The 121,896-nt window shown below is 38.3% G+C and overlaps 1 protein-coding gene across 4 annotated transcripts; it reads left to right on the forward strand.

The window, feature by feature from the left end:
• Positions 1-42,332: 42,332 nt before the first annotated feature.
• On the forward strand, positions 42,333-121,674 carry JMY (junction mediating and regulatory protein, p53 cofactor). 4 transcript variants are annotated; one of them, XM_082375888.1, is made up of 11 exons: positions 42,334-50,922; positions 79,237-79,410; positions 89,687-89,837; positions 93,429-93,598; positions 96,193-96,358; positions 96,844-97,031; positions 99,321-99,407; positions 109,000-109,104; positions 110,287-110,878; positions 111,940-112,247; positions 116,371-121,674. In XM_082375888.1, the coding sequence occupies exons 1-10, from the start codon at positions 49,882-49,884 to the stop codon at positions 112,242-112,244; spliced, it is 2,979 nt and encodes a 992-aa protein (XP_082232014.1). In that variant the 5' UTR covers positions 42,334-49,881; the 3' UTR covers positions 112,245-112,247; positions 116,371-121,674. The 4 variants fall into 4 exon arrangements, with proteins under 4 accessions (XP_082232016.1, XP_082232014.1, XP_082232017.1 ...); XM_082375889.1 differs by having other exon boundaries at positions 42,336-50,922; positions 109,000-109,095; XM_082375890.1 differs by lacking the exon at positions 99,321-99,407 and having other exon boundaries at positions 42,333-50,922.
• The last annotated feature ends 222 nt before the right edge of the window (positions 121,675-121,896 follow it).

Genomic DNA, 121,896 nt, shown 5'->3' on the forward strand with positions numbered 1-121,896 from the left:
TCAGTTTAAGGTGTACAATGTGATGATTTGATACATGTATATATTGCAAAATGTTTACCACAATAGAGTTAGTTAACACATCTTTCATCTCACATAACTACCATTTTGTTGTTGTTATGGTGAGAACATTTAAAATCTACTGTTTTAGAACTTGCAGGAGAAATGCTTCTGGATGTTTTTGAAACAAAAGAACACAAGGGAGTGATTTTCTAGCTGTGGGTAAAGAAGTTTGGTTTGGCCTAAGAAAGAATGTATTGAAAAGGAAAAACTTGTGAAACTTTGTGCTTCAGTAGAATAGAATATCCAGAATTCTGGAAAATTAGGGCAAGCATCCTATGTTGGATCTGACCTAAACTGCGTTAAGCTTATGTCTTTGAGAGAACCTCTAGCTCATGAGTCTGTGATTAAAGGAATGTATTTCTATGGTACAATCCTGGGAGTTCCCCGGTACAGGTGCAAGGAGGAGACAGGTAAGCCCTTCACTGACAGTACTAAAGGTCTCATTGTCTTTCTTTTGAATGTTTAAATAAGTAATCCGAAAATTAAATTAACAAAATATTTTGCATGAACTTAAAAATAACTCAACTGAGCACACTCAAAGTCTTTGTGGTTGTTTTGCACACTGAAATTAATTATGCCTATGTGCAAAATTGACTGGTGAAAGATTTTACTGTTGTGTAACAAATATAGGAAAATGTGGCCTTGTGTTCTATGTGGTATTGTTGAGGGCAGCATATGAATTTATTAAAACTTAGAAAATAATTCCTAATCACTATTATAATCAAGAATTCAAAGCATCCAACATCAAAAATAGAATTCTGGAGGAATATATCTATAGGCAGATCCTTCACAGTGAAGAGAAACCCTATCCACTGAAGGAAAAAGTATTAAAATACAATTTATAATGGGGGGGTGTTCTGCTCCATATATGACAAACAAATGGCTCTCTTTATAGATAAATAGCTTATGCATAGATTTTTAAAATTGTCGTTGCTGTTAATAGATATTTTTAAGTACTATAAGTAATAATTCTCATTTATTGCTGATGGGATTGCAAAACGGCACAGCCACTTTGGAGGACAGTTTAACAGTTTCTTACAAAACTAAGCCTACTCTTGAGGTGGGGAGGGATAAATAAGAGTTTGGGATTAAAATATACATACTATTATATATAAAATAGATAACCAACAAAGACCTACTATATAGCACAGGGAACTATACTCAATGTCTTCTAATAACCTATAAGGGAAAAAAATCTGGAAAAGAATATATATATATATATATACACATATATATATATATATATCTCTCTGAATCACTTTGCTGTACACCTGAAACTAACACAACATTGTAACTCAACTATATTTCAATAAAAAATTTTTTTAAAAAGAAGGGAAAAAAAACTAAGTCTACTCTTAACTATGTGATCCAAGAGTCATGCACCATGGTATTTCCCAAATTAGTTGAAAATTATGTCCACACAAAAACCTGTACACGAACATTTGCAGGAGGTTTATTCATAATTGCCAAAATTTGGAAATAGCCAAGATGTTCTTCAATAGGTGAATAAATAAACAAAGCATGGCACACCTGTATGATTGAATGTTGTTCAACCATAAAAAGAAATGAGCTCCCAAGCCATGAAAAGACAGAGAAACCTTAAATGCATATTGCTAAGTCAAAGAAGCCAGTCGGAAAGACAATCTGCTAGATGATTCCAACTATGTGTCATCATGGAAAAGGCAAAACTATAGAGACAATAACAAGATGAGTGGTTGCCAGAGGTTATGGGGGAGGGAGAGATGAATAAATGTACACAGAGGATTTTTTAGGGCACTGAAGCTGTTCTGTATGATACTGTAATGGTGGATACATGTAGTACCTCTGTCAAAATCCATGGAATGTACAAAGCAAAGAGTGAACCCACTATAGACTTAAGTCAATAATAATGTGTCTGCAGAAATACAAAAGATCATGAGAGATTACTACAAGCAACTCTATGCCAATAAAACGGACAACCTGGAAGAAATGGACAGATTCTTAGAAATGCACAAACTGCCGAGACTGAACCAGGAAGAAATAGAAAATATGAACAGACCAATCACAAGCACTGAAATTGAAACTGTGATTAAAAACCTTCCAACAAACAAAAGCCCAGGACCAGACGGCTTCACAGGTGAATTCTGTCAAACATTTAGAGAAGAGCTAACACCTATCCTTCTCAAACTCTTCCAAAATATTGCAGAGGGAGGAACACTCCCAAACTCATTCTACGAGGCCACCATCACCCTGATACCAAAACCAGACAAAGATGTCACAAAGAAAGAAAACTACAGGCCAATATCACTGATGAACATAGATGCAAAAATCCTCAACAAAATACTAGCAAACAGAATCCAACAGCACATTAAAAGGATCATACACCATGATCAAGTGGGGTTTATCCCAGGAATGCAAGGATTCTTCAATATACGCAAATCAATCAATGTGATACACCATATTAACAAATTGAAGGAGAAAAACCATATGATCATCTCAATAGATGCAGAGAAAGCTTTCGACAAAATTCAACACCCATTTATGATAAAAGCCCTGCAGAAAGTAGGCATAGAGGGAACTTTCCTCAACATAATAAAGGCCATATATGACAAACCCACAGCCAACATTGCCCTCAATGGTGAAAAACTGAAACCATTTCTACTAAGATCAGGAACAAGACAAGGTTCCCCACTCTCACCATTATTATTCAACATAGTTTTGGAAGTGTTAGCCACAGCAATCAGAGAAGACAAAGAAATAAAAGGAATCCAAATCGGAAAAGAGGAAGTAAAGCTGTCACTATTTGCAGATGACATGATACTATACATAGAGAATCCTAAAGATGACACCAGAAAACTCCTAGAGCTAATCAATGAATTTGGTAAAGTAGCAGGATACAAAATTAATGCACAGAAATCTCTTGCATTTCTATACACTAATGACGAAAAATCTGAAAGTGAAATTAAGAAAACACTCCCGTTTACCACTGCAACAAAAAGAATAAAATATCTAGGAATAAACCTACCTAAGGAGACAAAAGACCTGTATGCAGAAAATTATAAGACACTGATGAAAGAAATTAAAGATGATACAAATAGATGGAGAGATATACCATGTTCCTGGATTGGAAGAATCAACATTGTGAAAATGACTCTACTACCCAAAGCAATCTACAGATTCAATGCAATCCCTATCAAACTACCACTGGCATTTTTCACAGAAGTAGAACAAAAAATTTCACAATTTGTATGGAAACACAAAAGACCCCGAATAGCCAAAGCAATCTTGAGAACGAAAAATGGAGCTGGAGGAATCAGGATCCCTGACTTCAGACTGTATTACAAAGCTACAGTAATCAAGACAATTTGGTACTGGCACAAAAACAGAAATATAGATCAATGGAACAGGATAGAAAGCCCAGAGATAAACCCACTCACATATGGTCACCTTATCTTTGATAAAGGAGGCAAGCATATACAGTGGAGAAAAGACAGCCTCTTCAATAAGTGGTGCTGGGAAAATTGGACAGATACATGTAAAAGTATGAAATTAGAACACTCCCTGACACCATGCACAAAAATAAACTCAAAATGGATTAAAGACCTAAGTGTAAGGCCAGACACTATCAAACTCTTAGAGGAAAACATAGGCAGAACACTCTATGACATACATCACAGCAAGATCCTTTTTGACCCAGCTCCCAGAGAAATGGAAATAAGAACACAAATAAACAAATGGGACCTAATGAAAATTAAAAGCTTTTGCACAGCAAAGGAAACCTTAAACAAGACCAAAAGACAACCATCAGAATGGGAGAAAATATTTGCAAATGAAGCAACTGACAAAGGATTAATCTCCAAGATTTACAAGCAGCTCATGCAGCTCAATAACAAAAAAACGAACAACCCAATCCAGAAATGGGCAGAAGACCTAAATAGACATTTCTCCAAAGAAGATATACAGATTGCCAACAGACACATGAAAGAATGCTCAACATCATTAATCATTAGAGAAATGCAAATCAAAACTACAATGAGATATCATCTCACACCGGTCAGAATGGCCATCATCAAAAAATCTAGAAACAATAAATGCTGGAGAGGGTGTGGAGGAAAGGGAACCCTCTTGCACTGTTGGTGGGAATGTAAATTGATACAGCCACTATGGAGAACAGTATGGAGGTTCCTTAAAAAACTACAAATAGAACTACCATACGACCCAGCAATCCCACTACTGGGCATATACCCTGAGAAAACCATAGTTCAAAAAGAGTCATGTACCAAAATGTTCATTGCAGCTCTATTTACAATAGCCAGGACATGGAAGCAACCTAAATGTCCATCGACTGATGAATGGATAAAGAAGATGTGGCACATATATACAATGGAATATTACTCAGCCATAAAAAGAAATGAAATGGAGGTATTTGTAATGAGGTGGATGGAGTTATAGTCTGTCATACAGAGTGAAGTAAGTCATTAAGAGAAAAACAAATACAGTATGCTAACACATATGTACGGAATCTAAGGGAAAAAAAAAAAAAAAAAAGGCCATGAAGAACCTAGTGGCAAGACGGAATAAAGACACAGACCTACTAGAGAATGGACTTGAGGATATGGGGAGGGGGTGGGGTGAGATGTGACAGGGTAAGAGAGTGTCATGGACATATATACACTACCAAATGTAAAATAGATAACTAGTGGGAAGCGGCCGCATAGCACAGGGAGATCAGCTCGGTGCTTTGTGACCACCTAGAAGGGTGGGATGGGGAGGGTGGGAGGGAGGGAGGGAGATGCAAGAGGGAAGAGAAATGGGAACATATTGTATATGTATAACTGATTAACTTTGTTATAAAGCGGAAGCTAACACACCATTGTAAGGCAATTATACTTCAATAAAGATGTTTAAAAAAATAATAATAATAATGTGTCAATATTGGCTCATCAATTGTAACAATTGTACCATAGGAATGCAAGATATTAATAATAGAGGAAATTGAGGGGACAGTAGATAGAGGTGCTGTATGGGAAATCTCTGTACTTTTTGCTCAAATTTTCTGTAAATGTAAAACTGGTCTTAAAAATTGTCTATTAATTTTTAAAGTCCTATAAAATCAGAAAAATAGGTAAAGGTTAAGAATTAGATTATTCAAATAAAAGTATCAATGTAAGTGGCTGATAAACATAAAAATCTTGAATGTTATTAGTATTACAAATGATGCAAATACACACACACACACACACACACACACACACACACACACACACACATACAAAAAGGGTGGGGGGAGAGTTCCCTGGTGGCCTAGTGGTTAGGATTCAGTGCTTTCACTGCAGAGGCCCAGGTTCAATCCCTAGCTGGAGAATTGAGATCTCTCAAGCCATGTGGCATGGCCAAAAAAAAAACCAAAAAGATGCAAATACAAATGACTGTGAAATACCATTTCTCCTATTAACTTTAAAAAAGTATCTTAAGTACAATGAGAGCTGTACTTTTGTACATAGTTGGTAGAAATGAAAACTCATGACAGCCTTTCTGGAAAGCAATTTGGCAAGAATCTCAAACATGTTTATTTTCCCTGACTCAATAGTTCTACCCTAGGAATCTAACTTTAAAAGTATGTGTGTGCAATTTTATAATAATGAAAAATCAGAACAACAAAGAAATGATTAAATAAATTGTTGGACACTCATATGACATGAGTCATCATATTTTATTGCACAGCCAATAAAATTATGATTTTGAAGAATATTTAATAATGGAAAAATGTCCAACCCAATATTTCTAAATAGGAATATCCTCACTGATTTTTCTATGTTGTTTAAAAGTTAAACTAATGCCAATAAGTGGAGCAATAAAGCTTTCATAAGTTTTAATAAGTGGATCAATAAAGTTTTGTAACATGCCTTTTTCATCTAATAATATATACGATGGGATTCCTTCCATGAAAGGATACATGCATATAGATTATCTACATCTACCTTTCACCGTTTCAAAATAGTTTCATAGTATTTCATTGTGTGGAAGTATTTCATGCTTCATAAATCACTTTTTATTTACAGTATTCCATTGAATGGATGTAGCAGTAAAATAGTACTACAGAAAACACTTTTCAGGGAGCTGCTGGTTGATTTTGTGTATGTCAGTCTGTCCATCTGTATGCATGCAAGATTTTTTAGAAGCATATACACCAAAATGTTAACAATAATAGTGGGATTAGGGAGAACTTAAAAGTTTTTCCTTATACTCAGTTGTATTTCCCCAGCTATTCTACAAAAATATATATAACTTTTCTAGTAAAGGAAAAATTTTAATGAGGTTTCTCTACCTAGTCGACTAAAAAAAATTGCAGGCATTAAATATCAGCTTTAGCATCAAGATCATTAGCAAGGTGCTCTGTTGGGGCAGCTCCACTTGGCAGACTCATTCCTTTCCTGGGCTTTGCTAAGCCTGGCATCCTCCGGACTGTTCTTCCACTCGGGATGTCCCTTCCTCACCCCCCATTCTGCTTCTCTAAACCCCGTCCCTCCTTCAAAGCCCAACTCACCTCCTACTTCCTCCAGGCAGCTTGTTGGGATTATTCTAGCCTTATGTGTGTCTTGTTTCCTGGTTTCTTTCCTCTTCATTCCAACCTACCATAAGCACACCAAGGATAAAACTCTTGATCCTACCTATTTGTATCCTTCACAGTGCCTAGTATTGGATTGGACATGTAGTAGACATAATAAATATCTGTTTGTTCTTAAATAAGATAATAAAAGTGAAAACACCCAGCACAATGCCTACCACATTGTAGATAACTGAAAAATGTTTGTTGTACCTGAAAGGATAATTTCTCAACTCAAAATTAACAAATCAGGGAAGGAATATTCAACCACTCAATGGCAGATAAGGCAAGAGCAAGAACCCTAAGGAAGAGCCACAGCCCTCCCACCTATGATGGCTATTAAAGCATACATTTTGCGAATTCCCTGGCGGTCCAGTGGTGAGGACTTGCTGCTTTCACTGCTGGGACCTGGGTTCAATCCCTGGTTGGGGAACTAAGATCTCACAAGCCGCTCAGCACCGCCAAAAAAATAAATTAATTAAAATAAATAAACATATAAATAAAGCTTATGCTTTGAAGGAATGTGAACAGGTAGACATAGAATGAAAATAAACACTTTCAACTCACTAACAGCCAGTAGGGACGTTTTAGATTAATTCAGTCTTCACACAAAAAACATCTTCAAACTACCTTAGATTGAAAGGACATCTTTGATCATTTTAATCAGTTTGTTTGCCAACACAGTGTTTAATCTGCTCTGTAGACATCTTCATTTTACCTGTCCTTCTCTCCATATGCGCTAACTGCCTCCCAAGAAGATAGCTAAAAGTTGCTTTTTTCATAGAGATTTAAAAAATATCTTTCACGTCTTTTTGGTTAAATTTTCAACAAGCCCAGCAGGATCCACCTATGTGGCATATTTTAGGGACATTTCTGCCCAATTCATAAGTTTGCCCACCTGTTCTAAAACCAGAAAGACTTTGCTCAGGAATCAAAGTAATTTATTCTGTACTTAGACAAGGCTTAAAAGACACATCCCCAGAGAAAAGCAAAGCATTTATTTAAATCCACTTGAAAATATTCTCTTCTCAGGTGCTCTCATCTGTACTCAATTTCTTCATTACTATCCATACAGAAATAACACAAATTTATATCTCCAGCCCAAGCCTCTGTCTCCTCAGGCTTCAAACCTGATTATACAACTGGCAAGTTTGCCCTCTTGGGATTCTCAAAGGTGCCCAAGCTTAATGAATTCATGCTCTCACCATTCCCCATACCCACCAATACTCCTAACCTGGTTTCCTTCCTTGATTCTTACGTGAGTGAACTTGTCATCCAGTGGAACCAACCTGAAAGCCGGAAGTCATCCACAACACCTCCTAACTAGTCTACTTGTAGCCCTTCTAACCCCAGTCAAACTTATTCACCATATTACAGCAAAAGCAAAAATGTGATATAGACTGTATCCCTTGACCCTTCACTATTACAGAGCCTTTGTATATACTATTTTCTTGACTTGAATCACTCTTTCCTGCTTGATAACTCCAACTCCTTCACATTTCTGTTCAAGCATCATTTTACATGGACACTTCCCTTGGCTTTGATGACCAAATCCAATCCCCCGTTTCCTAGCGCTTTATATATCTCCTTCACAGCACTCCTCAGATTGTTATCTCACATTTACTTGTTTACTATATTGTGTCCCTCACCAGTCTAAGCCATAAAGGCATGAATTTGTCTAATTTTTTCTCCCTATTATATTCAAACACCTAGCATAGTGTCAGGTACATAGTAGTTTCTCATGAATATTCACTGGGTAAATAAATGCATAAACTAAAATATAAATAACGAACATCAAATCTCTTCCCCAAAAATAAGTTTTTATGACAGATACCAACCAGAAGTAGAATAAAGCATTTCCCTGAATGAAAGAACAAATGAAAAAAAAAAAATGAGTGGCACATAATAGGTACACAATTTTGTAAAAATTCACCTACTCTAAAATTCTCATAGAGCCAATACCTACATTCTGTTCCTTTATGTATTTATGGCGAGCAGGACCAAAGCAATGCAATTTGCTTCCAGGATGGTAATAATGAAGTGTTTTTATCTGTCTGTTTCTGCTTCCTGAACACGCTCTGCTTTGTGTAAATTTACTGTGACTACACAAAACATATCAGGCCAAATGCAAGAAAGAGTTGCAAGGATTTCTGCTTTGCAAGTTGGGCAGAATGCCTGGAAGGGACGAAATTTAGGTCTTCCTGTTAAATGGATACCCAGCTGCCTAGTCTTAAGACTCAGATAAAGAATATCTACTAGAAAGAGAATCATCTCTAAATATGGGCCAGAGAATTCAAGATTTCAAGTTTAGCTTCCTCAGTCTGTGAGTGAGACACTCGAAGGGACAGAAGATGAAGTGCCTCTGTGAGTTCAGTTAAGGACACATCCCAATAAGGAAAAGCTGTGGGGTTTATGATTGTTTTATAAAACAGTGTGAAGAGAATTGTTTGGCACTCGTTTGCACATGACAGACTCACAATAATTCATTTCTTTAAATATGAAGCCCCAAATCATGCCATCTAAAATTATGTTTCCTACTAACATTGCTTAGTAACTACACAGAGGAATGAGCACTGGCCTGGAGGCAGCACCCACAGATCTCTGGAGATAATGACACACTCTTCCATTTACAAGAATCCTGCGCAAGACACTTGGGTTCTTGTCCCATTTCTCTGGCATTAATTAGCTCTGTGGCTCTCACACAGTCTCAGTTCTTCACGTATAAAATTAGAAGGTTGTATTTTTTAAGTCTTTAAAGTCCTTTCCAGTTCTAAATTCTTTGATTTGTGCCTGAATCTCTGCCAGTGGATAGGAGTATTAAGTCACCAACCTGGTCTTCGGAGTAGCAGGAGCATTGCAGAGGCTCCCTGCTCTTTGGAAGGGTTGGTTCATAGGAGGAATTTATACCACCGGGGCAAAGTGAGCAGAAGAGAAATCTGTTCTTTCTTCACAGGGGCATAAGCAGCCCTCCAAGTTGGGCTGACTGAAGGGCTCAGGTGGGAGAAAGGAGTAGGCAGGGCAAAGCCGCCATGATGGTGAAGAGGCAGTTTTGCCCCCAGATGGCACTGGCCAGATCAGATGTCCCTTAACTACTCTGATCTCAGACACCAGCCACTGGCCTCACAGGCCTCCCCTTCTGCAGCTGTGCCTCACAGGACTCAACCGAAGACTATCAAGACTTGTCATATTGTCATGTTTATTGAGCAGCCCTCCCTGCATTAAAAAAAAAAAAAAAATGTATTCTCTCCAGTAGCCCTCTGGCAGGGTTATGCCACAACAGAAGGTATCTGAGGCAAAGAGAAATAGCTGTACAAGAAGGATTTTTTCAAAGAGGAGGCATAAATTTAAGCTACCTCAATCACTTTGTGTTTCTGTCCCCAGGAGAGAAGAGGGACATTCCTTCCCCCTACCCCCCAGATTGAGTCTTGTCCCATTCAAAGCTTTACCATGGGCAGGAAGACCACTGTCAACTTCTAGGTCTATAGGAAAGTTTTGTTTTTTTCAACTAACCTACCAGAAGAAAATTCTAAGTTCAATTTCTTTGCTTTGTTTTATAGATGATAAATATACTGTCTTGCTTAGGATACATTTTTCAAAATGTTACCCAAAATAGTATATGTCAAAATAATTTTCAAATTTCATTCTTATAACTATACAATCTGAAATGTAGCAAGATGTTGTCAACATATAATTTGCTTAAGAATAATATTGTAAATTGAGATTTGTTCTTAGCTGTACTATACATTTGTCACTTCTTGGCTAAACATTTTTTTAACCCTCTTCTGAATTATGTTTCTCAACTCCCTTCTGTTTTATTTGAAACAAAACCACTTTCATCTTAAACAGATATGACAAAAGGAATTTCTCTGTTCTGAAAAGTCTACAATACAAGCTCATTCTTTTACTACCCAGTCCTGAAACTTTACCTTGAGTATTTTTAGCCTAAGCCAATCTTTCAGTATTTACTTTATGTATGTAAATAACACATGTTCCTTTTAGAAATGCTACTTACATTCCAAAAAAGCTGTGACTCTGATTGCCCACCGCTGTCATTCAAGTCTTAAGGGTTCTAATTCAAGTTCCTGGGTGACTGGAGACACCACCCTCATCCTATTGGATTCATTATGAATAACACAAGGATAATGACACTTGTAATTACTGACAGACAGCTTGCTACCCTCTTTGAAGTTCCCTAAAGCAAGATGCCCCAAATGTATGCTCATACTTGTTTGTTAGTTGGTCAGATTGCAAAGCAAACCTTGGCTTACTCAAAACAAAATGGCATTTTTTTTCATTATTTAACTTGAGTTACAACGTTTCTAAGTTAAACACAGAGTATAAGTACTCATACACATAAATACATGAGCTGTTTGCATGAAGGTGCCCTCATAAATAGAAGTCAACCTGTAAGAAATTCTGTTTTAGTAGAATTATTACTAATGTTGAAAATAGTCAAATCCCACTAAATAAAAATAGATTATTTCCCTTATAAGGCAGATACATTGTGTGTTTCAGTGCTGATGATTCAAAAATGATCATTTCAGATTGCTTATCTTAAGATTTTGGAGAATCTAACGTCTAAAGTTCTGTCTGCTCTCTGGCTTTCTCATCTCCCTTACATTACAGGTTAAATCTCATAATGTTGTTTTGAAAGCTTTTGTCCGCCTTCCTTCTGACTCCACATCCTATTTTTATATAGTAAATTTGTTGACAATTTGACACCCCAAAGTCTATGGCCATTTTCATCTGTCTCCATAGTAACTACACATTCAGCACAATGTAAAACATTAGACCAAAGATAAAAATATATAGCCAAGAAGAAATTGTTTTCGAAGTACTGACTCTCTGAGCCAGTCTAGTATGTTTGCTATGGATTCCATCATCAAATCTTTATAATGGAATTAACTGTGCTTTTTAAATCACCAATTTTGGAGAAATTATATGAAGCTGATATACAAAACTGTACATTCTCCTGAAGGATTGCTTAAGATGTAATGGTAAAGGCAAAATAATTGCCTAGGCTATACTCCAAAGGGAAGGCAAATTATGAGGTCAGTTGTGGCTTCCCCATGACTTGAGCAAAACTATTTCTTCCATGAAGGAAGTAATTTCCCTTCCCAGCAAGAAACTCACTGCAACTCCCCTGAGTCACCTGCAAACTGTGTTGTTATAGATTGACATCAACTCACAGCCACAATCATAGTCCCATAATTTTTCAATGTAAACATTTAAAGCCATGATGATCTCATGGACCTGCACATTCTTTTGATAGTTAAAGATGACAGATTCCATATGATATTTAACCAAGTGACAGCAACCCTGTAGCTGCCCACCTAGAAGGCTGACCACCACAGCACAATGACTTACATGTTTATATGTCGGTTTCCCCAGCACCCGTCATTATAATGTTCAGGTGTTGTAACACATCAAACATTACAACACAAGAGACTGCCAAAGGCTTAACCAAACTACAAAGCCACGCTCTTGCTGGTGAATGATTCAGATAATTACAATGAAAATAACATCAACAAGGTTCATAAACTGAAACTAATATTAAAGAAAACAAGTGAAGTTTTACTGCGTGGAAAAAGAACATAAGATCCTGGCTTAGAATCGTACAATCCTATAGTTGGAAAGTGGCTTAGAGGTCATCTAGCTCAGCCACCCACCTGATGCAGAGATTTCTTCTACAACATTCTTAACAACGGGCCATTCAGCCTCTCCTTTTTCATGTCCAGAGCCCAAGAGTGCACTATTGCTACTGAGTCAGAATTTGCCTTGCTGAAACTTCCACTCATTGATTCTGTTTTCTAGAGCTTTTAAATCAATTCTGCCACTCCCTATACCAGTTAGTTGGCTTTTTAAAATACATAATAATAAAAATAAAAGTAAACATTTATTGAGTACTTACTATGTGCCAGGCATTGTACCGGTATTTTATATGAACTAAATTATTTATTTAGAGATTATGAGTGTAAATTCTGGAGCCAGACTGTCTGAGCTAGAATTCTGGCTCTGCCATTTACTAGCTGTATGACATTAGAAAAGTCACTCAATCTCTCTCTGTGCTTTGGTTCCTCAACTATAAAATAGGAATAATAATAATAATAATGCCTACATGATAGGGTTGTTATGAAAACTAAATGTTAGTATACATAGTGTTTAGAACAGTGCCTAGTACACGATAAAGACTAAAAATATTGTGCTACTCATTGTTATTATCATTTCTATTATAATCCCATTTTATAGATGAGCAGACTGAGGTTTAGTAAAGAGGTTAGGCAACTTAAGTAACAATTATCATTGTTAAATCACATTTGGAATCAATTCATTATCCACTGTTTTTGCTATTGCTTGTGTATTTGCTATTCCATTTAGCTTTGCATAGTTTTAAATAGATTCAATTCTGGGAACTCTTTTCTGTTCTATGAGTTTGGAACCAATAGTATGGCTTCTCCAAAAGAAGCAATTTTTTTTTTTAATTTATTTATTTTTGGCTGTGTTGGGTCTTCGTTGCTGCACATGGGCTTTCTCTAGTTGCGGCAAGCAGGGGCTACTCTTCATTGCGGTGCGCGGGCTTCTCATTGCGGTGGCTTCTCTTGTTGCGGAGCAAGGGCTCTAGGCACGCGGGCTTCAGTAGTTGTGGCTTGTGGGCTCAGTAGTTGTGGCTCGCGGGCTCTAGAACACAGTCTCAGTAGTTGTGGTGCACGGGCTTAGTTGCTGAGGCATGTGGGATCTTCCCAGACCAGGGCTCGAACCCGTGTCCCCTGCATTGGCAGGCAGATTCTTAACCACTGTGCCACCAGGGAGGTCCCAAGAGGCACTTCTAATACTATATTCTCCCATGAAACAAAATCATCCAGTGTTAACTGAGAGATGGTAAAAGTGCTTTTGGAAAACAATATTACAAAATGTATCGAGGATCATAAAAATTGTTCAAAAAGACTTTGATTCAATAATCCTACTCCTGGAAAGTTATTCCAGGGAAATAATTCAACAAAACAAGTAAGCTGCTTACTTCTGAATCTTTCTTATAGCATTACCAGCTCCATCCCCTGAAAAGATATTAGGAGTAAACATTAGGGGTATAGTTAGATAAATTATGATAACTAAACATGAAGGAAAATTATGTAGTTAATTAAATAATCATTATAACAAATTAAAGCTTGGAAAGAAGTTTATGGCATAATATTAAATGGGAAGAAAAAAGTATTAAATGGGAAAAGAAGAACCCAAAATTGAGTTATAATTGAATTATCACTATTAAAATATGTACACTTGAATATAAAACTGGGAGAAAATAGCCCACAAATGAAAATAATTCTGTTAAAATGGTACAACCACTGGCTCTCTTCAAAAAGAAAATTTTAAAAATATTTATACAATAGAATACTATACAGTCATGAAAATTAACAAACTACATGTACCAATATGAATAAATCTTGAGAAAAAAGTTTCAGAAAGATACATATGACATAATTCCATTTATACAAAGTTTTAAAAACTTATAAATGCCATACCATATATTATTTAAGTTTACAAACATACATACACATGTGGTAAAAGTTTAAATATTTGGACTGGAACAATAAACACCACATTTAGGCTAGTGATTACCTCTGAGGCTTGGGAGGGAAATGTGACCAGGGAGAGATTCATAGGGAGAGATTACTTCTTAAGCTGATTGGAGAGTAAACTGGTTATTTAACAATATTATCTTCTACCAGTGGTCCTCGACTCATCTGAGGAGTTCATTGAAAATACGGTTGTCGGGCTTCCCCGGTGGCACAGTGGTTAAGAATCCGCCTGCCAATGCAGGAGACACAGGTTCGAGCCCTGGCCCGGGAAGATGCCACATGCCGTGGAGCAATTAAGCCCGTGCGCCACAACTACTGAGCCTGCGCTCTAGAGCCCACGAGCCACAACTACTGAGCCCACGTGCCACAACTACTGAAGCCCAAGTGCCACAACTACTGAAGCCCACACGCCTAGAGTCCGTGCTCTGCAACAAGAGAAGCCACCGCAATGAGAAGCCTGCGCACCGCAATGAAGAGTAGCCCCTGCTCGCGGCAACTAGAGAAAGCCCGCACACAGCAACGAAGACCCAACACAGCCAAAAATAAATTTATAAAAAAAAAAAAAAATAGGGTTGCCGGGGCCCCACCTTACAGATTCACATTCAGCTGGTTTAGAGTAAGGCCTGGGCCTCAGTAATTTGAAAAGCTCCCAGGTGATTCTAATGAGCACCCAGTTCTCTCCCACTCAACGAGAGATGAGAACTAATGTATTTTTTATACAGCTAAAATAGTTAATAATGATTAAAACTGATCTTCAATGTTCATATATTGTTCTAGCAATAAAAATATGAGATTTAAAAAATATGCATCTTGGACTCCGCTTGATTCGTAAAATTAAAGAACCCAGCAGCTCTCCCAGCCCAGGTACCTGTGGGCACTCTGTTATCCACAGTACAAAGAACCCGGCATGTGCATTATGCAAGAATGGAAACCAAGCCCAAACAGATCAGGGAAACAGTACTGTTCAAACTGTCATGCCAGCGACAGACAACACAACTGAAAACGACACCCCACAGTATTGTTTTCCCTGCAAAGCGAATTTCACAAGAGCTCCCTTGTAGAGAGTGACTTCTATGCCCGCGGCCTCCTCCTCCTCTGGGCCTCTCTCTGACTGTAATAAAGGAAAGAAGAGACAGAAGCCAATCTGTTATGTCTCTGCAAGGCAGGCTTGTCAGATTTCCATGAGGCCAGGCCAGCAGGTACAGTGGCAGAATCACCCTGTGGGCCAACAAGGAAGATAACCAATTGCCTTCTAAGGCAGTCAGCCCGGAGCAGGGTCTTCAAGTCAAGCGCAGAAGCCAAAGGAAGCTGCAGAGGCCAAGTTTTGGCCTCAGGTTAGCTAGATGGGGAAGAAGGTGCCCTGAAGTGTTGAGGGCAGCTCTACCCCACCCACTCCCCAGCCTCCCCATCTTCTTTGTCCCTTTCCAGAAGTCCCTGGGCTTGGACCTCCATCCTTTTTCCAGGTTTTCTTTAGAGACCAGAGAGGGATGTGTGAAGAAGAGGATCTTAGAGTACAGCAGTAATTTTGTGGCAGAAAAGAATAATGAAATAAATGAAATGTAGGCATATTAAGGTAAGAGCCAAATTCATAGAATAACGCCTATAGACTGAACTGTGGTTCCTTAGCAACTTAAAATCAGTGCTCTTAAAGAGAAAAGAAATACCCTCTTTTGGTTAAATAAATAAATAAATAAAAACAGTAACTCACGATCGAACTATTTATTGCACAATCTGTCATCAGTGGAACCTAAGTTCTAACAGGACATTTGTCACTTGAGGTCCTTGTGGTCCAGGATCCCAGCATCCCAGACTGCAAGAATATTTTTACTAAGGGACCTGAAAATCCCTCTGAGTCACAAAGGGTTAAGCATGGGATTAAAAAGAACTAAGAGACAGAAGGAATGAAAACAGCATTGTTGAAATTTATTTTTATTAAATAACCCAAGATTTTAAAATGAGGATATTTCAATTAAGTATTCTGGCTAAGAGAGGCTAAGGAGTGGCATGTTAAAAGCAGTGACTTCCTTAGAAAAGGGAATTTGTGTCCGTGAGTGTGGATTTTATGGTCCGTTTGTAGGAAGTTCATTTATAAAGGCTCAGAAATGAGACTTCTCAATTTTCTCTAGACTGGAGGAACAGTGGTTAATTCTGAGACGTTACAGATGGATGTGCGTGTAAACAAACGTGGGCTGAAGCAGGAAGATTAAGGAATGCTACCACTGCTATTATGCCTGGCATACAATTTTTTTTAAATTTTATTTCTCCAGACCTAATCATCCTAGCATCAGAAACAAAAGCTGAGGGATTAAGCTCTGTTCCAAGAACAGTTTTGATAATATTAATTACGTTGCGAAACAAATACAGAAATAATAAAAATAAATCAAGCCATAGTTCAGTTCCAGTGAAAAAGCAGTGTCTGCCAAAAAGGCCCTAATAACAAGGGAGAAATTATTTTCAAGCTTCTAAAAGAAGTCTAGCTGTGAAGACTAAATAAGAAAAATTAAAACCTCTGGAAAGGAAAGAAAATAAAGCAATTTGCTATTTTAAAAAGTATTGTAGTTATTTTAAAAGGAAAAAAAAAAACTTTAATGACCATCGTGTACTAGTGATTCTCTGGAACTATGTGACGAAGTTATCCAACAAGAATTTGCTCGCACTTAATTAGTCATTTGTGCAGTCATCAAGCAAGGAATGCCAAGACTTTTGCACAATCTCATGTCTTCAGTGGCAAAGACCAGTCAGACAAGTTTCCAGATAGAAATAAAAATAAATGCAAAAAAAGTAGAGACCAGGAATACATGGAGAAGACAGGGCTTGTCAACAAAGAGAAGACATATACTTCTTGGTCCCTTGTGAATTAAAAACCCACAGTCCAATTAAAAACTCAAGTTAACTTAAAATTCAACAAATCAAGCAAATAAATTAAAAACTCAACACAAACTCTTCATTATCATTTAGGTATCTAAATGCACTACTTCATCAAATCATTCTGGATTATAAACATGACAGTAATAGTTTATACATATGAGTTTCTTTCACATCAATATGTAAAATGGTTAGCTCATTCATCTTACACCACTGTGAGGAAAACTGAAAAAGTGATGGCAGCCTCATCAGTAAGTATAAACACACTAGAATATTATTTCTAAACTGGGTCACAGGTCTTTGGTCAAAGACCAGGTTCAAGTTGTTTGTCTTCCTGCAAGGACATTGAAAGCATCTCTTGAGTAATCATTATAATGCGGACTTCTCCAGCCTAGGGATGTCGACAGGTAAAGATGATACATTAGGGGCTTCCCTGGTGGTGCAGTGGTTGAGAATCTGCCTGCCAATGCAGGGGACACGGGTTCGAGCCCTGGTCTGGGAAGATCCCACATGCCGCGGAGCAACTGGGCCCGTGAGCCACAATTACTGAGCCTGTGCGTCTGGAGCCTGTGCTCCTCAACAAGAGAGAACGCGATAGTGAGAGGCCCGCGCACCGCGATGAAGGGTGGCCCCCGCTTGCCACAACTAGAGAAAGCCCTCGCACAGAAACGAAGACCCAACACAGCCAAAAATAAATAAATAAATTAATTAATTAATTAAAAAAAAAAGATGATACATTAATACCCATTTTATATTGGATCAGTCCATCTCAGGTCCCATTCTGAGATTCTTTCCTCCCCGTATTGCTTGGAGGTTGTATCCCAGTGGTGGTGTCTACTGTAACAAAGCTGTAGCTCTACCATCTTCATTCATTCACTCAGCCCTTCATTCATTCACATATTCATTGATTCTTGATTTTAAGCACTGGCGTGAGGGGACATTAACCACACACCTTTAATCATTTCATACAGCAAACACAGTTTCAATTCAAGCTCCCTAATCTCCAATCTCAACTAGATGATCATCCCCAAACCATTTCTATATCCAAATCCTAGAGATCTCACAGTATTAACCTTCACAAACATTTCTGTTTCAGGCATTGGGCTGGCACTGGAGATACGGCTGACATCATGCCCGGCTCAGGTCTCCATCCTCAGAATTATAGAGTCGGGCGAGTATCTGCTTGGACAAAGGTAGGAACAGGATGGAGTTAGAGAATTCTGATTTCGCAAGACTTTTAAGCTGGGAGAGACCTAGAAAAGGATCCAGGATGTAGACATCCCTAAATATTCTAATTTAGCAAAGCTAAAACTATCACTCCACTAGATACTCATAGTGTGCCTTTCAGAAATAATACTTAATAATAACTGAACACCCAAATACATAAATGGCTCCTGATTTACACGCATCCAATACTGATTCTGCCCCTAATATAAAGAGGAACACTCTACAGACACATTGAAACATCTGCAATCAGGTTAACTGTGACTTCACGGAGAGATGGGATAACTTGTCTATGATTACACTGCTAGGAAGTGGGGAGGACAGGATTCCAGCCCTGCTGGTCTAGCCCCGGGCCCGTACCCTTAACCACCATTCTGGATGAGCTTTTGATGCAACTAGTTTCACTTGTCCTCCCGTTCTGGAACCCTTTGCAATGTAATGACAGTAATTTATTTGGAGGAGGAGTCGTCTGTGATTTAAAGTAAATATTCTTGACTGAGAATCCTGTTCTTGCCCCAGCTCTGCTAATGAGCTCCATGAACAAGGGCGAGTATCTTTCACCTCACTACTTCTCAGTTCCCTCATCGAAAAAATGCTGACATGGAATGAATGGTCTCAAAAGACTTTTTCATTCCTAAAATGCAAAGTTTTAAGAAAAATATATTTAAAATTAAGAGTATATATTTTAAATTAAGATGTAGATCATAATTTAAATTATCAGTCTATAATGATATGGTTGAACTTGAGTATACCTTAAGGAAAATCCCATAGGATTTTTGTTTGTTTTGTGGAGAGCTTTATAACACTGTATTTTGATAAAATCTCAACTTTAAAATGATTTTATTTCACTTACCCTTTTCCAGGATAAATCCAGCTCTGGCAGTGCCTTGACTCATGAAGCTCCTCTCTGGAGGCGGAGTAGAAATAGGCAATTTCTGCACTGGCATCTGGATACCTCACTTGACATTATGACATGTCGGTAGTGGTGACAGCCAGTGTTGATGGGAAAGGAGAATAATGGAATGCAGGAAGGTAGGAGTGAGACAGGTGGTGGCAGAGGAGACGGTGGGACCCTCCTGGCAGGGTGATACCTCCAGCTGTCTAAGCTCATCATCAGTGTTGACTTTGCACAAGGGAAACAAGCTTCATATTTATTAGTACGTAAGTGGTTGCCAAGTTATACACAACTTGTACTAACACACTCAGCCCTTCATCTGACCTTAATAACCCCTTCTTCCTTCTTGCGCCAACTCTTGCCTCCACCTGCCTGAATCCCTGCCTTGACAATAGCTGAGAGTTGGGGGAAGGGCTGCTTGGGTAAGAGTGAGAACAGAATGGGATTACAAAAAGAATTCTTATTCCTTGAGCCTCTTAAGCTAGGAAAGACCAAGAAAAAGGATCCAAGATGATGACTTGTCTAAATATTCTCAGTTGTATAAAGTTGGACCACACTAATATGCATAAAATACATAAATAATAAGAACGTGCTGTATAAAGAAATAAATAAAATTTAAAAAACCCAAAAAGTTGGACCCTGAAACTGTACTAGAAACCCATAGCATTAAGAGCTAATATTTATTGAGAGCTTACTAAGTGCCAAGCACTATTTTATTTTATTTTATTTTATTTTATTTTAGGCCATGTGGCACGCGGGATCTTAGTTCCCTGACCAGAGATCAAACCCGAACCCCCTGCAGTGAAAGCGCAGTCTTAACCGCTGGACCGCCAGGGAAGTTCCCCAAACACCATTTTAAAGAGCTTATATGTATCAACCCATCACTACCCCAAAGCTGTGAAAAAGAAATTAATATCCCTGTTTTATAGATGAAGAATATAGGCACTGAGAAGTTAGATGACAACTGTGTTACAGACTCAGGTGATCTGTTTCCAGAAAAAATACTGCTAACTGCCACCCTATGCTGCCTTGGTGTAGAAATTGTTCCCTGGAAATCCAGAATCCATGTTACAGATAAGGAAACCAAGATCAGCGATGTTATGAGGCTTACTCACATCCACACACCTAGTTAAAGGAATAGCCAAGAAAATCCTAAAACTCCCAACTTCTAGAACAGTAACTCTTCTCCCATCTTTTGCTGACTCTGACGGGGCTGGGAGTTGGGGATATCAGAAGGAAGTGTCTTGAGTTTCTTATTCTTGCTTCATATAGAAGCTGTTCCATGCCCTTGCTAGTTCTGTTGCTCTTTTCTGAGAGGTTCTGCCTTTCCTGAGATGCAGCACCCAAAAACATACTCTGGCTGAAAATCTCCATTAGCAAAGGCCCACTGTCCTTCGGAAGACAGTTTATTACCGAACCAGGTTTGCCCAAAGCACAGAAAGCCAAATGCTGAGATGCTGAGGTTTGCAGCAGAGAAAAGGTTTATTCACAAGGTAAACAAGCAAGGCGACGGGAGAGCAAGTCTCAAATCTGCCTTCCTGAAGGCGAGGGGCTCAGGATATTTACGGGATAAGGAAGCGGCATGATCTGAGGTGTGGGGAAAGATGACTGGAGTCAAGAAAAGGTGAAGTGATTGGTGTTCTGTGCAGGCCTATCTGAGTTACGTGCTTCTTCATGGGATGCCTGTTCAGAAAATGGCAGCGTTAGCATGATCTGAGGGTGGGGTTTTTGGACCTCTGACATCAAAAGATCATCCATTGGACACTTGGGCAGACCCAGATGAATGGTTGGCAGTCTTGAGCTGTTTGATCTGGGCAAGAGTAGCTCCATGTTCCTGAAAAACAACTTAAGTAACCATTACTATAGCAACCCACACTTTAGAGGCATTATCTATAGAGGGCAGTTAAAGGAGATTTGTGGTACATTGTCTAAGCTACATGAAGCTTGGAGAGTATGCAATCTGCAAGAACATTTCAGGCGAGTTTGATCAGTGAAGGCAAGTTACAGGATTATTTATTCAGCAAGTTACGGTTTAAAGGATCTAACTAATGACTGCCCTCAGTTTCAAGTTTACACACTTTTTAAAAGAACCAAAAGAACATTCACCCTCAAGGACAACAACTGCTACCGTGAGCAGAACGTGCCCCAACTTTGATGAGGTTTGCTTTTTTCAAAGTATCACACACACACATGCACATGCGCGTGCACACACACACACACACACACACACACACACAGAGTAAAGGCTCATGACCCCTGACCCAGACTGACAAGGGCCTAATCCCAGCTCTACCACTTACTTACCATTGGGGGAACTAAGCAAAGTTACTCAGTCTTTCTGTGCCTCAGCTTCTACTTCTGAAAAATGAAGCTAATAAGCCTCACAGCATCATTGTGAGGACCTGTTGTGAGGTACTACTTAAGCATTTGTTAGCTGTTTAGGTAACATTAGTTCTGCACAATTAACCCACCCTGAAAGATTATTTATAAATGTCTTGCTAAGGAAACTTTAGAAATCTCTTAAGTCCAATCAATGTGTGGCAGTTATATGTTTGAGTTAGTCCTGGACAGCCTGGTGTGAGCTTCCGTATTCCAAGATCTGGATTCCCAATGTAACCTGAAGATATATCCTTCATTATTCTAGAGCATCCTGGAGGTGAGTATTAAATCACACACACACACACACACACACACACACACGATACCTTCTAAGGAAAAAATAATAATTTTCAAAAGTAGTATACTTAAAGTATATTAAGAGAACTAAATAGCCCTTTCTACATAAGGTGATCAGCTCAGAGACTCAAATCCACAGTGGACATGGCACACCACATTACTGCTTAGCCATATTAACATGCTCTTTGTGCTTGTTTTAAGCTTCTAAACTCACCTAGCTCATTACCCTGTACACAAGCCAGGCCAAGACTCTAAAACTGCAGCCTTTTTTTTTCTTCAAGCAAGATTAGATTCTGCAGCAAGATATCCCTCATGCCCTGTGTTAATTCCTTCAAAGGAATGATTGCAAACATGAGTCTGCATTATTTCCTGTGCTGTACCCTGGCCCCAAGGAGTCAGGGAGTGGGGTTGAAAGATTTTTTCCCCAAGTTTTGGGAATTTCAACATTTTTGTGTGTCTTTAGAAATTTTTCAGCATGTTTTGTTTTAATCAAATAAAACATTTATGGACATGTACATTGTTTTGTGTATTGTTTGATATACTGACACGTAAAATATGTCAAACAAAATCACGGTTAAACCCATTGACTCAGAGGTGTTTAACCCTCTCAATGAATTTACATCTATTTGTTTCAAATGCTTCATTTTCCTGATTAGACAGTAAAAATAATATGAGAAATTATCAAACTCAGTCAACACTTGAAATGTATAGCATAGGTCTTCTAAAAATGAAACTATCTATTTACCAGTTGAGAACCATATTATGGTTAAATCAAATAAGAGATAGGAAGCTGCAGTCGAAGTTATTACATTCCATATTCTTGGGTAGTAATTTAAATTTAAATGCATTTTATTTAAATCAATTCCACCTTAACTTACGTGCATCGATGCAATCATTATGAATAGTAGATGGAGCAGATTTAGATAAATAACACTCAGAGATTAGTAGGATGAATAAAAAAGAAACTGTCATCTTGCTCCGATTAGTCAAAGAAAACATTAAGGAATAAGTAACCATTTGGGGATGTCTGTGATATGAAAAGTGACTTTGTGACCTCATGGAAGGGACATAATAAAAAGAAGGTTTTGCAAACTAATTTTTGTCCAATCAACGCAACCAGATTTTCCAGACTTTATATCGATTCATTTTACTTGGTGCAATCAACTTAAACTTTCTAAATGAGGGTATATAAGAGGAAATCCAAATATAAATTTCTAGGATGTCAAATGAATTATTAATCAGCATTATAAAATTTCAGCTTGTTTCCACTTCATCAACCTACATTTCAAGTTCATGTTTATCTTACAGTATGCTTCAGGTTTTTATTCTAAGAAGCCACATCATCAAAATCAATAATGAATTCTTATGAAATAGTCATATGAAGTTCTGACTCGTAGAAAATATTCAGAGAGAAATTATTTTGGCATAAAGAAATCATTCTTTGGAGGCAACAGAAATTCAGATTTCCACTGTGCCACAAGCTACAGACTGAAAATGGATATTTATTAAATTAAAATAATATAAGGGCATTTTTCTTTATGATCAGCACCAGAATCTTATTTCATCGAATTTACTTTCATTCTCTTGCCTGCCTGTGACCTTATCATTCTCTGATGGCAGAGACAGTCCTTTGTTTGTTCTGGGTGTAGCCTCATCCATGTTGGGTAGAATAGCAACACAAAGCAGGATGCACGTGTATGACCAAAACAGAGGAATGCCAGGAATTTCATGGGTTTTATTCTCAGTGGTGCTTCATATTAATTTCCTGTGATTTATGTTTTAATCCTTAATTGCTCCATTTTGCAACCAGCCACCAGCTGTAGATAACGCAGTTCACCGCCACCGGATTAGTCAGTCTCACACTCCTGAAGCCACTGTGCACATTTGCCAACCGCATTCAGAGCAGAAGCCACCACAAGGTCACAACAGGCAGATGGCTGGGTAAAGAAAGTTGGTTTAGAGCTGCGTTTCTCAAAGCATGATCCCTGGACTAAAAGCTTCAGCATTACTTTGTTAGAAATGCAAATTCTTGAGCCCCACCCCAGGTCTAGTGAATCAGAAATTCTGAAAGTGGGACCCAGCAACGTGAATTGTAACAATCCCTCTAGGTGATTTTGATACACACTAAAGTTTTTGAACCATTGGGGAATTCCCTGGCAGTCCAGTGGTTAAGACTCCGCACTTCCACTGCAAGGGGCACGGGTTTGATCCCTGGTCGGGGAACTAAGATCTCACAAGCCGAGTGGACAAAAAAAAAGTTTGAGAACCATTGGCTTAGAGTGATTCCCCAATGTCATGATTTTTTTTAAATGTATATGATTTTATCACAAAGCTTCAGAAGGCCCAAGATATTGTTCACATTACATTGTCTTGTATCCAGCTATGAAAAATTAGGAGAAATGAAAATTGGAGATTTATGGGTAGTCTAAAGAACACAATATTTTAAAACACAACCAACTTTACAGGGGTGGAGTTTGGGTGGAGAAAGGGCGTGAATCCCCTTTCCAACACCTACAACCCACTGAGGCAAAGTCTCTCAAGGAAACTGCTTCCCAGAGTCCCCCGAGCTAGGGCTACCATCTCCTGGCAACAAAAGAAACTTGGGTGTGAGGGCAGGAGCTCAGGCCGTGGGAGACTTGGATTGCCATCATCAGAGTGACCTATAACACTGACTCATTTTTTCATTTATTCATTCATTCCCTAAATATTTAATAGAAAACCTCAGCTCATTGGGGCCTGGTAAAAATCCTTGCCCTCACAGAGTTTATGTCATTTCTGAACCGTGCCAGGAAGAGTCAGGACTGACCAACCAAGGCAGCTTAAATTGGTGGGCACACATTTTGAGTGGATCTAGGACACCTACCGCTCTCCCCACTATCATTCTTTTCCTCACTCTTATCCTTTCCTGGGATCTCCCAAGAGGGTATAAGTGCCAGCCTCCAACATGGAGTTTGGCATACCTAATGTTTACTACTGCATTTAGAGAATCAATGAAATTATCAAAACTTCAACTGCTAGGAATGAATTTAAGAATGAATAAATGAAAAAATAAATGAGTCCTTCTACTCTTTCTCTCTCAGACTTTTTTATTTTTAAAATTGTTCCTTGCCTGGGTATAGTCTCTTGCTCTTGTTGGGGTTTTGTTGTTATTTTATTTTTTCAAATGAACATAGTGTTGCTTTTATGGAAGTATTTTATGGCAATATAAATTCATAGCCCTACTTTTTCTAAAAATAAATTTAGGCCTTACAGTAACTTCCAGTAAGATATGCATATAGAACACGTTTATTGGGATGGAAATATAATACCAAAGTCATAAAAAGGAGGAGGAAGCATATGCTCTAGCCCAAAAGGCTAACATGTTAACTGTGCATGATTATTAATTCTATTTTTGCCAACCAGAGAAAGAAGAGCTATGCAATGTATTGCTCTTAGAAAGGCAAATTTGGAAGGCAGTCTTTTAGAAGGGATTTTTCCCCTAGTACTAAACTCTAAAATAAAATAAACCCATCATGCAATGTCTTATGTCGGAGACACTGCTAGATATTTTAGTCAACAACTTCAAAAGCTTTATAGCAAATCTGGTCTTTGCACTCTCTAAAAGATAAACAGTAACGGTGATTCTGGAGAAGACTAAGTTAATGTCACATAAATATATAGCTCTACCACGATCTAATGTGATACCAGGACAGATCTTAAAAGTCACCAAAAAATAGATGGATAACATGTCCCTTAATCTTTACTAAATGTCACTTTTCTCGGCTTAACTTTTGAAAAAAGGAAAGTAATTGACAGTTCAAGGTCATTCTCCAACCAGAATGTAGTGTTAGGATTTTACGTTGTTGACTGATATAAGATACATAAATCTTGTACATCAAGCAAGCAGGTAGCAAGGCTGACATTCTATTAAGCAAGTTGAAAATGCTGCCCTAGGTAGTCCCCTGGGGGCCTAGAGGTTAGGATTCTGGGCTTTCACTGCCATGGCCCAGGTTCAATCCCTGGTTAGGGAACCAAGATCCCGTAATGCACACGGCCAAAAAAAAAAAGAAAATCCTGCCCCAAACTCTCTGTTCTGAGGGAAGATGGACTGTAGAATACCTGAGCCAAAGCCCGAATTTTCCCTGAAGAAACCTTTGCCTCTATTCTAGCACCTGGGTGAGGTCCCTGGAGAAACATACAAATCTGCAGAATTGCATGGGACTCATCTTCCTAGCAAGCATGCTTGGGCACAGACGGGTATACATAAGCTTGACCTGGAAAATTTTCAGAGTAGGTATCATCAGTTTTGCCACTCAGCCATAGAAAAAGTCCAGTAATGTTCCTGTGGAACATTTGATTCTGAACAGCATAATTTCCTGACATGCCTGCCAGAATGAATTAGCTACAAAATGTACAGCCAGGCACCTGCATAACTTGACCCTCTGCACGGAGCTGTTTTAATTCTGGTGATGGCCATGGAAGGCAGCAATTGGAACTTGAGCCATTCTTTGGGGTAGAAGTTGGATAATAGAAACGACTGCTTATAAAGACTCCTCCCATAATACGTGCTATTAAAACTATATCATATACCACTTACATGTGGAATCTAAAATATGACACAAATGAACCTATCTAAGGAACAGAAACAGACTCACGGACATAGAGAACAGACTTGTGGGAAATTCCCTGACAGTCCAGTGGTTAGGACTCCAAGCTTTCACTAATGTGGGCCTGGGTTCGATCCCTGGTTGGGGAACTAAGATCCTGCAAGCCGCGCAGTGTGGCCAGGGGAAAAATAAACTAGAGAACAGACTTGTGGTTGCCAAGGGGGAGGGGGTTGGGGGAGGGATGGAATGGGAGGTTGGGATTAGCAGATGTAAGCTATTATATATAGAATGGATAAACAACAAGGTATAGCATAGAGAACTATATTCAATATCCTGTGATAAACCATAATGGAAAAGAATATTAAAAAAAAGAATGTGTATATATATAAAACTGAATCACTTTGCTGTACAGCAGAAATTAACACAACATTGTAAATCAACTATACTTCAATTAAAAAAAATTATATCATAAGCATACAGAGGCTTCATCTGTATGATTTGCTATGGCAAAAGGGCTTGCGTTCCAGTAAGAAAAAGTGGCTTCCTTGAGAGTGCTGTTTGCTCTCATCATCTTTTCTTGGGTCCCTTAAATTTTGAAAGGCCATCAAAAGAAGGTTATTTAAAGTCTTTGATAGTTAGGGATCCATGATAAGCCCTGTGAAGGCCAACAGTAAGGATTGTCCAGTGAGTGAACAGGTTCAAACTGGTTTGCAGGGCAATGAGCTTTCCCCTTTTTTCAGTGGTAATTCACAAGATCTCCAGGTGCTGGGCAGCTATCGCCTGTGTTCAACCATTTTGTCTCAAGGTGCCTTCTTGAGCCATAAGAGAAACTCTCACGCTTGCTGCATAAGACAGGAGGGTGACAGAGGTCATGGTCCTTCAGCTGGTGTACAGTCCCCTGGTGGGCTCAGCCACATCCCAGTCCAAGCGTGCCTCTCTGCAAATGCTGAGAGACTGGGAGACACTTACACCTGATAAACCTGCTCAAGAGAGGTGCCCCCTGGTGTTTACCCCAAGCCTATTGTGAGACAAGGCTTTACAAGCCTGGCTCCTATCTGAATTTTGTCCATAAAATCAAAAATTGAATAGATTTCAGAGAATGTTGTAACAGTCATTTTCTTAGCCAAAACACAAAAGGAATCCCCTGCTCTTCCCCAGAGCTACAGGGTGGAGGGGGATAAATCTCTGTAATTCACCTCTGACTCATTATTATTAATTTTAATCCAGTTTTCCGTATTTCTCCCCAGCTCCTTTTTGGGGAAAGGAAGTTAATTGTTTTGTTGTTCCTATAGTTGCTATGTTTAAAAATTTGTTGTTTGTTGTGTTATTTTAAATACTTGCCTAATTTGGGTCCATCTCTTTTTTCCACTGATTAATTTACATTAATTTTTGAATAGGCACAAAAGTCAAAGGTACAAAACAATGTAATAAAAATGTTTTCTTCTTATCCAACTCTCCCAAATATCTAGTTTTGATCTCCAGTAGTAGCTGTCGTTATCAGTTTCCTTATGTATCTGTCTTAAAGATTTTTCTATGAATATACGTTGTTTTTTAAAAACAACAAAAACAGCATACTAATTAATAGCACATTTTTCTGCATCCTGATCCTTTTTACTCAACAGTATATCTTGACAATCACTTTATATTAATACAAACAAATCTGCTTCATTCATTTTAACAGTGACGTAGCATTTCATCTCATGGTCCAGAGAGGACTGTAGTTAGGGACTAACCAAATATATTATCAAACTTCTTTATCTTTGCTAGTTTGATAGGTGACAAATATTTTATCTTTATAATTCTAATGAAAAATTTACTCCTCCTTTCCCACTTTTATACCTCTTATATCTTTTCTTTTTTCTCATTGGCTACTAATTCCAGAACAACATTAAATAATCATGGTGAGTATGGATGTCCTTGACTTGTCCTCGACTTTCATGGGAAGGAGCTTGATGTTTCCCATTAAGCATGATTCTAGCTCTTGGGTTGAGATATAGGTACTTTGCCATGTTAAGGAGTTATCCATTTATTTCTATGTTATTAAGAGGTTTATTTTTATTTTTGTATTTTACCAGGAATGAAGCTTGAAGTTTTTCAAACGCCTTTCAACATCTAATTTCACTTTTTCAATCCTTCTCACCAACTCAGCAGTGTATTCTATCATTCCGTTATTCAGTACTTTACTTGTCCTTGGCCATCCAATCAGCAATTGCCTCACCCTCATACACACTGTAGTGGATACTGTGGTCTTCCACCCAGATCCCTTCACCGTCCCTGCAGGTGCTAAAGGCTCACACCTGCATCCCTCCCTGGGAATTTCCCTAGGTAACAGGCACGGCTCCACCTTAGACAAAGGTTGTAATCTATCTGGCTGATACATGGGTGCGAAGGGCTACCCCTTGGCCTCAGTTTGGGGATGACTCTGAAAAACCATCCCAGGTCCAGAACTCCTGATAGAATAGTCTGACGCCTCGGGTTGCACCTGCATCGTGAGTCAGCTTCTCCCTCTGTCAGAGTCCTGCCTCCCTCGCTTCCTTAAAGCTGTACTTTCTGAGTGAAATCCTTAATAAACGTTCTGCATGTGACTCTTTGTCTCAGAATCTGTTTCCAGGGACCCAGTCGAAGATACACAGAAACCTGTGAACTCTTTTGTTATAGACATTTTCCATGTGTCCCTACAGATCTCTGCTCTCTTCCACCTGGCTTTCTGCCCCTTGCAGCTCACTTGTGTGAATTACATTAGCAGGACTCCTGTGCCCCTGTCTTCCTGGATTTAGTCAGCGGAGTGCCACCGCAGAAGATCCAAGGGAGAGAGGACAGTATGGTGGGATAACTTATTCCCTGATAGAGGTTGGCTGGGTTATTTGATTGATTGAAAGTCAATGCTGCTCTCCGATTGGCTTGGTCTACATGACTCTGTCCTTCTATGTTCTGGCAGCATCTGCCTCTTTTGTTCTCTCAGACCCAGGGAAGGTAAAAGCTATTGCTTCTATCACTTGTTGTTCTCCTCCCCAGCCACACATGTTTAACTAGCCTCCCTTATAAATAAATGTTCCTCAAATTATCCAGGTTTGATTAATCAATTTCCCTTGGGGACTAAGATTAATACAGACCCATCAGGTGTAAGGAGAAAGCTGGATTCCCCCGTTGCTTCCTGCCTATACTGGCAAAGTTTTAGCACAGGACAGAGGAAGAGGATGCAATGAAATAATAATGATAATACTAGCTAATATTTACTGAGTACTTACTATGTGCCAGGCATTGTCAAAAAACAAATCCAGATTTAGTTAAGGAGAGACTTCATGTGAAAGGATTATTTCAGGGATGGGAGGTGGCGGGCAAAGGGGCTATGGCAATAGGAGGAGGTGTCTCATGTAATGGGGAGAATACTCTGATAATGAGACCTGCAAGGACCTCAGAGGTTAGGTAAAATGGGTTATTCTTTTATAGGGAGGACTACACAAGGCTACAAAGAATGTAAAGCGGGATAGTGGGATGGAAGTGTTGGGGTGGCCGACCTGATAGTAGTTCAGAGAATGTTTTACCCCGAGGTCAACCTACTTTCAGGAGAAGCTGTTAAGGAGGGGCTGCATGCCACCTTAAGCTGAGGAAGAATCAAAGTACAGGGGCTTGAGGGAAGGAGAGAATCCTAACCAAAGTTTGTTTAACAAATATTTTGTTCTGATTCATCAGTGGGGACAAAACAGTTCAGCTCATCATTTATGAGGCAAAGAATAGGAATTTGGAGGGTCCCTGTCTGGCCTTTATCAGGGGTAAACAAGGGAGCACCCATGAGTCTTATGTAAGTCATATGGGGAAGGATGGTTCTTTGCAGTAAACCATTTTCCAGAACACAAAGTGTGGGGGGGGGGCGGTTTCTTTAACCATAGCTATTTTCCAGGATCACAGGGCTCAACGTAAAATACAACACTGTCAGCACTAATCTAAGAGTTTTACATGCATTCTCTTATTTAATCCTCTCCACATCTCTACTTGTTAAGTATAGTAGTATGGTTAAGAGGGTGCCAATAACACAAACTTAGACAAGTTACTTCAGCTTCATCTCTGTCAAAGGGATTAATAACAGTTCTGACCTCATAGGGTTGTTGTGAGGGTTAAACAAAGTAATACACACATAGATGCTTCTGGGGCAGAGCGAGTGTTCACTATACCACATTAACTATTATTACTATAATTATCCCCATTTTTCAAATGAAGAGGGGGTAGGTAATTTATCCAACTAAGTAGAGATTAACCCCCCCCCAAATTACACACTTTTATCCTCTCTACTGCAGTCCCCATGTGGGGAAAAAAAAAAGATAAGGTGGGAGAAATGTTAGACAAAGTTGTCATAGATTTTCCAGTTACTGCCTACAATTCCAGAAGAAGGAACAGAAGCACTTTTTTACTTTTCTCTAACCTGAGGGATTTTGAGGCAGTAGCAGAAAGAAAACACTCTTACCTCTTAGAATTGTCATCATGCTGCTAGCAGAGTCCGTGATCACCCCAGGCTGGTACTGGGGCTGCAGCCAAGAGCCCCTCCCTCTCTCCCAAGTTATCAAGCCCTCCAGAGTATCCCCATTCTAACTGGGGCTGTCCTTTATTTCTAGATGCAAGAAGGCTGTAAAATTCTGCAAAACTGTTGTGAATTATTTTCTGCTAGACCAATTAGCAAAAGCTCTCTACATACTTTATCATTTTGGTGGTTGTTTTGTTGTTATAAGTAACCTTTAATAATTTTGTTTCTTCTCTCTTGCTCTACCTTATTTTCTAGGGGGAATAAGTAGGAATATCAATTATCCTTCTCCCTCCTCCTGGATCTGACCAAGTTCTGGAAAATCTAGAGCCTGAAATGTTGGTTGGATTTTGATAAGGATAGGGGATTATTGCTAACTTCTTAGGCATGATCACTGGCATACCTATTTTATTTGATATCTGGAGCTGATCATTTTTAAACTCCTAACTCTCTACACAACAAAAATGTTTCAGTAATCATCATGAAATCAAATTGATCATAATGGCCAGGAAAAGCAACAGTGTATTTTTCATTAATTGAACTTTGTATGTACAAAACATGTCAGTAAAATAAAGAAATAACAAAACAAAGATTACATACCCAAAAATGTAACAAATTAATCCTATTACATTAATTTTAAAGGAAAAAATTATACCAACATATTGGTCTTTCACAGTAATGAATGATAACATTACATTACCCCAAAACTGGATTAGCCTCTTGGTGGGTGTGGAGCCAAAAGATTCAACCAAGCCAAAGATTGAGAGAAGGAAGGAAGGAAAGACATAGCAGGTAAGGAGAACACTGGGGATCTTTCCCAAAGCAGTGCCTCCCAGAATAGCAAAACTGGGTAAATTTTAAGCTAAGGCTATACACATATTCATGAAGGGCCTTGGGCGGTCTATAGAGTCCAAGCTTTAGTGGATTGAAGTTCCCAGGGTCAGAAAAGGTCAAATATCATCATCCCTTAGGTTCCAGCTGACCTGGTGATTGAGCGCTTCAAGCTAATCTTTACCATTGAAACAGAACTGGGAGCCTTTACAACTAATAATATTGTCTTTGCTGTTGCTACTTCTCTTGCCTAATAACAGTAGTTTGTTTCTGCATTCTTTTATCCCCTTAAGATCATTAATTACTGAGATCTGTTCAAGGGCAAGCATTGTGACCAGGCTTGGATAACACAATGACTTAGGCTTAAAATGGTTTCTCTTATGTCAAAAAAGCCATGCCTGGTTTTCTTTCTCCAGGAACCCCCTACTTTATCTACTTACAATTACAGATTAGCTGCAATTAAATAAGAAGAATTCCAACTAAAATAGTTTCATGTATGAACTAAAACTTGTTAGCTTTCTGCTCAGGAGTTCCAACCTGCTCCAAGTCACGAGTTTTAGTGTCTGTCCCAAACCCTTTATGAGATCAAGTCTTTATGAAATTAGGCCTAACCCATATCTGAATTCTGTCCACAAAACTAAAAGTTGTTTAGGTATTAGAAAATGTAAAATTACCACACAAAAATATTTCACCTCCCAGTTCAAACTGTTTCACTGTTTTAAGTTTTAAACCCAAATAATGACTCCAAGCAGTCACATAGAATGACGGAATTGTAGTAACTCAAGTTCTCTTTATCTTTACAGTCATTATGCCATCATTGTTCATCTACTGTCTAGATGCAGAAATATTAGTACCACTGGGGTCTCAAGACACGAGCTGTGTCTCCCTCATCCACAACCCACCCAATATAGCTCAATAATTCAAAACCTTTAGGAATTTACAAAATGAATGCTTGTAGTTCAGGGCCAACTGTGTAACTAACAATTCTCTAACTGCCATTAGAATACAATGTTTATTTAAATATAAGCAATAAAAGGTGCTAATTTGAAGTTTATATGTATTATTCAACACTATAAAGCAATTTTTTACAACTAAACAAAAAAATTTTTTTAGGGAGAAGTATTTTATCACTGACATTGTTTAGAATTGCCAGTGCATGGTCGGTTTTTTGTTTTGTTTTGTTTTTAATTTATTTATTTAGTTTTTGGCTGTGTTGGGTCTTCTTTGCTGCATGTGGGCTTTCTCTAGTTGTGGCGAGTGGAGGCTACTCTTCCTTGCGGTGCACGGGATTCTCATTGTGGCGGCTTCTCTTGTTGCAGAGCACAGGCTCTAGGCGCGTGGGCTTCAGTAGTTGTGGCACGTGGGCTCAGTAGTTGTGGCACACGGGCTTAGTTGCTCCGCGGCATGTGGGATCTTCCCAGACCAGGGCTTGAACCCATGTCCCCTGCATTGGCAGGTGGATTCTCAACCACTGCGTCACCAGGGAAGCCCTGTGCTATTAATTTTTAAACTGTCTCAAAGTGGGGTTTTTTGACCAACATTTTAGGATTTAAATACCAGGCAAGAAATGAATAAGAAAAAAAATAACATATAAATAAAGGAGCATAGTTTTCAGGAAGTTGAGAGCTGTAGTCTCTTATTAGGGAGTCTTGGTTCCATGTTTATGTTAAATCTAACCACAAAGACAGGGCTATATGAAACCTCAACAAATTGATTTTAAATCAGTGGAAAGCTAAGTGATAAAATTTTGCAACTTTGTTCAGAGTTAAAACAAAGGGAGAGAGAATTTCCTGGCACCATGCCACAAAAACTTGATTCGACATTTTTTTTTTAAATAAATTTATTTATTTTTGGCCGCGTTGGGTCTTCATTGCTGTGTGTGGGCTTTCTCTAGTTGCTGCGAGTGGGGGCTACTCTTCGCTGCGGTGCGCAGGCTTCTCACTGTAATGGCTTCTCTTGTTGCGGATCATGGGCTCTAGGTGCACGGGCTTCAATAGTTGTGGCATGTGGGCTCAGTAGTTGTGGCGCATGAGCTTAGTTGCTCCACGGCACAAGGGATCTTCCTGGACCAGGTCTCGAACTCGTGTCCCCTGCATTGGCAGGGGAATTCTTAACCACTGTGCCACCAGGGAAGTCCAGGACTCACACATCTTGCTTTCTACTCCCAACTCAGCCACATAGAATTTGTATGGCTTTCTCACCTGTAAAATGAGCATGAAAATACTGACCTCATGTTTTTATAAAGATTAGCAATACAGTGCACAAAACCTCTAGGCCAGGGAATTCCCTGGTAGTCCAGTGGTTAAGACTCTGAACTTCCACAACAGGGGCATGGGTTCGATCCCTGGTCAGGGAACTAAGATCCCACATGATCCGCGGTGTGGCCAAAACAAACAAACAAAAATCTCTAGGCCAGTGTCTGGTTCATAGTGGGCAATAAAATATTATGCATACCTGGGAATTCCCTGACAGCCAGTGGTTAGGACTCAGCGCTCTCACTGCCGGGGCCCCAGGTTCGATCCCTGGTTGGGGAACTAAGATCCTGCAAGCTGCATGGTGTGGCAAAAAAAAAAAAAAAAAAAAAATGTATATCTGTTTATTTTTAATTATTTCAGCAGGATAAAAGAAGGCTGGAAAAAAGAGGAAGGATAGTGTTTGGAGAGTTTTTCATATAGCAGAGGAAATAGACTATTCTAAGCCTGTCTAGATGGCGGACAGAAGTTGTAAGAAAGCATATCTCTGCCCTTAGGAAAAAGTGTTTGTTTTGTGATTGAGCAGGCAAAGAGTGGAAAAGTTGCTTAATAAAATATTGAGCTCCTTATCACTGGCCACCTTTGATGACTGAGAAGTCACATAGTAAGGATGTTGTAAATTAGATTCATAGTGGTAGAAGATCCCTTCCAAATCCTGGGTTTTGTGATCTGGTATCACAGAGGTACCTCCTCTCCACCTATACCACATTTCAGAGGTTCAAAGCCCATAAAAGTGAAGAATTACTGGGTACTGAACTTTTACCCATAAAGCCCCTGCTTACCTCCCAAACTGGGGAGAAGAGGACCATTTACAGACCATGCCTACCAACTAGGAAGAGTTGGTGGAGTTAATCTAACCATTTGTTTCTTATGTTCAAAAACATTCAGAAGCGTGCCTCGAACTATTGTATTTAACTTTCTCTCTCCTCCTGGTCCATTCTTTCCTTCCGCTCACCACAGGCCAGGGGTCCCCTTCTACCTCTGAACCTTCTCCAACATTCTACTGTAAGTCAGGACACTTTCATCTTCCCCTAACTTTGCCACCTAATCACAGATACAACTTCTGACAGCCCATTTTCCTCTACAACTTCTAGTTAAAATCACCAAGAAGGTAGTTTCACATATTAAAATAGAATAAAAATGTTAAGAATCAGTTGAGAAATATGAAGACTTAAAGAGGATATGACTGCCATGTTTGTGGTGATGAAGTTTTGGAAACAAACAAGTATTCATCAAATTTCACATTATGAAATAAGTTATGTCTCATTGAGCCTGAAGTAGTTCATTTTATGTCTAAAAACTTCTCAGGACGGCTTTATGCAAAGACGGATGGATGACTGTGATGTAGACATCTTCTATATCTCTCCCCTTCCTGTAACCCCAGACCACTGGCCCCCCTTCTCCAGGAAGCTGACCTCTATGAACTGCCACCATGAACTCTCCTACCCTCTGGCTTCCTGTTGGGTTTGACCAATGCAGAGCACTGGCAAGAGATAAAGGAAGGGAAGAAAGCATGGCCTGGGTATTAATCTCCTGCCCCCCCTCATGTGGGGGTCACTAGAGGCTGGGTGCCTCCTCCCACCAAAGATCTCAACTCCTGTCAAGTGGTCCTCTCCACACAGCCCTCTCTCCATCTCCAGTTCTAGGAACCAATCCCGCCTCTTGCCATTAGGGATGGCTCTGCTACTAGTGTCTATGTCTTGTGTTTCCCTACACCTGTCTTACACCTTTGTTCATCCTCCCTTCCTTAAACTCTTCTTGAATGATCCCAAGTTGAATATGTAATGTTTTTCATATCAGAACCTTAACTAATATAACAACCATCTCTATTGCTGAGTATCATCAATATGGTACTCACCCAGTTTGAATCTTTTACCAGTGAGACACTGTGCTGAGTTGGATATATGATAGGGCATGGAAGAGAGTGCAAAAATAAGGGTGAGGCCTAATACATGTTTAGCACAAAGCTTGACATACTCCTGCTGGAATGTGGAAAAACTTGGCCTCTTGAGTTTATGAGTGAGCACATACAGAGCAATAAATTCATCCTCAAGGCTGAAGGGTAACCAGGGGAAAGCATATTTAGTACGGACACTTTTATGGACAAGGCTATACTGTAGCAGTGATTGATTGTAATCATCGCTGGCTTGCTTAGCATTCATTTAGCCTTTTGTTTCAAACATATCACAAAAACTTGGAATATTTGAAATAGTGTCTTGAACTCAAAAATATCAAGAATCTCTGGGTTTAGTGTTTAAGCCTTGGATAATACTTATTGCATAAGGTCTTCATAGAAATTAGGATTAAAATGCAAATTTATTTGGAAGAAGTAACACTAAGGGATTAAATGCATAAGGTAATGTTTCTCAAGTTTAAGAATACATAGAATTACCTCAGAAGCTTGTTAAAAATATAGATGGCTGGCCCCTACCAAAGATAGTTTTTTTTCATTCAGATGTGACCTGAGAGTTGCATGTTCAATAAGCTCTCCAGAAAATTCTGATACATACCACATGTATTAGGTATCTATCGCTGCATAAGAGATTACCCAAATTTAGCAACTTGAAACTACACACGTTTATTATCTCACACATTTTCTGAGGGTCAGAAATTCTGGAGGGACCTAGCTCCATGTTACTGCTTCGGGGTCTCTCATGAGGGTGTAGTTAAACCGTTAGCAGAGGCTACAGTCATCTCAAGGCTCAACGAGGTTGGAGAATCTGACTTTCAAGTTCACTTACGTGGTTGTTGGCCAGAGCCTTCATTTCCCTGCCATGTGGGCCTCTCCATAGGGCTGCTTACAACCTGACCACATACTTCCCTCACAGTGCGTGACCAGAGATAGAGACAGCCCAGGATGGAATCCTCAGTCTTTAATAATTTAATTTTGGAAGAGACATATCATTACTTTTGCCATATTCTATGGGCCCCACAGACCAGTCCTCATAGAATGTCAGAGGGGACTAGACTAGGGTGTGAATACCAGGAAGTGAGGACCAATGGAAGCTATCTTGGAGGCTGGCTACCATACCACATTTTGGGTAATGCTGGCAAAAGTGACTAATATCATCTACAAGCTGCTTCTTTCTACAGATTTAGATAGAACAGATGATCCAGTAAGAAAATAAAACACAGATCCTGACCAACCCAGTGCTGGGTCAGCCCCTGTGAACCTAGACTCCAGGACCCACCGATCAGGCAGCTAAGCAGTATGCCCAGTGTCAACTGTCACACTTGATGCTAATGCCTGGTATCTTGTCTCCTGTTGGCCTGGTCCCTTTTTTGTCTCCCATTTTCCTGTCTTGAGTTTCTGGTCATGGAGTCTGACATTGCTGATCTGGACTTGCTGCCCTGACCTGCAGAACCTCTCTCACTTCTCACTCCGCACCCAGAACTGATCTCTCTGGATCTGACCTCTGTCCTGCCTGCCTTAGGCACCTACATGGAGACTTCCTCCTGGTCTAGCTGAAGCATCTCTCACATCACACCATCTGGCCTGGCCTAACACAATCTGTCTTGATGTAGAATATATCTATTGCTTCCCTCAGCTTCCCTTTTGGTGCAAAACTGAATGCAGTCTCTACCATTAAATACATTCCATTTATATAAAAGGGTATTTTGTTGTCTATGTACTGTCTGTATATTTTAAAATATTTTCTGTCCTACATTTTTTATTACTCTATTCATTCACTTGTTCATTTGTTCTTTCATTCAATCACTCAGTGATTCCAACTGATATTCTTTGTCTACTACATGCACATTTTCCCCTGCTTGAAGCCTCCCATCCCTGTTCACACATGCTGTTCCTCGCCATCCAGAGTGGAGTCTATTTCCTCTCTCCTTGAATCTGGCTGGCCTGTGACTTGCTCTCACGAATAGAATGTGGCAAAAGTGCACCCTGCTGGCCAAAGGCCTGGGCCTTAAGAAATCTGACAACCTCAGCTTTTGCTCTCTTGAGGGCCCCAAGCCACTATGTAAAAAATTTCAACCTCCCCATTGGAGAAAAAATGAGGCAGCTGAGGCACCAAACATGTGAGTCAAGCATCATAGATCCTCAAGCCCCAGTTACACCTTCCCAGCCAACACCACTTGGAGCAGATACCAGCAGTCTCCACCCAGGCCTGCCCACACTGCAGAATCGGAACAAAGGAATGGTTTTATTGCTTTAAGCCACTAGTTTTTAGGGTAGTTTGCAGTGCAGCAGTAGATAACATACATTAACAAACATGAAACTTCGAAATAAACAAATACGAAAAGTAAACTAACACGAAAAGTATACCAGGGGCAGAAAAGGCAACTTCTGAACTTATGACCTACTCTCAGGACTGAATGGTATTGCATTTGATTTTTTTTTTTTTTAAAGTTAATGGTTTCAGTAAAGCAGAAGACTCAGAGTCCAGTTTATAGGGAATTAAGGAGAAAACAATTAGTGAAAAAGTAAAAACATGCAGGTATGGAGAAATCATTCCAGAAATTAGAGCAACACAGTGGTTTTCACCCTGCCTGTATTTTAAAATCACCTGGGGAACTTTTTTTTTTCTCTTGTTTCTTTTTCTTTGGCTGCTTTGGGTCTTCGTTGCTGCGCGTGGGCTTTCTCTAGTTGGGGCGAGCGGGGGCTACTCTTCGTTGCAGTGCGCGGGTTTCTCATTGCAGTGGCTTCTCTTGCTGTGGAGCACGGGCTCTAGGCACGCAGGCTTCAGTAGCTGTGGCTCGTGGTCTCTAGAGCGCAGGCTCAGTAGTTGTGGCTCACGGGCTCTAGAGCACAGGCTCAGTAGTTGTGGCTCACAGGCTCTACAGCGCAGGCTCAGCAGTTGTGGCACACGGGCTTAGTTGCTCAGCGGCATGTGGGATCTTCCCAGACCAGGGCTCGAACTCGTGTCCCCTGCATTGGCAGGCAGATTCTTAACCACTGCAGCACCAGGGAAGCCCCACCTGGGGAACTTTTTTTTAATTTTATTTATTTATTTATGGTTGTGTTAGGTCTTCGTTTCTGTGTGAGGGCTTTCTCTAGTTGTGGCAAGCGGGGGCCACTCTTCATCGCGGTGCGCAGGCCTCTCACTATCGCGGCCTCTCTTGTTGCAGAGCGCAGGCTCAGTACTTGTGGCTCATGGGCCCAGTTGCTCTGCGGCATGTGGGATCTTCCCAGACCAGGGCACGAACCCGTGTCCCCTGCATTGGCAGGCAGATTCTCAACCACTACGCCACCAGGGAAGCCCCCTGGGGAACTTTTGAAAGTGAAGATTCCTGGGTCCCATGCTTTAAGATCCTGATTTCAATAATTCGGGGTGGGTTCAAGGATATTGTTCTGAGATGGTGCTGAGGTTTGGAACAGATTGTAAAGAATAAAAATAAACTTGTAGTTGAAAGATCCAACATGGCAAATAAAGATTTTTGGGAGATTGGATTATGTTGGAAGTTTCAGGAAAAATAGCTGGTGAAGAGAGTAGAGCTGTAGATTTGAAGAGAAAGGGAATAACTGAAAGAATTGCAAAGAGAGAAAAGGCCCAAGCACACAGGATGTCTTGATTGGATGGGTTTCTAAAGAACTTCCAAATGTTGCCTGAAGTCTCAAGAATGAAACATTGCATGCATATAGAATCATGTGAAAGAGTGTAAGTCAAATCGGAACATGGAATCTTTTAAGAGTGCGGGTTTAGAGGGTACTTTCACTTACTTGATTTTATTTTTCCACAGTGAGAGTATTACTTTTAATAATTAGACACACACACGCACAAAAAAGAAAAAGATTAAAAAAGCAGCTGAGGGAACTTTTCATTAAGCACCTTTTAACAATCATTCTGTACCTATTAAATTTTTTAAAGTATGTTCAAATGTGTAAACCCAACGTTTTTAGATCTAAGATGAATTGATATAATACTGGAATATGAACTTAGAATCACAAAACTATTCATACCTTTTGGCCTAATTCCACTTTAGGATTATACCTCAAGGAAATGACCAGAAAGAAAAGAAGTAGCTTGCACAAAGATGGTCATAGAAATGCTATTTATAATACTGGAAAGTTGGAAAAATCTCAAAACTTCAACAATAGTGGTAAGGCTAAGTAAACCGCAGTGCATTATCAAGATGGAAACTATGGAACACTGACTAGTGTGTGGGCCAAGTGGATACACAGAAATGTTAACTGATGCTAAATAAAAAGACAACACCAAAATCCCTTTGTAGGGATCAGAAAATAACATGGAGGGTGCAAATAGTTATAACTTAATATCCTTTCTCCATAAAATTGTTTAAAATCTGGATTTCTTAATGAGGGAGAGGCATAACCTAAGACTTGCCTACCTTGCTTCTTCTCTTAACTTCCAGTGCCTGAGTACACCAGTGATTTTGTCCCACTGCAGCAATGGAGTTTAACACCCACAAAAATAACTGGACACGTAAGTACTGGGGCACTTGTTTTTAATCAGGGACACTAAGTCAGTGTTTTGAAAAAATGGGTGCAGCAAAGGATATACCAGAAAAAAATGGCAATTGGAGATTTATAGAAGACACTCTTTTCCTTTCCTTTTCAATGCCAACCAAGTGATGGCATATACTGATGTGGTTATTTTCATTATAACCAGAGGGAAAGACCAATCAAAATGGAATGTTTAAGTTTTTAAAAAATATGAACTATCTCAAGCATACCAAGAAGCACAGAGAGTCATACAATAAATAGCCATGTAGTCAACACTGAGATTGAGCCAATGTGAATATCTGGAAATCTTCTTTGTATCCTTCCCCAGTCCTATTCATCTCCTTGTCTTCTCAAAGGTAAAACTATTTGGATATTATTGGTGTGTGTCCTGCCCTTGCATTTTAAAATACTTTTACCACATGAGTATAGATCTATAAATAATATAGAATGTCATTTTGCTTATTTAAAAATTGAAATGGGGGACTTCCTTGGTGGTCCAGTGGTTAAAACTTTGCCTTCCAATGCAGGGGGTACAGGTTCGATCCCTGGTCGGGGAACTGAGATCCCACATGCCTCATGGCCAAAAAACCAAAACATAAAACAGAAGCAATATTGTAACAAATTCAATAAAGACTTTAAAAATGGTACACATCAAAAAAAAAAAATTTAAAGAAAAAATAAATTGAAATGGCAAAAATATATAAAAAAGAAGAAAAAAACAACTAAAAAAAGAAAAAGAGAAAAACAAAAAAAAAATTTAAAAATAAAAAAAAATTGAAAAGGCATCATCATGTATATACCCAGCTGCAAATTCTTTTCTTCATTTAGCATTGCTTTTGCAATATATCTATGTTAATGTGTGTAAGGGTAATTAATTTTGCTTTAATGACTGCATGGTAGTTTTAAAAATTATTAATTTTATAATGAAGTTGTTTTAACACAGAAAAAATAAATATAATAAACTTTCATGTACTCGAGACCACATTTCATCATATAATAGCATTGTGCTATAATGCCATGTTAGTTCAGGTCTTTTTTAAAGAAACCAAACTTCCAGATACAATTGTAGCCTCTGAGCCCCTTTTCCTGATCCTAGTTCCCACCCTCCGTTCCTAGACACTATGACGAATTTATGATCCTGATGAATATTTTATTATTTTTCCTATATATTCATGATCCATAAACAAAATATAGTTGGGTTTTGAATGCTTTTAAATTTTATAGAAATGACAGGCATGCTTTTTTCTGCACATGCTTTTTTCATGTAACATCATGTTTCTGAGCTTTAACCATGCTGACAGACGGTGACTCTAGTTCTTGACAGATGTGGTGTTAGTTATTCATTGTCATTGCTGTATGTTTTTTCATCATGTAGCTATTCTACATATATTTATTGATTATTGTATGATGAAGATTTAGGTTGTTTCTAGGGTTTTTTTGTTTTGTTTTCTGGTTTTTTTTCTGGTTTTTTACTCTTATAAATACTACTACTAGGAACCTTGTGGAAGAGACATGGAGAGGCTCAGCCCAGATCCTCTTCCAAGGAATGGCTCGTTGCCTCACCTGCTGAGAGAGTTGCCAGTGTACAATCTTCATTCAGTCTTCACCTTTAGGGAATCACTTCAGCTTCATCCAGGGTTATATACCCTTCCAGGGACAACCCACATCCAACAACTGGGTGAATGCATAAACACCTGGCCCACTGTGGGAGCACCTCAGCTACAATGATCTCCATGGACTCAGGGGTATCAGGCCCCCACCACAGCTTGAGACCTCCTTCTCCTTACTCCTGCTCCCTCCTCTTTCTTTCCTCAGGTCTTGATCCCAAGGGCGTGTCCTAGTAAACAACCTGCATGTTAAACACTGCCAACGTTAACAGATTAAAGAAGAAAAATACGATTATCCCAATGCATGCCACAAGCTACTCTGTGGGAGAGAGTCCCCATGGAGGAGCACAGAAGCCCAGACATGTGAGGGAAGCAGCCATATTGGACACCCAGCCTGCTCAAGCCTCAAGAGAGAACCATCCAGCTAAGACCAATCAACCTGCAGTAACATGAGCGATAATAATAAATTGTTTTAAATTGTTAAGTTTGGGGGTGGTTTATTACAGAGTAATATATAAGGAGATCATAGCAATAGAAGACAACTTCCTTAACATGATAATGTATAGCTACCGAAAGCTAGGACAAATATTCTAAGAATGATAAATCTTTAGTTTCATTCCCATGAACATCCAAAAGATTAATAAACACCGGAACTGTTTCCAATAGATATTGTTTCAGAGGCTTTAGCTATAAGACATATGGTGGGCAGAATAATGCCCCACCCCCCAAAGATATCCACATGATAATCTTCAAAACTGTGACTATGTGAGGTTACCTGGCAAAGGGGAATTAAGGTTGCAGATGGAATTAAGGTTGCTCATCAGCAGACATAAAAATTATCCTGACCGTGTCTCTCCTCCTACGACAATCACTTTGATTATCTTTTGCTAGAAAAACTTAAAAATAGCAGAATCTAAGCTTTGAACTGAACTCTTACATTATTATTAATATTTTTCTGTGTTTAAGTTTCAAATAACTTATTTTTTAAAGTAAGTCCAAAGTGTCCTGATTTATACATCTCAATTAAAAAAAATCACAGTGAAAAAAAAAATTATCCTGGATTATCCCTGTGGTCCGATATAATCACAAAGGTCCTTAAAAATGGAAGAGGGAGGTAGAAGTCAAGAGTCAAAGGAGATGTGACAAGAGAAGCAGGATCTGTCTCTGAGAAGAAATGTCATGTGCTGTGGGAAGAATGTGGCCCACTATTGCTGGCTTACTAGATGGAGGGAGAGGCTAGACACCTGTGAATGTGGGCAGCTCCTAGAAGCTGGAAAGGGCTAGGAAATGGACTCTGCCCTGGAGCCTCTAGAAGAAACGCAGCCCCACAGACAACTTGACTTTAGCCCAGTGAGACTCGCTTCAGACTTCTGACCTCTAGAACCTTAAGATAATAAATTTGAGTTGTTTTAAGTCATTAAGTTGGTGGTAATTTGTTGAAGCAGCCATAGAAAACTAATACAAACCACATATATATAAAAGAAGGGATATAAGGATAGGAAAGTAAGTATGTATTTGGGAGAGGCATGTTGTTCTCTCTCTCAAACGTTTTTTTGGAAATGGCAGTTATTGTTTCAGGTTCTAGACTTTATTATGTAAAACTCACCCAGGTTATCTGCATCAAGTGACATGAATACAGGACTGGGTCTACGCAATGAGGAAGAACTCAAACCCTATTTAGTACTTAGCTTTGAATTTACCTTAGATCCTGAAAAATCATTTCAAACAAGATAATGAAGCCATACCTTGAAGATCTTCCTCAAGAGAGCCTGGAAATCTATTTCTGTTTCTAATTTCTAAAAAATTATTTGTGATGATCCACTCAAACTGAAGCCAATTACTAGAATGTGAGCACCACATTGTACTCTATTTGTGCCCTCGATGTGTCATGAATCAATGAATGAATAGTACCAAGGTTTTGTAAAGCACAGATGGTGTTGTGGCACCCATGAGAACGTGCATCTCAGATCTCCAAGTGTAATCCTGACAGCCCGGGTTGCTGCATTACGAATCCACCACATTTCCTCCAGGCTGCTCCCAGCCACTGACTGAGGAGATGGGGAGTATGGCAGGCCTGTTGCTGTGAGACACGAAACTCCTCTGACAGGTAACTTTGGCTTAAGGATTCCCCATTGACCTACAGAAAACACTCTAAACTGCATTGCACTCCGAGATGCTTTCTATTGAAACTTCCTTTCTTCCCCACTCCTTCACCACCACCAGTTCTCCCCTTTGCTCTGGCTCCCTCCCCATTTTTCCCTTAGAGGTGTTTCCCTCCAAATTCTCTTACACATCTAATCCCATCATTCTATCTGCTTATTGGAGGATCTTAATACTGTGGTTAAGGGTATGGGCTTCAAAGGATTCCCTAGATGGGACATTGAGAACAAAAGAGAAACAATTCAGTAGGTGCTCAAAGATTTAGGACATAAAGATATAGGATTAGGATTTAGTTCAAGGATGTGAGTGATGACAACTTAAATCTGGTTCTGAAGGGACTGATAACATACATTATTATGTAAATATACACAATGGAATTCCTTTTTTTTTCTGGTTTTCACTTTTTATTGTACTTACATTTAAATTACCATTAAATACTAAGCATAAGTATATGCTCATCTTATGCCCAGATTTTTGAAATTACAGATAAATGGATGGATGCCTTAAAAGATATTAGACATTGTAGAGTATATTAAACAACTGCAGAATAAGGGTGTCTCTATACTCTGACACATTTGGTGGTGCAACTCCATAGGGGCAGGAAGATAAATATGAGACTTCAGGCTGCAATTGGAGGAAAAATCTGTTCAGAACTGAGTGAGGAGCTTCTTGCACAATGGAATTCTTTTAAAAACAGTATCAAAGATGTATACTTATTAAAATTTTCAGGAGACATTATTACGTGAAAAAGATAGTTTACAAAGTAGTATTTATAGTGGGATCTCGCTTTTGTAAATAAGTATAGAAAAAAGTATAAAAATATCCATATCAAGGTTTTAAAAGTGGTATCTCTAGGTAGTATTTAAAGTTTCTTGTTTTGGTTTATCTGCAGTTTTAAATTTGTCTACAATGAACATGGGTTGCTTTTGTAATAATACCTAAGAAAGTTTTTTTAAAGTTGAAAGAAATATTGAAGTCCTTAATGAAGCATGCTACTCTTAGGTACTGTCAAACATTGAAAGCAGATTTGTATCAGATGTAAATTTTGTTCACCTTCTCAGCTCCCCTCAATTGCTTTTCTTTCTTTTTGCCACTGAGAGGCCCTGGCAAAAGGTGAGAGTCCTCTTTCTAAAATTTTCACTGGTGGTGAGTTGGGACAACGTACCAGTGGACATGTACCAGTGGCTGGTGCGAAGATTTAGGCGTTTGAAATGTAAGGGTAACGATAATATATAAGGATAATGGAAGTGGAGGGTTGTTATGAGATTGGGCTGTCATCCTAAGACTGATAATGCAAAAGCTGTGGGTAACTAACATTGTTCATAGACTTGAAGGTCACTCTCTCAGGACAAGAGGATTTAACATCCAAGCTAAGACCCTAGTGGATGTTGAAAACTTGCCATGAGGGTGACTCCTAGAAACCTGGAAAAAGCAATGAGCCTCCCAGAGCCTGAACTGAAATGCTTGAATTGCCATGGTATACAAAAGAGGAAGGGAATAAAAGACTCAGGGAAGTGGGAATGCTGGAATGGGTATGTTACGTGAGGCCAGAACAAATATGTTTCCCAGGAAGGTCCCAAGAATATGCCATTCACCAAGGGTGTTTGTTAGAAATGTGTTGGTGAGAGGGGCCCCAGCATCCCCGTGAAGTTCATTGTGGCTCTCCTTTGTAGGCCAGGGTTAAAGGCAGAAGTGGTCACAGAATTTGGCTCATTGATAGCAATGGGGACGAGAAGGCCCTGGAGCAACAGAGGCCATTGATAGCATTTCACCATCAGAGGTCAGAGGGTCACAATGTCCACAGTTATGGGATGCTTAATAAACCACAGCATCCCGAGGGGCAAAATAGCCGAGCAACCAATAGACACTGCTTAATATACATAGTCAAAATAGAGCCAGAATGGATGAGTGGGAGGTTGAGGGAAGTACTCAAAGTAGTCTCTTGCCCAGTTTTCAGTTTTCAGACCTGGTACCATTGACTGAAGAGATGACTGGGTCCCAGTGCAAAGAACTCTGCAATACATAATGATTTCCCCAGTGCTTCCCCAAAGGGATCTAGGCTGTGTACTTGAGTGACTGTTCACTGGGGAAAGGGAAATTCTCAGGCATTTCAAGGACTACTGAGGACAGGGTCTAAGTTGGCAACCAGAGACTTCATCGTGGGCTCTGTGGACCAGGTAATAAATGGAGTCTTGACCAAAGTCTGGGTCCACCAGGTATGTGAAGTCACCTGGTACTCATTTCCCTGGTCCCCAAATACATATTGGGATTGACATATGTGGCAGATGGAGTCACCCATACACTGAGTCTGTTGATGAGAGCTATCATAGCAGGGAAGTTCAAGTGGAAGCATCTGAAACTGCCTACCTCCCACCAAGATAGTGAATCAAAAGCACTATAACCCTGGAGAGGGATAGCAGAGATTAATGCCCCTCTTAAAGATGTAGGCATGGTTGTCCCTAGAATAGCTCTGTTTAATATGCTGGTCTGGTCCTTGCAGAATCCAGATGGATTCTAAAGACTATTACTAGCTCAACCAAGAAATAGTCCTGATCACAGCTGCCCAGCCAGATGTAGTTTCTTTGCTACAGCAGATAATATGGTCTCTGGTACTCAATATGCAGCCATTGATTTGGCAAATGTGTACTTTTCTATCCTAGTCAGGAAAGAAGATCAGAAACACTTTGCTCCAGGGCCATGTTAACTCTCCCACCATCTGCCATAATTTAGCCTGAAGACATCTGGACCACCTGGACATTTCACAGAATATCATATTGATACATTACACTGATGACATCATGGTGATCTGGCAGGATGAGTAAGAGGGTGCTGGCATGCTGGAGACATATGCACTCCAGAGGGAGGGAGACAAACTCTACAAAAATTCAGGCACTTGCCAACTCTGTAAAGTTTCTGCACATCCTATGGTCAGGTGTATGTCAGGACATTCCCTTCAAAGTAAAGGACAGATTGGTGCATGATGCAGCCACTACCACAATGACTGTTAAGCCTCCTTGGGCTTTGGATGCAACACATTCCACACCTAGGAAAACTGCTCCAGCTCATATATCAGGCAATGTGGAAGGTGCCAGCTTTGAGTAGGGCTCAAAGTAGAGAATGGCTCTGCAGCAGGTCCTCATTGCAGAACAAGCAACCCTGCCGCTTAGAACAAAAATCCCAGCACACCCTATGGTATTCGAGATGGCAGTAGTAGTAAAAGATATGGTGTGAAGTTTTCAGCAAGTCCCAGTGGGAGAATCACAACCCAGTCTCCTGGGGTTATGGAATAAGGTCAAAATGTAGATTTCTGTAGCTTTACTTATTCCCAGGGAGTATTTATACACTCAAGAGATCTTGCTTGACAATCAGATATAGCCCTAAATAAAGAATTGTAAAGTACTACAGTAACCTGCCATGGGAGTTTCAGTTTGTTTGTTTGTTTTATTTCTAGGATAACAGTTACTAAGATAGAGGAGAATAGAGGAGACCAGAAACAGTGAAACAACTTTTTTGACAAAATACAGTTGCCAGAGTATTGGGGGAAAATACTTAACACCTGTGTGACCACAAACAATTTTTCTCTAGCACTATTGTGATAAGACGTAATGTTGTGGATAAATATTGCAATTTTAATATACATGTAAATAAAAATACTTCCCATAAACATATTCTTTTGGCATTCATTCTTAGTATTTATACTTATCTATAATGTATTATAAGAAGAGAGCTACAATTATCTCATCACTTTTTATCAGAAAAACTGTTAGTAGTAACTTTTCCACAGAAAAGGAGAAATTTTTCTATAACGTGCTATTGTTTGCTTAGCTGGTGATACAGATTTGCAATGGCTTTTCTCTCTTTCTTCCTGCCTTTCAAAAGGTGTTATTTCTGATTTGCATTTGAGAGTTGCCACAAGTTCAGTTACAAGCTTTGAAAATGTATGGTTCACATAAAGAACTGTAAAAAGGTTTAAAAACCAGTCCTTTTCCCTTTTTGCTCATCCTGCCCTGCCCAAAGTGCCCCCATTTTTTTTTTTGGTCAGAGCAGATCTACAGGTCTAAAATGTCCAGCTGAGTGACAGGACTAAAGCTTTTGGCTGTTTATTCAGATGTTAGGACAATACTGAAGGAAGTATGGCTAACAATGCCAGGTTAATCCAAACGGTCTCGCATATATTTTAGAAATATGGATAAAAGTAACAAATAATTCCCATTGTACTTTACTGTGAATGCAGAATACCTGCAATATGAATTGGATACTAGCAGGAAAAAAGAATGCCAATAATATAAACTAGATTATAAGATCCACTAGGCAATTTTAAGAATTTTCATCATAGTTCAGTATGAACAGAATTCTTCAGATTTACATGATTTTTTTTTTTTTGGTATGTGCATTCTGGTAACTCATAATTGAATACTATTTCAAAAGACTCAAGTCAGTGACCTCACAAGGAGGTTCACAGAACAGCACACAATGATGAATCCTGAAGCAATAAAACACTGATGAACCGAGATGTAAACATTCATACTATTGGGACATGACTGAATTTTCATTTAATTTTATTTTGTTTTGGAGTTCTACTGGGTTGTCTTCAGACACCTTCCTTTCATATCTTAAACTGTATCGCAAGGGTACTAGGAGAGAGCCCAATAGTCTAGAGGATCCCAATAAAGCTTAGCACATAGTTCACATAACGTTACGGACTACTTCTTTCTGAATATAGGAGTTACCCCTCCGGGCGAATGGAGGAAAATTTACACCTGAGGGTACCTTTGAATGACTGGAGTTCAAAAATTCTCAGCTCCTCCACCTTCGTTCCTCTTTTCCTGGGTTCGGAGGCCACCTGCCCCGCAGAGTACACCTGCCCCTCTCTCTGCATGCGGGTCACTGGCTCCAGACCGCCGGAGAAGGAGGCTGAGTCGGAGGAAGAGAAGACTCAGGCGCGCGGCCGCGAGCGGGCGGGGGCGGGAGACGCAGAGGGGCGGGGCCGACGCGCGCGAGCGGGGTGTGCGCGCCTCCGCCGCCGCGTCACCAGCGTGCGGCACGTGCCCGTGTTTACGTCCCTCGTGGAGCCGCGACGTCAGCAGCCGAATGGCAACATTGTGGCGATACTGAGGCGCAGAGTTTAGGAGACGCGTCCCTCCGTTACGCCGGCTCCAGTGGGTCGGGAAGAAGAGGAGGAGGGGCGGGGAGATCGGTCCGGGCGAGTGGCGGAGGCTCACAAGCCCCCGGTCCCGACCACCTACCCGCCTGCCCGGCGCCAGGCAACCCGCGCCTCACCTCCGGAGCGCCGCAGACGCAGCACCGCGGCCTCGCTCGGGGGGCGGCCCGGGCGGGCGCGAGGCGCTGCCGCAGCGCAGGGCTTGTAAACAGATCCGGCCGCACGTGACCATGTGAACTACCTGCTCCTGCGACGCGTATTGTCTTTCCCGCGAGCCGCACCACAAAGGAGCGCGGCGGGTGCGAGTGCGAAGAGACGGGCGAGCGAGCGGGGAGAGCCGGCCGGCGCGCTAAGATGGCTGAAGGCTCCCGGCGAGGGTGAGCTGGGGGCGCGGTGCAGTCAGCCGGTGAGTCCTCGGGCGGGCAGGGCCGGCGGCGCCTTCCCCGCGGCCTGGCGCCGGAGCCACCATGTCGTTCGCGCTCGAGGAGACGCTCGAGTCGGACTGGGTGGCCGTGCGGCCCCATGTGTTCGACGAGCGCGAGAAGCACAAGTTCGTCTTCATCGTAGCCTGGAACGAGATTGAGGGCAAGTTTGCCATAACCTGCCACAACCGGACGGCCCAGAGGCAGAGGAGCGGCACCCGGGAGCAGGCGGGGGCGCGAGGGGGCGCTGAGCCTGGCGCACCCGCGTCCGACGGGACCCGGGGGCCGGGCAGCCCGGCGGGCAAGGGTCGCCCCGAGGCCACTGCCTCAGCGACTCTGGGCAGGAGCCCCGGGTCCCGGAGGCGCCTGGCCTGGGCGGAGGGAGGCTCTCCGCGGAGCGCGTGCAGCCTTCGGGGGGACCCACTGCTGCGGAGGTCGGCCGGCAAAGGGGCGGAGAGCCCTCTTCGGAGCCCAGTGCGGGCCAACTCCAGCCCGGTCCGGAGGACATCTGGAGGCAGGGATGTGGCGGGGGCCGCCGCTGCGGCAGCCCCGCCGGCGCCGAAGGAGGCCCCGGTGTCGTCGGTGCGGGTAGTGAGCGCCTGCGGGACGGTCACCGAGGAGATCGAGGTGCTGGAAATGGTGAGGGAGGACGAGGCGGACCCGGCGGCGCTGGCGCTCTCGGACGCTGAGCAGCCGCAGCCCGCCGCCGAGCTGGAGTCCCCGGCCGAGGAGTGCAGCTGGGCCGGGCTCTTTTCCTTCCAGGATCTGCGCGCGGTGCACCAGCAGCTGTGCTCCGTGAACTCGCAGCTGGAGCCGTGCCTGCCTGTGTTCCCCGAGGAGCCCTCGGGCATGTGGACGGTGCTGTTCGGGGGCGCCCCGGAGATGACCGAGCAGGAGATCGACACGCTGTGTTACCAGCTACAGGTTTACCTGGGTCACGGCCTGGACACCTGTGGCTGGAAGATCCTCTCCCAGGTACTCTTCACCGAGACCGATGACCCGGAGGAGTATTACGAAAGCCTTAGCGAGCTGCGGCAGAAGGGCTACGAAGAAGTGCTTCAGCGGGCCAGGAAGCGCATCCAGGAGGTAAGAACGTAGTCTGGGCTCCACTCATCGCTTTTGGTCCCTCCTCACTGCCGGAGGCTGGAGCCTCGGTCTAGGCTGTGCGCATTTGGGGCGCTTGTGTTTCTAGTTAGACAAGGGAAAAGAATGGTTCCTGACCTATCTCCCTCTTTATTCCTTTCAGTAGTGGGGAAAACCGTGGCTTTCCTTATTTGCCCTCTGAAGGAACTTTGATAAGTCTTTAGATTTCCGCCTCCCACTTAACACATAGATTCTATAAAGTGCTCTGTTTGCTACTAAGTACTGGTAATAAGATTAAAGCCATTTAGCAGAAAGCTGTCCCATAAATATAAGCTAAATGAGCGTTTCTCTTTGTCCCTGAAGTTGTTTCCAGCAATAATTACCCAGATTATTAACCTTACTTTCCTGGCGTCATGTTCATTTATTCAAAGTGGTTTGTCTTATGGAACAAAAACGGTCAGTTTTTTGTCTCCATATGTCATTTGGCAACTTAGGCAAATTTAAAAATCATTGTCCTCCAGATGAGTGGCCTGTCCAAATGAAAAACCCCCTACTGACAATTGGATGCAAATGGACTTTGAAAGGTTTTATACACACTCTAGGAATATAGCCAGTCTTTAAAGAGGGCTCATGTTTCACTCTTGTTTTAGGCAGAAAAAAGGCCCTGGGCAGGAATGTTTATTATGCTTTTGGACTTGAGGAGTAAAAGTAGTGCAAACACTTTTTCAAACGAATCTTTAAAATAACAGGAAACAATGGGAAAAGGTCTGAATGGTTATACACAGGGAGCTCTACGATGTGGAAAAGATACGTATAATTTGGGGTCATGTGTACTTATCAGCTTTTGCCGGAAAAACTGCTAAAGAAGTACTCTCGTTTTTAAAGCAATTTATTATTTTTAGTATTAGTATCAGTTGAGGTTGGAGTTGAGGTGGGGGAATGCCCCCTTTTATCATGTTTATATTGCTGACATTGTGTTGTCATCTGTCAGCCTTGCCTATGTTTATGTACTACTTGAATCCTGCTATTAGTGCTACGAAGCTGGAGCCTTGTGGTTTCTTCATAGAATATTACGAAGTTTTTGTTAGACTTAAGGATTTAGGAAATAATAGTTTATCACTTATCCCACAGTGCTCTCTTAAAACTTAGAGTGAATCCAGGTTTTGACTTCTGTTAGTTTACTTTATGTTATAAACATCACCGATCATAGTATGATCCTGTAGTTCCAGGAATCTGTTTTTATTTCCCTTTTTATCATCTTACTTCTGGAGTCTGTGTTCTACCTTAAATCCTTTCTGGAAGGAAGTGACAAATCTTAAAATGGTCACATTCTCTTTAGAGTTTTAATAGTGACCGGTATTTCTTTTAAACTGCAAGGACAAAGTTAGTGCTTCTTTCGCTTATTCATTTTACAGGTATATATTATCCTTTTTTTTAAACTTTCTATTTTTTAATCCCTGAATGATGTAGGTATGTCTGCTTTCAACTTTACTGATACTCAGAAAAAATAATTCTCTCTGGTCATTTCATTCAAACTGGGTCAAAAACGAAGGCTGCTGAAAAATATAGTTAATTAGAGTTTTCTAGAACTCATGTACTTTTTTGAAAAAGAGTATTTTTCCTAATTAAGGTTATATTGACCATAATGTTTTATTCTCTTCAACAGAGAAAATTTAAACTTTTAATGAGTATTTTGTTTTGGGAAAAACTCTAAATGAAGTCTATTATAAATGCATTGAACATTAAATACATAAATTTTTGGTTCTTCGCTTAGTTGAACAGTATTTGAAAAATAGCTATCAAGGACAACAAATAGTTTCAGTTATAATGCCCACCCTGATTTCTACTGGAAGGTTATTTTGGAAGAAATTAAGCTCAGTAGGGGGAAAGAATTGCATGATTAATTAGTGATGTCTGCCATGGGCGTGACAGTGGGAGTGTATAGCATAACTGCCATATTTTTTTTTCTTCCCTATCTGCTTAAATTTTTTGCTGTCTTAATAGTTTGCAGTACCGTTTTTTTAGGTAAAATCATTGTAGAAGTTGTGTCATTTTTGTTTTATCAGTTCTATTGAGTTAGTAATTATGTCTAAATCTTTTTTTTTTTTAAATTCCCAGTTCCACAATTCTTGTGGAATTGGCTATAGGTTTTTAAAAACTAGGTATATGTGGTAAAGCAAACATATTCTTAGGTATGTGTTGCTGGAAAATTTGATCCTTTGGTCATGTTTTTCCTTTAATTTCTCTGAATCTGTTTTCCGGTTCTTTTTTCTACAGTCTTCCTTTTCCTATCCATTTAAAGGTTTCAGTTTAGAGACCACACCTATTTGTGCAAAATGGTCAGTAAATTGTGGAAGGAGGGTTTTTTTTTAATAGAACAGACTGTACAACGAGACTGTAAACTTCTCAAGGTCACCAGCCTTGACAGTATCATGGAATTCTCTTCTTTGCCACCCCTAGTTCAGGGCCACACGTCTTGTGAGCACTCTTAATAATAGTGGACAAAGGACACCAATTTTTTGTTGTTGTTGTTGTTGTTTTTTAGTGTTGCAGGAATTTAAAAGATTTAGAAGTGTCATTTTAATGTAAAGTTGTGAGTAAATAAAAATTTTGAGCTGATAAATGTAAATTCCTCAAGGGACCATACTGTTTAAAAACTAGGAGAAAAATCTCTTAAAACTGTAAATACTGTACGTAACTTCCTAAATAAGGAGTTGTTATCTGGGGTTGGTGAATTTCCTATAAATTGAGGGGAGCTATAGATGGACTTTAATAGAGTACCTTAAGTAGAATGCATAGGCGCCTGTATATGCATAGGCATAGTCACAGTTTTGGAGGGAAAGGCTTAAAGGTGTTCTTCAAAAAGAGCCTTAAAACCACAATTATAAATTATCTGCTTTGTAAGCTTAGGACATAACCTCTATTGGAATTTAATTTTTGGAATATATTTATGATTTAATATGGGGTTATAAGAAGCAGTCCTATATCTGTCTTGTGGAGTATTGAAGAATTAAACCTTAAGTTTTCTGCCAGAAGTTTTTGTTAATGGTTTACAAATTTGGTCAAATGACTAGTTTGTGAGGTGGTACAATTTATACAATACTAATGAAATTATTTTTAAATGACATAAGAATTGTAGATTGTATACTACTTAGGGCTTTAATCTTGAGTACAAATGAAATGTGAAATTTATTACATGGTAGGCTTGTCTTGGACTTTTACAAGGATTTACTGTAAGTAGTGCTATTTATATAGCGAGCACTAAATCCCTGAATGAATCAAGTGCCACCAAGACCTCTTGGAATGATTTCTACAGTAGCCTTGGTTGTTGGTTAAAGCTAAGTATCATATTACAAGCCATACTGTGGTTTACCTTTGATGACGTGGATTTTGTAAATAATGGTTTCAGTATAAGGACAACTATTGAAATGATTGTGGTCCTTTAGATAGTAAACCTTAACTATGACGGTAGGCTTGATTAAAATCTAAAAATCATTGTTCACTTTGGAATTTATGATGTTTATAAAACTGCTCAATTCTAACTTTTCCAGTTGAAACCACTGAGAGAAACATGTGTTTTCAAAAGTGCCATGTAAGGCACACAGTAGACAGAGCGTACTCTGTTTGGATTCAGAAAAATCTGGGCTTGAATTAGTACTCATCACTTCTGTGACCTGTTTAGTTATTTAACCTCTTTAAAACAGAGAAATGGGGGAAATGCTTAAAGGATTTCTGAAGACTTAAGACATGAAAAAGTACCTAACAATGTGTTTGGCACTTATAAAGGAGGCTTCCAGAAAGTGTTGTTTCAAGGCAATGTAAATATTGGCACTACTTAGGTATTGGGGCGCTTCACATTACCTATCCCCTTTCATCCTCCACTCTATCTTTTGAGACAAGTGGCGTTTTATACGTATTTTACTGAAGCAGAAGTTGAGATTTGGCCAATTTTAAACTGCTGAGGAGTGACTAAACTCAGAGATTCAAACTTGATTTGTCCTAATCCAAATATAGGCCTTTTCTGCACATGCCTTGTTTCCCTGATGACATTAGAAAGGATGTCAGTCTCCGCTCCTGAGAATGGGAGGGTGGCATCAATAATTTAAAATCTAGTCAGGTCAATAATGAACTTTTAAATTAAGGTAACTTGTTTGTTTTACTTCAAATTAATCATGATAGGCATAGTGCAGGGCATAGTCCACACGTTGTGTTTTAGGAGAAGTAGGTTGCCTAGGGTGCAAGGATGGGTTTATGTTAGACAAGCGTGCCCAATCATTGTTTTCCTTTGTATTTTAAAATGACTATAAACAACTCCTGACTTGAGTTGTTTAAGAGAAGGGGCAAGGAGCTCTATGAAGATTGTTTATTTATCACCCCTCTTCCCAATTATGACTTTACTAATTTTCCTGGAAAACTAAGATTAGCTATAAAACTCCAGAGCACTGCTGAAGCCCCAACTACAGACAGTCCCCGACTTAAGGTGGTTCAGCTTTAAGATGATGTGAAAGTGGTACGCATTCAGTAGGAACCGTATTTCAAATTTTGATCTTTTCTGGGTACCTTACTCTTGTAACACTGGGCAGCACACTGCCGCTCCCAGTCAGCCACAGGATCACTAGGGTAAAGAACCGTTCTGTGCCCATACGGCCTTTCTGTTTTCACTGTCAGTACAGTGTTCAATCAATTACATGAGATATTTATCACTTCATTATAAAATAAGCTTTTGTTAGATGATTTTTACCCAAGTGTAGGCTAATGTGAGTGTTCTGAGCATATTTAAGGTAGGCTAGACTAAGCTGTAAAGTTCAGTGGGTTAGGTGTATTAAATGCAGTTCTGACTTACAATACTTTCAACTTATGATGGGTTTATCGGGCAGTAACCCCAGTGTAAGTCAAGGAAGATCTGTGTATACGTTAGAGAAATGACAGTCGTTTAGGAGTCCTAGGATGCTGGTCTTTGGGCCAGTGAGCCACAACGCATGATTAGGTATAAATAGTAGAAGCAGTCTCGGGAAGGACATAATGTACTTAGTTGCAGAGGAGAGAGCTGTTCTGCCTGGATATTTCCATAAACCTGGTGCAAACTGCTCTTTTACTGTAAAACAGTTAAGGAATAATGAAGCTAAATGAATTTTGTGGGATTCTTGAAAGTTGTGATGAAAGACAACGTTATTTTAACAGCTGGAAACTGTTAAAATAATGACTTAGATAATTTATCTCTTTCTTCAATCCTATGTCCCAATAAACTTTTGGCCATTTGTCATATTACTGAAAAGAAAAAAAGGTAGATGTAGAAAAAAAGTTGAATGTATGTTTCTCAGTTAGTGTTTCTGTAAAACAGAAACATGGAGGCTGGTGGCAGGATGGCAACTTTCCTGATAAATAATTTATGTGGTGGTTTCTCTGCTTGCCATTTAACATCACATGATTCCTGGCCCACCAGATATTTCACAGACGTGTTTCCTCCTTGCTAAAGCAAGACCAACTTGGACAAATACTTTCATAATGTGAGTACTATTGTGTGTGTGTGTGTGTGTGTGTGTGTATGTATGTGTGTGTGTGTATGTGTTGAAGGGAGAAGGTGAGTGGGAGGTTTGGTTTGTCAAACATAACAGTTGTTGTGGTTGAATTAGCAATCTTCATTCCCAAAATCTTAACATGTAACTTTAGTCTCACTGTTCTCCATTGCTGCTTTATTTGGCCTTTTATGGATTGTAGAATATTGTTGGAAGTGGTACTTGAAAGCACAGGGTGGCTTTCCATTGATGGTTAGATGTATGTGTGTTTATTTTTTTGTAATGGGAAATTTCCCTGTGGCTCTTTTTACTACTCATTAATAGGCCAAGATCTGCTCCTCTGAATCTACCCAGTTTCCTTAGTTGTCATAGGAGAAAAATTAAGCTGTATGCGTGAGAGGCATAGGCAGTGAAGACTGAACAATAGTTCTTGGTGCTATTTGTTTTTTGATAGAGGTGGTGAAGTTCATTTGGCTTTTCAGGCTTCTTGTAGGGGACTGTTAATACCAAGTAGCCTTAACACAGAGTATCTAAGTTACTAAAACTGCATAGGAGCAGAGAAGGATTCATTCAGCAAAAAGCTAGATATTTTTGAGTTGTTTTCTTAAGTGTGGGGAATTGCCCTTATGCTTGTCCTTGAATTTTAAATTTTATATAGTTATAATTGCATATAATAGATTTTTCAGACTATAGTGAAGGCTTTGTATAATAGGCTATGAAATAAAAATAGGCCTTGTGAGCTAGACATTTTATAGAGAGTGGTCTTAAGGATAAATGAAGTTCATTTAATGATTTGGGGCTTTATTGTAACTTGTAAGGGTACAGTGAGGGTGATGGCTTGGGGTTTAGTTTATTCAACAAATATTATTAGTGCAATGAAATAATATAGGCACAGGGAGAATACAGTGATAAACAAGAATGGTCATTTTCTTCAGGAAAAAAATTTTAATTAAAATTGGTTACCAAGTCATCCTGCTGCTAACAATTAGTTGAGGTAGGGTACTTTTTAAGAAATGTCTCACTACACTATCTTAATTAGTGCTTAGTGGAAAGAAAACTTATTGAACATGGCTCAGGAAAATCTGTGTTTTTGTCGTAATTGTGATACTAGTTGCTTGACCTTATGCTGTCACTTACCCTCTGTGGGCGTTAATCTCATGTTTGCAGAATGAAATTACAGTCTTCTCTTCCGTAAGGATCCGGGGCAGTTTACAAGCACAGTGTGGCAACTGTTGGGACCTGAGCCACTTGTTTTATGTGCTTGTATCCAGTTTTGGGTCCCTCTGTAGTAAGGTGACTGTCTAGGACATAGCACTTCTAATGTTTCTTCAGGCTTTGAAAAAGCTCTGATTCGTTTTTGAGTACACGAGGGCACTGAAGCAGGCAGGAGTGGTGTTTCTGCCTGTTTTTTGTATTTGTTTGCTAGTCCTCACTTTGTTCATTACCATTACTTGAGGGTTTTTTTTGTGTGTGCTTTTCCCTATGAACTTTATTGTTATAACTGCTTTCCCATCACTTTTTTGATAACTTGCTAAAGTTACATTACAAAACCAATGTTTAATTACTAAAATTATTTCTGAAAGCCATTCTTCCTCTTCACCTTGCTATCTGAGTCTGTTCCCTCTTTACTGACTCTTAACAGGGTAATAACTGGGGCAACCAATATGTAGAGATGTATGTGAGGCTCTAGTTTTTTTAAAATTGATTAATTAGTTAATTTATTTGTTTGGCTGCGTTGGGTTTTCGTTGCTGTGCACAGGCTTTCTCTAGTTGTGGTTAGCAGGGGCTACTCTTTGCGCTGTATGGGCTTCTCATTCTGCTGGCTTCTCGTTGTGGAGCATGGGCTCTAGGCGGGTGGGCTTCAGTAGTTGCAGCATGTGTGCTCAGTAGTTGAGCACGCAAGGTCAGTAGTTGTGGCGCACGGTCTTGGTTGCTCCGTGGCATGTGGGATCTTCCCGGAACAGGGCTCGAACCCATGTCCCCTGCATTGGCAGGCAGATTCTCAACCACTGTGCGACCAGGGAAGTCCTGAGGCTCTAGTTTTTAATGATCACAATAACTAACTTTTATTGAATGCTTCCTGTGGGTCAAGCACTGTGTAGAGGTATTTAAATATTGATACATTAAGTTAGCATGTTGATAGGAGTTAAGAGGTAGGGTTCAAGCGAGTTTGAGTGCTGGCTCCTCCACTGATAGCTTTATGTATCTGGGCCCGCCTAATTCTCTCAGTGCCTTAGCTTCCTCATCTGTAAAATGAGGAGAATAATACTGCTGCCTCATAGAGTGATTTAAAAGTAGCTTTTATGTCAGGTACTTAGAACAGTGCCATTTACTCAATAAACACTTGATAAATGTTAACTCTTATTAATATTAATCTTCATGTCAACCTAAGAGATAGGGATTTTACAGTAGAGGAAACAGGTTCAAAGAGATTAGATAAACTTGCCTAAGATAACTTATCTGTGTAAGAGAACCAGATTCAAATCCATGCCTGATTCCAGCTGGTTTTCTTAACCACTAGACTATCTTCACCCCTGTAGAAAGGGAATAAGGCTAACTGATAAACTTAAGTCTTTGTCAAATTGAAATACATGGTTAATGTCTCATCATTGGACAGAAATATTAACAGTGTCTGGCTGATGACTTTTTTTGGGCCTTTGTCAAATTGAAATACATGGTTAATGTCTCATCATTGGACAGAAACATTAACAGTGTTTGGCTGATGACTGTTTTTGGAAAACCTTGATTATGTACATATACTGTAATCAACAATGTTGTCTGTCATTGGAGAACATTGTAATCCCAGAGGAGGTGAATTTAAATTTGTGCATGTATGGTACATAAAACCCTAATGTGAGACAGAATGCATATGTCTTTCTTATACAGACTCATAAAAATAATTTTCCTGTAACCACAGAAAGAATAAATGTTACACTGATGTTTAAATATCTGTTGTAAGTTCTGTTCTATATTAAGCTAGCTAAGGGTGAGTTGGTTTCGATGATGTGATAATAGCTTACTTTCAAGAAAATTTATTTTCTCCTCCAAACATTTCCTGATACTTTTTCCCCCCACAGTAGAAATAGGGAATTTGGTGTATTCTAAGGTAAGACCTGAAATCTACCTCGTTTCTCATGCTATTTATTCCCATTTCAAACAATTGGTACATAACTTTGAATAGTTAATATTGTACTCCCCTTCCCCTCATAACTACTAAATAATTATCTTATTTTTCTGGCTAGGCAGAGGAGGAAGGCAGTTAAGGATGTTAACTCTCTTGATTTATTTTCAGTTGGAAATCCTGCCTCCTTTTTTTCCCTTTTATATTAGGTGGTGTGAATTTGGGTATTGGGGTTGCCAGATGAAAATGAAAGGTTATGACAAGTAGGGTTAGAGAAAGGGAGTTTGGGATTGACATGTACACACTGCTATATTTAATATAGATAACCAACAAAGATCTACTGTATAGCACAGGGAACTCTGCTCAATACTCTGTAATAACCTAAATGGGAAAAGAATTTGAAGAATAGATACATGTACTATATGTATAACTGAATCACTTTGCTGTACACCCGAAACTAACACAACATTGTTAATCAACTATACTCCAATATAAAATAAAAATTAAAAAAAAAAAAGAAATGGAAGATTAAGAGAGGAAGGGACAAGAATTAACTTTAGCAATATCTGAACATGCATTATTTTGGTAAAAGGAAATTATGTGCCAGCTCACAGTGAAGCCTGTCGAGGTGCTTGATTTTTGTAAACAGTGTGTTAAAAGGTCTCTGGCTCCCTGGAGGGCCTTGGAGTTGGCTCTTGAGCAGGTTTTGCTCTATATGTTGAGTCTTATGAGACCTAAAACTTGAAGGAAAAAAACCCTATTATTTATTTATTTTTATTGAGGTATAGTTGATTTTCAATATTATATTAGTTTCAGGTGTACAACATAGTGATTCAAAATTTTTGTAGATTATACTCCATCTAAAGTTACTGCAGGACTTCCCTGGTGGCACAGTGGTTAAGAATCTGCCTGCCAGTGCAGGGGACATAGGTTCGATCCCTGGTCCGAGAAGATCCCACAGGCCATGGAGCAACTAAGCCCATGCGCCACAACTACTGAGCCTGCGCTCTAGAGCCTGCGAGCCACAACTACTGAGCCCACGTGCCACAACTATTGAGGCCCGCGCACCTAGAGCCCGTGCTCCGCAACAAGAGAAGCCACCACAATGAGAAGCCTGCACACTGCGACGAAGAGTAGCCCCCACTCGCCACAATTAGAGAAAGCCCGTGTGCAGCAACAAAGACCCAATGCAGCCAAAAATAAATAAATAAATTTATATATAAAACAAAAATTTACTGTAAAATATTAGCTATATTCCCTTTGCTGTACAGTATATCCTTGTAGCTTATTTACTTTATACATAATACTTTGTCCCTTTTAATCCCCTTACCTCTATTTCCCATCCCCCTTTCCCTCTCCCCACTGGTAACCACTAGTTCTCTATATCTCAGAGTCTGTTTCTTTTTTTTTGTTATGTTCATTCCTTTGTTTTATTTTTTAGACTCCATATATATGTGATATCATACCGTGTTTGTCTTCTCTGAGTTGTTTTACTAAGCATTAATACCCTCCAGGTCCATCCATGTTGTTGCAAATGGCAAAATTTCATTTTTTGTAATGGCTGAGTATTATTCCATTGTATATATATTTCATCGTATTTTCAGTCTTCCTAGACCCAGAAGATTGGTCTCATTCACGTAAGGGAAAGGTGATAGACTGGTTATGAGTAGGGACACATAAGGTAGTGGTTAAGAGCTTGAGTTAAGCTGCGGAGGATTCACTTCTATCTTTCACCAGCTACCTAACTTTAGGCAAGTTCTGGTTCTTTGCCTCTGGTTCTTTGTAAAATGGCATAATAGTTATACCTACATCACTGTGTTATATGTACATACTGATTTGTAAATGCGTACTGATTCAGAAATGTTAAATATGAATTTTAGAACTGAAGAACTATGGAGTCATTCATGCATTGGTTACTGTTTTCTCATGTTGCTCCTACACCCACTTTAGTTTAATCTCACTATTTCATCCTTGGACTATTTCAAGGATGAAAATATTGAAACTATTCAATATTTTGACTAGTTTGGATGGATGGACTATTTCATCTCACTATTTCATCCTTAGCTCTCCTTCAGTGTCTTCCTTGCATTGTAGCCTTTGTATACCTTGCTCCCAAACTATTTTATGATGTGGACCATTTTTAAAGTTTTTATTGAATTTGTTACAATGTTGCTTCTGTTTTATGTTTTGGTTTTTTGGCCCGGCGGCATGTGGGATCCTAGCTCCCCGACCAGGGATCGAACTCGCACCCCCTGCATTGGAAGGCAAAGTCTTAACCACTGGACCACCAGGGAAGTCCCCCAAACTATTTTAAAGCATTACTTTGCATATCTTCATATCCAGCTCTTTAGCTGTAACATACACACACCAAACCAAACTCTTCCATTGCTTACCATTGTCCTGTGAACAGATTCCAAATTCCTGACATTCAGAGTCATGCATATTTTGGTTAGCTTGCCAGTCTCTTATCTCTTTCTCTGCTCTACGTGAACCTTTCATTATTCTAGTCAAGCTCTTTTACCCATTATTCACTGAACTCACTGTACACCATGCTCCATTGTATAGGACACCCACCCCACCCATGTTGTCCTTTTTTGTCTTAAGTTCCACCCTTCTTTCCAGGGCCAGGTCAGGTGCCCTTCCTGAAGAAAGTCATTTCTGACCACTGTCAGAAACCAGAGGACTTGCTGTCAGAAATTTAGAGATCAGAGAGGCCTTACGTTACATACGGTTCATATCATCCATAACTGCTGCCCTGGTTTTTCTCCTTATGGACCCCTTTTACCCTTTAAAATGCATTTAACCAGGAGACAGAGATGGGTTTTGTTGTTATTCTTTTCTAATGCCTGAATTCCCCAGTGTTTCTGTACACAGCAGGTGCTCGGTAGATGTTCTTTGATATGTTATAAAGCTGGTTTCTGTGTATGATATGTATACATGTACCTAACATTTTAATTAAAGGTGTCTCCTCCCCAGGAGTAAAATGAAATCAAATTTGCCACTCACCTATGAAGTAAAGAATCTGAAAACCAATTTTTAAAATATCAGAATGGGTCATTACTGTCAGTAGCCCTTACACTTTCTAAAATTGGATTTCAGCATTAACAGTTGTTGACAATTAATCAGTGATTAACATAGAAATAACAAAAATGATTCAAACAAGAACAGAGTTGAGCAGTGCTTTGTGAATGTGGAAAATGTGTGTGGCATTGGTCCTTACTTGACAGTTGGGGAAACAAGTCACCTAGACCTAAGGGCAGTTCCTAGGGCCACAGATCCAATTTCATTGCTGGGATAGGCCTCTCCCATCTGAGCACCTCATTGCTAGTCTTGAGTCACCCTTTTCCACAAACAAATAATTGTTTGCATGTCTTAATAATTAATGATGATATTATTTGTAGATTTTTATGTTGCTTCTTAAACATCTTTTTTTTTTTGGCTCTGTTGGGTCTTCGTTGCTGGGCGCGGGCTTTCTCTAGTTACTGCGAGCGGGGGCTACTCTTTGTTGCGGTGCGCGCGCTTCTCATTGCGTTGGCTTCTCTTGCTGCGGAGCACGGGCTCTAGGCACGAGGGCTTCAGTAGTTGTGGCTTGCGGGCCCCTAGAGCTCATGGGGGACGTCAGTAGTTGCGGAGCGTGGACTCAGTAGTTGTGGCGCACGGACTTAGTTGTCCGTGGTATGTGGGATCTTCCTGGACCAGGGATCGAACCCATGTCCCCTGCATTGGCAGGCGGATTCTTAACCACTGCACCACCAGGGAAGTCCTAAACATCTTTTTTTTTTTTTTTTTTTTTTTCATGGCTGTACTGCGAGGCATGTGTGATCTTAGTTTCCAGACCAGAGATCGAACCCGCGCCCTGTGCAGTGGAAGCACAGAGTCTTTAATCACTGGGCCACCAGGAAAGTCCCTTAACATCTTAATTAAGGGGAAAAAATGAGGCACTGTATGGGGTTTGACACATTAAAGTAGGAAGAAAGTTATAAAACTCTGCTCAGGAGAGAGTTTAGCTTCTAAATTTTATACCTAGGACTTCAGAAATTATTCTAGATCTTCAAGGATAGTGGCAGTCCTATAATCCTGAAGTCAGAAAGAGGACTATAGAACTAACTCTGATTGGCATGGTACAGGATGGGGACTCCACGGTTAAGCACAGGAGGTGCATTCTTTTTCTCTCCTGTATTTGTAACTTTTCACTGGGTTAGAAGCCAAGTTGAATAGGACTAGGGAAGGGAGTAAATGGCACAAGGTAGTTTTGTACTTTATCTGTTGCAGTGGTTATGGGGAGTCTTGAAAGAAATTATTTAAAAGCTGTTGTCACTGCCTCCTTTAACAACCTGATGAAAGTTGTGGATCCTTGCCCTAGAGAAATTTTGCAATAAGCAGAGCTTTGTTTCAAAAATCAGTGTAGGTTAAAAGCTTAGTTTTTATCAGGTTAGATCAGGGGAGGCAAAAAAGGTGTCCATTAGGAAAGCTAGAAAGAAGGGTAGGGGAGAAGTGTTCTACTTATTAGGCTAATATATTTAATTAATGCTTTATATAATTCTGCTTCATTTTCTTTTAAGTGAATCAGTAAAGCACAATAACTTTCTAAAATTGCATCAGAGATGTGTCAGATTTGGAAACAAATAATTCAGCTCTTTACTTTCAGCCCCTGTTCCCGCCTGTCCTCCTTTCCTCTGCATCCTGTAGTGAGCATCTCTATATTGTATAGGGTGCAGTTGAGCCCTTCTGAAATCATCCTTTGCAGGCATGTTGTATTCTCAGATCCATCTGCATTCTGACTCCATTTGTGTCCATCAATGAATCTTCTCAAATTAGCAAACAGCATTTTCTCCATTTTAAATTCAGGTCTTCCCTGTACATCCCAAACATCCTTAATCCTAAGCAAGCTGTCTCTCTTTCCAATTTCTTTGTACTCTTTCTTGTGTGTATTATTTATAGCACCTTTTACATTTCACAGTTCATAACCTGCAAATAGCCACAGTTCAGTTTATTTAGTCCCTGGATTTAGTCAGCTTTGGTTAGCAAAATAGAAAACTAAATACGTTACTATAACAGGTTGTGATTATATTTTACAGTTGAATTCTTTTATCAGAGATTATAGGAAATGGTTTAGACTAAACAGTCTAATGCTTAGTAAATTGCATCTTTTGACATTTTAAAATACATTTCCTTTAAGATTATTTTCGGATCCATAGATTAAAATAGATTGCCAGTTGAAGCTATAATTGGTTTTTAGGTAATCGAATGTTAGAAAAACATGAAACTTTATAGCAAAGAAGACAAATTAATAAATTAGCAGTGTTAGGTGAGATGCCTTGAGCTTCTCTGCAGGAGTATTAAGTTTAGTTGGTTCATAATAGCTTTGCAGAAGTACTGCTCTGTTGATCAAAGGCATTTGGGAAATAAATAAATGTTAATATTTGAATAGAATAACTGATTTTCTTTCTTGTGGTTGCATGTCTGTGTAGAGTCTTATTATGATTTAATTAACAAGCATATAGTGACTTGATGTTTTTGTGTTGGTACAAAATAGTATCTGAACTGTTTGGTGCGTTATATTTACTTCAGTGTCTCTGTGAGAAGAGGTCAAAGAAGCTTAGTATTTGAGGATTGTCTTACTGATGAATCCTGTCATTTGAGTGCTTGTAAATGGCTCGGGGAAATTTATTATTGAGAGACGTTGCTACCATGTTGGGTTTTTCCTCATTCTTTTAACAGTTTCGCTATTCCTAGGACTCGGTAGAAAATCAACGTAAATGTTCCATTTTCAAGTGGAATAAAAAATAAAGGGCTTCTGTGAATGTACATTTTCTTGCAAGGAGAGAATTACTGCCTTTATTAAAACTATAAAAAGATAGTTTAGGGAATTCCCTGGAGGTCCAGTGGCTAGGACTCCGTGCTTTCACTGCTGAGGGTTCGGGTTCAATCTCTGGTTGGGGAACTAAGATCCCACAAGCTGCAAGGCGTGGCCAAAAAAAAAAAAAAAGTTCATAATTCATTGTAAAGATTACCATTGTTTTGCTGCTATTATACACTCACCTCACCCCCACCCCCCCATTTTCTTGTCCTGTTCTTCCTTAATCTGGTTATTTTATTTCTGATGTGCTGCAGCCTTGGTGTTAAGCTATGGTGGAGGTGAGCACCTTTGCCACAAGTTAGAACTGATTTCTGGGACTTGAGAAGAGTGTCGTGATTAGAAATTGATTATTCACACAGCTCCTATTACTTTCATAATCCTCCTTTTCAATTGTAGCTTAAAATAGATGACTTAACACATGACTTAGCTACTTATGAATAATAAGTAGGTGAGCAAAGGAAGAGAAGCATGTATCATTTTTATATTTCTCATACTTTAGTAAAAGTTATATGTGTAGTTTTGGATATTAGGGCAAAGAGGATAATTTAATTTTCCTTTTTTGATGTGTAAGCCAGGATACTTTTGGGGTGGGAAAGTAAAGAAGAAATAGAGTATAAGACTTTCCTTTTAAAAAAAGAGTGTATTTACTTGATAGATCATGACTGAAAAGTGGAATGTAAACCCAACTCCTTCCCCCATCTCCTCATCTCTTCAGAGGCACCTCAGAGGCAGTCACCCATAAGTTTCTTGTGTGTCTTGCAGATTCAGTTACATGTACAAAGACATAGAGTATATATATGTCCTATTTTCCGCATTTAAACAACTCAGATGGTAGCATGTTATATACATCTTGTTTTTTTTTTTTTCTCTTAATAAACAGTATTTCTTCCAGTTGCTAGATAATGCTCCATTGAATTGACTTGGTTTGATATATAGGTTTTTCCTGATCTTTTGCTGTTGAAATAGCATATCTTTTCCCACATGTGCATGTATATCTACAGGATAAAATTCTGTAAGAGGAATTGCTGGGTCAAAGAGAAATATGCATTTTATTAAAATTGCTTTCTGTAGAGGACGTATCAATTTACACTTTTTCAAACAAAAGGAGGAGGTTGCTATTTGTTTCTGTATCCTTTTAAACACAAGACTGTATTTTCAAAACCTTTCGATCTTTTTTTAAAGTTTTTTTTTATTTTATTTATTTATTTTTGGCTGTGTTGGGTCTTCGTTTCTGTGCGAGGGCTTTCTCTAGTTGTGGCAAGCGGGGGCCACTCTTCATCGCAGTGCGTAGGCCTCTCACTGTCGCGGCCTCTCCCGTTGCGGAGCACAGGCTCCAGACGCACAGGCTCAGTAGGTGTGGCTCACGGGCCCAGTTGCTCCGCGGCATGTGGGATCTTCCCGGTCCAGGGCTCGAACCCGTGTCCCCTGCATTGGCAGGCAGATTCTCAACCACTGCGCCACCAGGGAAGCCCAAACCTTTTGATCTTATCCATGAAAAGTTTCAGTTTGTAATTTATTTTGAGGTATGAATGAGTCTTCATTTGTTCAGGAGTAATTTCTGTGAACTCATTGATTCCATTTTTTACCTATTTGTTGTTTGGTTTGTTTTGATCTTGGAAATTGTCTATATTGCAAATATTTTTCCCATTGTTATTTGTTTCTTGATTTAGTTTTTTTTGTCTGTAGCCAGATGATTTTGTTGTTTGCATTTAAATTGTTGACACTGCTTTAATTTATTTTGGTGTAAGGAATAATGTGGGAATCCAACTTTTTTTTATTCCTGACTAAATGACAATTATCACAAACATTTCTTGAATGATTCATGCTTATTGTGCAGTAAACTTTCATATATCTGAACACTTTACTACTTCATTGTACTTGGTGCTTATATTAAATATTTATACTACCTGGTAGGCCATTGCCTTTCTCCACAATTACTCTTTATAAAAAAATTGGGGTGGGGGGGCACTTCATTGGCGGTACAGTGGTTAAGACTCCATGCTTCCAATGCAGGGGGCACGGGTTTGATCCCTGGTTGGGGAACTGTTAGATCCCACATGCCTCACAGCACAGCCAAAAAAAAAATTATTTTTTTTGCTATTTTATTCTCTTATTTTTCCATGTAAACTTTATTTTTTAACATCGTTACTGGAGTATAATTGCTTTACAATGGTGTGTTAGTTTCTGCTATTCACTGCTATAACAAAGTGAATCAGCTATGTATATATATACATCCCCATATCTCTTCCTTCTTACATCTCCTTCCCACCCTCCCTATCCCACACCTCTAGGTGGACACAAAGCACTGAGCTGATCTCCCTGTACTATGCGGCTGCTTCCCACTCGCTATCTATTTTACATTTGGTAGTGTATATATGTCAATGCCACTCTCTCACTTTGTCCCAGCTTACCCTCCCTCCTCCCTGTGTCCTCATGTCCATTCTCTATGTCTGCGTCTTTATTCCTGCCCTGCCCCTAGGTTCTTCAGAACCTTTTTTTTTTAGATTCCATATATATGTGTTAGCATACTGTATTTGTTTTTCTCTTTCTGACTTACTTCACTCTGTATGACAGACTCTAGGCCCATCCACCTTGCTACAAATGACCCAATTTCGTTTCTTTTTATGGCTGAGTAATATTCCATTGTATATATGTGCCACATCTTCTTTATTCATTCACCTGTCGATGGACACTTAGGTTGCTTCCATGTCCTGGCTATTGTAAATAGAGCTGCAGTGAACATTGTGGTACATGACTCTTTTTGAATTATGGTTTTCTCAGGGTATATGCCCAGTAGTGGGATTGCTGGGTCGTATGGTAGTTCTATTTGTAGTTTTTTGAGGAACCTCCATGCTGTTCTCCATAGTGGCTGTATCAATTTACATTCCCACCAACAGTGCAAGAGGGTTCCCTTTTCTCCACACCCTCTCCAGCATTTATTGTTGTAGATTTTTTGATGATTGCCATTCTGACTGGTGTGAGGTGATACCTCATTGTAGTTTTGATTTGCATTTCTCTAATGATTAATGATGTTGAGCATTCTTTCATATGTTTGTTGGCAATCTGTATATCTTCTTTGGAGAAATGTCTATTTAGGTCTTCTGCCCGTTTGGATTGGGTTGTTTGTTTGTTTGATATTGAGCTGCATGAGCTGCCTGTTTATTTTGGAGATTAATCCTTTGTCAGTTGCTTCATTTGCAAATATTTTCTCCCATTCTGAGGGTTGTCTTTTCATCTTGTTTATGGTTAACTGTGCAAAAGCTTTTAAGTTTCATTAGGTCCCATTTGTTTATTTTTGTTTTTATTTCCATTTCTCTAGGAGGTGGGTCAAAAAGGGTCTTGCTGTGATTTATGTCATAGAGTGTTCTGCTTATGTTTTCCTCTAAGAGTTTTATAGTATCTGGCCTTACATTTAGGTCTTTAATCCATTTTGAGTTTATTTTTGTGTATGGTGTTAGGAAGTGAAGTGTTCTAATTTCATTCTTTTACATGTAGCTGTCCCGTTCTCCCAGCACCACTTATTGAAGAGGCTGTCTTTTCTCCTTTGTATATTCTTGCCTCTTTTATCAAAGGTAAGGTGACCATATGTGTGTGGGTTTATCTGTGGGCTTTCTATCCTGTTCCACTGATGTATATTTCTGGTTTTGTTCCAGTACCATACTGTCTTGATTACTGTCGCTTTGTAGTGTAGTCTGAATTCCGGGAGCCTGATTCCTCCAGCTGCATTTTTCTTTCTCAAGATTGCTTTGGCTATTCGGGGTCTTTTGTGTTTCCATACAAATTGTGAATTCTTTTGTTCTAGTTCTGTGAAAAATGCCATTGGTCGTTTGATACGCATTGCATTGAATCTGTAGATTGCTTTGGGTAGTATAGTCATTTTCACAATGTTGATTTTTCCAACCCAAGAACACAGTATATATCTCCATATGTTTGTATCACCTTTAATTTCTTTCATCAGTGTCTTATAGTTTTCTGCATATAGGTCTTTTGTCTCCTTAGGTAGGTTTATTTCTAGATTTTGTATTCTTTTTGTTGCAGTGGTAAATGGGAGTGTTTCTTTAATTTCTCTTTCAGATTTTTCATCATTAGTGGGTGTATAAGAATGCAAGAGATTTCTGTGCATTAATTTTGTATCCTGCTACTTTACCAAATGCATTGATTAGCTCTAGTAGTTTTCTGGTAGCATCTTTAGGATTCTCTACGTATAGTATCATGTCATCTGCGAACAGTGACAGTTTTACTTCTTTTCCAATTTGGATTCCTTTTATTTCTTTTTCTTCTCTGATTGCTGTGGCTAACACTTCCAGAACTATGTTGAATAATAGTGGTGAGAATGGGCAACCTTGTCTTGTTCCTGATGGTTTCAGTTTTTCACCACTGAGAACGATGTTGGCTGTGGGTTTGTCATATATGGCCTTTTTTATGTTGAGGTAAGTTCCCTCTATGTCTACTTTCTGGAGGGTTTTTATCATAAATGGGTGTTGAATTTTGTCGAAAGCTTTTTCTGCATCTGTTGAGATGATCGTATGGTTTTTCTCCTTCAATTTGTTAATATGGTGTATCACATTGATTGATTTGCGTATATTGAAGAATCCTTGCATTCCTGGGATAAACCCCACTTGATCATGGTGTACGATCCTTTTAATGTGCTGTTGGATTCTGTTTGCTAGTATTTTGTTGAGGATTTTTGCATCTATGCTCATCAGTGACATTGGCCTGTAGTTTTCTTTCTTTGTGACATCTTTGTCTGGTTTTGGTATCAGGGTGATGGTGGCCTTGTAGAATGAGTTTGGGAGTGTTCCTCCCTCTGCTATACTTTGGAAGAGTTTTGAGAAGAATAGCTGTTAGCTCTTCTCTAAATGCTAGAATTTGCCTGTGAAGCCATCTGGTCCTGGGCTTTTGTTTGTTGGAAGATTTTTAATGACAGTTTCAATTTCAGTGCTTGTGATTGGTCTGTTTATATTTTCTATTTCTTCCTGGTTCAGTCTTGGAAGGTTGTGCATTTCTAAGAATTTGTCCATTTCTTCCAGGTTGTCCATTTTATTGGCATAGAGTTGCTTGTAGTAATCTCTCATGATCCTTTTTGTATTTCTGCAGTGTCAGTTGTTACTTCTCCTTTTTCATTATTGACTTGAGTCTTCTCCCTTTTTTTCTTGATGAGTCTGGCTAATGGTTTATCAATCTTGTTTATCTTCTCAAAGAACCAGCTTTTAGTTTTATTGATCTTTGCTATCGTTTCCTTCATTTCTTTTTCATTTATTTCTTATCTCATCTTTATGATTTCTTTCCTTCTGCTAACTTTGGGGTGTTTTTTTTGGTTCTTCTTTCTCTAATTGCTTTAAGTGTAAGGTTAGGTTGTTTATTTGAGATGTTTCTTGTTTATTGAGGTAAGATTGTATTGCTATAAACTTCCCTCTTAGAACTGCTTTTGCTGCATCCCATAGGTGTTGGGTTGTCGTGTTTTCATTGTCATTTCTTTCTAGGAATTTTTTGATTTCCTCAGTCATCTCTTGGTTATAAAGTAGTGTATTGTTTAGCCTCCATGTGTTTGTATTTTTTACAGATGTTTTCCTGTAATTGATATCTAGTCTCATAGCGTTTTGATCGGGAAAGATACTTGACACGATTTCAGTTTTCTTAAATTTACCAAGGCTTGATTTGTGACCCAAGATATGATATATCCTGGAGAATGTTCCATGAGCACTTGAGAAGAAAGTGTAATATGCTGTTTTTGGACAGAATGTCCTATAAATATGAGTTAAGTCCATCTTGTTTCTTGTATCATTTAAAGCTTTTGTTTCCTTATTTATTTTCATTTTGGATGATCTGTCCATTGGTGAAAGTGGTGTGTTAAAGTCCCCTACTATTATTGTGTTACTGTCAATTTCCCCTTTTATGGCTGTTAGCATTTGCCGTATGTATCGAGGTGCTCCTATGTTGGGTGCATAAATATTTACAATTGTTATATTTCTTGGATTGATCCCTTGATCATTATGTAGTGTCCTCCTTTGTCTCTTGTAATAGTCTTTAAAGTCTATTTTGTCTGATAAGACAATTGCTACTCCAGCTTTCTTTTGATTTCCATTTGCATGGAATATCTTTTTCCATCCCCTCACTTTCAGTCTGTATGGGTCTTTAGGTCTGAAGTGGGTCTCTTGTAGACAGCATATGTATGGGTCTTGTTTTTGTTTCCATTCAGCCAGCCTGTGTCTTTTGGTTGGAGCATTTAATCCATTTACATTTAAGGTAATTATAGATATGTATGTTCCTATTACCATTTTCTTAATTGTTTTGGGTTTGTTATTGTAAGTCTTTTCTTTCTCTTGTGTTTCCTGCCTAGAGAAGTTCCTTTAGCATTTGTTGTGGAGCTGGGTTGGTGGTGCTGAATTCTCTCAGCTTTTGTTTATCTGTAAAGGTTTAATTTCTCCGTCGAATCTGAATGAGATCCTTGCTGGGTAGAGTAATCTTTGTTGTAGGTTTTTCCCTTTCATCACTTTAAATATGTCCTGCCACTCCCTTCTGGCTTGCAGAGTTTCTGTTGAAAGATCAGCTGTTAACCTTTTGGGGATTCCCTTGTATGTTAATTATTGCTTTTCCCTTGCTGCTTTTAATATTTTTCTCTGTATTTAATTTTTGATAGTTTGATTAATATGTGTCTTGGCGTGTTTCTCCTTGGATTTATCCTGTATGGGACTCTCTGTGCTTCTTGGACTTGATTATTTCCTTACCCATATTACAGAAGTTTTCAACTATAATCTCTTCAAATATTTTCTCAGTCCCTTTCTTTTTCTCTTCTTCTTTTTGGGACCCCAATAATTGGAATATTGGTGCGTTTAATGTTTTCCCACAGGTCTCTGAGATTTGCCTCAATTCTTTTCATTCTTTTCTCTTTATTTTGTTCTGTGGTAGTTATTTTCATTATTTTATCTTCCAGGTCACTTATCCGTTCTTCTGCCTCAGTTATCTGCTATTGATTCCTTTTAGAAAAAATTTTTAATTTCATTTATTGTGGTGTTCATCATTGTTTGCTATTTAGTTCTTCTAGGCCCTTGTTAAACATTTCTTGTGTTTTCTCCATTCTATTTCCAAGATTTTAGATCATTACTGTCATTACTCTGAATTCTTTTTCAGGTAGACTGCCTATTTCCTCTTCATTTGTTCGGTCTGGTGGGTTTTTACCTTGCTCCTTCATCTGCTGCGTATTTCTCTGTTTTCTCATTTTGCTTAACTTACTGTGTTGGGGTCTACGTTTCCCAGGCTGCAGGTTCATAGTTCCCGTTGATTTTGGTGTCTGCTCCCAGAAGGTAAGGTTGGTTCAGTGGGTTGTCTAGACTTCCTGGTGTAGGGGACTGGTGCCTGTGTTCTGGTGGATGAGGCTGGATGTTGTCTTTCTGGTGGGCAAGACCACGTCTGGTGGTGTGTTTTGGGGTGTCTGTGAACTCATGATTTTAGGCAGCCTCTCTGCTAATGGATGGGGTTGTGTTTCTGTCTTGCTAGTTGTTTGGCATAGGGTGTCCAGCACTGTAGCTTGCTGGTCGTTGAGTGGAGCTGGGTCGTAGCGTTGAGATGGAGATCTCTGGGAGAGCTTTTGCCGTTTGATATTATGTGCGGCCGGGAGGTCTCTGGTGGACCATAGTCCTGAACTTGGCTCTCCCACCTCAGAGGCTCAGGCCTGACACCCGGCCAGAGCACCAAGACCCTGTCAGCCACATGGCTCAGAAGAAAAGGGAGACAAGAAAGAAAGAAAAATTAAATAATTAATTAAATAAAATAAAGTCATTAAAATAGAAAAAATTATTTTAAAAAAATAATAGAAAAAAGAAAAGGAAGAGAGCAAGTAAACCAAAAAACAAATCCACCAATGATAACAAGCACTAAAAACTATACTAAAAAGAAACAATGGACAGTCAGAACCCTAGGACAAATGGTAAAAGCAAAGGTATACAGAGAAAATCACACAAAGAAGCATACACATACACACTCACAAAAAGAGAAAAAAGAAAATTATATATATATATATAAATTAAAAAAGGAAGAGAGCAGTGAAATCAGTAAACAAGTCTACCAATGATAATAAGCTGTAAATACTAAAGTAAGATAAACATATAACCAGAAACAAATTAGATGCAGAAAGCAAACCCCAAGTCTACAGTTGCTCCCAAAGTCCACTGCCTAAATTTTGGGATGATTTGTTGTCCATTCAGGTATTCCACAGATGCAGGGTACATCAAGTTGATTGTGGAGATTTAATCCGCTGCTCCTGAGGCTGCTGGGAGAAATTTCCCTTTCTCTTCTTTGTTCACTTAGCTCCTGCAGTTCAGCTTTGGATTTGGTCCCACCTCTGTGGGTAGGTCACCTGAGGGTGTCTTTTGGGAAGTCTGAGGTCTTCTGGCAGTGTTTAGTAGGTGTTCTGTAGGAGTTGTCCCACATGTAGATGTAGTTTTGATGTGTTTGTGAGGAGGAAGGTGATCTCCATATCTTACTCCTCTGCCATCTTGAAGGCACCCCCTCCATGTGAACTTTAAAATTGGCCTTTTCTTGTGCCATGAAAGTGTGAAGAGGTTGTTTTATTACCATGTGAAATTTATAGATTAGTGAGAATTGATATTTTTATTTTTACTCTTCCATTTATTTACTTAGTTTTTTTGTACCTTAACATTTTATTTACATGGCTCTTAAAAGGTTTAAGTTTATTCTTAGGTATTTTTCTGTTTTGTTGCAGATGGAATCCTGGCTGGTTGTTTTGTATTTAATATGAAAGGGGCTGTTGGTTTCTGTGTGTAAATTATAACACCTTACTGAATTCTATTTCTCTTGTGATTTTTCAGTTTATTCTAAGTTGGGATTCTCAATTGCTAGTTTTTAAATTAATAGAATTCTATCAAAAGAACTGGAATATTTTCATGATCATTTCACTGTTTCTTTATAGTAGTAAAAGGCTAAATTATAATTTTTAAAAAAGGAGTAAACACATCAGAATGAAGGGAGTTAATTTGATGATTTTAATGGCCATCGCTTTTATTTTTTGTTTGTTTTCTTATTTTTTGTTTATTCTTATTTATTTATTTATTTAATGTATTTGCCAGGGGTGGGGGGGTGGGTTATTGCTTTTAAACATCCAGTTTCATTGAATGGCCCATGTATTAGAGGTAACATCCTGGCCAGGGCTGGAGGTAAGGCCAGGCTGACTTTGTCTCTTTGTACCCATCTTCTTTTTTTTTTTTTAAACAGGATTTTCTTTTTCTTTTTGTTTTTTTGTTTTTTGTTTTTTTGGCCACTTTGGGTCTTTGTTGCTGCATGCGGGCTTTCTCTCTAGTTGTGGTGAGCAGAGGCTACTCTTGGTTGCAGTGCACGGGCTTCTCATTGCAGTGGCTTGTTGCGGAGCATGGGCTCTAGGTGCTCGGGCTTCAGTAGTTGCAGCATGTGGGCTTCAGTAGTTGCAGCACGCGGGCTGCAGTAGTTGTGGCTCACGGGCTCTAGAGCATAGGCTCAGTAGTTGTAGCATACGGGCTTAGTTGCTCCGCGGCATGTGGGATCTTCCCGGACCAGGGATTGAACCCGTGTCCCCTGCGTTGGCAGGCGGAATCTTAACCACTGCACCACCAGGGAAAGTCCCTGTACTTGTCTTCTAAAGATGAAGATCATTCTGGGGTTGGCTTCAGTAGTAACTTTTTTTCTTAGATTAGCTAAAAATGCTTTAATAGGGAACTGAACCATAGGAAATGGGAGTTTTGGCTTAATTTTAATTGAGCTAAAATAGAATAATACTTAAATAGTAAGAGAAAGAGTGAGAAGGGAAAATGATTTTAGATCCAGGAAAAAAATGTTACATACCATAATTCTACAGTTCTCAGTTTGAAAATGGACTACATAATTTGTATAATTTACAGAGACTCTTGCCTCATGTTGTAGTTAATGTGGCCATATAAGGTGTTTACTGAAGCAGTGCTTCTGAAACTTTGCTGTGCATACTCATCACTCATTCTGATTCTGGGGGTCTGGAGTGGGCTCTGAGGTTCTATATTTCTAACAAGTAATCAGATGATGCTGATCCCAGACCATGCTTCAAGTAACCAGGTACTAAATGACCATGACTTTAATATGGTTATTTAGATAAGTTTAACTTTGTAAACTAAAAATCAAACAGGTCCCATTGATCAAATGCATCATTCTTTTTTTCTACTTCATCATTGGTTTCACTGCTTATTAGAATGTGCTGCCTTTACAGTCTCAATGTGATGTCCTGCTCACTAGTGTGTACCCCCTACCTCAGAGGGCATGGTGACACTCTGCCACCCCTGTCCCCCCATCCAGGATTCAAATATGTGACGCGTTTATTCATGTGATTTCTCCAGACTGGGTTGCTCTTCTTCACCTGTCTAGCACTTCCCATCCTTCAAGACCCAGTTCAAATCCTAGCTTTAGAACATCTTTTTCAGCTGCTTTAGCCCACTATGAACTGTGATTGTCTTCTACAATCAGTATTTTACTTACATGTCTGTTTGTTTCCCTAGTTAGATTGTAGACTTCTTAAAGATAAGGTTTATCTTGGACATTTTGCATTCCCTTCATGACCTCTCCTAATGGATATCTAAAAAACACTTTGGACACAGTGTCTCTGAATCCATAATTTTTGCCTCTAAAAACCTGTTTCTATTCCTGTGTTCTTTGTATCAATGAATATCAAAGATCTAAGGGTAAAGAGAAAATCCACTCTTTCATCAAGTCCTGTTAATTTTATCTCCAAAGCATTTCTTAAATCTTTGCTTTTCTCTTCCTCCAATCTAGGCTTACATGGACTGACCCAGGAGATTATGAACTGATCTATCTGCATCCACTCTGGTGCCCCTTCTCACCACTGTAGTATAACTCAGGTCCATCATGTATGTTAGTGTCTCCAGAATTGTCTTTCATTATGTTCCCTTTCTCTGTTTACTCCAGTTTGTAAACCTTATTTTATGGTATCCAGGGAAATGCCCTTCTGTCTTTCTGACCCAGTCTTCCCTTTACACTTTGCCTAGTTTATCCCTTTTTATCCTTCAGAATAAAAATCAAGATGCCCTTACTTGGGAAAGTATTTATTCCCTAATGCTTCCCTGGAACCAGAGAGGTTTTTGAAGGAAAAACAAAACAACAACAGTCCTTTTATGGCATCTCTTTGCTTTCGGCATAAAGCAAGATCCCACTTGGTCTGGCCTTCTATCTGCATCTGTAAATTATTTATGTGTTATCTGTTGTTAAAATCTCTGATGTTTGAATTGATTCTCTTTCTTCTAGTGGACCTCTATTAAAAACAAACAACAAACAAAACCAACCTACCGAAAACTACTTGTTAACAAAGCAGAAAGATATTGTTTGATTGGACTGATCACCTTAAAACAGTAGGGCTTAACAGGGATGAAAATCAGTGTTAATTGGATATTACGGATTTATTTTTAATGATTCTCGGTTTTATTTAAAAAGTAAAAAGCATGCATACAGTGAAATATAAAACTATGACTTTAAATAGGTTTGCTATCATTTAAAAGTTATTAGACTGTTTTATCACTTTCAGGTTTATAGAAAAATTGAGTAGAAAAGCATTGTGCTTTTGTGTTATATCTAAAAAGTCATCAAACCCAAGCTTACCTAGATTTTCCCCTGTGTTATTTTCTAAGAGTTTTATAACTTTGCATCTTACATTTAGGTCTGTGATCCATTTTGAGTTAATTTTTGTGGAAGGTGTAAGGTCTGTAGATTTCTTTTTCTTTCTTTCGTACGCGAATGTCCGTTTGTTTCGGCACTATTTGTTGCAAAGGCTGATCTCTTCATTGAATTCCCTTTGCTCTTTTGTCAAAAGATTACTTAACTATTTGTGTGTGGGATTACTTTTGGAATCTCTTCCATTGATCTATTCTTTTACCAATACCACACTGTCTTGATTACTGTAGATTTATAGTAACTAGTGAAGTTGAATGGAGGGTGTCAGTCTTTTAACTTTGTTCGTCAATATTGTGTTGGTTATTCTGGATCTTTTGCCTTTCCATATAAACTTGAGAATTCATTTGTTGATATCCACAAAATAACTTGCTGAGACTTTAAATGGCATTGCATTGATCCTATAGATCAAGTTTGGAAGAACTGACACCTTGACAATACTGAGTTTTCCAATCCATATGTGGAATACTTCCATTTAATTTGGGTCTTTGAGTTCTTTCATCAGAGTTGTGTAATTTTCCTCATAGATCCTGTACATAATTAGATTTATACCTGTGTATTTCATTTTTTGAATACTTGTTTGTATGCAGAACTGTGGATTGGGAGGGAGGGTTGTCTGTAAAGTTATATGCTGATTTTTAACTAGGCAGGGGTTGGCGCCCCTAACCCCATATTACAGTTGTTCAAGGGTCAACTGTAATATGTACAACACAATATGATAACCAAAGCAAGAATCTGGGAAAGAGGATAGTAGTGGAAACTTTAGGTATGAGAAAGAATAGCAGAATTTTGTGCTTTTGAGGAGATGAGACTGTCACCAAGTAAATGGGCACCAAGAATAAGTATATAAAATAGTGTCCTGGGAGTTCCTGGCAGTCCAGTGGTAAGCACTCGGTACTTTCACTGCCGTGGGCCTGGGTTCAATCCCTGGGGACTAAGATCCCGCAAGCCATGCAGCATGGCCAAAAATGAATAAATAAAAATAAAATAGTGTCTTGCCACATGGTTCATTCAAAGGTTCTTTAAATTTCAGCTTAAGCTTCCGTGGATAGCCTTTTCTCTCTAACCTGCTCTGAACTAGGTCATAGTTTTTCAGCATCTTCCCACCTCTTATTCTTTCTCTTGGCACCCATTGTTTCATTGTGTTACTTTTATTCTTTACTTTTTAAAAGGTAATAATTTTCATAGCATTTATCACAGTTTGTAATTTTTTAAAACTTTATTTAGTTTGTTTATTTACTACACAGTAAACTCCATGAAGAAAGGAACCATGTTTTTTTTTTAATTTAATTTATTTTTTTATACAACAGGTTCTTATTAGTTACCTATTTTATACATATTAGCGTATATATGTCAGTCCCAGTCTCCCAGTTCATCCCACCCCCCACCCCCACTTTCCTCCCTTGGTGTCCATACGTTTGTTCTCTGCATCTGTCTCTCTATTTCTGCTTTGCAAACCGAAGAAAGGAACCATGTTTTTGTATGCCCAGTGCCTAACATGTATTAAGATGCTCAGTCCTAACTTGTTGAGAAATGAATGAATATCTTTATAAACGTACATATACACGTGAGTACCAAGGAATGCAAAGTAAGAAAGTTATAAAAATCTATTATAGTCAGTTTTAAACTCTTCAGTAGAGTTGAGGGGTGTTCTCACCTAGATTTCGAAGGAAGTGATAGGCATGAGTTGAAGTTTTTGAGGGAATGTTCCAAATTTGGGGGAGGAAAAGAGTGGCAAGATTATTTGGGGAAATTAGTAAAATAATGTTGGCAAGTGTTGATAACTACTTTGTAGATTAGCAATGATTATATAAATATGAAGAAAGCTACTAGATGCTGGGAAAAAAATTTTAAGAGTTAAGGGTAGGCAGATAGTATGGAATTCCAGAAAATGCAGAGAACAGGAATAATATGGTGACAGTAGTTAGAAAAGGATGCTTTAGGCAGTGGTCTTGTAGTAAGACACCTAAGGCATGGAGATAAGTGATGAAAGCAGTTAGTGCTCCTCATTCTCTTTAATTCTGCATTTCAGAGTTCCAAGGTCCTGAGGTGATAGGGAGTTTGCAAGTTTTATAGGCTATTACAGTTGGATTTCTTTGTAGTGAAATTTTCTTGTTCCACAGCTCTTGGATAAGCACAAGAATACAGAGAGCATGGTAGAACTTCTGGACTTGTATCAGATGGAGGATGAAGCCTACAGCAGCCTTGCAGAAGCCACAACTGAACTCTATCAGTATTTACTACAGCCATTCCGAGACATGCGAGAACTTGCCATGCTACGAAGACAGCAGATCAAGGTATTTTTTTTTTAAATCTAAATAGTAACCTGCCTGTTTCATAGTTCTCAGCGTGGCTGGCTATACATTTTAATTATTAGAGGAGCTTTTATAAATGTAGATATCTGATCCATTGTCCCCAGAGATTCTAGTTTGGTAGCTTTGTGATACATAGAGCCTGAACACCTCATTTTAAAAGCATCTGAAAAGGTGACTTTGCTGAGTAGCCAGGGCTGAGAAAAACCTAGGAAATTTGTAAGTACATTGAGATTCCCATTTTTCCCCCTTTCCTGTGCTTTTTTTCCCCTCTCCATCTACTCCTGTCTCCCTTTTAATGTTTTGGGTATTATCTAGTCTTAGACTTCTTTAGCAGGAGTTTTGAGAACATTTGTTTTGGGAAGACCTTGTTTTGCAAGTTACAAGGCATTAATGGTACAGCTTTAAAATTCATGACATTTGACTTTTGTGTGTAAAATATATATTACATTTTTTGAGGCAAGTGTTAAGGGTTTGGTTTTATAGCTGACCTCAAATCAATGTTGCTGTGTTTAATTCACATGGAAATATTGCTGAACTAGGATATTAAAAAACTGTGCATTAATGCGTGAATTTGGAACATTATTTACGAAATTTATATCTGGGAAATTGCCACTTATTCTGAAAACTTTATGCTTGGGGGCAAGAATGAGTAGTATAATATTTGAAAAATTATTACAAGGTAAAGCATGTTTGTGTGTCTTTTTCCCTTTACTAATGAGTCAAGATATGGAGCAGCACAGACTGTCACATAATTGACACACTCTTCTTTATTAATACTTTTGAAAAATATTGGGTTGTTAAGTCAGTTTTATCATAAACTTGGCATTTTGGGTAAAATGGTAACTAGTAACTAAGAATTTTTAGACACTACAGTTTCCTCCAATTTTAAAAAATGAACTATAGATATTTGTCCATTGAAAACTTGACTGGAAGGCTAGGGATGAACTGGATGATATACATGGAGGCCCCATCTACTTCTAAACTAGGCTGCAGTGTTTAGCTGAGATAATCTATATACAGCTTAACATTGATTATCAGAATCTATGTGAATTTTTGCTTTCGTATTATATCATGGTTTGTATTGAGTATTAACATTAGCAAATGGATTGAACCTTCTTGTCAGGCTGTATTGTCCACTCGCGTCACTTATTACTCCATTTTTTTCCCCTGGGAAGCAGAGTATAGGTGAGGAGGAACAGACAACATATTTCTTAAACTGTTAACATTTTCAAAGGTAAAAATCGTATTTTACTGCATTGCCCCTCAAATGCCCCATCAACTATGATGATGAGCTAGTAAGAGAACATGAACAAATTTGTGCCAAAAAATTCTACAACTTAGATGAAATGGATACACTTCTTAGAGAAATGCAAATTGTCAAAATAGAGTCAAGAAAAAATAGAAAAAATGTGGTAGCTCTATATTAACAAAGTTGAATTCATAATTTAAAACGTTCTCACAAAGAAAACTCCAAGGCCAGGTAAAGGATCATTGGAGGATTTAAAAGAGGGAACACTTCCCAACTCATTTTTGAGGCCAGCATTATCCAAATCAAATGACATTATAGAAAAAAAGAAAACTACAGATAAACATCCCTCATGAATGTAGATGCAATAATCCTTAACATAATATTGAAAAATAGGATTCAATAATATACTGTGATTAGGGTTTATCTTAGAAAGGCAAGATCGGTTTAACATTTCAAAAACTAATCAATGTAACTCACCATATTATTGATAAAGGAAAAAAAATCAACATGTCTGGGTGCAGAAATGCACTTGATAAAAAGTTCATTGCCCATCCATGGTAAAATCTCAGCAACCTGGGAAGAGAAGGGAACTTCTTTGAGCTGATAAAGGGTATGTATGGAAAGCCTATCTAACATCATACATGATGGTGAATGACTGAATTCTTCCCCCACTAAGATTGGTAACTAGGTAAGATTGTCTGCTCCCACAACTTTTATTCAATATTTCTCTGGAGTTTGTCGCCAGTTCAATAAGGCGAGAAAAAAATAAAAGGCATATATAAATTAGAAAAAAAGTAAAGCTTTCTTTATTTGTAGATCATGTGATCACACATGTAAAAAAAAATTAAGAATCTAAAAAAGCTACTGGAAATAATCTGTAAGTTTAGTTACAAGGTCAGTATTAAAGATTCAGTTGCATTTTCTATCTTCCAGAAATGAAGTTGAAATCAAAATTTTTTAAATGCCTTGTACATTAGCATCTCTGAACATGAAATGTTTAGGGATAAATTTTATAAAATATATGAAAGGACTATATACTGAAAAATTATAAGACTTTGCTGAGAAAAATTAAAGCATACCTAAATAAATGGGAGATAGACCATGTTAATAGATTGGAAGATAATCTATTAACAGTAATCAATAATGTTTAGATGTCAGTTATCAACTGATCTGTAGATTCAAATTAATATTCCAGTAGGGTGTTTTTTTTTTTTTTAAACTAACCAACCAATTATAAAATAGCTAGAGAAATCCAGACATTGTGGTGATAGTATAGGATAGACGTGTAAATGAATGGAACTAAACAGAATCCAGAAATAAACCTGTGGTTATATAGTCAATTAGTTTTCTGCAAAGGTGACAAGGCAATTCAGTGTGGGAAAAGAATAGTCTCATCAACAAATGGTGCTAGAAGTGTATACCCATATAGAAATAATGAAGTCCAGGCTTCCTTATCTTATACCATACACAAAAATTAATTTGAAATACATCTTAGACCCAAACATAAAGCTCATAGTATAAAACTTTTATAACAAAACTAGGAAGTTTTGACAATCATTCAGAAGGAAAGGCAAAGGTTTTTTAGATAGGATGCAGAAAACTTCAGCCAAAAACTAAAAAAAAAAAAAAGATAAAATTGGACTTCACTAAAATTAAAATTAAATACTTTTGCTATTTTAAAGATTAAGAAAATGAGGAGGCAGGCCACACACTGAGAGAAAATAACTTGTAGTACATCTGAAAAAGGAACTGTACAACTCAGTAAGACAAAACCCCAAAATTTTCAATATGAGCTAAATATTTTAAAAGACACAAAGAAATGGCTAATAATCACATGTGAAGATGCTCAACATACTCATCTAGGAAATCCAAATTGGTACCACAGTGAGATACTATTACACACCCATTGAAGTGAGTACAGTGAAAAAATTCTGGCCCTCCCAAGGGCTAGTGAGGATGTAGAGTAACTGGAATTTTCATACATTGCTAACAGAATTTTAAAGTGGTACAACCACTTTGGAAAACAGTTCGGCACTTTCTTCAAAAGTTAAACATATATGGTTGATCTTTGAACAACCCTTGGGTGTGGTTCCAGGACCTGGACCCGCCAATGATACCAAAATTCTCAGATGCTTAAGTCCCAAAGTGGCTTTCCAGATCGTGGTTCCCCATCTGTGGATTCAACCAACAGCAGATCTTGTAGCACTGTAATATTTATGGGGAAAAAAATCTGCATGTAAGTGGACTCATGCCGTTCAAATCCATATTGTTCAAGGGTCAACTGTACAATACCTTACAACTCAGCTGTTTGTCTCTTAGCTACTTATATGAGAGAAATGAAAACATCTGTTCACAAAAAAGACTTACATACCAGTGTTCGTGCCAACTGTATTTCCAGTAGCCCCAAACTGGGACAACCCAAATTACCATACACAGGTGAATGGATAAACAAAATGTGATATTTCCATATAGTAGAATAATATTCAGCAAAGCAAAGGAATTAACCATTGATAGACACAACAACACAGACACATGTCAAAGTCATGCTAAGTTGAAGCCATATACAGGAGGGTATATACCCTCCTGTATATGTGTGAAGGTATGGATGGCAAAGCAGTACGAGAAGGTATGGATGGCAAAGTAGTACGAGAATATTTTGGAGGTGATGGAAATGTTTTGTATCATGATTGTAGTGGTTGTTTCTTGGGTGTATACAGCAATCAAAACTCATCAAATTGAGCACTTTAGATGGATTCACTTGAACATAGTGTATGTAAATTAAATCCTGATTAAATAGCTTATAAAAAATTGTGCTGAGCAAAAGATGCCAGACAAAGAGTATAAACTGTGCCTCCATTTACATGGAATTCTAGAAGATTGTCCTAAACAGCTGTTGCCTGGGGTGGGGCCAGGGAGATCCACTGAGAGGAAGCAGATGTAACAGAATCCTTTGGGGAGATTGATGTGCTTTAAATCTTGATTATGGTGCCTGTTATCATGGGTATATATATTTGTCAAAATTTACACTTAAAACAGGTACATTTTGTTGTATGTAAATTATAAGTCAGATGATTTTTTAAAAGAAAAATGAGCAGTATGTACAAGTTTATGTAGAGATGCATTGTGAGGTGATCACCATTGCCTGAAGATATATGGAAAAAGGGGGATTATCAAGCTTCACCACTGAAGAATAAGAATTCAGTAGGAAGTGAGTACGTATGTCTGTATTGGAGATTGGAATTGAGAATATTCCAGATAGGTATATAAAAACAGGAATGGTATAGTGAACAGGCATAATACTAGGGCTTTTAGTCACAATAAGTTATTCAAACATTACTGAGTCACCAGCACCATGAGTGGAGGCCAGTAAGTGGCATGGCTGGGATTGAAACACATGTTTGACTGCAAAGCCTGCTCTTTTAGTTATACCACAGGGTGTGAATTGTTTGATATGCCTCAGTCTAAGGATTTGTAGGAGAGGAATGATGGTCAGGGGCTAGAATGCTATCTCATCCTATGGAATTTGACTTTTATTCTTTAGCCTCTTTAAAATACACACCCCTTTCAGAAGCTCCCAGACTCTAATACACTGGTTCTTAAAATGTGATCCCCAGACGAGGAGCATCAGTATCACCTAGAACCTTGTTAGAAATACATATTCTTAGGCCTCACCTCAGATCTCCTTTGCTGAAACTCTAGGGAGAAGCCCAGCAATCTTTGTTTTAACAAGTCTTCCCGGTAATTCTGATATGAAGTTTGAGAACCACGTGTCTAATAAAATTTGAAACAGCTAAGGGATGGAGCACACTAAATTCAAAGTTACATTCTCTCTGGGCCCCAGTTTTTTCATCCATAAAATGAGATTTAAACTAGATGATCCTTGGGGAATTCCCTGGTGGTCCAGTGGTTAGGACTTTCATTGCCGGGGCCCAGGTTCAATCCCTAGTCGGGGAACTAAGATCCTGCAGGCTGCGTGGCATGACCAAAAAAAAAAGCTTAAATAAATAAATAAAAATAAATAAACTAGATGATCCTCTCTAGATTTTTAGGCCCAGTGTCTTAATGAGTCAGGGTTAGTTAGCGAGTTGACCTACTGGTAGTCTTCCTGGATTAACTATAAGCACTTCAGACACATTGTCCAACTTATTTCTAATGACTTGCTGAAGGTACATAAGCTACAAACTAGAAGACACCCTCAGCTTTTCCCTCCCCTTTGTAGCCAGTCATGTCATTTTGCAATTCAGCTGTCTTCTAGTTGAAACTTGAATGTACTCTTCTTCCTCCACCCTTCCCCAGGACCAAGCAAATCTATAGGTGTCTTTGTATGAAATAGAAAAAGTCACCCACCTCCACCCTTATTCCAGCAGACAAATGGGCATATGCAGCAGTACGCATGGCTTGGCAAACCCCCTGGTTTTGTGCAGGGTGCAATTTTTACACCATTGGACCACTGTATACTTTACCACGCACACTATGAAATATATAGTGCTACCACTGTACATTAAGGTACTTATCTCTTACCTCAACTATTTTTTCCTTTGGTTTCCTTGTCTTTAGATGTCTCTTATCTTCAAAAAATGCCTCATTTCACACTCTTTCCTGGGAATAGTACACTTAATATTTGCTTTGAATGTAAAAATGCATGAAATAGATGATGCCAAGTCTAATCATGTCATTCTCTTAATCAAGAGTCACCTTCTGATGACTCCTGGGCCTGGAAAATTCACATTAAGGTCTCTACTACATCAGTATATTGACAAGTTTATCTTGACATTTGTTTCACCTAAGAATTGGAATTTTTTTAAAATTACAATCTCAGCAATAGACTGAAGTAACACTTCAGCTTCTCATATAAAACCCAGTATCCAAGCTAGTGATGTACTTTATAATAAGTATTTCCTTGCCAAGAAATTTGTGTTTATAAACTAGTCTCACTATCCTAGCTACCTAAACTGACACATTTTTTTCCATCTTAAAAACAGACACTGTTTTCTTTCTAGCCCTAAAATTGAAAACAGAGGTGTCATTGTTTTTAGCACATGATCCAGCTGACCAGTGCTGTACATCTTCAAATTTGCCAAGTTAGGAAGAGAACTCAGTATCCTAGCTTAATGTCTTAGGTACAGTAAACTGTAATCATGTTTTTAAACAGTTGGCTGCAGCATTAGCTACTGAGTTTCAGAAGTCAGTTAAAAAACCAGCATTTAAGCATAGCATGTTTGTTTTCTGTATATTTGAATATACATGTACAATGAAGGTAAAAATAATCCAACAACAAAGAACAAGTTATCGCCAAATAATTACCACCAGATTTTTTATATTATTTTTTCTCTTCAAAAAGCCATAATGCAAGGTTTCTCATTTCTGTACAGTGTTTAACTATGAAAGTGAAAAGGGTTTCTATCTTCATGATCTGAGTTAAGATTTTTGAATTTTGAGCACTGCCTGTTCTGGTTATTACATTTCTATTCCATAGTTGTGTCTGTTGGTCTGACCAGAAGATCAAATCAGTTATTTCAACAGAGGGAATTTTAAGAACCAGGTATAAAGTTGTTAACAAGGTAGATAAGAAGGCAACTCTAAGATATCAGAGTTAATTGCAAAAGCAGCCGCCACTCCTAGGATCGGGGGTTACAAAGGGAAGAGGTGGTAATTATTAAAGGATAGGACCTGTGGAGCTGACCTCTGAGAAAGAAGACATTGCTCTTCTAGTGCTGGTGTGTCTGATCTCAATGGAGAGAACCAGATCTCTGGGGATAGGGCAGTGGTGGACAGGTGCTGGTTTGTCTTGGGCACACAAATGAGGTCAGTTCTGCGAAGGTTAAAAAACTGCAAACTCGATTCTGTTAACTCCTTTAAGAAGGTACTGCAGATGCTGGGATGAAGAAGCGAGTCTGGGATGACGATCACAGGAACAGCAAACAGGAAAGTCAAGTGATACAGATAGGAAGAAGCAAATCTTCTCTTCCCTTTAACTCTGAAATCTCTTCCAACCCTTTCTGTTGGCAAAGGGTAAATGTGGTTTTCAGAGCCTGAACCCTAGCATCACAAGGCAGAAGGTTGAACTTGGGAGTTGATAGAATCTAAATACATTTTGACTTTCAAAGTCAGGGAAAAAACTTAGCTAACCTAGCTTATGGTCTTAGGTATAATAAACATACGAAGTTTAATCATGTCATTGAAAAGGACTTCCATCATACCGTGCCGAGTAAGAATTTAAATTTTTGCTACAATTTATTAAATTTATCATAATATCAATTTATTAAATTTCTTTTTCATACTTGTGAACACTAATCTTTTGCTTTTTAACTTGTTTTAAAAATCAGAGGCAATCACAAATGAAAGCATAAAACCTTGATGGTTTTATTACAGAAAACAAGTTTTCTAAAACCTTAAATGTAAACTGAAGTCTAAATATGCCACTTATTATTGCTGAGAATCCCTCAGTGGTTTCCAGTTACCTGTCATATGCAGTACAAACTCCCCAGCCTCCTCATAGTGATCATAACCTACTTTTCTAGTCTTATCTCCCACTACCTTCATCTGTTTTACCTAAACTCCAGCTAGGCTGGACTGCTCTCTGTCCTTTACCATGCATTGAACTTACTTGCCTCAAGGCTTTTGTTCAGGTTAATTCTTACCTACAGCATCCCTTTTGGGTGGTTCTCTTTTCCCATATGCTCCCCATGTAACTGTCAAAATCCTACCCCTCCTTCAAAGCCCTCTGCAATTAATGGGCCTCAATAAAGTTTGTCCTGATCTAAACAGCTAAATGTGTTCAAAGATTATGGTATCATAAAATACTTCCAGAAAAGGTTTTAATCAATTTATAGTTCCACCAGCAGTATATTATGTGTGCCTGTTTCACCATGACTTCACTAACCTTGGTTAGTATTGTTTTTAATATTTGCTTAATGAGTCTTCCTACGATAAATGGTTTGTCACCCTACCATCTAAAAACAGCTGTCTTGTGTCTTCTCTCCTCCCGTCTCCTCTACCAATTTATTTTTAACTGGATTCTTTCTTTCTTTTTTAAATTTTTATATTATTTTGGATTATAGTTGATTTACAGTGTTCTGTTACTTTCAGATGTACAGCAAAGTGATTCAGTTATACATATACATAATTCTTTTTCAGATTCTTTTCATAACTGGGTTCTTTCTTCACAGGGGAAGACATAGGTTCTCCCTCTCAGCTTGCTCTGTGATCTCCCATTAAAATAAAGCAGAGTGCCTACCCTTAAGCCTTATCCTCTTCTCCACCCTTTTCCCCTCTATTCACTCACACAGATTTCTCAAAAGAGTATTATACATGTGTCTACATTTCTCTCCTCATTAAAAACATGTATGGAAGTGCATTTTTATTCACTCATTCAGGAAATATTGTAGGTTACCTAGTTCATGCCTGGCAGTGTGCTAGTGAAAAGCAAGCAGGCAGAGATAAAAACCACTTGTGCATTCTCTGCCCTCGTGGGACACTCAGAGCAGAAAGCAGGTGATAGGAAATAATATGAAGTATGATTGTGATAAGACTTAAGAATGAAGGCTATTTGTTAGATTGAAGAGCTTATACTGCCTGTAACGGTGAGTCAGGGACGACATCCATGAACCAGTAATTGAACTGAGGTCTGAAGATACGGTGGGAATTAATAGGCAAAAGGAATTTGCCTGTACTGCAGAACTGTTGTCGCCAAGTTCATGCCGTTAGGTCCGTGGGTACTTGCTGTGTATCTACTTGACCCCTAAGCAGTGTTTGATAGTGTTGATTTCTCCTCCATTGAATCTTGCTACTTATATGATTACAGTTCCTTACATGAACTCATTCACTCTCGTTGCTTTAAATGTCTTCTAGTGTGTCAGGGGTACCCAAGCTTATATCTCTGGGTATGACTTGCGAAGTTAAACTTAGCATGCAAAATGAAATCCTTGGCAATTCCATGTACATATTTTTTCCCAGTAACCCTAGGATCATTCTTGACCTCTTCCTCTACCTTGCCACTGTCCCCCTAACATTGCTAATTAATTGTTCTGTGTGTGCTGAGCACTACAGTGAGTGCTCATATGTTTTTCCCTCTTTCTGGAAGACTTCATTTGCTTAAGGAGCAGTATATTGTTGCTTCAAGACTAAATCAACTGTTTTAGACTGTTCCTTTGATTTCTATTTATTGTACTGTTTAGAGACTATGACCTGCATTATTTCTACTTTTGAAATTCATTATACTTTTTTAGTGGTGTATGATAAATTACTTGATCAGTTTTTTTTTTAAGTGTGCCAGGGGTGGGTTAATATTTTTTCCCCATCATCCTAATATGGTGTTATTGTTTAAGTTTTAAGTCTCTTACTCAGTATGTGGTAAAGCAGTACAGAGGGTCTATTGCTGTTCTTCCTGGACTGTACCTTTCTTCCATATTAACATACTGGTTTAGCACTTTTCTATACTTTAATATTAATATTGTTATTTCTGTGACATTCACTTGGCACACCTCTGTCCATCATTTGATTTTCAACTTTCCTTTGTCCTTCTGTTTTAGTTGTGACTCTTGTAAAGAATACATAGCCAGTTTTTCTGTTACTTATATCCAGAGTCCTTCAGTAGGCAGATAGGCTGATTTTTATATATTGTCAATCTTATTTTATTTATTTATGTCAATGATTAAATAAGCATTTTATTGGCACAAATAATTCTTAACCTGAAAATATAATTATCATAAAGGAGGAAATAAATTTCTCATCCCAGCACTTGAAAATAATCAGTCTTAAACATTTTGTTATATGTCCTTTATTTATATATAGAAGAGGGAAGGATGAAGAAGAAGATAGAGGAGGAAGGGGGAACAAATTTCTTGTTAATTTAATTGTTTTGTAAACTGATAGCTTCTACTGCAGAGCAGGGAAAAACAAGTATTCTTTCTTCTAGTACCAAGCACAATGCCTGATATATAAACGTTCAGTAAATGTTAAAAGAGAGAAAGAAATGATCTTTTCCATTTTTCTTTTTTCTCTCTATAGATTTCTATAGAGAATGATTACCTGGGTCCCCGAAGAATTGAAAGTCTACAAAAAGAAGATGCTGATTGGCAGCGGAAAGCTCATATGGCTGTGCTGTCCATTCAAGATCTTACTGTCAAATATTTTGAAATAACAGCTAAAGCTCAAAAAGGTGAGTTTCCCAGTAGAATTATTTTTGTTAAGTATTTTCAAAATGGATGGAGGTATTTTCAAAAATGAGTGGTTTAAGTATTTTATGTTCGAAATAGTTATATAGAAAAGAATTAAAGACCACTCATAATCCTAGCAGTTAAAGAAGACCACTATTAACAAGTTAAGGTATATCCTTTCAGTCTTTTCTAGGCATATGTGTTTACATATAGCCCACCTTTAAAAAAATTAAAAGTGATGGGTATTAGTATAGCATAATTCAATTCCGACAATAATTGTTCACAGTTACAGATGTCATAGCTTAAAGGCCCAGTCACCAACAAGACTCCCTGCCCTTCAGACACTACTTGCAAATTTGGGGTGTCCTTAGGCCATCTGTACATCTAACCAACTGGCTACAAATTTGGGGTTCCTATAGCCCTTTTAGGTTCAAAAATTCACTACAGTGACTTGCAGAACTCAGGAAAACACATACTTACCATTACAATTTATAAAGGATACAAATCAATCCAAATGAAGAGATACATCTGGCAAGGTCTGTCTGGCAAGGTCCATTCCTTCCAACTCCCTTCCATAGGAGGCCACAGAAATCGTTCCACCACTCCCTGAGAAGCAGTTTAAATTATTCATTATTTTAATAATCTCTCTGTATACCTGACATTAAAGTAGTTATTCAGGTTATTCTTTCAGCAAATCCACGTTTCCTTAAAAGTTTCACTCGAAGCAATTGTGCTGAATGAGAATACTTTCCTTTATTCCTCAGCCTCATTTGGCATTGTCATTTTAAAAAAAAACAAAAAAACCAGTTTAATAGATGAAAAGTAGTACCATGTTTTTAAAATTTGCATTTCTTTGGTTATTACTGAGTGTTCATCTTTTTTGTTTTCATGTAATAATTGGTATTTGCATATCCTTCCTTTTTTCCCAGTTACTGTCTTCTGCCTATTTTTCTATTGGGCTGTTTTCCCCCTATTGATCTATATAAGATCTCCTTGTATTATCTATATATTAGAAGAGGAGTAAAATAGGCCTTTATTTCCTCCCTTATGCAAAGCCAGGTGTAGCCCAATTTTACTGCTTAGTTTTTAAAAACATCTTAAATGGGCCCTTTTCTGACAGGTATATGTATGTTAGAACATCAAGGTTTTTAAAACAAATTTAACTTGATTCCTTGTAAACACCAGGACTGTTGCCTTCAGAGCTTTTTTACATATAATGATCACCATAGGGTGTTATTACATGGTTGTTATCCTGTTAATGTTATCAGTCATCTTAGCAAGAATCTTTATTCTTGCCAGCAGAGGGAGAGAAGAATCTGTTTTCAAGGTGTTCCAATATTGTTCTAGGGGTATTCCGAGCATTCTGTATTCATAATTTTCTACATTATCTTCATATTCCTGAGCTGTTGGAAAATAACTCCCGGTGAAGTGAGCAGTAATTAGGCAGAAGAATACATTCTATCTAAAGATGTTGGAAGACAAAGTATTGACTAGCTCTTGTGGTAGGTAACAACCTGAGACTGAATTAGGGCAGGGAACTGCTCCACAGACACGGTCCTTAAGTGGGAAGCAAGAGATAAGGCTCCAGACTAGTTTTGATTATGCAGAATGTTTGACTATATGCTGTGATTACAAGTTCAGGTAAAAATGATAGAAGCAGCAGACTAGGTATTTAAGCAACTTGGGTACTAATATAACTCTCCTTTTATAGGTGTGTAACCTTGGTCTTAAGTCACCAAGTTTCACATATCTATGTTGAAGGTGTTGATAATGCATACCATGCCTATTCTATAGGATTGCTGGGCAGATAAATAGAACGCTTGGAAAAAGCACTTTGAAATGAACACAACATCATATAAATATGAGTGATTGTGGTCGCGTGTGCATGAGGGAGAGAAGAAACAAAACAGACCATGTATTTGATTAATATTGCCATGTGAAGTGAGAGAAACATTTGAATATCTATTATTCTCTCATTTAATTTCCACAAGTCTTCCGAGGAGGTACTGTATTTCCTTATGTTTATCATTCAAGGGAATTTAGCCCAAGAACAGTTAAGTTTCTTCTGAAAGTTACATGTTGATGGGTAGAAGTGGGAATTTAACTCCAAGCTGTCTAACTCCAAACCCCCTGCTGTTATTTTTTCCCCTGCAGTGCACTACTGTATTGATCTTATGGTTGCATAAATATTATCATACATTTTTAAAAGATAGAGATTTAAAATGGCAGAATCATTTGATATGTAAGCAACAGAATTAGTTATTATTTGTTAGAAACCCTAAAATAAAGGATCAGATAAATATTCAAATATGTTAGCATTTAAAGGCCAAAGAAAAACCAGAGAAACCAAAAGAACTATATTGAGAGGAGATTCTGAGTAAGCAGATTGCTCATTTTTCATAAGAACTCAACAGATGTTTAAGACTAAATCAAGAAATGGTAACGTTCTTGAGTGGAGGTAACTACCCAGGAGCAGGTTCCAAGTTGGTTGCATTTAGGCATTGGGACTAAGGGTGGGGGGAGAGCTGAGCATGAGAAACTGCTCTTTTCCACTACCAGCATCTCTGTACAGTTTTAATTTTCAAGTATGTACTCGTATTATTGTAAAAAAATTAAAATTCTGAGACAAATGTTACTGAGATACTTCTTGCAAAGAGGGTTATGATATAGTAGCATTACAAAAGTATTAATCACTTACCTCTGAACGTAGTAAAGAAACTACTAGAGAATGTACACTGATCTAAAGACTACATTAGGTACTGCATGATCAGATTGCCTGACTCTTTTATGATAGTTAAAGCATGTCTGGCCTATTAGGCATAAGGGTCATAAGGATGGCTGGGTTCATTTCTATAAGGACCCAAGATGAGCCAGCACCATGCTATTATCAGTGATAAACTTCTTTAACTGGAAGATACTAGGTGTTTGATTGTCAAGAAATGTTTCTTGAATGAGGCCTCTATTGTGGCAAACTAAAAAGTTCTTCCTTTTTTTGTGTGGTGGCAAGGAGAAGTTGGGTGTCTTCCTTGTGGCTTAGTTAGTTAAGCCCAGCACTAACTGATTCTGCTCCAGCACTAACCTTAGCAGAATCAGCTCCATGCTAATGTCTAGGATTTATTTCATCCTATGTCATATCGTTAAAATACTTTTGGAGAACTCAAAAGTACATGAATTTAAATAATTTTTAAATACCGTTTAATAGTTATGGTTCTAATTTCAACTAATATACCTAGGAAAAAGTATAAACCGTCACAGAATAAAGTTTTATAGAAACTTAGAAATTTAATAACACTGGACGATGTGAAAAGAGTATTTTTTTTAAGTAAGTTTTAAAATTAACCTGAAAACTCAGATTCATCTTCAGAAAGTTATTTCTGAGAATGATTATTTAAAATTCTTATTGGAGACATTAGAGAGAATCTAAGATACTGTTGAATTATATTTTAGAGCTGTTATAGGTAATTTATCATGAGGGTAGGATTTGTGTGTTTATCTTTGAGTGTGTGATCAGTGGAATCTAAGACTTTCAATTCTTTAGTATCAAGTTGTTTCATGTCTTAATGTCTCAATGTCTTTTTAAAAATTATCAATAGCTGTGTACGATCGAATGCGAGCAGATCAGAAGAAATTTGGTAAAGCATCATGGGCAGCAGCCACTGAACGTATGGAAAAACTCCAGTATGCAGTTTCTAAGGAGACTCTGCAGATGATGAGAGCTAAAGAGATCTGTTTGGAACAGAGGAAACATGCACTAAAAGAAGAGGTAACAGAAGCCATGAGAAAAATATATTTAAAAATTTTTTTAAATAAGATGTGCTATTTGACTTTTTTTTTGGTATAAGACTTAAATTTTTCTGACTCTACAGGCAGTTGTTAATTTTGCACTATCTCCATGAGACGATGATAACTTTCACCATGGGGCCTCTGATAGAAGAGTTAGAGTTATGGCATTTTCACAGCATGCCAGCATGACTGTAGGCAGCAACTGTTAAAAGAAAAAGGAGCACTCGTTTCCTATCTCCCCTTCGGTCCTCCCCACACCTAGGCAACTATTTTCTGTCTCTATAGATTTACTATTCTGGACATTTCATATAAATGGAATCATAAAAGATGCGATTTTTTTAATGCTTTTTCCCCCTCGTAGTGTAATGTTTTCAAGGTGCATCCATATTGTAGCATGCATCACTACTTAATTTACTTTTTTTGGCCAAATGATACACACCACATTTTATGCATTCATCAGTTGATGAACTTTTGGGTTCTTTCTACTTTTGGAGCTTTACGAATAAAGCTGCTATGAACATCCACGTGCAAGGTTTTCATTTATCTTGGCGTGAAATGTTATTTAACCTATTGAGGAACTGTCAGACTGTTTTCCAAAGCAGCTGTACCATTTACATTCCCACCAGCAGTGTACAAAGGATAGAATTTCTCCACATCTTTCTTTACATTATCACTAAACACTGTCTTTTTTATTATAGGCACCGTGGTGGGTGTGAATTGGTATCTCGTGGCTTTGATTTGCCTTTCTCTGATGGCATTTATGTCCAGTATCTTTCCATGTGCTTATTGGCCACTTATATATCTTCTTTGCAGAAGTGTCTATTCAGGTCATTTGCCCATTAAAAATTGTTTTTTTTGTGGGGGAGCTGTGCTACTAGGCTTGCGGGATCCACTGGACTGACGGGGAACTCCCTAAAATTGGGTTTTTTTAAATTACTGAATTGAAAGAGTTCTTTACATCTTCCAGATACAAGACTTATCAAATATATGATTTGCAAATATTTGCTCCCATTCTGTGGCTTGACCATATTGGCTTCTAAATACATTGAGTATGTATTTGTGAAAGTTGTATATTCTCTAGAGAAGAACAAAATGTCATCACTGCTTTTATTAATACAGCTTTATGTAAAATATATTGTTCTACGAATGTGCATATGCATGTCTAACTCTTGTTTAAAAAATAGCGTATGAGGTAATCTATAATATTTTAAGGGTACGATCTAGAAAGATCTTTTTGTTAATGGATTTTAAATTATGGATTTAGATTTGTTAATGGATTTATTTTTCCCTTACATTTTCTGATTTGCTACTATTGTTAAAGGAAAAATTAGAACTTGTTCTGAACTTTTCCACACTATTCAGAATCTCTTCACAGATTTCAGCTCCATCTCTCCTTCACCTGAGGCATTTGCACTCTAATCTTCTTTTCTAGTTAGCTTTCTCCTTTATGTTACTAGGTATCTGGAATTTTCTTAAGGTCTTGAACTTTAAAACTTGAAATGCTAGCATTTTATTGACTGAAATAGAGTGCCACTGTCTTCATCAGATTGACTAGCTTTATTCTAACCAGGATGAATTGTAATGACAACATAGGGTGCCTAAAAGAGCTGCTGAGGTAAGATTTATAACTATGTGCTATTGCGAGAACATTTCTTACTGGAACTGGTCTCCTATGGTAGAGGAAGGATGAGGCTGAAATGGGCCAGGGAGTCTGGCATGTTTATCTGTGGGGTCATTTTCCCTGGGGTTATCCTTAATAGTACCTTAATAGTCTGTTTTTGAATGTTCTCGATTGTGTTTGAATTCTTCAAAGGATTTGGTAAAGCTGTCAGTTAGTCATTCTTTCCAGGTTTATGCCTGTTGAGTGATACAATATATGCATTGTGCTTTTTATATATATCTGTGATGATGACTGCACTAGTTTTATTAGCATTAATTTAACATGACCACATGACTCATGAGAAACAGACCAAATGGGATTTATTAAGCCCAGCCGAAACACATCCCTTGCTTTATAGTACAGTACTACTCTGTGGTTTAAATTATGGGGAGACTTTTGTTCTTTAAAAAAAATGTTGATATGTCACATCTCCTTAGGTTATTTTAAAAACAAAAACATCTTCCTGATGTGGCAGTGGTATTTGCCATGGTATAATGCTAAACATCAGACAATTTGTAAAGTAACGCTGAAACATTAAATATCACCCAGGCAAGCAAAATTCTATTTGACTTAAAAAATTTTTAACCACACTTAGGAGTAAGTACTATTCCTTTTTAACCGAGTCTTGATTATCGTCATTCTCACCTCTTTTAAGTCACAGACTCTTGTCCCTTTATGAATTTGAAAGCTAGGAGCACTACTCAGAGAAAAATATGCATGTACACACAGCTTTATACACAAATTTAGTAGGTTCTTAAATTATCTGTACATGAGCCTCTGATCCCACATTGTCTGCTGGTGTTCAGTTGCTTCATGGATTTATCCTGTCTGATTAGTTAGTATTCATTTCTAATCATAACTTAATTTCTTGTTCTCTCAAACTAGATATGCTCTTATTTTTATTTTCAATGCAGATGCAGAGTTTGCAGGGCGGTACAGAAGCCATCGCTCAATTGGATCAATTAGAAGCTGATTATTATGATCTGCAACTTCAGTTGTATGAAGTGCAGTTTGAAATCTTAAAGTGTGAAGAGCTACTGTTGACAGCACAACTGGAAAGCATCAAAAGACTTATATCGGGTATGATGTGTGTCTAATACATAAGTCCACAAAAATACATTTGAATGAATGATGGAATTTCCCCATGTATTTGTTTGCATACATAGGGAAAATGTACATGGACACCAGTTTTATTTCTTCTGTTGAGGCTAAGAAAACTTAATGTAAAGTCAAACAAGTGATTTAGTAGATGTAGCAGTGCAACTATGTTATTCCTTCCTACTTACTTTGTAAGTAACTTGCTTTGTTGCTTCAGCCAGAATCTGTATTCTCAAATTTTTAATTTGGGAGACAAGGTTCTTGGCATTTTACATTGAGCACTTAACTATGTGCTAGACACTGGCACACACATTCCCCCTAAGAGGTATATTTCCTAATCACTATTTTACAAAGGGGTAATGGCTTTGCCTGAGGTTATAGAATCAGTGAGTGGATCAGAGCCCTGTTCTGTCTGGCTCTGTAGCCCATGCTCTTAACCACTACCCCTTGTTGCTGTTTTGTAACAGAAAAGAGAGATGAAGTGGTATACTATGACACTTATGAAAGCATGGAGGCCATGCTGGAGAAGGAAGAGATGGCAGCGTCTGTGCATTTACAGAGAGAAGAGCTACAGAAACTTCAGCAGAAAGCACGGCAGCTGGAGGCAAGACGTGGACGGGTTTCAGCCAAGAAAGCATACCTCAGAAATAAAAAGGTATAATAGGTTACATATTTATTGAATATAACCTTAATTTTACATCTTGCTTTTATTCATTACTTAATCTTTGACCCATATCCAATAATTCTAACCCAATTTGTCACTGATGCACATACCTTTTAAAACTGAGTACAAGTTGTATCTTCTCAATACTTGGACCATTATATTGACATTATATGGTTGTCTGAGCATTACTCTCTTAAACACATTGGAACAGCCAGTGGTGATATGCTGTTTGCCTCAGCCACCCAAAGGTGACTCTGATCATGACTACAGGATCCCATGTAATGTAATTCCTGGCTCCCTTTTATTTTAAGGAGGCCAGGGATGCTCTACAATTAAGTTGACTGGTTCTGACCTCAGTCTTCAAGGAAATTTTTATTTATATATAAAAGTGTGTACCAATTTAATCTATCTTCTTCACTCTTCATTCTTATATTAAACTAAATCTGAGGTAGGGAAACTCAGCCCTGTAGATTCTGCCCATTTACACCGCAGCCTCTGATCTGCTGTGACCTATCACAGCACACAGCCAAGGGTCTCTGAATGGTCTTACCCCCTGTCCTCCCCTTTCCCTGCCCCCAGACTCCCAAATCCAACGGCTTAGGTGACAGAACTGCAGAGGGAAGGAGGAATGACAAAAGAAGGGCTGGAAAGAGAGGAACTTAGAAACACTGTTCTGAGAAGAAAGATCAGTCATACTTTACCAAAGATCAGAATGGCTCTCTTTGTAACAGCAGCCTACATTCCTTGTTGTCCGCATGTCAGCACCCCCAGGGTCACAGGCTCCGTGGTTAATCTGGCACCCACACTAGAATTTCATACCCAGGGGTAGTTCTCTGGCTGTAAGTAAATCATGCCCTGCTTCTCCTCTTGAAAGAACAAAGATGGTCTCTGGCTGTGCCATGAGGACTTGAGGTCTATGCTTTGTGATTAAACTTTTCAAGAAGAATAATAGAAATAACATCGTTCTTTATGTATATTATCTTCTTTTATTCTCCCAGTAGCCAAAAAGCATTCTGATACTTGATTTGGTGGCAAGCCCAGACCTGAACATTTCTTTGTCCTACTTACTTTGACTATTCATCTGTTTCGCTGCAAAAACATCAGTAATACTTATTATGGGGTGTTGTGTCAGATCCTGCTGGAGTTACTGGGCAATAGATGGTGTATGCAACATATCACCTTTCTAAAATTAAAAAAAAAATTAATTTTGAAACACATCTGAGTTCTGTTCTTGATAAGGAATTGTAGACTTGTATCCTCATTTTATAACCAAGGGAACTAAGGCTTCCAGTCATTAAATAAATTACCTAAGGAAAAGCAGCTAGTATGGGTCAAAGTAGGATACTATCCTAGGTCTGTGTGACTTGGAAGCCTGAGCCATTATATCACTACATCATGCCACTTTTCCCCCTTGGAGACTGCCTTGGACAGGTTCAATCCATGATCAATACTTGTTAGGCAGTAGAGTCAATGCAGTGTGGGTAAAGATAGGAAGGAGATAGAAGAGCTGCTTTAAAATACAGCTTCCTGGCCTGAAAGGTTATTCATGTATGACTTAACGAGGTTATAAGACTAATCTTTTGGTATAGCTTTGAGAGTGTTAGAAACTAATGTTTATCTGGAGGACTTTTCCGGAAGGACCCAGAGAAAATGAAGACTTAGCATGGTGCCAGTAGGAAGTTGCCAGATGATAGGGTATGTGTGAAGAGCACATATCTCTTAATATTATTTTCATGTAAATCTGTAGCATACTATTATTGTACTTTCTAGTCTTTAAGGTGTCTTTTTAGCTCTGAAGTCTATGATCAGAAGATTCAGATTTCATGATATTGTTTAAACCAATCCAGGCAAAATCATGTTCTTTACTTCATCAGAGAGCACTTAAGAAACAGAGTTTAAGTCAAGAGTTATGTGTCCTTTTTTGCTCAGACTAGTTTAAAGAGTACAATAATACTTAGAATCTTCTGGCCACAGTCTTCAGATTTGAAAGAAACTTTTGAGATTATCTAGGTACACCCCCCTTCCACTCTACCATGCCCCATTCCTTCCCTTCCAAAAAAAGGGAGAAATCAGGAATTCTACAGATGTTAAGTAGTTTAATAGAAGAGTCTTTTAAGATCCTAATTATTTGGCTTATGCTGCTTTGATATTCCAGATGAGAAACCAGAGGTGGCTTACTTGCTGTGTAGGTATATGTTAAGATTAAAATTTATCAAATTGAATTAGATTTTGAGTCTTTCAAGTTTCACTTATATTAAAACAGATTTCATGTATTTATAGGAAATTTGTATTGCAAAACACAAAGAAAAATTCCAACAGCGCCTTCGGAGTGAAGATGAATATAGAACCCACCACACAGTACAACTAGTAAGTTTGCACTCTGGAAGACTTAGAATAAAACTTTGAATTTTACGTATCTCAAAGTGAATAAAATCTGTAGAGAATAAGAAAATGTTATAGCTAGATGTTAGCATTAAGTCACTGTACAGCCATTCCTCAGTGTCCATGGGGAAATTGGTTCCAGGACACCTGCCCTTCCAACTCCCCCAACCTCCCCACCAAAATCTCCAGTCCCTTATATAAAATAGCATAGTACTTGCACGTAACTTGTGCACATCCTCCTATATTCTTCATCTCTAGATTACTTATAATACCTTATATAATGTAAATGCTATGTAAGTAGTTGCCAGTAGGCAAATTCTTCGAGTTTTGCTTTTTGGAACCTTCTGTGGTTTTTTTGCCCCCTGAGTATTTTCAATCCGAGGTTGTTTGAATCCAAGGATATGGAACCCTCAGGTTCAGAGGCCCAATTGTGCATATACTCGTTATAGCACAGCTTCCTCTACCAGTGCAGTCCCACACAAGAGTGGTATATTTGTTACAGTCTGAACCAACATTGGCACATCATTACCACCCAAAGTCCACAGTTCATCCTTAGTGCTGTACATTCTATTGGTTTTGCCAAATATATAATGACATGAATCCACCATTATAGTATCATACAGAATATTTTCACTGCCCTAAAAATTCCCCATGCTCCACCTTTTCATACCCCTCTCTCCGCAAACTCCTGGCAACCACTGATCTTTTGTTTTGCCTTTCCCCCGAACGTTTAATTGGAACCATATATGTAGCTGTTTCATATTGGCTTATGTAACTTGTAATTTGCACTTAAGGTTCCTCTTTTTATTTGCGTGGCATGGTAGATTATTTCTTAGCACTGAATAATATTCCATTGTCTGGATATACCACAGTTTATTTGTCCATTCACCTGGTGAAGACATCTTGCTTCCAAGTTTTGACACTTATGAATAAAGCTGATACTGTGGGAAGGTTTTTGAGTGCACATTAAGTTTTCAGCTCTTTTGGTAAATAGCAAAGAGCATGATTGCTGGATCTTATGGGAAGAGTATGCTTACCTTGTAGGAAACTGCCAAATTGTCTTCCAAAGTGGCTGTACCATTTTACATTCTCACTAGCAATGAATTTAGAGTTCCTTTTGCTCCATATCCTCCATTTAATGTTGTCAGTGTTTTGGAATTTAGCCATTCTAATAAGTGTGTAGTGGTACCTCATAGTTGTTTTAGTTTGCAGTTCCCTAATGGTGTAGGATGTTGGGCATGTTCTCACAAGGCTTATCTACCATCTGTACCTCTTCTTTAGTAAGTGTTAGGTATTTTGTTCATTTTTAATTAGGTTATTTGTTTTCTTATTGTGGATAATAGCCCCTTTCAGATATGCCTGTTGCAAATACTTGCTCCTAATCTATGGCTTGCCTTTTCATTCTTTGACATTATCTCGAAGAGCAGAGTGTTTTTGTTTGTTTGTTTCTTTTAATATTATTATTATCTTTTTTATACAGCAGGTTCTTATAAGTCATCTATTTTATACATATTAGTGTATATATGTCAATCCCAATCTCCCAATTCATCCCCCTCCCGCGCTGCTTTCCCCCCTTGGTGTCCATACGTTTGTTCTCTACATCTGTGTCTCTATTTCTGCCTTGCAAACTGGTTCATCTGTACCATTTTTCTCGATTCCACATATATGCGTTAATATACGGTATTTGTTTTTCTCTTTCTGACTTACGGCACTCTGTATGACAGTCTCTAGGTACATCCACATCTCTACAAATGACCCAATTTCGTTCCTTTTTATGGCTAATAGTCCCTTGTATATATGTACCACATATTCTTTATCCATTCATCTGTCAATGGGCATTTAGGTTGCTTCCATGACCTGGCTATTGTAAATAGTGCTGCAGTGAATACTGGGGTGCATGTGTTTTTTTGAATTATGGTTTTCTCTGGGTATGTGCCCAGTATATGCTGGGTGATATGGTAATTCTATTTTTAGTTTTTTAAGGAACCTCCATACTGTTCTCCACAGTGGCTGTATCCATTTACCTTCCTACCAGCAGTGCAAGAGGGTTCCCTTTTTTCCACACCCTCTCCAGTATTTGTTGTTTGTAGATTTTCTGATGATGCCCATTCTAACCGGTGTGAGGTGATAGATACCTCATTGTAGTTTTGATTTGCATTTCTCCAATTATTAGTGATGTTGAGCAGCTTTTCATGTGCCTCTTGGCCATCTGTATATCTTCTTTGGAGAAATGTCTATTTAGGTCTTCTGCCCATTTTTTGATTGGGTTTTTTTTTTAATATTGAGCTGCATGAGCTGCTTGTATATTAATCCTTTGTCCGTTGATTCGTTTGCAAATATTTTCTCCCATTCTGAGGGTTGTCTTTTCATCTTGTTTGTAGTTTCCTTTGCTGTGCAAAAGCTATTAAGTTTCATTAGGTCCCATTTGTGTATTTTTGTTTTTATTTCCATTACTCTAGGAGGTAGGTCAAAAAAGATTTTGCTGTGATTTATGTCAAAGGGTGTTCTTCCTATGTTTTCCTCTAGGAGTTTTACAGTGTCTGGTCTTACATTTAGGTCTTTAATCCATTTTGAGTTTATTTTTGTGTATGGTGTCAGAGAGTGTTCTACTTTCATTCTTTTACATGTAGCTGTCCAGTTTTCCCAGCACCACTTACTGAAGAGGCTGTCTTTTCTCCATTGTATATCCTTGCCTCCTTTGTCATAGATTAGTTGACCATAGGTGCGTGGGTTTATCACTGGGCTTTCTGTACTGTTCCATTGATCTGTCTTTCTGTTTTTGTGCCAGTACCATATTGTCTTGATTACTGTAGCTTTGTAGTATAGTCTGAAGTCAGGGAGTCTGATTCATCCAGCTCTGTTTTCTCCCCTCAAGATTGCTTTGGCTATTTGGGGTCTTTTGTGTCTCCATAGATTTTAAGATTTTTTTTTTTCTATTTCTGTAAAAAGTGCCATTGGTAATTTGATAGGAATTGCACTGAATCTGTAGATGCTTTGGGTAGTATAGTCATTTTCACAATATTGATTCTTCCAATCCACGAACATGATATATCTCTCCATCTGTTTGTGTCATCTTTGATTTCTTTCATCAGTGTCTTATAGTTTCCTGAGTACAGGTCTTTTACCTTCTTAGGTAGGTTTATTCCTAGGTATTTTATTCTTTTTGTTGCAGTGGTGAATAGGATTGTTTCCTTAATTTCTCTTTCTGATCTTTTGTTTTTAGCATATAGGAATGCAAGAGATTTCTGTGCATTAATTTTGTATCCTGCAACTTTATACCAAATTCATTGATTAGCTCTAGTAGTCTTCTGGTGGCATCTTTAGAACTCTCTATGTATAGTATCATGTCATCTGCAAACAGTGACAGTTTTACTTCTTCTTTTCCAATTTGTATTCCTTTTATTTCTTTTTCTTCTCTGATTGCCGTGGCTAGGACTTCCAATACTATGTTGAATAATAGTGGTGAGAGTGGGCATCCTTGTCTCGTTCCTGATCTTAGAGGAAATGGTTTCTGTTTTTCACCATTGAGAATGATGTTTGCTGTGGGTTTGTCATATATGGCCTTTATTATGTTGAGGTAGGTTCCCTCTGTGCCCACTTTCTGGAGAGTTTTTATCATAAAAGGGTGTTGAGTTTTGTCAAAAGCTTTTTCTGCATCTGTTGAGGTGATCATATGCTTTTTATTCTTCCATTTGTTAATATGGTGTATCACATTGATTGATTTGTGTATATTGGAGAATCCTTGCATCCCTGGGATAAATCCCACTTGATCATGGTGTATGATCCTTTTAATGTGTTGTTGGATTCTGTTTGCTAGTATTTTGTTGAGGACTTTTGCATCTATATTCATCAGTGATACTGGTCTGTAGTTTTCTTTCTTTGTGACATCTTTGTCTGGTTTTGGTATCAGCGTGATGGTGGCCTTGTAGAATGAGTTTGGGAGTGTTCCTTCTGCAATTTTTTGGAAGACTTTGAGAAGGATGGGTGTTAGCTGTTCTCTAAATATTTGATAGAATTCACCTGTGAAGCCATCTGGTCCTGGACTTTTGTTTGTTGGAAGATTTTTAATCACAGTTTCAATTTCATTACTTGTGATTGGTCTGTTCATATTTTCTGCTTCTTCCTGGTTCAGTCTTGGAAGGTTATACCTTTCTAAGAATTTGTCCATTTCTTCCAGGTTGTCCATTTTGTTGGCATAGAGTTGCTTGTAGTAGTCTCTTAGGATGCTTTGTATTTCTGTGGTGTCTGTTGTAACTTCTCCTTTTTCATTTCTAATTTTATTGATTTGAGTCCTCTCCCTCTTTTTCTTGATGAGTCTGGCTAAAGACTTATCAATTTTGTTTTTCTTCTCAAAGAACCAGCTTTTAGTTTTATTGATCTTTGCTATTGTTTTCTTTGTTTCTATTTCATTTATTTCTGTTCTGATCTTTATGATTTCTTTCCTTCTACTAACTTTGGGTTTCTTTGTTCTTCTTTCTCTAGTTCCTTTAGGTGTAAGGTTAGATTGTTTGAGATTTTTCTTGTTTCTTAAGGTAGGATTGTATTGCTATAAACTTTCCTCTTAGAACTGCTTTTGCTGCATCCCATAGGTTTTGGATCATTGCGTTTTCATTGTCATTTGTCCCTAGGTATTTTTTGATTTCCTCTTTGATTTCTTCAGTGATCCCTTGGTTATTTAGTAACGTATTGTTTAGCCTCCATGTGTTTGTGTTTTTTACAGTTTTTTCCCTGTAATTTATTTCTAATCTCATAGCATTGTGGTCAGAAACGATGCTTGATATGATTTCAATTTTCTTAAATTTACCGAGGCTTGATTTGTGACCCAAGATGTGGTCTGTCCTGGAGAGTGTTACATGTACACTTGAGAAGAAAGTGTAATCTGTTATCAGATGGAATGTCCTATAAATGTCAGTTAAATCTGTCTGGTCTATTGTGTCATTTAAAGCTTGTGTTTCCTTATTAAGTTTCTGTCTGGATGATCTGCCCATTGGTGTAAGTGAGGTGTTAAAGTCCCCCACTATTATTGTGTTACTGTTGATTTCCTCTTTTATAGCTATTAGCATTTTCCTTATGTATTGAGGTGTTCCTATGTTGGGTGCATATATATTTATAATTGTTATATCTTCTTCTTGGATTGATCCCTTGATCATTATGTAGTGTCCTTCCTTGTCTCTTGTAATAGTCTTTATTTTAAAGTCTATTTTATCTGATACAAGTATTGCTACTCCAGCTTTCTTTTGATTTCCATTTGTGTGGAATATGTTTTTCCATCCCCTCACTTTCAGTCTGTATGTGTCCCTAGGTCTGAAGTGGGTCTCTTGTAGACAACATATATACAGGTCTTGTCTTTGTATCCATTCAGCCAGCCTGTGTCTTTTGGTTGGAGCATTTAATCCATTCACATTTAAGGTAATTATCGATATGTATGTTCGTATTACCATTTTCTTAATTGTTTTGGGTTCGTTTTGTAGGTCCTTTTCTTGTGTCTTCCACTTAGAGAAGTTCCTTTAGCATTTTTTGTAGAGCTGGTTTGGTGGTGCTAGATTCTCTTAGCTTTTGCTTGTCTGTAGAGCTTTTGATTTCTCTGTCAAATCTGAATGAGATCTTTTCTGGGTAGAGTAATCTTGATTGTAGGTTCTTCCCTTTCATCACTTTAAATATATCGTGCCACTCCCTCTGTCCTGTAGAGTTTCTGCTGAGAAATCAGCTGTTAAGCTTATGGGATTCCCTTGTATGTTATTTGTCGTTTTTCCCTTGTTTTTTTAAATAATTTTTCTTTGTCTTTAATTTTTGTCAGTTTGATTACTATGTGTCTTGGCGTGTTTCTCCTTGAATTTATCCTGCCTGGGACTCGTTGTGCTTCCTGGACTTGGGTGGCTGTTTCCTTTCCCACGTTAGGGAAGTTTTCGACTATGATCTCTTCAAATATTTTCTCAGGTTCTTTCTCTCTCTCTCCTCCTTCTGGGACCCCTATAATTAGAATGTTGGTGCGTTTAATGTTGTCCCAGAGGTCTCTTAGGCGGTCTTCATTTCTTTTCATTCTTTTTTCTTTATTCTGTTCCGCGGCAGTGAATTCCACCATTCTGTCTCCCAGGTCACTTATCCGTTCTTCTGCCTCAGTTATTCTGCTATTGATTCCTTCTAGTGTATTTTTCATTTCAGTTTTTGTATTCTTGGTTTGTTCTTTAATTCTTCTACATCTTCGTTAAATATTTCTTGCATCTTCTCGAACTTTGCCTCCATTCTTTTTCCAAGGTCCTGGATCATCTTCACTGTCATTATTCTGAATTCTTTTTCTGGGAGGTTGCCTATCTCCACTTCATTTAGTTGATTTTCTGGGGTTTTATCTTGTTCCTTCATCTGGTACATAGTCCTCTGCCTTTTCATTTTGTGTATCTTTCTGTGAATGTGGTTTTCATTCCACAGGCTGCAGGATTATAGTTCTTCTTGCTTCTGCTGTCTGCCCTCTCAATAATTGATACGTTAATAGTATTGAGTCTTCCTATACATGAACAAGGAATATCTCTTTATTTAGTTCTTCTTTGATTTTTTTTCTAAGAGTTATAGCTTGCCTCATTGATCTTGTTCACATTTTATTAGATTTATAGCTAAATTTATCTTATCTGCTTTTTGGGGTGTGGTAATGTAAATAGTATTGTAGGGGTTATATAAAAGGTTCATAATTCTAGTGTTTCATTGCTGTTACATTAGAAAGCAGTTGGCTTTTATATGTCAACCCTGTACCTTGCAATCTTGTTATAATTGTGTATTAGTTCTAGTAGCTTTTTTGGTTGTTCTTTGAGATTTTCTACATAGACAATCAGGTCATATGCAAATAAAGGCAGTTTAGTTCTTTTGTAGCAGTCTGTATACCTTTTACTTGCTCTTCTTATTGTGTTAGCTAGGATTTCCAGTAGGGTGTTGAAAAAGAGTGGTGGGAGGAGACTTCTTTGTCTTTTCCTGGTCTTAAGAAAGCTTCTAATTTGTTGTGATTAAGAATGATGTTAGCTGCTGTAGGGGTTTTGATGTTATCCTTCTAGCTCATTTCAGCACATATTAGCTAAAAACTCTTGAATTTAAACACGTAAGAGTAGCCAGACTACCCGTAAACTGTAAGATTCATCTTAAATCAACAGCAAATTTATTGTATTTTTATTGTTCAGTACTGTTTTCATGGTCCAGGAACTGCTTTGTAAGGAAAGTCAGACTGTGGGCCAGCTTAAGAGTTAGATGAATAAGAATGCCTCCTACTCTCACCATCGGCCCCTACGCTGTCAGCTTTAAACTCCACACTTAGAATGCGTTCCTTATTGCGTGAAGGTTTTGGATTCTGATAAAATGCCAATATTTTTATGGATGGAGGAACTAATTAGCCTTTTAGAATGAATGAGTATCAAATCCTTTCTCAAAGAGTTTTACGTGGCAAAGATGAGTAAAAAGAGGAAATTGATATTTGGGGAAATCTCAAAGATGAATGTCATTTGCCTTATAATTTTGCCTACTACCGACTTTGGGTGGAATACCTCACTGTAGGAGAATGAATCCATTAATCATCAATTCTTAACATGCAAAGCTAGAGGAAAATGAAAGTTGGCTTAGATCAAATCTGGCTTTAAACCACCTTTATCACACACACGAGTGTACAGCTCATAAGTTTTCATTTTCACTAGATGAACATATGCATACAACTAGCACCCAGCTTGTTAAACAATGTTAACAGAAACTCAAAGCCCCTTGTGTCACCATCTAGTAAGTATTCCCTCCCCACCTCCCCTCCACAAAAGGGTAAATTATCTTCGTTAAATAACTTTCCCCTAGCTAGCCAGAGGGGGAGAGGTGATATTCACCCCAGGCCTGTTACTCACTAGGCTCTTAAATACAGTACTGTGCTCTATGAAAAGTCCATACAAACCCATCAGTTCATGCCTGAACATGTCTGAAACTTTCTCTTTCCATTTGGGATCTTTTAGATAATAGTATGATCTGACTCTGGTTATACCGGCTGACAGACCAGCAAAATGATTGATCAGTTTTATTTCTGAACTTCACATTCAGCTATTTGTATACTATGTTTAGAGATGCAGATTCAGAGTTTGAAAATGCTGAATATCTCTTAGACAACTAATTTTTTTCTCAAGTACTAAGCACTATTTTCATTAGATAAAACACTCGATAAGTATAGAAAACTCTCTTCATCTCTGAGCCAGTGCTACTCGATAGGCCTTAGAAGACCCTTTGTCCCTGAGTATCCCATGGCATGTATCCCAGTGTGGGAAAGTACAAGCTCACTCCCAATTCCAGGTGGTTACCAGATGTAAATATGAGATTTTTTCAGTTCCTTCCTTTTTGTTGGCTCAGCTATGTGAATGGAACTGAGTATGCAGTAGGGGTGAGGAGTTGGGATAAGTTCTTGCCTCACTGTGTCCTTGAGCCATTCTGGGCTTTCCTCTGTAAAGGACAGAATCTACATGGGACGTTTATTTCTTTTTAATGAAGAGCTCAGGTCGTATCTTCTTTAATTTCCCATCTGGAAACCTTTAGGATTATATATAGCAATCTGGGACTGTTACTGAGAAATACCTGATTTTTTATCTACTAATAAATGGCCTTTTTGACCTCTTAAGACTCCCCAAGGGAGAGCTCTCTAAAGGGAAAAGATCTTCTTGACCTGCCATAAGAAGAGATGGAAGAATGTTCATCTTTACTCACCCTTGGCACACCCCTGCACCCTGACCATGAGTTCCATGGGCTGATTTATATACAAAGGGTTCAACCCACCTCACCAAGAGATAGAAAGTGGAACCGATCTGTATTGTATGTGATATAGTTACATCTCTCTGGGGACGTGGTTGGCCATCGTGGCACTCTGCAGTGCATTCCCTAATTGGTAACTACCTGTCTGTCACCTGACCCTCAGTAGTGAGGTTGTCAAAAGCACTACTTCCACTCTTTATCCTCCTGCCAAGAATGCCACTTTCTTTCCTTTAGAAAGAGCAATTCGTGTTTAACTTGGCCAACATTGGGTGGGTGGTGATACTGTTAATCCAGTTTGGGAATACAAAATCAAAGAGGTTTGGGATTGGGGAATGGGAAGGAAAAAAATTTAATGAGGTATTAAAACACACACTTAGATTTGTGGCAAGAGGAACAGGTTCAGTAATAGTAGACATTATCTGCAGAACATCAGGCTTAACCCGTATATAATATCTAAATTACCAAACAAGTGGTTGTTTTTTGTTTTTAAGGTCAACTATTTGAGTTAGCAGAATATAGCAGTTACAAGTATTGCATAATAAAATTGTTCAAGCCAGAACCCCAAAGATGAAACATTTTTCAGTTCAGAGAAAATATTTACTTTACAGAGTAAACATCTTTTAATTGGTAGGTCATGCAGAAAGTGAAACAACAATATCATTTCAATTAAAACTGATAGTGTTTCATGCCACAAAACAATGCTAAATACATCATTCTTTGGAGTAATCCAGCTTACATATTGGGAGAACTCTCTTTTTTTCTATTAATGATAAAATATAATGGGACACATCGTAATGGAATTACTCTTTTTTTTTTTTACCAGAAAAGAGAAAAATTACATGATGAAGAAGAAAGAAAAAGTGCCTGGGTTAGCCAAGAAAGACAAAGAACACTGGATAGACTTCGAACCTTTAAACAGGTAGTAAAAGTATGGTCAATTTATTATTTTTCATTGCTTTTTAAACAGAGCTACATATATACTCCTATTGTAAGATTTCTTTTATGAGAAAAACTTGATTGTCCCTTTATTATCTAGAAAACAATTTTAGTTATGGCAGTCCTTGGCTTACCACTTCAGCGATAGGAGAGGAATGGTCAGGGCCTCTGGGAAGCCTGGATTCCTCTTGAATTTAATAAAGTTAGTTCACAACTGACTATCCATTTTAAGCATCAACTTGTTATTAATTCTGTGTACATCAACACTGTGGTAATAATCTGACCAATGGCATAATTAGAGGGTGGATCAACATACGTGAGAAATGCTTCAGCAGTTCTCTTGCCAGGCTTATCCATGACTCTGGACACTGACATCACAGCAGCTAAGCATTTCCTTGGAATGTGCTTAAACTAGGTAGTTCTGGTTCTTAGCAGCACTCAAGAGCCTTACTTCTACTCTTTATTCTGAGGAGTCTCCTTATAGGTGAAGGGAGCTTTTGATCAAGTGAAAGAGTGGGGGTGGGTGGGAATGGGGTCCTTAACACAAGGATAAGCTTTGTGTTAAGAAAATATTGTCTGCCAGATGCATTAATGCTAGGTTTTACCATAGTAAAAGAATGAGAGTTCTGTGTATCAGTACTCCAAAAAATTTTATTCGTTCTCCTTCTATTCTATCATTAAATGCATATATTGTTTTCAGAGCTTTAAAAAATGCCATGTTACCCTTTGAAGAACATTAATGTTTTAATTTTTTATCTGTAAGCATTTGAAAATACATGTAAGAATCTAAGAATAGTTTTTTAGCTTTCTGCATACCAATAGCATATATATGTTTGACATCATTTGTTTCGTATTTTACACTGCTGCTATTTTTCCATTTAAATTAGTACTTTTATTCACTAAGGATCTTTTCTTTAATCATGTGGTAATTCTGAACAGTTGACCTCTTAAGTGGATAAGAGGGGAGAAGGATTTGATGATAAGCAAATAATAAAGAATTTGGTGATAATTATTTGTAAGGTATTATTATATTTTGGTATTTTGGTTTTCAGTATATTTTCCCTGAAAAATCACAAAAGCTCTAAAATAAAATCTTGCGTTGGAGGGAGAAAATAAACAGCCATTTGTTCATAAATTATAATCTAACCAGTTATAATAACTTCTGATTTCTTAGAGATACCCAGGCCAGGTCATACTTAAATCAACCAGATTGCGACTGGCTCATGCAAGAAGAAGAAGTGCAGGCAGTCCCGTGTCCTGTGAAGACCAGTGCGACCCTCTGCCAGGAGCGCTACAGGTAGAAGAGAAAAGTGAGGGAGTGGAGGAAGGAAGGGGCAAGCTCAAGTCATCACAGACAACAGAAGCCCAAAACCTCACACAGCTTGAAGACAATTCATCAGCACAACTTGAAGCTACTTTGTTACCTCCCGGTGGTGTTACCTCTGAGCTGCCTCCCGCCGTATCTCCTCCACTTCTGAGCAAGATTGACCCTAAACCAGGTTCTGCCACAGCAGATCCACTCCCCCCACCTCTTCCTCCGGCACCTCCCCCGCCACCTCCTCCTCCCCCGCCGCCACCGCCTCTGCCTGTCGGAAAGGACGGCGCCCCAGAGACACTGGAGAAAGGTCTGCCTAGAGTGGAGGGGAACGAGAAGAGGATCCCAAAGTCAGCTAGTGCCCCCTCAGCACACCTCTTCGACAGCAGCCAGCTTGTCAGTGCCAGGAAGAAGCTCAAAAAGACTGCTGAAGGTTTGCAGAGGAAGAGAGGTGAGTTAAAAAAAAAAAAGATTTTTGAGTTCATCTGTTGACTGAGGCATGTAGTTAAAGGACTGTTTATTTCCTAGGACATTACAAAGCTTTAAACATTTTATTTTTGGACATTATTTGCTAGCAAACAGGTTTTCAGGGTCTCAGCATGGCAGAATTCTTACCAACACATGTTTGCAAATGTGTACAGACACAAATATGGACCTGCTTGCGCTCTTAGGGATGCTTTTTAAATTATATCTTTTGACTTGATCTATTTGGTAACATGTATTAGGTGGCTCCTTTTGTGTTAGAATATGATTTTAAATCTCAGAAATACAAGAAAAGGGAAGCTATCTGGTCAGGAGAACATTGGCAAAACCATGTAACATTTGGCTACATATTTATTGAGGACCCTGGCATATCTTGTATAAAGAAGCAAAGAAGAATAGGGAGTAATATGTATAATTTATTGCATGTCAGATATGCCTTAATAAAGATTTTTTTGAAACAGCAAATAAATTTGGCCCTTAGGAGCTTTAGCATTCACAGAGAGAACATTTTATTTGTATATTACAATTTAATCTGAGAGACCATCCTATAAAATATTTCTTACCATAGCCCAAGTGGAATTTCATATGTAAAGCAGTTATTAAAGAAAAACACACACACACACAGTCACCATAATGAATCAGAATTTAATTTTTTAAAATTAAATGTGCAGTCCAGTCACTGTCTGAATTTAGATTGGACTTTTGCATTATGGAAACTCTTTAGGAGTCTCACCCATAATAATACTAAAGATCACCCCCCAGCCCCCAGTCTGCTCACTTCTCTCACATGGGAAATGATAGGAATACCAGTAATGCCTGACATGGAATTTGGGTCTTGGAATTTTTTTTTTTTTTTTTAAACAAGCATAATTAGTATCCCCTGTGTTCTGGCATGTTCTGTCCATGCTTCATGGTCCCTTCTGTAGATGTGTTTTTAGCATCCTGGGCTATCACAGTCCTAAAGTCTGGAGGTTACACAGTTCCTGACTCTTAAGTGCAATCATAATTGTTCTCTTTCATTTTCTAAAGTGAGCTCACCCATGGATGAGGTGCTGGCTTCCTTGAAGCGTGGTAGTTTTCATCTGAGAAAGGTTGAACAGCGAACTCTGCCTCCTTTTCCTGATGAAGATGATAATAATATCTTGGCACAAATAAGGAAGGGGGTAAAATTGAAGAAGGTACAGAAGGAAGTCTTGAGAGAATCCTTCACGCTTCTGCCCGACACGGACCCTCTAACACGGAGCATCCATGAAGCTCTTAGAAGAATCAAAGAAGCATCCCCTGAGTCAGAGGATGAAGAGGAGGCTTTGCCTTGCACAGACTGGGAAAACTAACAAGTAAATGGTCTTACTTTTCTTCAGTAGTGTTCAGTAATACAGCTTTTGTATTGGATGATGAGGTCTGTTATATTTCATTGAATCTGAGGTTCATTATTTATTATACAGCTCAGTTATAGCCTGGATCATAACTTCAGGTTTTACTTCTGTAGTTTCTGGAAACATAACAAAAAAAGTACTTTACAGAGATGTTCCTGGGTAAATGCTGTGTTTTTTTATATCCTGCTCATTAAAAATTTCTTCAGTACAAGCTATATCCCAAGTAAAAAGGATAGTCTTATTCTAGTAAAGTGACAGCCTTATTCTAGCTTCAAAAAAACAGAAAAGGCTTTTTCTAACTTAGGTATTTCAGTTGCAAACTGTTATGCATATTGAATTTTGATGCTTTGTTAGCTGCCCACAAGGGAATCTAGAAAAGTCATTGCATTGTCAGATTATTTAGCTTTCTAAGCCTTTAAAGTTTATCATTTAGGGCTTATTGTAATTACTGCATTGTCTAGATAAAATGGCAGCTGACATATATAAAATGGCAGCTGACATAATATACATATCTTATTGAGTCCCCTGTGGGAATTGGTACACATTTGGCATTCTCCCAAGGTAATACAGAGTTGTCCCCCACTACGCTTTAATAAGCTAATTTATATAGTTATGTGGCACAAATTATGCTAAATACATAGAATTGGTAAAGATAACACATGCTATAAATCAAATAGTATATCGAATTGCTGATGACCATAACTGAAATATTATTTGTGCAGAATATAAAGTATGCAAATATATTCTACTAATCATTATGCTCTTTTTTTTTTTTTAAGTGGGAATTATTTATTTATTTATGTATTTATTTATGGCTGTGTGGGGTCTTCGTTTCTGTGCCAGGGCTTTCTCTAGTTGCGGGAAGCGGGGGCCACTCTTCATCGCGGTGCGCGGGCCTCTCACTATCGCAGCCTCTCTTGTTGCGGAGCACAGGGTCCAGACGTGCAGGCTCAGTAGTTGTGGCTCACGGGCTTAGTTGCTCCACGGCATGTGGGATCCTCCCAGACCAGGGCTTGAGCCCGTGTCCCCTGCATTGGCAGGCAGATTCTCAACCACTGCGCCACCAGGGAAGCCCTCATTATGCTCTCTTGATAGAATATGTATCTATGGGCTTTACTAAAGGGGGAAGTAGGTGGGAGTAGGTAAAGGAAGAATCACTGTGCCTGATCTTAAGAACTACCAGGGGGAGCTTATTAAAAATGCATATTCATGGCCTTCACTCCCAAAGATTCTGAAAGAGTAGAACTGAGTAGAACTATATGTAGGCATACATCTGGATTTTAAAGACTTATTACAAAAAGATAAAAGAAAACCCAGAAACTGTGTCATTAGTTTTTAAAATATTGATTAAATGTTGGAAGATACTATTTTGGATATATCAGAATATTACTAAAAGCAGATTTTACCCTTTTGGGCATGGGTCCATCAGGAAAATGTGCCGATTCCACACTCCCCAACTCCACCCCTCCCCACCAGCATCTGCACTGTAGCTTAACAGAAAGCATGAAAAATCTTGATAAGTGGTTGGGTGTTAACTTTAATGTGCTCTAACCAACATTTGATAGGAACACTGTCTGCCATGGCCATGGGTCTTGGGACTGTTGGCACCCTTTTTTCCTGTTAGTCGTAGAGGCCTTAATTATCGGTCACTTACTGTTTTTGGATCCCCAAATAATTTCAAACTATTTGTGCTTGTACATATGTACACCATGCTTTGTAGAGGAATGTAAATGTGTCCACTCAAGTGTGTGAGTGTGTCTAGAGACTCAGGTGTGCCTGACTGGGACTCTTTCCCACACTGGATGACTGTAGATTGTGTCCCACTTCACAGTGCTTGCTACCTCTTGCCTTGTCCCCTTCAGCATGTAGCTTCTCAGTAAACCCCTAAACCTATGCCAAAAACTACCATGTTGGCACTGATTAGGTAATCCCAGTGCTGGACCTTCACATAAGCATGCATTTCATATATTCAAGTAGCTGGGATGTTATTTATAGCTTTTGGCTTCTAATTTAACCTTATGTCAGGTGTTAAGAATATGTCCATAATGAATACCACTCTGAAAATTGCCTAAAACCTTCCCTTTTTTTGGCTGATTGTTCATGGCTGGTGTATGTAGTATAATGTTGAGAGGAACAATGAAATACTGCCAGAAAATGCATGCACTGGGATAGTGGCAAAGTCACTGAAGACTAAATGTATCCTACACCAGAAGCAAACCAGACTAGTTGTGATCCCTGCCAGCTGAGCAGCCATTGATAAAGAGCTATCTATCACTGCCTGTGTGTGGTCTTAGGGAGTCTTTTTTTTTCTTTTTTTAATATTTTATTTATTTATTTATTTATTTATTGGTCTGTGCTGGGTCTTAGTTGCGGCATGCGGGATCTTTTTAGCTGTGGCATGCAGGCTCTTAGTTGTGGCATGCAGGATCTAGTTCCCTGACCAGGGGTTGAGCCCGGGCCCCCTGCACTGGGAGCGTGGAGTCTTAACCACTGAACCACCAGGGAAGTCCCTAGGAAGTCATTTTTTAAAGGCTCTGAACTTTTAGACACTTTTCTACAGATGGCTAAAAAGGGTGTAATTTGTATTTCCTATTAATTGGTTTCTTTCTTATAGATTCAAAATAATTAATGTAATTACATACTTGTTTTTGAAGAACTAATTTCTTAAAACTTCATGAAATAAAAACTGAAGGTCCTGGACATGTTCAGCCTCATCCTCCTCTAAAAACTCATCTCAGACCAGCCGTAGGTAATAGTGTCTTTGAAGGGGATTTCTAAACATAAGGAAATATATGTAATTGTATAGGCTTTTTATTATTTCTAACTTGTTTCCTGTGGGGTCCTTCTTAAACTCATAAGTAACTATAATGATGGTGTCCAACAGAAATATAATGTGAGCCACATTAAAAAAGTTAAAAGTGATGGGTGAAATTGATTCTAGTAATATTTTACTAAATGATATATCCAAAAGAGTATCTTGTCAATATCAAATTCCACATTGTAGTTTACTTTTTTTTTTTTTTTTGGGTACTGAGTCTTCAAAATCCAGTGAGTATTTTACACTTACTAGTAGCACCATCTCAATTTGGATGCCAAGTATTCATTGGTTAAATTGAATAGTCGTACCAAAACAACCAAGTTGTGCTTAATGGAAAAGTATTTTTTACAAAGTTTTAGATTTTAATTTAAGTCCAATTCAAATCAGTTTCTCAGTCACGCTGGACATATTTCAAGTGCTCAAAAGCCACATGTCAGCTTTTATCTGACAAGTAGGCCATATATATGTTTCTCCTGTGCTGTGGGTCAGTGCATGGATCTCGAACACAACTATTTTGAATTTTACAAAGTCCTCGTAAAATCATCCATTTAAAGACAGTACTAGCTCTGTCCTCTAAATCTCAATTATAATGACAACTCTCTCTGGTGTATTTTAAACTTGCCATTTGATAGTTCTTATTATACTGGCAGTTTTGAGGCAAAGATTTTAGATTGTATTTATCTTTTTAGTGTATAGTTTTGACATAAAATGTTAAGAGTAAAAGGAAGAAAAGTGAAAGTGAATCTAACGTACAACCTTTTTAAAAAACTCTTTTCCCCAGCTTTATTGAGAATAATTGGCATACATCACTGTATAAGTTTAAGGCGTACAGCATGATGGTTTGATTTACATATATTGTGAAATGATTACCACAGTAGGTTCAGCCAACATCCATCTTAAAGAAAAGAAAGAAAAAGGAGAAAAAAAACATTTTCCTGTGATGAGAACTCTTTAGGATTTACTCTCTTAGCTACTTTCCTGTATGTCACACAGCAGTGTTAACTATAGTCATCTTGACATATGACTTTTTAACAGTGATCAAAATCAAAATCCATGTTCAAATTTTGTTTTAATTTTTTTTTAAGAATACAAACATATCCTTTTGTAAGATTTTTTTATATAACATCTATATAGAAAGGTCATTTGAAAGAAAAAACCATCAGTGTTCATACCGGATTTTGTGAAAGGTATGAGGGAATATATATACATACTGTCTTTAATAGGCTGTCCTTTTTAACATACAGTATTACTTTTGTTTGTAAACAGGTGACTCAACAGAACGAAAAAAATACCTACAGTTGAACATCGGCTCTTACAAAATTGTAAACGTGGTTCCACAATTGGATTCCATTAGATCCAAAGTGTATTGGCTCAGTGGTGTGAAAAGGGAAGCACAATCGGCAAGTTACCACTTTTCCAGTCATCCCAACAGATGGTGGTTAACATGAGTTTTAGATGTGCAGTGTTCCTGACTGCAACGGAGAAAAGGCCTTGTGAAGATTCCTGTTTTTTAAGCACCTTCCCCACCTGTCTACCCATTTACATCCTTGTAGTGGCCAGTAAAGCTAGGGGTCGCTATGAGTTGGAAGAACACTGGGTTGACAGATCTACTGTGAGCTGCGTTGAGATTCCTTTGAAATCCATCGTTCAGTGCACTGAATAGTCGTCTGCCCAAAATACAGAGCTTCTTCCATATCAGCTTAAATAGTGTGACATTCTGAAAAAGAAGTTAATCATGATAGCTATAGGGCAGGAATTGGAAGAAATCAGATGGAAATGCACTGATAATTCCCACATTACTCATCTCCAAAGGAATTTTCATAAAGATGTTCTACAACATCTGAAAAGATACATAACCATGGAGATACACCTATAAATGTGTTTACCACAACGTGATGCATTTAACATGGCCTATTTTTAGAAGCCCACACACTTACAATTTGTAAGGTTTCAGAGTAAAAATTTCCATGCTTTTAAATAGCCCTTCATAACTGTGAATTTATAATAGTTTGAATTTTATGTGCAGCATTGTTTATGAGAAGCAATACTTTGTAATTTGATATTTCAAATTATTTTTAGTCTTTTTGTTTGAACTATTGCTTGATTACTATAACTCAACATGACTTTCCTATTGAGAATCAAAAATCAGGATTCAATAGTAGGAATGCAGATCTTAAGTCTTTTTTAACATGCACCATTTGTTTTTATTTTTATGCTCCACAATGGAAAAAAAAAAAACATGCTCTACAAATGTACAGAAAGTAGACAGGCAGAAAAGCCTCTTTGGCTGGCATTTCACTATCTTCACATGCTTGGAGTTGAATTTTGGGAGACAGCCTTTGTTATCGTCACTAAATTCTTAAACATACGTATGTAGCTCTAGGTGCTGATTTTGCTGTAATGGAGTCCTGAAGAATGCATGGAGCCGATACTAATTCTCAGCAGGACTGTTGTGGGCTTGAATGAAGGTAGATATGTTGGACCCAGTTTACAGTACTCTGTAGAGTGTAATTCTGTGTAAGACAGGTCTTGACCATTATATGAATGGCTGACATACCAAAATGAACTTTATTTCTTATGAGGCAGTTCTCTGGCCTAGACCCAGAAAGCAGTCCTGAAGTAAAAGCCCTCAAATGTATCTGAATTAGTGATCCTGAAGGAAAAAAATGCTCGCACCTTTGTTACTTGAAAATGTTATTTCCTTTGAAATAATTATGGAGAAAATTTTCTGGCAACAGGTTATATAAAACAAAATCTGCTTAAATGTTGACTATGTTTATTGATGAGAATATGAGCATTTTCACAATATATTGGCTTTATTCTAGCATCATTCTTACACCTTGTCTGAGAATATTAGAAATACAGATCTAATATAAAGTTAATGTCAATCCCCTGATTACAGTGGGGATGGGTTGTAGATTTTTGTAACACACCTTCAGTAATGCATTGAAACATGCCTTTTAACCTAAAGAATGATTGATTTGATTGATATATTTGAAAAAAATTTTAAAGCAAATTTGCAAATCTTAAATCATGTATCGATTTTATGCCTTTGGATGCTTGTTCATAACGGTTTTTTCAGTTTTGTTTCATTTACTGACATTTAGAAAAATATAGGAGGATCTTATGTCATTATTGACAGCAGAAGCACTGGAACCTTAATATGTCTAGAGGAAATTGCTACCCACTTAGTGTTGCAGCCGGGATTCCATTAAGAGACAATGCTCACTTTTAAAGGGTCCTATAATCTGTTTTGCTGAGCCATGTTGTAATAAGTCTCTAGCAAAGAATGCAGGGTGTTCAGATCTGCATGAATCCTTCAGGAGTGCATCCACAGCTGGAAGCGTACCCCACCACAGCACTCCTTGAAGGTTGTCCTCACACTTGTAGAGCCTCACTAGCAACCCCTATGCTCATTCTCTGGTAGCAACTTTCTCTCCAACACATCCACTTCCCTTCCTCTGGATTCAGGTTCCTCCTTCCACAAAATTACATGTTACTATAGGTCATCAACCTTTGGAGTTCTCACAAATATTAGAATTTCAGATAACTACAGTCCATGTGTCCAGTTGAATCTACATGATAATTAAAAAGCAGTTTCAGAGCCCAACAAAAATTGTATAAGCATGGTTTCCTTCTTATCCTTGCCCCTAATAAAATGAGCATCTTTGTCCTTAGTATAAAATTTGTATATATTGTTATGATGGTACTTATATATGATCATGTTTCCAGTTCCAAATTTGCCTGTACTACTTATATGGTTTAAAATACTTGACAGTTATATTTCTGTTAATGTATCATTTCTGTATCAAGAATCTACAAACAGCTGCTTGCTTATGCTGAATCAATTTAGAAGTTAATTTACCAATCTCGTCTCAACTGCAGTATACTTAAAATAGGGAAACAAGTAGATGATGACTTGGATGTTTGGTGGTTAATGTTACTGCTCACTTGAATGTCAATTTTGAATATTTCTTCTACTAATACAACTAAAATTATGTATATATAATCAATGTGGCCTGTATAGAAAAGGTATTCCTAATGATTTAAAATCCTGGTGGTACTGTAGGGTAGCAGTCTGAGGAGGAAATACCTGGCTAAAGAGGAATTTTAAAAGATGAGAATTGCTCACTTCATGTATATTTTATAGGCTTATTGAGTTTGTGAGCAGTGTAAAAACAATCATTCTTTAGTTCTTCATTGTGGAACTGAGACAGTTCTATAAAATGCACAGCTGTAACAGTTGATCAGGTGTAGTATTTCCACAGTGAGAATATGGGGGCTTTTCTCATTATGCGAACCCACAGAAAATTTTCTACTCTGTATAATGGGGGTGGGGGGAGCCTTGTTTCTACGAAGCTGAACTATGTAGCAATATTTGTTAACATGTGGCATGATGTCTCTATGTCATAAAATGTGATGTGTTAGATTGTAAAGCATACTTTGGCCATAGCAGACACTAAGAATTAAAACTCTTGTATCAGTGGGACAAAAATCAATGGGCAGTACCCTCTCTGTTCGGAATGGGACCAGTATACAATTAATACAATTTAAATTTATACATTTCCTAAGACTCCATTTTTAAATTACGTTCATTGCGTGTGTGCATAAGGAAAGCTTTTCTTTCACTAAATACAAGCTTGTTTTTTTAACCTTTATAAGTTAATTATTATGTACTTAACATCAGATACCAACCTGTAAAGTGCTAATGGGTCCCTAAAGGCCTTATCAGGGAGTTGAAATTTCATATACTTATACCAGGTTATTTGTAAAAAGTCTTTTTGAACAGCTGTAAAACATTTAAAAACTGTGGCAGATGCATTGTTAACATGCATCCATTTGATAGTGAAAGCAGAAACCTGAACACGTTTTACCTAACTCTTGCACTGAATTTAAATAATATAAAATTAAATGTGCATTTTAAATAGATTTTATTTCCCATTTATTGCTTAGCATAGAAGAACAACTATGCTTAGTGTTAGAGGATTGACCACAAGATTGATTTTTAGATGGAAGAGAGGTAAGAAAGTAGAAGCACCTTACTATTGGAGCATGTTGCATTCATTTAGTGCTACTGAACAATTCAGTAGTTATTTCTGAACTTTGCTGCAAAGTGCTCTTTATTTAAAGCACATTAAAGTCTCTGCTTAATTGCTTTGTAAAATGAAGCAATGGTATTTTTTATCCTATAAATATAGTCTAATTTAAAAGTTTTTCTTACAAAATGAGTTTATATTATTGCCTAAACTATCATCTATGTAAAGGATTTTTAAAAGCAAAAGGGAGTCTGGATTCCGTGTGTGTGTGTGTGTGTGTGTGTGTCTGTCAGTCTGTTATAAATGTTTGCCCATTATTTCAAAGATATGTTCATTCTAAAATTTTCTGTTTTACCCACAGTAAATGTTCAGCTTGGTATTTGAGGGACTTAATTGGTGGAAATCCAAATTCATGTGTCTCTCCCCTTCTCCAGACACATTTATTATGCCACTGTAAGGTGCATGTACAGAAAATACTTCTGAGGCTGATATATTAAATATTTTATCAATGTTATGCTGAATCTCAAAGCAGTCATTTATTTTGAGGGTTAAGAGAAAGTTTTGGGTTTTTTGGTCAGGTATGACTAAGAGAGGCTCCAACTGGTGAGTTAAGGAAAGTCTGTGGTAAGTGATTTGAGATGTATACTAAAAAGGTGTGGGTGTTGGTTAAAGAGTTCAATTTTAACAAGGGAAGTTTTTTTTTCTTTAATTTGCATGTTCTATGGTTAACTATCAAAGAGTGCAACAGGTTATTCCAGCTTTTCCGAGTACTAATTATATTGGTTTTAAGAATTCTTCGTAATCACAAGATGACATTTTCCCTTCATTTGTGACCAAAGAAGGGTAGACAGTACAACCCATGCAAGTGACTTCTGACTTCTTCGACTTGGACAGAATCCCCACTGTTCCATTGAATTTCTTATTGTACTATATGTCTTGCAAAGTGTGAAACCATAATACATAATTTATGAAAAATCGAAGGCTACAGATCCTTTTGCATGAATAAAAGCCCATTAGGGTGAATGAAACTGATATGTTCTTTTAGGTTTTCTGGTTAAATGAAAATTTTAATGGCAAACCAATTCACCACTTACTAGCTTTGTGCAATATTAAGCAAAACACTAGCACACTGTGCTTGGCTTTTCAGGATGGCTTTAACACCGTTACACTAAATGGACAGTGTGCAAAATGTAAGTGACAACTCTTGCAAATTTACAGTACTTAAATATGCTCAGTTAACATTCTAAAGTATTAAAAGTACAAAGAAAAAAAACTAAGCAAGCATTTAGAGCAATACTATGAAATCTCCAATAATGGTTTTGACTGTTGCCTTTTGCTCTTTAGTGCAACTTTCTGCATTGTAATTATTGTATCGCTTTGTATTTCATGTTTTTTACACCCACGACTTCAAAGTACTTGTACACTAAGTATTGCAATCACCTTTCTCTTCTTGTACATGCAATATAACAACATACAGTTTTGGTGCTTAACAATATTCCTTTTTTTCTTTAATAAAAGATATTTATTGAGTTAAGCTCATTTTGTTTGTTTAAAATAGCAATGGTGGTATATAATGTCACTTCATTTCTAATAAGAAGGAGCATAGCAAGTTGTGCATTTGTTACAACATGATGAACAGGATTCAGACTCTCCACCCCTGTACTTCTGCCTCTTCCCGACCACTGTTGGTAACAAAATATGGTTTAGAAATGTTGACCTCCAAAGTTGGAAGGTCCTTAAATGCCTTTCATTTTAG

Source organism: Balaenoptera borealis (assembly GCF_965194805.1).
Source record: "Balaenoptera borealis genome assembly, chromosome: 2".
Lineage (NCBI taxonomy): Eukaryota > Metazoa > Chordata > Mammalia > Artiodactyla > Balaenopteridae > Balaenoptera > Balaenoptera borealis.

Bases quoted from the DNA above. Each gene is read 5' to 3' on its own strand.
- JMY (XM_082375888.1), top strand. From the start codon at position 49,882: ATGTCGTTCGCGCTCGAGGAGACGCTCGAGTCGGACTGGGTGGCCGTG. The intron at 89,838-93,428 runs GTGAGTTTCCCA...AATTATCAATAG, and splicing joins AACAGCTAAAGCTCAAAAAG to CTGTGTACGATCGAATGCGA. The intron at 99,408-108,999 runs GTAAGTTTGCAC...TTTTTTTACCAG, and splicing joins CCCACCACACAGTACAACTA to AAAAGAGAAAAATTACATGA.